General features: G+C 35.2%; 4 protein-coding genes and 1 long non-coding RNA gene across 5 annotated transcripts in view; 3 read left to right on the forward strand and 2 right to left on the reverse strand.

Annotated features, from left to right (window-relative positions):
• The first annotated feature begins 3,054 nt into the window (after positions 1-3,054).
• On the forward strand, positions 3,055-4,672 carry LOC130050772 (uncharacterized). The gene is made up of 2 exons (XR_008799033.1): positions 3,055-3,859; positions 3,988-4,672. It is a non-coding gene; the product is annotated as an uncharacterized LOC130050772 (long non-coding RNA).
• Positions 4,673-7,122: 2,450 nt separating this feature from the next.
• On the reverse strand, positions 7,123-58,047 carry LOC125666054 (integrin alpha-4-like). Its single transcript, XM_048899169.2, has 21 exons — positions 57,407-58,047; positions 46,726-46,859; positions 41,331-41,428; positions 40,982-41,188; positions 37,885-37,939; positions 37,655-37,765; positions 34,653-34,756; positions 25,186-25,245; positions 24,920-25,087; positions 24,489-24,594; positions 24,180-24,365; positions 23,381-23,587; positions 22,576-22,727; positions 22,098-22,235; positions 17,716-18,197; positions 15,233-15,398; positions 13,926-14,132; positions 13,604-13,744; positions 12,712-12,807; positions 11,467-11,595; positions 7,123-10,844 (listed from the first exon to the last, which is right to left on the reverse strand). Exons 1-21 carry the CDS (start codon positions 57,607-57,609, stop codon positions 10,647-10,649), a joined length of 3,348 nt encoding a protein of 1,115 aa, XP_048755126.2. The 5' UTR covers positions 57,610-58,047; the 3' UTR covers positions 7,123-10,646.
• Positions 25,085-33,442, forward strand: LOC125666056 (uncharacterized). The gene is made up of 5 exons (XM_048899172.2): positions 25,085-26,025; positions 26,465-26,577; positions 27,466-27,592; positions 27,757-27,921; positions 28,306-33,442. Exons 2-5 carry the CDS (start codon positions 26,532-26,534, stop codon positions 29,225-29,227), a joined length of 1,260 nt encoding a protein of 419 aa, XP_048755129.2. The 5' UTR covers positions 25,085-26,025; positions 26,465-26,531; the 3' UTR covers positions 29,228-33,442.
• Positions 30,288-34,544, reverse strand: LOC125666055 (uncharacterized). The gene is made up of 3 exons (XM_048899170.2): positions 33,440-34,544; positions 32,315-32,424; positions 30,288-31,576 (listed from the first exon to the last, which is right to left on the reverse strand). Exons 1-3 carry the CDS (start codon positions 33,891-33,893, stop codon positions 30,527-30,529), a joined length of 1,614 nt encoding a protein of 537 aa, XP_048755127.2. The 5' UTR covers positions 33,894-34,544; the 3' UTR covers positions 30,288-30,526.
• A 17,721-nt stretch (positions 58,048-75,768) lies between the features above and the next one.
• The window catches only part of LOC125666057 (integrin alpha-1-like), a 42,888-nt gene continuing 15,368 nt past the window's right edge, over positions 75,769-103,288 (forward strand). The window contains exons 1-12 of the mRNA XM_056150952.1: positions 75,769-76,233; positions 79,299-79,453; positions 81,540-81,595; positions 82,048-82,221; positions 82,944-82,992; positions 86,452-86,544; positions 86,957-87,051; positions 87,208-87,273; positions 96,499-96,660; positions 98,156-98,264; positions 98,608-98,802; positions 100,591-100,797. Of these exons, the coding sequence (XP_056006927.1) occupies positions 76,013-76,233; positions 79,299-79,453; positions 81,540-81,595; positions 82,048-82,221; positions 82,944-82,992; positions 86,452-86,544; positions 86,957-87,051; positions 87,208-87,273; positions 96,499-96,660; positions 98,156-98,264; positions 98,608-98,802; positions 100,591-100,797 (1,582 nt within the window). The 5' untranslated portion in view covers positions 75,769-76,012. The remainder of the gene's footprint in view (positions 76,234-79,298; positions 79,454-81,539; positions 81,596-82,047; positions 82,222-82,943; positions 82,993-86,451; positions 86,545-86,956; positions 87,052-87,207; positions 87,274-96,498; positions 96,661-98,155; positions 98,265-98,607; positions 98,803-100,590; positions 100,798-103,288) is intronic.

Below are 103,288 nucleotides of genomic sequence, written 5' to 3' on the forward strand. Positions count from 1 at the left end.
TATTTATTAATTGTATGAAGTTGGACTTTCAGTTTTGCTTTTATTTCCTTAATATCCCCTAGCAGGTACCAAGGATCACTTCTTCTTTAAATTCATTCACAGAGCCAAGATGCAAAATATGAAGTAAAACATGTATACATGTTAACATTTTTATTCAAACTTTGTTTCAAGAAATGGTAATGAAAGGTGAACAAAACTTCAAACTACAACACAGTACAGTGACTGATTGATACTAAGTTCAGTTTTAGCGCAATGGCAGACAACACAATACATTTGTACGTTTCCGAAAAGCATTACTTTTTTTAAATTTTGTAACCAGTTTAATTGTGATAAGTCCGACTCGTACTTCTGAAGATATACTTTAAAGCATTATTGATATTACCTGTGTACTACAACTGCAGTCACACTAAAACTCAGCTAGGTCAAATCGATCTTTGAAACGATGCATTTGTCCCAGAATGTCTGCAAAACATACCACTGATCAAGACTCAATTCGTTTAAAAAAGAAACCGAAACCGGATACGATGTTAACCGTATTTCTTTACGCATAGGCAATATGTATTGAATTTATTTCGTGATATTCCTTACTGTGGAAGTAAAAGCTAGGGATTTTAGAAAATATTTGACTTTAATAGTGCTTGATGATTTACACAGCCGACTTTAATAGTGCTTAATGGTTTTCACAGGGGGGTGCGTTTGCACCCCCCGCACCCCCCCCCCCCCCCCCCCTCGGTACGGGCCTGCTGTCTTTATGTCTTAGGTTTGATGCGGCAATGACAGTAACGGTTCTCGAACTCACGACCTCTCGCCCACAAACCAAGCGATATATTCCTGAGCTACCGCGACAAGGTCCTGGACTACCTATTTTTTAAAATACGTAGCTAGCTCTAGTAATGGCGACCCCCCCCCCCCCGATCATTTTTAAAAATAAAAATAGAACTGTCCAGAAAAGCATGCACATTTTTATTTAGTCAGAATTCAGTTAGGGGACTTAATTCGGCCCTTGGGTCCCCACCAATTGTTAACATCGAGTTTGGTTTGTTACAACTATTCAATGGAATAATTTTAAGTTATCGTTTATCGAATTTGGTAATGCGCGAGATGTTGAAGAGGTAAAGTTCAGGAGCCACGTTTCGAAGGAATGTCTCCTATTTAACCACTGGCTGATCTAGATAATTCTGAACGAAAGGATGCAGTAAACTGCTGGATGTCTGGGGACTGTCTTAAGATCCTTAGTGAGTCTAGTGCAAAGCCTTGGTGGAGGGGGGGGGGGTGTTTCAGGGGAGAGCGAAGTCAGTGGTGGATTTAAGGGGGGGGGCGCAGCCGGCGTCCCCCCCCCCCTCAAAATTTCCAAATTATTGTTTTAAAAAAATGTATTCAGCAATAAAAGAAGCAATAATTTCTTCCATTCCCGGAGAAATAAATGACAAAATCTTTTGATTTCCTGAAGTACTTTATTGAGAGAACTTAATTTTTCCAGAAACCCTTAAAATTTGCGTCATTTTACTAATTTCACTTTATCAAAAATGAAATATTTCAAGCCCTATGAAATCTGTAAGATCAAGGAACTTCCGGGGACTTCGTCCTCTGGACCCCTACCAGGGCTTCGCCTTGGACCCACTGGGGTCCGCCTTGAGGTGGCCCCCAGACCCCCTGCCTCATAAAGTGGCGCCCCCGTAACCGCAATTCCTGGATCCGCCCCTGGAACAAGTGGCTTCCGACAAAATAAAACGTACATGCATGCTTTTTTCGACATCTATACATGTATATAAAATATCATATTTGTGAAGGGAGGGTGGGGGTCTCCCGGCGCAAGATTCCTCATTGCTAGCTACATGTATGTTCAACTAGTCCTTATATGGAACCGATCGCGGTAGTTCAGTGATATACCCTTTGGTTCGTAACCGTGAAATTGCACGTTCGAGTTCTACTCGTGTCATGGCTGCATCAAACCTTAGACGTAAATATCGACAGGCGTTGACACGTTAAAGTACCCCCAATGCTACGTCACTGTGCCCATACATGTAGAATAGTAAGTCTATTTGTGGTACGTCACCTGCAGCTGGTGACGGCTAAATATAAGTGGGACCTAAACTAATGAAATCCTTCGTAACAAATCAAAATAAACAATCCTTCGGATGCAATACAAATGAAAGATTTTGCATTGCAAATGGAAATTATACAATGCAAACGAAAAAATATATAATACAAATGGAAAATATAGAATACAAATGGAAAATTATACAATACAAATGGAAAATATAGAATACACATGGAAAATTATACAATACAAATGGAAAAGATCAAATATTGCAACGTTTGACAAGCCATATTAATATATGTATATATATATATATATATATATATATATATATATATATATATATATATATATAAAAGCACAAAAACCCAACAACACCCTACTTTCTTAAAGTGTCGGATCTGAGAAGATACAAGGCCAGTAAAGAAATTTATAAAAGCACTGAAAAGGCCACGACACTGTTGGTTATTTAAAACTCAAATTTTCGACGCAACCCGCGTCTTTATCAAGAGACATAAATTACATAAACAAATAACACACAAAAACGTCAAGTATCGATAAACTACATTGGTGAGAAGAGTGATACACTATTGTACTGAGTGATTATATATATATAATTATGAATACGCGTCGTTTCTTCTCATCAAAAGCAATAATCGAAAACGTAATGCACTATATGAAAACAGAAAAACTGCTATATTGTAAACGATGGGTTGGTTTCTTGGACATTGTCAGGAATTACCGTAAAATGTAACTTTAAAGCTATAAGGCACAAACTCCCCAAAACATCTGAAATACATGTATTGGACAGTTTTCGACTTTTTTCTGTCATCAACGAGAATACAAACTTTTTTGTGTTTAACCATGCGTTTGTACACCTCACTAACTGTTAAAGGGGCATCATCACGATTTGAGCTAAAAAAAATTCAACCCCCCCCCCCCGTTTTTTATTGTTTACAATGCTTGACTAAAATATTTCTAATGGTCAACTAAAATTTGAATATTAGTTGTTGATCAGTTACAAGTGAGAAACAGCACTTGCAATGCTTTGAACTGTAAACAAGGCTCGTGTCATGCTTTTGTTTACATATAGAAGGCTTAATAGAAAATAACATGTTTAAAACAAAATGAGATGTGTGTTAACTTGTGAATTTAAAAAATCTCCTTTAAACGCTCTTTTACTTGTATATTTTACCTATGTAGACAAAAGCATGGCACGAGCCTTGTTTACATAACAAGAAATTGTGAGCTCTGTATCTCTCATGTACCTTGACAACTGATATTCAAATTTTTGCTAACCATTAGAAATACCTTACTTAAGCATACTGAACCTTAAAAACGGAAATATAAAATTTGAAAATTTTAGGCTCAAATCGTGTCCATGTCCCGTTAATAAAGTATTACAAAATGTCGTAATAGTGACTTCTATAATCACGGGGAAAAAATTAAGAACATCGCAAATATCAGATGAATATCGTTTTTAGAAATTATCGATGTGTCAGATCGTTGGTCTAGGGAGGGAATGTCCTTTGTTGATGTGATGAAGTTAATTTTCATTTTGTTAGTTTTTTGTGGTATTGTCTGTAAATAGTTGTTTATGCTTGTAAGGTGTTTCCGTAGTGTGAGTGTTGGTCGATAAGGCTATTTTTAGCATACCGGTTTGGTCAGTCAGAGTAGCGGCTGTTTGTCAAGCGTGCGGCCACGTTTTCATGCTGTCCAGCAGGGGTCTTTTCTTGGCGAATTCCAGAAGTTAGTCTGGGTAATGGGTAGCCAGAGAGACAAACATTTTACTGTGTGGGCATAGGTTTTTTCCAGCCGGTAAGCTATTTTTGTGTGAAAATATTTGCGAGGTTTCGGGTTAATTTTCTCGTGTATTGTGTTTTCAATTTTGTTGTTACCCAAGTCACTTTGCGTATAGGTTTTAGGTTAAGTTATGGCTATTTCAGTGCAGAGGGGATTTAAGAAGCTATCTGGGCCATATCAGTCAGTACTCTCAGCATTTCAGTAGGTGCTCGGCGTGGGAATCAGAACACGTGAGACTGTGCTGTATGTACATGGGTGTTCCACGTGGTGCACTTGGCAATTATTTTGTGAGCCTAGTGTTGCCATTGGTTTGAAGTCGGCGTTACCCAGTATCGTTGTTCAGTGAGAGACCTGTGAGTCCGGGACTGGAAGCGGAGGGGCTGTTCGAGCTGTATGGAGGCCTGGTGGTGCCAAGTGTGACGTGGCGTTAAATTGAATTGTGCTGAGTAGCCAAACTTTCATATTGTGTTTCAGTAAACTAACATTTTATCAAAAAGGAATTTGAGAAATTTGTACAAAACGTAATTTACTACTGTTTAACTTTTTCTGTAGATAGCGGAATTAGCGACTATTCGAACCATTATGTAATACATTTATTACCAGTTATATTTTCAGCCTGGAATGACATACTTGTTGTATTACCTATTGAATTGTCTTGACAGTTATACGTTATATTGATTGTCAATATTGCCAGGTTTATTATACCAATTTATATTTCTTTCTCGGTGAGAGAGTATGGGTGTGTGAATGTGAAAGTGTGATTTCTTTGTTTTTCAAATATCTCTATATTTCTTATCTTATTGCTAAATAAATTTTCTTTTTATTTATTCTACGATTTATCATTTTCTCTACTCCTACACAAAATCCAAAAGAACTTCATTACAGTTGATAAGATGTTTATAAGTAATATAAAAATAAATCTTCATAAAACGCTAAATATGGGCCTAGTCAAAACTAACACCGAACACCTATACAATGTCATCCTGATCATGTTGTGTAACTTCTCGGCTTGCCGGAAAGGCCCGATAATGTGAGACTGGTTGTAAATCTGTAGGCCTCGTTCTGGAAATTTCCATAAGGCTGATTCAAGACAAAATGACGGATTGGAGATTTTATCCATTCGGCAATTCTTCCGTAAGATCAAAGTCAAGCATCGATAAACAACAGATTTTATATCAAGTTGTCATTAAAAAAATAAAAGAAAACTGTCTTACATCTGCCAAAGCGTGTCTGCCACTCTATTCTCATTCTTGCTATTTCATAGTAGTTTATCGGAAACGAAAGTAGGTCTTCAATTAAACGATATCTACTAATGAAGTAAGATTCTATTATAGCTTACGGATTTCACCTAACATATAAAACAATATTAAAGGTGCAAGCAGTAACTCTGTTAGCGTTTCGGAATTTATTGACAAAATTTGTTAATTTATAAGCACAGATATATAAATCAGAAACACTACTCTGTTAGTGCGTACACTCATTTTCAATTCTTTTTTTTTTTTGGCAGTCTGACATTAAGATCGAGATCAAGATTGAAATCCCACTGGTTCACAACAAAGTATTTTAGTATCAACCATTTGAAAAATAAGTATTGTATTCATTCAAATTATCATAATGCCTGATAAGTCATCTTTTCAACAAACGATACACTCCCTTGTAAGTCGATACTTGCATTCACAATGGTGACAATTTTAGAGATTATGGATTCTGATGGTATCGGTATAAATTAACATTTGTGCCCAAAGGAATTATTTTCTCCTTAAAATGTCAACTAAGTTAAATGCATTCAGTTAAATATTTTGTTTGTTGTAAGTAAAAATCATTGCTCAGTTGAAGTAATCATTGAATTTTGATTGTCAATACAATTATTAGACATGAAATAAAGGATATCAATTAATATGCAATCAAGAGACAAGTATATAATTTGATTTGTCTGTAACGATTCAGCACACACTAACACAACTCCTGATTTATTACTCTCATCAATACACCCGTGATTCACAATTCACACTCGTACATTTAATTAAGAAAGAAATTCCATGACAATACATGAGGGTGTGGACTGCGATGTTTCACTCTGACGGACCACTAAAGTACCGGTGTGCCATATCCTCATGTATTTTCAAAACTGGAATTTATTTCTGATATCAACTTTCTATTTTCATTTCCCCCCGGAATTTCCAGTTTTTGAGATAGACGCACTATTTTCATTATTGTATTGTTTACACTACTGTCACACATTTATGATGAGATATTTACATTTTCAATGCCCTCAGTACCATTTATTTCTTGTAAAAGGCGACTAAATGGGGAGGTCCTTCGGTCCCAAGTCACAGCAGTTTTGGTTCGAAAAAGATCCCCCCCCCCTGCTCAAAGGCCGTATGCGCCGAGCATATGCCTAAAGTTTGCTACCCTTCACCGGCAATGGTACATGTAACGTTTCCATACGAGTGGAATATTCTCGAGAGTCGATCGATCTATATCTTTATCAATTGAAACGATGGTGAATAACGTGGGTGTAAATCTTGATAAATATAGAACACCTATTATTTCGACAAAAATGAAAGTAAAATGTTACATTACAATTTATAAAGATAATAAAGACAAAAAGATTGGAAATTTGAATAGATGCATATGGAATCGAATTATGGATATGCAATGCAAGTATATGTACATGTACGTCTCCATTCAATTTGAGTTTAATGCTTTGATAATTCATTTAAGCATGAAAATTACATTTTTGAAAATACATGATGTCATGAACTGCTAGCATGCTTCGTGAAGAGTCACAGTTCTTATACCATGGACAACTGTCGTTGATATTGCATATAACTACATCATGTCTACTAACGTATTCGGAATATATCCATTATCGGTATTATCAGGGACTTCCGCGACTGGAACCTAATCTCGCTGCTCCCGAGATTTTATCTTTAACATGTGACACATCCCAATGTGTATACGAGGTCCTGTGCCTACAGCATGGTCAGTTGACCATGTACTGTCTGCGGGGTTTGGTTGGCATCAGAATGCAAGAATTGTTTTATAAGAAAAACATGCATATATCTTTGAAAATTCCAATGACATACATTAAACAAACACGTGTTTTTCGTTTTGAACAGGAATGATGTACATGTGTCTTACTCTGTTTGTAAATGCTTACATGAAGAACCAATCTTTATAAATTCTCAATTAAAAACCAAACAGGTCTGATTTATGTTTTTACAATGCCACCTCGGGATCAAGCTCACTAGAATGAAAAGACAGTGAATACACTCACGTGTTTGAATATTTTTTATCTCAAAATGCAAAGATAAAACAAATAATGACGCATTATATACATTTCTTAATATCCACCAAAGTGACATCGATTTACTCTGCAATCAGCGCACCGTGAAAAGACGATACTTATTTTTGAATCAATAACGAAATCATTTCATGAACATGCAAAATCCAGATGAAACCTGTAAACACTCGTATTTTGTTATGCCAAAATTAGTTTTCGTTCAAATCCACGACCAACAATATTGTATCTTTTATTCCATGTACATGATCTCTTCTACCTAGGTAATTAACGTTAGCCAATTACCAACTTAATTAGATAATATACGTTTCCTCACTTCGATGCAAGTTATGTCCCTTGTCCGCCATTTTGCAGGGAAATTATTAGTCTTATTTCCCTATGTTGGCTTTTCTAATTTTCTGACTTGTAACTTTGACGGTTGTTATTTTCCCATCAATACGGGATATCGGAACCATTATTTCGTCTCCGATACCGGCGAAGTTTTAATATTTAGTCCGTCCAACGAGATCACGTTGTCTACCTTAATTAGGGCAACCTTTTCATGAACTAAGTACCTATCGGATATAGCGAGTCTAGGCATTTTGTGTCGTTTTTCAAAGTTCTAGGATAGGGAGCAAACGGAGAAAAAAGTTTCTTTCATATCTCTATGAAAGTTCTTTGTTACATGTCGTACAAAAGAAAGAAAAAAAAAAAAAAAAAAAAACCCCGGGGGAGGTCACAATTGATCGGTTCAACGTTACATTTCCACAATTGTATATGTCTGAAGATTGAGGTATAAATTATGATTGTTTTTTTAATCATTTTTTAATCATAGCGGTCGGTTGTTATAATGACTGGAGAAAATCTCACCAAGTAAATATTTATCTGTCCTTACGGTAACTAGAGGAAATACACAATATTGTGGATTTTTTTAATTTGTCTCTGCTACCAAATATCAGAAATTTAAATTCATAATTTATGCTTTGGTACAAGGGTATTCGATAGCAACATTCTGAAAAAAATAATCTTCAAATCAAGCAGATATTTTTGTATGAGAAATGAGTCGTTACCATTACTAATTTGTATGTAAAAGAGTTGCCGAAGTGACGTATGATTTTCGTAACTTCTTTTTCTGAAGAGTCCCAATTTTTTTTTTATAGTTCCGATATCCCGTATTACAATCAACTACAATAAAGCCCCAGGATGGGACAACACATGAACTTGTATGAAAACTTGATATATAACTATAATTCACAGCTTTTATCTCTTAGGAAAAGGGAACTTGGCTATTCATCGATTGACCTTTGGCTGGTTCAACAAAAAAAGGGGGGGGGTGTAATTCAAATCAATAGTGCGTAACAAAATTATTACTTGCAGAAGGAATTTTCACATGTACAAATAACCTTTCAGCAACATCAAAACATCTTTAAAAATCAAAAGCCACACAAATACAAATAGGATGGCTTCGTTCACACGGTCCATTCAAAATTTCTGTGCGTGTCATGGAATTCTTTATCAAAAGTATTGGAGCGATTCGCAAAATGAAAATAAAAAATTAAGGTTTCTACATCGCCAGTCACATAATTTGTCTTGAATCCAATAATACGCAAGTCTACGTCAACATTGTAACAAGAGGACCGTGGGCTTCCAATGCTCACCCGCATCATATTCACTCAGCTCTACACTTAGATCCGAGGTGCAACATGAACTCGACATTACAATCAGTATATTAATATCTAAATGTTTATTACAGAGCAATTATTATATAAAAGGCGAAGATAACGAACAGTGATCAATCTCATAACTCCCACAAGGAATGCAATACAAAAATGCGTTCATATTTGGAAAAGCTTTCATGCGTTCACTGGAATTTGGATTAATATATCCAATTATGCTTCAATACTGACCCGTGGATCTGGATCATAAGTCATTGTTGTTGACATGAATTTAGAAATGAAACAAAATAACAATTATTTGTGAAGATGATAGTTACATATACGCCCTGTACATTGTGTGGAGATGCACATTTGGGGCGCATGTTTATTTACATGTGTGGTGATGCACATTTAGGGCGCACATCTATAATTACATATGTACAACGTAACACAACTAAGCATTTACAACTCAACAAAATCAACTCCTTCTACACGTGTACACTGCCCTCTACAATAGTAAACAACCAACTTCATTCAAGTTAGTTGTCGAAAATAAAAAATGTCCGCAGTCTCGTTTTCAAACCGTCAACTACCGGATTCTCGAATTCAAACAAAAAAGATATATTTCACCAAACAATGATGATATTTATAACTATTCAGATCTAACATAAAATAGAATCTTTGTGATAGATAGCATACGTGACAATGTCAAATTTGAGAACATTTCTGGCCCTAATTAACTTCACTATTCTTGTCCCTGGGGAGACAATTTGAATTAAAATCTACATGAGGATGTTTTTATTCTTCTTTAACATACTGCAGTCTTGCTCGTCCAAAGGAGATTTTAAAGTCTTTTTCTTAAATATACCTTTATGATAGCTTTAGATACCTCCGCAGCCCTATTCGAAGCCCTTGGACCATCATTTGAAAATTTTACACTACGTTTATGCGTAAGTTTTGTAATTCTATATCAAGAAGTTCAAACGATTTTAAAATCATCTCACCTCATCTAACATGTAACCGTTCCCCAGTGTCCTTGAAAAGATACATGACCCATTATGTGAATAAATCGCAAAAGCCCTTCACCTAAAGAAAAGATGTGTTGTTCCAAGTGTGGTTGAAATTGGTATAGAATTTTTTTTTTTAAAATGCAACATCCAACTATCACAATCCTCAGTTATCTCCCCTTTGAAGAGGGCAAACCATTTCATTTGAACCAACATGAATCTCCTTCACCCATGAATACCTTTGTTTAAACTTGGTTGAAATTGGTTCAGGGGTTCTTCAGAACATTTCAACTGTCACATTCAATTTTTCATGGTTTACCACATTGTATCATTTCTCTTTGTAGAGGCTGTGTTTCGTCATTTAGACACGATCAATGCATGTCGTTCCGAGTTTGGTTGACAGGCATTGTATATATTCAGAAAAGAAGTTAAATTACGATACCTGTGTGTGAATTATGAATGTCTGAATTAGGTGAGCTGATAGGTCAATCTTACTGTTCAGTCTAACAGGACTCGTTTTTATCAAATGTCTTTTACAGCCTGGAAGTGTTTCATTGAAAATAAGCGAATGCACACAAAGATAAATGCGCCGGGGAGAGCCAATGTTGCGTGTCAGTCATGCTTGACTGGGATTTCCATACAAGTAGACTATATCGACAGTCCCGTGATCACGAACGAAGCATAAAAAATATGTATAAGCACATTGTGTCATAGGCCAGGTACCTGAAAGCAGAATGCACTTAGATTTTTCGATACCGTATATATCAACACAGTATTTGATTGATGCTCTTCTTCCTTTTCATGCCATCTGGCGGTGAGGAATTCCATCAATGTTACATCTTTAAAGTCATACAATATCATGTTGTAAAATGTGCGTCATCCATTTCATCAAACTTTTTATTTAGTTTTTCTTGTTCTTGTGGCATATGTGAACGAACAGACCCGGCACCTCTTGCACTTCTCATTGACGCCATTCGACTTTTTCTCATGCTGTAGCGACTCTTGCGTTTAAATTCATCGACCTGTTTTCTCTTCTCTCTTTTAAAGAAGCCGCACTGTAAAAAAAAAAAAAAAAAGTAAATATCAGAAGCCGTACATTAAAAAACAGTAAATATCAGAAGCCGCACTGTAAAAAATAAGTAAATATCAGAAGCCGCACATTAAAAAAATAAGTAAATATCAGAAGCCGCACTGTAAAAAATAAGTAAATATCAGAAGCCGCACTGTAAAAAACAAGTAAATATCAGAAGCCGCACATTAAAAAAATAAGTAAATATCAGAAGCCGCACTGTAACAAAAAAAGTAAATATCAGAAGCCGCACTGTAAAAAACAAGTAAATATCAGAAGCCGCACTGTAAAAAAATAAATATCAGTTTCTAGAGCTAATCGCATCATGTGTGAAAATCAAATACAGTAAACCGACTCTTATTCACAACGATTTTATTTCGCTACTTCCTCGTGATGAACTGGTTTTCGGCGACAATTTTTCGCGACCAAGAAAATCTTAGATATATATGAAACAGTAAAGGTCTGGTTCGCAGCGAGAAATATTCGCAATGAAGTGGTTCTCACGAACCTCTCGAAAATTCCTCACACGTGAATAGAAGTTGGTTCACAGTATGTTAAGTATATTCCAAATTGCGTCCCCTATATAAACTACAAGCATGTAAACTTACCTTCCATAGGAGGAGACCCAGCAGTAAAAACAACACTAACCCCCCAACGGAGCCCAGGATGATAATTTTTAGATCCACCTCTTCTACATCCTGTTTGAAGGAATCTGAGAGGAGTATGGCCACAGAGATCTGTAAGGAAACAGTGTCACAATGACTTTATTAACATTCCAGACTAAATACATGCTGTGCACAACCTTATTTTCGTTACAGCTTAAATTTTTTTTTATATTTTCACAGACCCAAAGCATGAAAAATAAACTGGTACAGTTGTGGATATTAATTATCTAAAACATTCTTATGTAGAATGAATATCAATGATCCATATTATTCTTATATATAGTGAATATTAATTATCTATATTATTCTGATATAGAATGAACAATGTAATGAATTTTAATTATCCATTAACATTTTTATGTAGAGTGAATATTGTTTATCTACAACATTCTTATGTAGAATGAGTATCAATTATCCATATTATTCTTATATATAGTGAATATTAATTATCTATATTATTCTGATATAGAATGAACAATGTAATGAATTTTAATTATCCATTAACATTTTTATATAGAGTGAATATTGTTTATCTACAACATTCTTATGTAGAATGAGTATCAATTATCCATATTATTCTTATATATAGTGAATATTAATTATCTATATTATTCTGATATAGAATGAACAATGTAATGAATTTTAATTATCCATTAGCATTTTTATATAGAGTGAATATTGTTTATCTACAACATTCTTATGTAGAATGAGTATCAATTATCCATATTATTCTTATATATAGTGAATATTAATTATCTATATTACTCTGATATAGAGTGAACAATGTAATGAATTTTAATTATCCATTAACATTTTTATATAGAGTGAATATTGTTTATCTACAACATTCTTATGTAGAATGAGTATTAATTATCCATATTATTCTTATATATAGTGAATATTAATTATCTATATTACTCTGATATAGAATGAACAGTGTAATGAATTTTAATTATCCATTAACATTTTTATATAGAGTGAATATTGTTTATCTACAACATTCTTATGTAGAATGAGTATCAATTATCCATATTATTCTTATATATAGTGAATATTAATTATCTATATTACTCTGATATAGAATGAACAGTGTAATGAATTTTAACATTCTTATATAGAGTGAGTATTAATTATCCATAACATTTTGTTAGAATGTATATTCATATCACACTGTCACAAAAAACTCACCTCTTCTGACACATTCTTCATCAAAACCAGTGGCACGCGAGATCTCATCGTCGGAATCACATGACCACGTGTGACAAAAGTTAGAAATGATTTTCCCTACATAGAATGAAAGACAAAAAGCATTTTCACTAAATATCGAGGTAAGTTTTCTCCTATCTTCGAAATGAACAAGAGGTACTGTGAGCAATGCTCACTAAGAATAGCCCCCGCTTACCCCAATCTCCCAAAGGGTGTTGGTAATAGGTATAAACTACCTCTTTTCTGAGTGTAAAAAACAAATGGCATGACAAACCGAACCATATTGCTACTTCGATGTCCAGTGCGCTTGACCTTTGATCTTTTGACCCCAAAATCGATAGGGAACATCTTCATCCCATGGGTAGTCCATACGTATGATATGGTGACGGTAGGTGGAAAGGATAATGCTTTAGAGTCCGGAAACCATTATGTCTACAGACGGACGGACGGACGGACAGACAGACGGACAACCTGATTCCAGTATACCCCCCACAACTTGTTGCGGGGGTATAATAATATAGTAAACTGTAACATGAATTATTCATATAACAGCTAATATTATTTTACACATATGTTACGATATACTAGGAACGGTAGTTTTATTTCTAAAGACGTTAAAACAAAACAAAAACCAAACTACATTAAATATTGGCATCACAACAAGGACGTGTTTCAGACACTATCTTCCAATGTTCACTACCAATCATATTTGATCAATTGATATAGACTGAAATAATATGTATCTAATATTCATCAAATATTGCATATTGTCGATCGAAATTCACCAATGAATACTATCACAATACTTATATGTATGTGCACGTTATTTGAAATTCAGATACCTAGATTTAAAATAAGAACAGAAAATGCACACCTTCTGCAGCTTTGGAAGATGACTCAGCAGAATATCGAATGGAATCACGAACGCCCTGTTGTCACCGTCCACTGGTTTTACTTTGTTCAGCGTGCACTCTACAATGGCGCACAGGTAGGGTCCATCTTCCCTGTCACAAAACTGTGTAACAAGACAATGGGTCAGAAAACTTAGAGTTTGTCTGGTGAGTACATTCAAAGTGCTATATTAATATCATTATATATATATATATATATATATATATATATATATATATATATTTATAAAGAGGTGTTATAAGTTTTACGTTAAATCCAAAGTGAAAGCAAATCTTTTGAATTACAATGTACTCCGAGCTGTCAGTAGTGTCCCGGATGGGTTGAAAATCTGGATTGTCGAGCGACTGGCTTTCCGATGGTATGACCCTTATTCCGGAAGTATTGTAACGGACAGTGCTGCTTCTGGATAAGGGGTTATACGTGGTCGTCTTCATTGGTCCGTTCGGATAGTACACCAGTTTACAGGAATCGTTTACGTTTTTGTTTTCTACCTGGAATTATAAACAACGAGACTGAAACAAAACATTGCAGGCATCAATCACTTGTCTTCTGAAAGTATCTTAATTGTAAATCGAAAAACCATCCTTTTGTTTTAGTCTTATGATTGAACTTAATCATGCAATGTCATTGGAGTTTGCTGTGTTTACACAAGATTGTCTATCATTTAATCAAATAACAAAGTAAATTGGTCAATGATACATGGGATACATGTACATAAATAAAAAGTCTTTTCTGAAGGATTTCAATTTTTGGGGGTGATGTTTTTTCCCGTTAAATTTTCATGTAAAGATTTGTGTATAATCCAAATATAAAAGTGGTTTCGTAGGAAAAATTTGTGGTAAATATATTTGTGCACCACCTTTTTTCCTAAAACGTTATTGTTTTTTTAGCATTCGTATATGTTCTAATGGCTGGGCAACTTGTGTCAGGTGACAAGTCAGCCTGTTTTAAACACTATCTAGTCATTTTGTAGTTAGTAGTCAATTCTCTGATATAAGCCCATCCAATTCATTGTTATGTATGATTATGTAATATGCAATTTTTAATTGGTAGTCATTTGTTATTTCTATAAATGACAAATTCACACAATGGTATTCTTTCTTATCTTTTCATTTGTAATGTACAGCAAAAACTAGTTGCAAATTAACAGAATCGTTTTTCATGCATTCTTTGGAGAAAATTGTGAATATAAATATCGGTTCTTAGAAATATGAAAACATTTTGAAATAATTTTACAAAATTCTATAAAACATTTTGGGATATCCCATATCCTTAAAATACATCCGTTGGATGTAACTTGTTTTCATCAACATAATATCAGAAAAATACAGCGTCCGCCTCACGTTCGTATTGACAATGAAAGGTGAAGACAACAAACAGTGATAAATCTCGTAACTCCTATAAGCAATACAAAATAGAGAGTTGGGCAAACACGGACCCATCAGTCATAGATTTTAGCAGAAATTGCTGATGATATTAAACAAATTCCTTATCAGAAGAAATATTTAGTCTCACGTTTGAATTTGCAAAGGTTATTCAGATCTGGCTTGTTTCTTTTTTAATGTCTTTTAGATTACTAGTACATGCGTACCCTGACATCCGTCTCTCTGATAAAGATTTTGTCCAGGTATCGGACTGGAATGAAGAATCGGAGGTCCACTGTTTCTATAACACAAGGACCCTCATTGAAGAGCCTGTAGAAATTCATAAACTGAATGCTCTTATTGGCTGCTGTGATCTGTTCATCAGATCCCGATCTACAAAAAAAAAAATAAATAAATAAATAAAAACCCACAATGGAAACAATTTCTGTTGTCTTTTTCTTTAATTATTTTCTCATGTTTTTGTTGGAGAGTGTTTTCGAGATAAACATGTTTGGTGGTATTATGTTTGGAGTTTAAGGTCTTGTCTGAATCATTCACTCATTCTGAGACATCACTAGAATTAGTCTGCCGTCCTTAATGGACTATGATACATGTTATACACTACTGTTATAAATTATGAAATGCATCTATTTTACTTCATGTCGTTAACAAATTCATATTTAGATCTCTAATTGAAATAATGATTCTACAAATCACTGATGAAGAAATAATGCATTTGTTTCTTGATTTTCCATTCTGTATACACAAGATTAAGGAAGATTATCAGGGTGCCTTTTATTTGGGTTACACGTGTTTTGTCTTTGCTTGCTTATCTACCCTTGATCAATGGATTGAACAAACTTGAATAACCTTCATCCAAGGATTTTTTCAAATGTTATTATTTTCGTTTGTGTGAAATTTTGTTATTTCCTTCAGTAAAAATTCTAATATTTTACTTGTACAAATTATTTGCAGTTACATAAAGCATATACAGCAATGCTCTCCCTTCACATCCTTAACCTTGATGTTCCAAATTTGTGGACAAGGCCTATATCCCTGAAACATAAGTGTTACCAGATTCATGATACCATCTTCCTTTTTGGTCAACAGAAACTTGCATAATTTACACAAGGGGCAAGGGTTGTTCCTAAAACATTTCAGTACACATTGCTAATGTCATTTTCCTTCAGTGTGCACTATTTATTAATGTGTCCTAATATAAACATTCTTTAGTCTGCATTATTTATTAATGTTTTCTACTATTTAAAACATCCTTCAGGCTGCATTATTCATTAATGTTTTCTACTATAAACATCTTTAAGTCTACATTATCTATTAATATTTTCTACTATTTAAAACATCCTTTAGTCTGCATTATTCATTAATGTTTTCTACTATTTAGAGCATCCTTCAGTCTGTATCATTTATTAATATTTTCTATTATAAACATCCTTCTGTGTGCATTATTTATCCATGTTTTGAAGCAAGTGCATTGTACTGCATAATTTAAAATCCGGAAATTTTCTAATATCTCCATATCAAGGTATACTGGTAGAGAAAAATTCGAGCGTTAATGGACAATTTCCTGTTACGATAAGGTGCAATACCATGGAGGAATTTAATAAAAATAATAGACTACAAAAACTCAGCTAAAACTAATATCTGAATTTGTGGACAGTGTCAGTCTGTAGTATTTAGTGTTGTATTCTTTTAGAATTGATCTGGTGTTAATGTACACCCCTTCAAGGTCAATGGTGACGTCTCCATATGGGTGAAATATTATCGAGTGGGATGTTAAACAATATACAATCAATCAATCAATCGATATCTTGACCATCTTTGATAGCATCCTTGATAGGTATCGTGTATGCAATGCAGATATGAACAACAGGAGTATGCATTTTGATAAATAAAATACATTCTATCTCAATAGCCTGAAATTGCAACAGAGATTATGATTTCAAAGTAAAATGTAAATAAAAAAATAAATTTCATTTTTTGAAATACAAAATGTACATAAGGGCATGAACTGCAACGCTTCACGCCGACATACTTTTCATGAAGCACTAACGCACCTCATGAAATATGCTGGCTGAAACCGATTTTATTTCTATAGTTTTCACACATAATCCCCACCTTTTCCAATCTATTTTGAAAAAGAAAATATTCCGCCAAATTGAAATAACTTGATCCGCCCAAATGAAGAAAAATAAAACAAAATATTCAAATGAAATCAAAGAGCAGAAAAATACTGTTCTGTTCCTTCTAGAAGCTACAAATGTACAGACCGTGTACACTACAGTAACCATGCTTATAACGAACATGTTTATACCGAATTATTGTCGCGTACACTACAGTAACCATGCTTATAACGAACATGTTTATACCGAATTATTGCAAAGTGATATTTGTCTTCTTGTGATGGAAAAATACGAAAATATTATTGATAAAACGAAGTGTGACTACAACAAACTGTTTTTGCTGGCCCAGAAGATTTACTATAACCATGTTTTACTGTACATATTGAGAATATAGAAAATACCCAGTCATGCGTGTACATGTACAATGTATATAATTTACATACCAAGAACAGCTTGATAACCGAAAGCGGAGTGCATATTACTCAACAACAAGATGTGGAAAATTCAAATTCCCTAATACAATCCGAGTTTTACGGCATTGATTATTCATTGACTGCTGGAAAACTTACACTTGCAGGGTTACTCTGGAGAAGGTTGCTACTTCTATGTTACTTGTAACCGAATTGTCTTCTGGATACGTGTCATTGTTAGTTGAAGCTGTCACGTCGAAATCAAGGGTTGGTGTCGATACATAACCGGAAGTCATCTCCAAATCGTCTTTGAAAATTTCAAACACGATGTCTATTTCTCCTGTCATGCGCTGATAAAATGGATTCTCAATCTCACAATTTATTGGACTCTTATCTCCTGTTGAACAACGTATTCTCTCGGATGAGGGGTCAATTGTTAATGAATTAAATACAATATCAGTAGGATAGGTAATGGCAATGGACGTTTTGAAAGACGGCTCGCCAGAGTTTTTCAGAACGATTTTCATTTGCAATATGGTATCATTTCCAACCAGAACTTTTGTTCTATCCCAGTTTACATTAAGATTCAAATTCGATAGGCACGTCCCATCCTCTGCCTTACACCCAGTGTCAAAGCGTGCCTACAACACAACAACAAAGGCATTAACATGCAAAAATATCCACTTTTCTTCAATCTAAAAGGATAAATATCACGACGGACGATTTTCTGATATGGTCTTTACAATTTCCATTACTTCTAACATATTCTGACAATGAAGGATCTAAATTTTGCAACACGGAGTGTTGCATAAAGTATCCCTAAAAATACTCTATACGAAGCAGGAAAGAATCACCCAAACCGCAATAAAATCAAATTAGATATTGATTGCACCAAAGATTTGCAATGTATCAGAAAATATCTGGGAGTACTAAAATTGAGAAATTATATGAGGGACATATTTGTGTAATGATTTAACGAAAGTCTACAGTGTTTTTTTCTAATGTCTAATGATGACCGTTGTCGAAACTAGTTGTTGAAGTGTGATAACGATATTTCATTTACGTTGCTTGATAAAAAAGAGTAATATCTATCGACATTTTTCCTGGAACATGCAAAAACAAAATTACACGAGCGACTCCTCTATGAAATCTATGCTAAAGCATCCTATGTAAATATATACAGTAAAACACTATTATAATGAAGTGATGTGCACTATCACTATTGATTCCTCATGAGTGAAATTCGTTATAACCAATATATAAGTTCGTTATAACCAATATATAAGTTCATTATAACTTATACATAAGTTCATTATAACAATATATAAGTTCATTATAACCAACATATAAGTTCATTATAACCAATATATAAGTTCATTATAACCAATATATAAGTTTATTATAACCAATACATCAGTTCATTATAACCAATATATAAGTTCATTATAACCAATACATAAGTTAATTATAACCAATATATAAGTTCAATATATGTTTTTTAAAAGACAGGAAATGAAGATCACTTTGCTTTAGCGTGAATCCATTATAAGTGTGTTCACTATCATCGTGTTTTACTGTAAGTGTGAATTCATTATAAGCGTGTTCACTATGGTCGTATTTCACTGTGAGCGTAAATTCATTATAAGTGTATTCACCATAATCGTATTTCACTGTAAGTGTGAATTCATTATAAGTGTGTTCACTATAATCGTGTTTCACTGTATGTTTGAATTCATTATAAGGGTGTTTACTAAAATCGTGTTTTACTGTAAGTGTGAATTCATTATAAGCGTGTTCACTATAACCGTGTTTTACTGTAAGTGTGAATTCATTATAAGTGTGTTCACTATAACCATGTTTTACTGTAAGCGTGAATTCATTACAAGCGTGTTCACTGTATCCGTGTTTTACTGTAAGTGTGAATTCATTATCAACAAGTTCAATATAACCGGGTTTTACTGTAAGTGTGAATTCATTATAAGCCTGTTCACTATAACGGTGTTTTACTGTAAGTGTGAATTCATTATAAACGTGTTCACTACAACCATGTTTTACTGTAAGTGTGAATTCATTATAAGCGTGTTCACTATAACCGTTATTTTACTGTAAGTGTGAATTCATTATAAGTGTGTTCACTATAACCGTGTTTTACTGTAAGTGTGAATTCTTTACAAGCGTGTTCACTATAACCATGTTTTACTGTAAGTGTGAATTCATTATAAGCGTGTTCGCTGTAACCATGTTTTACTGTAAGTGTGAATTCATTATAAGTGTGTACACTCTAACCGTGTTGTACTGTAAGTGTGAATTCTTTATAAGCGTGTTTGCTGTAACCATGTTTTACTGTAAGTGTGAATTAATTATAAGCGTGTTCGCTGTAACCATGTTTTACTGTAAGTGTGAATTCATTATAAACGTGTTCATTATAACCGTGTTTTACTGTAAGTGTGAATTCATAAAAAACGTGTTCACTACAACCATGTTTTACTGTAAGTGTGAATTCATTATAAGCGTGTTCACTATAACCGTTATTTTACTGTAAGTGTGAATTCATTATAAGTGTGTTCACTATAACCGTGTTTTACTGTAAGTGTGAATTCTTTACAAGCGTGTTCACTATAACCATGTTTTACTGTAAGTGTGAATTCATTATAAGCGTGTTCACTATAACCATGTTTTACTGTAAGTGTGAATTCATTATAAGCATGTTCACTATAACCGTGTTTTACTGTAAGTGTGAATTCATTATAAGTGTGTACACTATAACCGTGTTGTACTGTAAGTGTGAATTCTTTATAAGCGTGTTTGCTGTAACCATGTTTTACTGTAAGTGTGAATTAATTATAAGCGTGTTCGCTGTAACCATGTTTTACTGTAAGTGTGAATTCATTATAAACGTGTTCATTATAACCGTGTTTTACTGTAAGTGTGATCTCATTATAAACGTGTTCACTATAACCATGTTTTACTGTAAGTGTGAATTCATTATAAGCGTGTTCGCTGTAACCATGTTTTACTGTAAGTGTGAATTCATTATAAGTGTGTTTGTTGTGTGTTTTACTGTAAGTGTGATCTCATTATAAGCGTGTTCACTATAACCGTGTTTTACTGTAAGTGTGAATTCATTATAAGTGTGTTCACTATAACCATGTTTTACTGTAAGTGTGATCTCATTATAAGCGTGTTCACTATAACCGTGTTTTACTGTAAGTGTGAATTCATTATAAGCGTGTTCACTATAACCATGTTTTACTGTAAGTGTGAATTCATTATAAGCGTGTTCACTATAACCGTGTTTTACTGTAAGTGTGAATTCATTATAAGCGTGTTCACTATAACCGTGTTTTACTGTAAGTGTGAATTCATTATTAGTGTGTTCACTATAACCGTGTTTTACTGTAAGCGTGAATTCATTATAAGTGTGTTCATTATAACCGTGTATTACTGTAAGTGTGAATTCATTATAAGCGTGTTCACTATAACCATGTTTTACTGTAAGTGTGAATTCATTATAAGCGTGTTCACTATAACCGTGTTTTACTGTAAGTGTGAATTCATTATAAGCGTGTTCACTATAACCGTGTTTTACTGTAAGTGTGAATTCATTATAAGCGTGTTCACTATAACCGTGTTTTACTGTAAGTGTGAATTCATTATAAGCGTGTTCACTGTATCCATGTTTTGCTGTAAGTGTGAATTCATTATAAGCGTGTTCACTGTAGCTGTGTTTTACTGTAAGTGTGAATTCATTATAAGCGTGTTCATAATAACCGTGTTTTACTGTAAGTGTGAATTCATTATCAACAAGTTCAATATAACCGGGCTTTACTGCAGATGGATTACAATTAATGAGCACATTATACACCGTACATGATTTCAATGATATGAAATGACATCATTTTGTGATTACATATTTCATACGTAGTGGAAATAAATCAATGGTGCTATATTGAGTATTTACTTGTTTTGCAGTGGGATCATTTATAAAAAGTCTTTAATGTTTAAGGTCCAAGAGAGGTAATCACTGATACAGACCCATATAAACCTCTATCTTGCCTTATATATTACGGCTTTTGTGATGCATGATTTCTACGTCATCTTTATGTTATAATAGCTGCTGATCTTATATGTCCCGTTATTAGTCTAAGATTTAATTGATTTATATTTCCTGCAATTAGTGGAAAATATAATTGATTTATATTTCCTGTAATTAGTGGAAAATATAATTGATTTATATTTCCTGTTATCAGTCTAAGATATAATTGATTTATATTTCCTGTTTTCATTATTTCTATTTTATCCTTGTTTTCCTTTCAATTTGATTCTAATTAAAATCAGATCAGCTCGCAAACATAACAGAAGTGTACGTGAGCGGATCTAACATCTAATTTTTATTACACTGGTTTTCCTTTCTATCTTTATTTTATCATTTTGTATTTTTGTATGCTTAAAGATACCAGTATAGGTATATTTTAAGAATTCTACGTAATAAAAATTCATAACAATTTCCAGTTAAAGTGAAAGTAGGTGATTTTGAATACCTTTCCAAAGAGTGTAGGAGTGACGTCCCTTTGTAGTATAGCTCTGACCTTCCCGGGTTCCGAGGTGTTACTGATTTTGTAATCCACTTGTAAAATAATGGGCCTTTCCATCACTTGGAAAAACTTTCTATCAATGATCTGTTAATGACATCTAGCTATGTTCATATCTAACTACGTCATAATCAAGGTCAAGGTCAAGATAATAATACTATTTGTAAAGTACAAGTATTTCAAATTACAAGAATAAGAATTTACACTAAAATGTTGTAAAAATATTAATTTCTAACTATATATACATACATGTCTGAAGAGGCATTAAAGCCGAAAGTGCTAACAGTGAAATGTTATTCGAGTTTTGTGTTTCCTGACTTTTATTATTGGATATATATAACCCGTATATATCGATATCTTCAATGTTGCCTGTATGAAGTATTCTATCACATGATGAAATTAATTTAAACAGAAGTTAAACACGTACCGGCACTCTGAATTCCGCTGTGTAACAGTGGTTTTTATTTGAAAAAATGATGAAGTTGGAGACTGTCATTTCCTGATATGTATTGTTGTTTTCAATGATTTCCGCTCTTTTCCTCGTTTCATTTGCATCCACGTTTATTGTAAAATCAATTTCTAAACCAAAATAACAAAACATGAGTAATATCGAAGTCGCTTACCGCTAATATTGCAGAATTCACATTTGATTAATTGCCATTCTGCTGTCAAATACTTAAAGAAATCACCGTTTTCTTTCCTAAACAAATTGACTATTTCTAGTGTAGTCTGTGACAGAGTTTGAACTGTAATTTTTTCATTCTTTAGATACACAACTTATCATTGGGTCAATTGCTGTTTTACATGTTTCTTACATGGCACACTGATCTTGACTACGGACAACTCCGTTTACCTGATCAAGATATAGGGCTAACGGCGGGGTGACCGGACGACAAGGGATGCTTACACCTCTTAGGCACCTGATCCCACCTCTGGTATATCCAGGGGTCCGTATTTGCCCAACTCGCTATTTTGTATTGCTTATAGGAGTTATGAGATTGATCACTGTTCGTTATCTTCACCTTTATAGGAGTTATGAGATTGATCACTGTTCGTTATCTTCACCTCTATAGGAGTTGTGAAATTGATCACTGTTCGTTATCTTCACCTTTATAGGAGTTATGAGATTGATCACTGTTCGTTATCTTCACCTTTATAGGAGTTATGAGATTGATCACTGTTCGTTATCTTCACCTTTCATTCAGCTATTTAAAATGATAACATGTCCTCACCTGTGTTGTTAATGCCTTCCCCAGTAAAGTTAAAACAAAATGAGACTGTGAAACAGGGGTTGAAAAGACGGCCATCACTACAGAACGTCCCGCTAGCGTTGAGCGGAATGGGGTTTGGAGAGGATGAAACTTCACAGTTCACGTCAATGATATTTCTGGTCCTCAGAATAACAGCTATGTCAGATCTGTACGCCCCGACAGCAAAATCTACACAAATAAGATAAAATCAGCAAAATCTACACAAATAAGATTGATTGATTAAATATTGTTTAACGTCCCTCTCTAGAATATGTCACTCATATGAAGACATCACCACTATCGGTGAAAGGCTGCAAAATTTCGGTCTATGCTCGGCGTTTATGGCCTTTGAGCAGGGAGGGATCTTTATCGTGCCACACCTGCTCGGTTTTTTGCGGTCTCATCCGAAGGACTGCCCCATTTAGTCGCCTTCTACGACAAGCAAGAGGTATTGATGATTTATTCTAACCTGGATCCCCACGGGACACAATTAAGATAAAATGCTTGAGGAAAATCTTCAATTTTAAGATTTGCATCTCAGCTGTTTCATGCTCCATAATTAAGAAATAAATTCCCGTTTTAAAAATACACTTAGAAATACATTAATTATATTTGCATCCTACTTTCATTTCTATCAGAATTCCCAGCCATTAAAATAGACGTAATACATTTATCTGTATTTACGCGCACATTGTTTACAACTGCAACGTATTCATTACAATTGGTACATACACTGGACATGTAAATATCTATACATCAATGGTAACGTTTTTAAAATTACCGTTATACATATTGTCATCTAAATCTTTTGGTGTCCTCGATATGTAGAATCCAAATCCTTGTAGACCTGGTGTCATGGTAGACCCCAGTATTTTCTGTGAGTACATGTTCTCTATCCTAGATTTTCTACCATTGAAGATGTACACCGCTCCCTCTGTACTTTCATATGGTGCTCCAATTGCTATATCTAGAGCAAGAAAGATTTTTAAAACATCAGATTACAAACTACAACATACAGTTTATACGTACTTGACAGCGTAAGTAGCAAACTTAATGTTTTTTTTTCTAGTTCTTGTTGATGTTTACAGACCCACATATCCATCCTTATTGATATCGCCAATATTAGCAATTGCGGTTCCAAATCGTGAAAATGGAATAAAGGAACCGTGTAGCTCTTGTGGGGTATCGACAATCATCTGAAAATATCAATTATTTGCAATGTAAAGTAGTTCTACGAGAAAAGTTAGATATTAGAGATGATATTACTGCATCAAAAATATTGGAAGTGTCTTTTTGATTTTATAAATGTTCATAAACAATTCTGTATTTCTTCTTTGAAAAAAAACCCCACTAAGATCAGGTGAAGCAAACTAAAGCTTTTGTCGTGAAGTAGCACTAACTGACGCATGCGCATTAAGTTATGTGCTGACTTCGACTGTGTTACATGCTATCAAAAGATTCCATTTTAAATGTATCTGTTATATAGTTTTACAATTGATAGTTACATTAGGTTGCTCTTACAGATGCAGTTCCTGTTCCATAATAAATATAGACTGCTCCAACGTCGTACAGAACTTGATTCCCTTTCCCTTCCATGGAAAACCAATTTGGTGCCGAGACCAGAATCTCATCGTTGTTGTCACCATTTATATCAACAAGACAGAGTGTTTGACCGAATCCGCTTCCTAGCTATGGGTGAATGTTTAATGCAATAAAATCCAAACTCATCAACGAAAAAAAAAAGGAAGTTTGTGAAATTTTGTTTCAAATATGAGAACTTGACTAACCTGCACTCCTTCAATCTGTTTGACTTGCACTGGAGGAGAGCTGAATCTGAATACTGAAAACTAAAGTGTATACGGAAATTAAGAATCCAATATCAACTACATATTACAAAGGCAGTCATCATTTAGACAGTGGTTAATAACGAGTGAGAGATAGTCAAGCATAAAAATACACAGCAAAAACTGTGTCAGAAAGAGACGTATGTCACTACCGATAGCCCATGTACATATACCCAGGAGTATAACGAGTAGATTAATCTATAATCAATGTTTGTTACAATGTTACCACTATACACTGAAATTTAATCGATATCTACACAATTCTGAAAACCTAAACGCCATACAATACTTTCAATTTCCATTACCGAGCTCTTCAATTTGAAGGCGCGTTTAGTAGCGTTGTCTGGGACAAGCGTCATATCGCGTCACGTAAGTTGTCAACGATGGCGTCGAACTATCACGGATTGCAGTGCGCAGACCTCAAACAAATACTCAAATCGAAAGGTATTCCCTTTTCAAACAAAAATAAACAAGATCTTGTTGACTTGTGTGAAAGTGCGGATGCTCTTGATTTACCACAAATCAATCTTGACGATGTGGAGGCCTCAGTCAAGAGACGGACTGTTCGCGGGATAACGTTCCCACAGCCTAATGACAAGGATTCTGACATCGTTTGGACACCCAATCTCGCTAACATTCCTTCAGTCGACACCTTCGATGTTACGAGTTTTCTGCAGAATTACTGTGGGTGGTCTGCAGAACGCATACGGAGAAGAAAATCCGACAATGGGTATAAACTACATTGTTCCGGCCACATCCATGATGTTACAATGGCAGTATTAGGTAGTACTTACATAAAATTTATGCTTCACTATAATTACATCGCTTAAAATTATTCAGCAGAAAGTATTTTCATTCAAAGTGAGGTTTTAGTTTTTAGTAGAATTATAATCTACTGTGAAATATTCATAAATTTACCAGAGATCCATGAAGTACTAGGCCTACAATGTACCTGATGATTGATACATGCATGTATATGAAATCAAATTTAGAGAGCTTTAGCTTTAAGAAATCAATGAGCTGTAAACTTTCGTGGTGTGATTTAATTTTCTTTCAAAGGGCAAACGACTTGGCCCTCAGATGTAATGATACATGTACCATTGATTAATGAACAAATATATTTTTTGTTTGAGATGTATGTGAATTTATTGCAATCTTAATTTTGTATATACTGACAGATATGTACAAAACTTAATTTTTGTCTGTCATTTCATTTGAACAGGACCGAAACCAGCTGGACTGGTTTGATACTGGGATTGAACCAAGATCTTTTGAATGTTAAGGAGAAAATGTGGAAATTACTTAGCTACCTGTCAGTTCCTGGAGCATGTCATGGTACCAAATATGAACATGTGAATTAATATATCTGATACAAACCATAATCAAGTTGAGAAATTATCCCAAATCCAGTAGTGCTCACAAGTTCTAAAGAGATTTTGCTAATAGTCAATGTGCTACTAGTAGCACTGGTAAACTCCTAACCATTACACAAGATTTTGTCTGACCAGCTGGACTGGCTAGTACAGAGTCATTATTTATTTAGATGTGCCGGCCATAATCAATTTATTATTGAAATGTTGCATGATTCAATATTTAACCATCCAAAATAGATTTCAGCAATGCAAATTCAATCAGTCAGCCACATAATCAAAGATTGCTGTTAGACGAATTAAAATTAATTGCTAGATTATCATCCCCGCCCGCCCCTCAAAAAAGCCCAATCTGATTTTTTTTTCTCACAAAAATTACAATTTCAAACAAACTTGCTTCCTAGTAACATGAGTGAATAATTAAAGTCAAAGAATGTTGGTTTTATATACTCTACCAAGGATACTGTGAATGTTAACTTGATTAACACTTTGTGTGATGTCTTTTGTCATTAATTTTTTTTTTCTCCTCGGGGTAACAAAAATTAAAAAAAAAAAAAAAATCCTCCCACCCGCCCCATATTTTTTGTGACCCCGGATGATAATCTACTACTTAAGTTGAATTGTCCTTAGAACAAATAATAATTAATGTGTAAATCAAAGAAAATGAATTAACATAAAATACTGTTAATCTTCAGATTTCTAACTTTTTAATCTAGCAGTCTGCTTGGATCTATTGAGTCAAATTTCAGTCAGTCTGCAAAGAACTTGTGAACATTTTAATTTTATGTCCCAATATGTATGTTATTATGTATTTGAAAAATCATATAGCTTAAAGATTCCACTTATATTCCAGGAAATGATCTGTGTTTCATCAAGGGCAGATGTGTTCCCGAAACAAGGCAGTCCAGTGAACCTTATTCCCCATGGATTCTTGTTGAGAATTCAGGGCACATTTTTTCAGCTGAATGTACATGTGTTGCGTAAGTTAATTAACATATACCTATAGTGGTGCATGTATATTGCATCAGAAATGAACACTCTAATTATTTTGTTACTGGGCTGAGTATTTTTGTCTCATAAGACTTTAACTCCAGTCCAATATTGAAGTATGTGAAATATGAAAACTATTTATAATCTTAAACAGGGGGGATGGATCATGCAAACATGTCGTTGCCCTACTATTTGGCATTATCGATCATGTTATATCCATGGAAGACAGAAGTACCATAGGAGTGACTGATACTGCAGCATATTGGGACAAACCTAGAAAAGTTTGCAGGCCAATAGCTGTTAATGACTTGGATATCAGGTAAAAGAAATATTAAATATTGTCTTTTAAATATTCAGTCTGACTAAATTTAGTTGTTGTCGTTTCAATTTAATTAGATCTTAATTTTCTTCAATGTTCAATTTTATATACATGTACATAATTCAATTGTATACAGTCTCCATTTCTGAAATATATTCTGAATTTGTGGAAATTAAAACCCTTTTTCAAAACTCCACATAAATCCAGTATTTTCAAAATTCTAGATGGAACCCCACAGCTCTAAAATTTGAAGAAGAAAAAAAATCAAGTTTAGAGAACAATATTAAAATTGAATGTCAACATTTAGAATGATAAATAGATATGCAATTTACAATGCATATTGTTTCAGTTTTTACTTATATATTAGACCTTATTCAATTGCAGGTTTGATATGAATCTACCCGATAAGGCACGCCCATCTGTGGATTCTGGCTATCTACCCCTGAAATCGGCAACACTGGATCAAAGGGCAATAGAGAAAGGCATCATGAAAGTCTTAAAGCAAAGCCAGACAGCTGCAGTGGCATTATATACTCTGTCTGATTCTGACAGCGAAAGTGATGTGTCAATGTTGGTTGAAGATACTCCTCTTAACATCATTGAACTTTTGGCCAAACATGGGCAAGAGAATCTCAGCATTGAAGATTCTTACATAAATCAAGTTAGGGAACTAACATGGGGCCAATCAAATAACTTGATGTGGCATTATCAAAGGAAAGGTAGACTAACTGCATCTAACTTTTACAGTGCATTTCATTACAGAGGCAACAGCACAGAAAATTACATTGTAAAGAGTATCTTGGGAAAATACCAATTTACTTCGAAGTCTGTTGAATATGGGAAGTCACAAGAACCTGTTGCCAGAGGAAAGTACATTGAGTACATGTCCAGTCGGCATCCATCATTTCAGTGTTCTGAGACAGGTATCTTTGTGTACAAGGACTTTCCTTACCTTGCCGCTTCCCCAGATGGTGTTACAGAATGTAAATGTTGTGGAAAAGGACTGTTGGAAATCAAATGTCCATTCAGTTTTCAGAATGAAATTTTTCAGGTTGCTATGTCAAAAAATTCATCTTGTATTTCAGCTCATGGCAAATATGAATTGAAAAAAAATTTGTCCTCTCCATATTATGTCCAGATGCTTGGTCAAATGGCAATAGGAAATTTTTCATTTTGTGATTTTGTCTTATATACAAAGAAAGATATTCATGTTGAAAGAGTTCACTATTCAAGTGCAGATTGGGAATTGCTGTCAGACAAACTGAAGAGTTTTTATACATGCTTTGTCCTGCCAAAATTGGTTTAGATGAAACCAGTTGCATACATGTTATATTTTGTATACATAAATTTCTTTTGACAAAACCTTTTTTTCATATACCATGTATTCTTGACCTTGTGACCTTCACCTTCTCCAGAACAAGATTAATTTAGTCATGTTGGTATCAAATCATCCCCATGTTTTTGAATTCAAGTTCAGTTATGTCATGACCCTTTTCGGCTAGGTTGAGGCCACAATATGGGGTCCAATTTTTTTATGGGAATAAAAATTGATAAATTATGTAAGATATCAAAAAGAAAATCAATTCAAAGTTAATTTAAGTAATCATATTTCATCTTGTGACCATGTTGAAACATACTTTCTTATAAAACCTGACTGAATAGTTTTCACAAAGACCATTCAGATTGCAAACAGGCATAGTGAAAGTTTTTAAGTAATTCAACCAAACCTCAGTTAGATTTTGATAGACACAGCTTGTCATAATGTTTCAAAATACTAATACTTAATTGCATATTCATTTAAGAATTATCATATATGTTTTAATATTGATATAATTATTATATGATAATATTACCATTAGTTTTAGTACAGTGTATGCTATGCATATGTTGCAATATGAATTTCTCAGGGGTTTTTTTCACTGCACTGTGCATGCTGCTTGTTATTCCTTAAGCATGTTGCTTTTTATTCAAGATTCTGCACAATGTGACACAGGTCCATACAAAGGAAATGTAATTATAAATTGAAGTTTTTACACAAGTTGTTTGATGAATTTATTAATGTGCATTGTGCATGTACTTAATGGGAATCACTATTTCAATGAACACATTTGAACAAACAATCAATGTTTCAATAAAGATTACTTTCCAAAGATAATGATGTATCATATTCATAAAATACAATTCCTACATTTTGTAGTACATACATTTGCATACTGTAAATGTCACTGCTATGAGAAAAGTGAACTTTAAAGCAATATTAGCTGTAATAATTAGGTGTTGAAAACTTTTGTTGAAAAATTATGGTTTATACTTCTTTAAAAAAAATTCAACTTGCATTACAAAAATTATTCAGAAGTTCAGAATGAAACAAAATTACTTTATTGTCTCCCCATACAAAATTTTGTTTAATGTCAAAGCTACATATTCAATAGAACCAGGATCTTTATTTTGACTTAGTTTCAATTTTACCAAGAATAATACATGAAGTAGAAATTACAGACAAAACTATTAAAATAATATATTTTTACAACTGTACAACTTAAAATTTTGAGATTTAGAGCTAATATTGTTTTAATATATATAGTGTCACATGATAAACAATGTTCTATTTAAATTTCTTTGACAAAGGTGGCAGAAAGTTACAAAAAGCTGCAGCTACTCTCAACATTGCAGATGACAAATTTTTCATGTTAAGGGGTAGAATTCCTCCCAACATTTTGAAAGATTTTAGTCTTCTAATAGCTCGCTCCACATGAATACGAAGTGAAGCAATCTTGCGAGTCTCAAGAATTTGCTTTGAAGTTAGCACCCTTCCTTTGCCATTTCTTTTTTCATGTGTAAAAGGTGGCATGTTCAAGTATGCACCTTTCAAAGTAAGAAGGTCTCGTATCTGGAATCCCCTGTCGGCCATCACCTCATCCCCTGGAGAAATGTGATTAAGATATTTGCTCTCAATTGTAATTTTTCTGTCACTGATATTGCCACTCCAGAATTTTGATACAAAAGTAAAGGCCCCATTGGGCTGTATAGCAACCAGAGCTTTAAGGGTGTTATGAGACTTGTAATTACTCCATGTGCTTGCTTGAGCTGAACAATTTTTGGGTTTTTGGATGAAGACTTCTGTACAGTCAATTATTGAAGTTGTTTTGGGATACTTGAGTTTAAATGATAATGGCATGTGTTTCCTGACCTTTTCACTTGCTGGCCACTTAACTACAGAGTCTAGAATTTGAGCTAAAAAATTTATCCAGGTGCTAAAGAGGGTTGAAACATGTCCAACAGAAACACCAAATAGTACAGCAAGAGTTGAATTATCTAATCCCAGTCTTAATTTCAACATTACTATAACAAATTCCTCTTTCATAGATAGTTTTCTCTGTCTACCTGGTTTATTTTGCTGTTTTTCTTGCCATTTCTTGGATCCTGACCTCCCAGCCCCTTTCCAAAATGAAACCTTGTCATAAAATACTGCAAGGAATTGCAAAAAGAATGTAAGAAAACTAAGAGAGGGTAACCCTAGAAAATGCTTGATGTTTTTGTCATCTTGAAGTACTTTGTTGAGAAGTTCCTTCCGGAAATCAACTTCACGGGATTTTAGGATTTCATTCTCTTTTCTCAGTTCTTTGTTTTCTACTTCAAGTTCTCCGCATTTAACCTGGAATAAATTCAATCACCACATTCACAATATATAGATTGTGGAGTGAATGATCAGTGTGGTGGATACAGAGACAATCCCCCACCCACCCCATTTATTCCCTAAATGTGTAGTAATCCACACTATACATTATTATCACAAATAATTATGATCTTTTTAAACTTGTGCATGAATATTTATTGCACTTATCAAGAGATTTAAGTAATTTTCAAATATATTAAATGCATGTACTATATTAAGAATATATACAACCGGTACCAATCAGGGTTTTATCCAGCTTTTAGATGCTAGGCCTACTACCCATTTCATATTTAAAGGGAATTTTTTAAAATGAAGTCATGAGCTTCCTTGGGAGGGGGTTGGGTTGGGGGACAATCCTCAGATTATATCTCAAAACAGGCATACAAATTGATTGATTACTTGCAATACTTTGATAATTAAAGAAAGTGATTAATAATAATATATAAAGATGATTTTTGTTGAAATTCTCATACAATTTTGTGTAGTTTCAGAAACTTTCTACAAATGAAGGTAAATTTTACCTGTGGAAGGGGAAATACTTATTTGATCAATGTCAAAGGGGGGAAGGTATTGAATAAATATTGCTTGAATTAAAAATTTCTGGATCCACCACTAATAATCCAAGTGAACAAAAATAGAAGAGCAGTAAAGAAATAAAATCGGCACAATATATTTATACTGATGACTTATGCTTTTACTTTGCCAGGACTAACTTGCCTCTAAAAGTCTTATTCTTTCTATAAGGTCTTGCTCTCTACAATACTTCATCTCAGGATTACAGCATATGTAGGAATGGTCATGGTGCAAAGTTTGGCATTGAACAACATCTAGAAAAAATATCCCAGATTTGAATAAATTAAATTTATATTAACAGCAATTTTTTACAATTACGTTTGACAAAAGTAATTAATGACAATTATTTATTTGCACTATCACAATAACAACCAATGGCTAAGGCACATATATTATAATAGCTAGATTATACAAAAGAAACAATATTATTCAAAATAAAATGAGTGGTTTGAATGCATGAATATGGCACCAGACAAAATCATGTTATATCACACTGCATGTAAGGTGTACATGATATTAATTAAATGACACCAATATTTAACTAATTTCAATATTTTATAGCCAAAACAATTCATATACAATAATATACACACATTGTATACGATATGAATCTTATCAATTTTGCAGTTGCATTTTTTAATGATGAGTGTTTCAATCCTGGGTTTGGGGGACCATCATTGTTCAAAGTGCTTCAAAACACCTGCCATCACTGATGTTTTGATTCAGTTGGGGTGTTTTGGATTGGTGTTTTGTTAATATTACTATTTATTATCAGTGTGTCTCTGCCTCAATAGGTTTAACCATACATTTACCATCTGGGGATATATACTGGCCACTCAGGTGAGGTGTCCATGAGTAGCCACTCTAGCAATTAACATATATGGATGGGGTATAATTATTTATACACAAATAAAGGCCTTGTAATATATCTAATATCACACAGTACATGAGTATTACTTCTTCTATGAATACTTTGTTTCAATCATCAATGACTTCTGTAATGTCTCCATGAAGTTATATTTATTTAGATTACTTATTTATAAGCAAATTTGAATTGAATAAACAAGATGGAAAAAATGGTAATTTTTCAGTTTAATTAATTAACTCACAGTGACTTGTAATTGGGAAAATGCTCCATTACACATTACTTTCAATTATGTGAAAATTTGTAATTATCAACTAATCACACACTCAATTAAAATTACTTTTTTCAATTGCCCCATCCCTACTTAGTATCATAAACATGCACGTAATAAATGTTGAACAAACCTGTTTGAATCTCGTTGTTGTTGTTGTCAATTGTTAATGGAATGTCTATTTCTCCTGCAACATACGGGTAGCATATCTTACTTTTGTCCGTGGATGAATCGCATTTCACAATTTTGATTCTTTTGTTTTCTGAATGTTCTTGAGTTTCGCTGCTTTTTCTGCCTAAGTGGGAGTTCTTTGTTTTTCTTGGTGTAGCCATTTTATAATTATTATAGGCAAACATAGTGGGATAGGGGTTATTTAGAGTTGGTTTTCCATCGATAAAATGCTTGGAGCAGACGACGTAATGCCGATTATCGGCTTTACTGTCTACAGACAATCCCTCTCTCCTCACCAAACGCAGCCACTTCTTCAATTCACTCTCCACCTTGGGTAGCTGGTAAAAACTGACATCGTTGCTTGACGTTCTACTATCAGCAGTACAACCGACAGCAATGCAATGTCGCGCAGGCATAGCGTCTTTGACAACTGTAGCGTCTTTGACAACTGTTTGTCCCGAAAATCTCGCGAGACTTACGCGGTTTCTCTCTCCTTATATCGAAGAACGATCAAAGAGCGATAACTCTTTAAAGGAGGAAATCGAAAGTATTACCAAAGACTCAGAGCCGTAAAATATCCTAAAAATAATTAAAGCGGAGCAAAACTAGAACTCGTTTTGTAATTCATCGCTATATAATGACACATTAAAAGACACCACAGAGTCGTCCAGTTCAACTTATTTTTCAGTAGCCTGCCTCGATGTAGAAACTGATCATACGTAGAACAAGCTCTTTCGTATCGAATCAATTGAGATATAAACACCATATGCAGGTGATAATGGAATAATGCTACATAAATATGGGAAGTTGACGAATGACGAGTTAGGAATGGCACGGAAGGGACAAGTTTACTTATTCACGACACTAAGCTGAAATGACAAAATGACAGGCGGGAAGAGGCAGCACAAAATGACACATGAAAGGTGGAGAAAACGAACAGTGACCAATCTCATAACTCCTATATTAAAGCAATACAAAATAGAAAGTTGGGCAAGCACGGACCCCTGGATATACTTGAGGTGGGGTGTCTAGGAGGAGTACCAATATTTCAGCAAATTGAAATGAAAATATTCAATTTCTTCATTGCTTTGTTTGAAACCAATAACAATTTATATAATTTTCGAGAACAATAACAAATGATATGCACCGAACATATTTCCACTATGTGAACTTACAGCGCCAATATTCCCGTTCTTGTTGCCAAAGTTAGGAGCGCCAACCACAAAATAAAACAATCGTTTCGGGTTTTCGCCTAGATTCCCTGTTGCAATGCTGTACCCTAAAAAGTACGAGTATACAAAGTAAAACACTAATCGTTTGTCGCTACTCCTACAGCATCTCACATAGTACTACTTATATTTACAAATTCTAAATATATACTTTTTCCAAGAAGAAAGTAATTACAAAATCACAGTACATGGGTGTTTTCTAGATCTACTCAAGTCTCTATGTTGGTTTTATTACTTTATCGTTTCGTCCAAATACTGTGTTTCAGAAATCTAAATATCTGCTCTCTACCATACGTAAATGTCACCAAACATTGTCTATGTTTGGCATTATTTAAAAGTATTAAAGAGAGAACTGATTATTAAACATAGAGACCTGAGCAAGGCTAGGGTGTTTTCGTAAACATTCATTTTCTTGATATCCTCCTTCGTTTGCTAATCCCTAATAGTAGTTGTTTTTTTTTTTGTTTTTTTTTTTTTTTACTTCGTTTCATGGGACAGGGCGACATGTTCATTTTCATTCTGAGAAATTCAAAGGAATTTGATTTTAGTTGTTCGTAAAATTCAAGTCCACGGGTATCAACATGAATAAGCAGATCATACCATACACGATAGCGCACAATAATGGGGTTATCTGGAGAGTGCAATTTTCGCTGATCTGACTAAATTCATCTGGGGGTTATAATATCTTTGTATTTGGTAGGTTTAAAAAGTCCGTTTTTTATGTTCTGTTTAAGTTTCATTTGCCGTTTTAATTTCTTTATTCCAGTCTCTTTCACTGAGGTATTAGTAAATTGTTTCCTGTTTATTTTTCGTTGTGTCTCTATGATGCTCAATCTGATTCTCTGAAGCTACATTTGTAATATTTTCGGTCGCACTTCTGCATAAAGTTTGTCGTTTCGAGTTCAGCTCTGTCGCATCAATGGCGGGAAAGGTTTCGGTAGTCCATTCTTAAACGATATTCTATTTAAGGCACTATTTAATTGAAAATACATTGTAATTAGATACATGATTTTTTTTTAAAAACATAAACCATTACTAAAGTGATTAGGTGTAAATTATACATGTATGTACTCATTTTAACAGTTTCCAGTTCTCAGAAATATCATACGTGTAGTTACGATATCGGACTACGTTGAATGATTATAACATCCCATTTTGTATTGCGTTTCGTTGGATATGTATGTTAGTTTTTCCGTAATTGTTTGATTTTCTCGTCCGAGGCTTGTTTGAAACCTTTTGAAATTTTAGTATTTTCGGAATTTGCTTCAGTAAGAGCACTTTTCATTTCGGTTTTTGATTTCACGGGATCTCCCGAAATAGCGACGTCATTGGTGAAATAGAGGTCATTAAACCTCGTCAAATTCTGCTCAATCTTCTGGATTCAATTTTCGTCAACACCAAAATCATTTTCATGTAAGCAGACATAAATTCCATCCATGTACACTTCACACTAGCGCTGTTAGTGTGGTGGTGTCGGCTGTCACTTTTCTTTAGAGTTATCGCTCTTTGATTACACATTGGCCTTTTATTTGCAAATTCAATAAATTAGAATATATAATTTAAATCAATAACGGATAACAATTATAAATAATGAACTAAAATGTTTAGTATCAACTAACAACATTGAAAATAACTCAAAATTTTCAAGTGATATCTAACTCTTTAACGCTTATTTGATCGCGTTGTCTTTAAATGTAACCGCTATTTGAGAAACACTGCGTCTGAATGATGCTCAACGCAACAACGCAATTGGACGACTGGAAGCAGGTGTTTCATAATGTACAGTTGCAAGAGATTTCATTATTGCACAAAACACCGTATTTCGCCTTTGGAGCAGATATCAACAGTCTGATTCAACAAATGATCGTCACAGAGCAGGTAGATCAAGTGTGACGTCAGCGGCACTGAATCGTCACAATTCACAACCTAGTCATCTACAGCAGCTGCCTTTCTTCAGATTCGCAAAATACCAGATCAAAATGATCACAATCGACTACGGGATTCTGGGAGACCTGTTCGTGGCATTGTTCTGACTCCGCAACATCGCCGGAACCGACTTCAGTGGTCTCAGACCCGTAGAGTATAACCGCGGCAACGCTGGCGGACATTTTGGTTAAGCGACGAATCTAGGTTTTCACTGCAGAAACTCAGAGTGTATAGGCGCCAAAATGAAGGTTTTGTGCAATATTGCATCTAGGAGACTGACCGCTTTGGAGGGGATTCTATACAGGCAGGACAGCATTGAGTCACATACAGGGTACGTTGACGGCTCATGCTGCTTATCTACATGTAACACGTGATGTTTTGTAAACATTTGAAACCCTATCCAATATACATGGACCGAACTGGATAGAGGCATCCACCAAAGACAGCAACATCAGATTCTGCAACAACATCAGATTCTGCAACAACTGGCCCAAGATCTGCAGTGGAGGGACATCCCTAGACAGATTCTACAGGCTTAATTGTGTCCATGGGAAGATTCTGCAACAACTGACCCAAGATCTGCAGTTGGAGTGGAGGGACATCCCTAGACAGATTTTACAGGCTTAATTGTGTCCATGGGAAGACGTTGTTAGGCAGTCACTGGTGTTCGTAGTTAGGGGTACTAGATATTGAATGTGGTTGACCTTGACCTGTTGATGACGGTAATTGTCATCAGTGACTGTGATAGTTTGACTAGATAAACCAGCATTTACATCATTCTGTGTTATCAATAAATCAATTAAAGTATTTCTCATATCTTAAAATGAATATGAAATTGTATTGTACTATGAGTTTCTTTTTTTTTTTTTTCCCATTCTTTTTGTTTTATCAATATGTATGTTGATGTTGATATCATCTAATATTTATACGAGAGACAACATAACTACCGCGGGCATGCACAACTGACCAGCCCCGATAACAAGTATTGATATACGAGATCACAGTACGTATCAATTCCTTACCAAATAATGAGCCCGTTAAGTATGTATCTTTGATGACCTCTGACCTTTCCACTTCCATTTTCAGAGACTTAATGTTTGTCAAAGAGCCATCGTTCTTCCCAACCATGCCTCCTACAATAAAAACCGCATTAAATATTCATATCAGAACACAGATACAAATCTCATTGTCGTGTGTTTTAGCCAGGTAACATGTACAAAATAATTCGTTTCTATGATTTGCAGTATATTACCTGTAGAACTTCGTCCAGCGTTAGGCGCACCGTATAAGGTCTCAAATACTCGATTCTGAATGTAGACAACGAAATATATGTCATGTAGTACATCATGATGAAATATGACTTCCTTTAATTAAGAAATGAATGGCGACGCTTCATGTCGGCCTACTCAGTATTTACTGAAGCGCAAACACACACTGTGAAATCCACAGTATCAAAGAACGATACATTGTTGGGTATATCATAAAGAAAATAATTCAAGGACAAACTTTAAACTCATAAGATAAACCATTTGTATAATATAAGTAAGCGTTGTTTATTAGATAAACATGGAGACACATTTTTCAACAATGTCGCGGAGTTATCCACTCGCGGACAGACGGTGCTAAAAACCATATCTAACTAGATTGAAACAAAATACGTGTTCATACTGCAAATGACAAGAAATGGCTGTCAATAGAAATTAAGCAGAAACCACACTCTCTAAACTGTAAAATATATCCCCCCTTTTTACATTGTCATCACAATAAATGACAATTCACACAAAAGTAATGTTGTCAGTCGTATTGTTGGGGTTAGAGCAACACGTTCCTGTGATCAACATTAAACGGGTATTACATAAATATAGTTATTGACATCATAAATTAGGACTGCTTCTTTTGAGAACACCCTGTATCACTATGGGTGCATTCTCCATTAAAGTGTTAAATTGCATATTTTATGTGTCCGCTGCCCTCAAAAATACATTTAATGCTTTAGCTGATAAAATCGTATATTTTACACATGTATTCAGTATGTATTAAAATCCTAATATGATTATAGTAACATAATTATGCATTGCTCCGAGTACTACACTCATAAGATGTGAAAATTTAAGCAAAATCACCGTGTCCGTTTTACATTGATAACTATTACAGTTGGGGTAATTTTGATAATTTCTATACTTTCAGGTCCTTTCTTGTTGTTATTTGAAGGTAACAAAACTAATGTCTAGCAAGTAACTTTGAATTTTTCAAAGAAATTATATTTTAACGAAAAAAATGTTCTGAAACTGGTGTCCGTTGGATTGCGAACAGATACGTTACCGATTTTTAAACCTCTACAAAAAAAATCTGACCGCATTCTTTTCAATTTTTCATATCAATGTAAATAGCATATTTATTAGATATAAGAATAAGCTTAAAGTTTTTGCATCATGAAAAAGGGATATGATAAATAACCCAGATTAAAGACTAAAAATCAGCATGTGGATGCGAGGTTTGCAACAGATACGTTACCGCCTATCCAGCTTCAGAAGAAGGGCATGTACAACAAAATTGATTACATGAAGTTGTTTGATTATGCAGGTATATGTATTTTACACCGACTCTATTCTATATGATGGATAATGAATGATTTTTTTAAAGGAAAACATGATTAATCAACAGATACGTTACCAACGTTCTTTTCATGGCTGTAATACGGATATTTAGAGTTCGTTTTCATTCTGAACTTCAACTTAGTTACAGTATGTTGTATCCGGTTCAACAAATAATAATGCAAACATGATTTTAAAACTTTGTAACGCGCAGACGGGCAGATGGTAAATATAGATTTTTTTTCATGAATTTTCTGAAAATTCATCTTTGTAAAAGCAATGAATATGACAAATTTTGCTTTTTCTTTTTATTATGAATATTGTTATAAAGAATTAAGATGGTAGAATGTCATTTTGGTACATTGCAAGCACCTATTATTGATGGTATCGTATCTGTTCGTAGTGGTAACGTATCTGTTTAGATATTTAAATTTAGTTTCTCGTTGGATTTAGTGCTATTATTATCAAACACTTGGTTAATTCCTCAACATTATCTGTTGTTTTTAATAAGTACAATTCATTTCTAGCACATAGAGAGAAAAATACGCTTGAAATTGAATGATTCACTCGAACTTTTCAGAATAGTAAGAAATGGGAAAATCACTGGCAGAAATCCAGAAGGCATGCCAGGAAAGAAAGAAGCTTAAAATGATCCATCATTTCTTGAGAATGAAAGGAAAACGGGTAGGGAAAGTAGGGTTCCTGCTCAACTTTTGACGGAGCGGAAACTGATAGCTCGTCGGGGAAAATAAACCCAAAATGTACTGTAAAAATACACACAGAAAAACATAATATTCATAATTGATGCGATACTGACTTTTCTCCTCTTTGTTCGTTAAGTTTTATTTGTGTTCAGGTTCATGTTATTATTCATGATTGAAAATATGTAGATAAACTCTCATTTCAATGGTTGTGAATCTTTTGTCATCTATTTAACGTTAGATGGGAGATATCGTTCAAATAAGTAGATTACTTTTTAGAATCAAGATACAGTGTACACTACATTTGATATCGAAATAAATGAGTGGAAAAAAGAAAATAAAAACAAATTCAAACTTTGCTCATCAATTTCTGTAAGAAATAATGCATTGTTTGAATTTAAAGTACACAAGATCTCCTTCCTTTTATTCTATATCCTTCTGAAACAGATGCGTTACTGTTACGCACTTATGTATAATGAGTATTTGAGAAGTTAGTGGCCAAATATCTTTCCCATTCAAATGTTATACTGACGGTGTACTATCTAAGTCGGGATTTGAAATACATTTTAGGTTTCTGGGGGTCACTTAATTTGAACTATCGTAATTGGAATATGATGCATCAAGAAAAAATAGCTTGCCAATTTTCTCTTCGTATTTGATATTTGTATTTTCAGGTGAAATATAATGCTTAGGTATTGACATGCATATGTAAGCAAATCTATGTTTATGCACATACTTGAAAAATTAATCACTTTTCCATTGGCATTAATAGATATTGAATGTCTGGACAGATTAAAACCCTACCCCCATCACGTTTCTGTTGTTTTTATTGTCTGGACTTGGTTATTTGACATAACTTACTTCGGCAAAGAGTAGCAGTAAAAATTTCCCATTCATACCAAAATGATATTAAGATACTCATTTTCTGAAGAAAAAAAATTATGAAAGAACGCTGTAACCAAAATTTTATTTTTCATTATTTTCAAAATGGAATTGTACACTTTAGTGGAGAATGCACCTATGAATGATGGCCCCTGCGAACATATATTCATACCTTCATATCTGCTATAGAAAATCCTAGCAGCGGTGCTTTGTAGAAGTCCAGGAGGTCAATGGGAACACGGAATCTGCTGATGTCTGCCGTGTTGACTATATCCGACCTGTCCTTCAGCATAAAACAGTTCCCCGTCACTTGGTAGTAATCGTCGACGTCATCAGTAGGATTAAAAAACCGCAGGTTCTTCCAGTTTGGCGCACAGATCTGAAATACGGTCAGATTCAGCTTTTTGTTCCACAAGTGTTTGTCTAATTAGGCTACTGTTACCCACAGACGAAATTAACAGGCTTTTTTCTTTCATTCTTCCTTTTTATTTCTATTTTGATTTTTTTTATTACAGTTTTACCTTAATGGGTTTTGTTGAATCCTCAGGAACAAGGATACTTGCGCCCAAAAGTTGATCTCGTTCTTCATAAACTTTTTGTGATACATTAGCGCCAGTTTCTACAGAAAAGATATTTGAAAAAAAAAATCACGAGTGAGAGAGAGATGGGATGGGGGTGAAATAAGTGTATATAACAGGAGTTCAAGCAATGACCATAACTTACTGTATTTACATGTATTTAATATTTTATTATCAATTCAAAATCATAGTTCGTAGAAATAATTAAAGATTCTTGAACTATCCACCGAAAAGCAAATATCATTCTATGTTTTCATGTATTGTGTAATGTTACGGCATGCATCTGTATTTATTCATGCCTGCATTGTCCTACTTTTCATGAAGTATTTAAAAAATGACATTAAATTTATTTCTTCAATATACCCTCATACATTTACAAAAATGTCTATCTATATTTACACTCTACTTTCCTTTCTGTAAGTTCCACCCGTTAAAATAGATGCACCGCATTCATAAATATTGGCTATCATATTACATTGTATGAACAACATATCGACCTTGACCTTGGTCAAAGACCTTGCTGCAGGACCATGCCATACTACTCGATCTACACAACCTTTGCCCAAAGTATGAGACACATGTTCATGAATAAAGAATATTCTTAAAGGGATAGGCAACCCAAAAGATTTTTACATGATAAATTATAGGATTAATTATATGATAAAGATTTGTCATGATACTATTATGTTGATATGCGGCCTAGATAAGCTTTAGTACTAATTTGAAAACGCTAAAAATTGAAATTCCTGCTTTGTATAGAGGCTGCCATGATGTGAACTCTTTTGTATTCAAGACCACAAAAATCAATAATTGTGACGTCACACCGTCTGTTCCGGTTTTGATGAGATTCTAAGATCATCAAAGATGTGCATGTGGTAGATTTTACGAAGAGATAGGTTGATGTCTTCCTGTCAAGCAGTTAATTACACTAATGCGAAGGAGAGATGTGAAAGAAGGTTTTTTTCTCGAAATCCCCGACCCAACCAACACATTTGAAAAGAAAAGACTACGTAAACTGTGGATCCATCAATGACGAGTTGAGGTTCGAGACATTTGTATGAAGAAACATTTCCCGTCTGTCTGGTCTGCGACTCGACTGAACGTCTTCTTTTCTTAATTTCTTCTTGCGAAATAACGGGTTCAAATCTATACGGCACAAAACTTAACTGTTCGTGACTTGTCCTGTTTACTGTTCTACTGATGAAATAAACCGGGACAGACGGTGTGACGTCATAAATTAAACATCAATGGCCATTCTCTTAGCGGCGGGTAATTTAAAATACATGATAGATTAATATTGAATTAATTGTTAAGCAAGGATTTTTGCTGTTAAAGGTTGTCATTCACGGTTGTTGTGAATTCAAGACTGTAATATTCATTAATCGTGTTAAATACTATTTCTTAAATGCTTCATATCGTTCTACATCAATATTTCACAACTGTATAATAATTATCTTAAATGTGCTATATCGTTTCCCGCAATATGACGTGATTCTCTCATAAACGGTATCAGTCAAACTCCTCGTCGAGGCCTCATTACGTCACAGTGCCTACGAAGGGGTTGTGAGCAAACGAACTCTGGTGGAAGTTTGCGGTATCAGTAAGTTAAACTTTATTCATAAAAGCAACTATATGGTCAGGGTTGCCTTTCCCTTTAAAGATGCATTTCATAATGAATGTTTATGAATGTTTATGAGCTACAGAGTCGCCATCGTGGGCATTCATTATGCACTTACTTCATTTGTTTTCTGTTTAAAAGCATTTTACTGATATAGACAACTGCATTCCGACTCTGTAACACTTGTAGTCCCCCCCCCCCCCCATCTCAACCCCCCCCCCCTCCATAGATTCTGAACCCATGGTCTGTGAATTGACATTTTTGTAGAGGTCTCCATTCATAGTATATTATAATGCACGCACACGTAGGTTGTTTCCTAAATGTTCAGCATTAGAGGAAGTGTTTTGAAGATTCAATGCAATTTCAAAATATTTCATATAGCCCATCCTCGCAGCCTGAACCCTTGACCCAGAGGTTGTTTGTTTCACAAATCTACTTCAAGTTTTCATGATTAATATAAGTATGCATCTAGTTTGTTCTAGATGTTCATGAACAGAGAAGATTTTTATAATATTATCTGTATCGTCACTGCAAGTTCCAATCAGACCCACCCTGCAGTATGAATCCCTGACCCTGGGAACACATTTTCCATCCTACAGTACGAATCCCTGACCCCGGGAACACATTTTCCACCCTACAGTACGAATCCCTGACCCCGAGAACACATTTGTTGCATTTAAATTGGTGGAGGTCGTCATGTCCAACAAAACTATGCACCTGCAGTAGTTTATCTCCTTTTGTTAGATAGCACTGAAGAAAACATCAATTAAACATTCAAATTTTACGATGTTTCACTGTATGATAAAGTTCTATGCTTGGGCCCCAATGTCACTACTTTGGTACATGCTTTCATGCACGTATAACAGTGTTCTCAGTTTTAAATCTTATACCCTAAAGTAAAGAGAAAAAGGTTGTAAAGATTGTTTTGATTTTAATCCTAGCATCATAAAAAGATTGCAATATTCACCACTTCTGTACCTCAAAAGATGTCTAAAGTAAAAAATGTTCGAAAAATAATATCGACGCATGGCGACAAACAGCAATATGTTACTCAAATGGCTTAACGTTCAGTAACCTCTCTAAATTAAAAGTTCAATTCCTGACGGAAATTAAGTGCACTGTCCTTTGCATGCTTAAAGCTCTAATGTCATTGTAAATAGACACAGCTGTATTAAACTTAAAACTAGTGTACTACATTTCATTCATATCCTGTGGCGATGTATTTGTCATCACTTGTCAGATAATCATGTCGACTTGTCAGATAATTATGTTGACTTGTCAGCTAATTATGTTGACTTGTCAGATAATTATGTTGACTTGTCAGCTAATTATGTTGACTTGTCAGATAATGATGTCGACTTGTCAGTTGATCATTTTGACTTGCCAGATGATTTTGTTTATTTGTGAAATAATAAAAAGGTTTTTTTTTAAAGAGTAATTGTGCAAATGCTTTCACGACCAAAATGTGCCATCCAGTTAACAACATGATGACTAGTTACGTCGACATATTGTTCAGACAAGTGGACATAATGTTCTAACAAGTCGACATAATCACCCGACAAGTCGACATAATGTTCTAACAAGTCTATATAATGTTCTGACAAGTCTATATAATATTCTGACTAGTCAACATAATCTTTTTGTCGACTTGTCAAACGATTATGTCGACTTGTCAGATAATTATAATTGTTGCCTTGTCAGATCGTAATGTTGACTTATCAGACATTAAAATGGAAAGCAAATGTCAGCAAATTTTGACATTAGCGTACCAGAATTAAGACAATGAGAAAATATGAACAAGGATTTTTTTCCCGAAAAGTCGACCTAAACACTGACAAGTTAACATGATTATCTGACAAATTGACATAATTATCTGACAAGTTAACATGATTATCTGACAAACTGACATGATTATCTGACAAGTTAACATGATTTTCTGACAAACTGACATAATTATCTGACAAGTGAAAGCAGAAATACGCCACCATAACATCCTCGGTTTTACTCTTCCCTGGCATATAATTGCATACCCTAGATGCGTTTGTCACACATGACTGATTGTCACATTTGACTGATTGTCACATCTAATAGTCACACCTGATTGATTGTCACACCTGATTGTCGCACCTGCCTGATTTTCTAGTTTGACTCCAGCAATGCAATGTATTGGGGATGGGAAACTTTTAAATCGTTTTAGAATATCATGTATATGTTCGAAAGGACAATTATTATAACATTATCGAAAATTAATACAAGGATACTCAAAATAAAGTCGTAAAGTCGTAGAAATTGGGAAAATTATTTCTATCACATGTCACCACATGGAGGCATTGACATACAATAAGTATGTGAAAAATACGTAGCAAACACGTGGGAAAATCATTTATCACAATCTACTGATATAATGTATAACGAAACACTTACAAAATATAAATGTACATAAAATGTACAAACATGAGAATTGGGAAAGTATCAATTGGCATACTCGCCAAGAAAACGCATCGAACAAAAACAAAAACAAAAAAATAAACAAACAAAAACAAAAAAACAACAACAAACAAACAAACAAAAAATAACGAAATCCACGTAAGATACTGCATTTGCATTCTATTTGATTAATATTTTCATTTCCAATGTTTTTGCATATAATAACCCTGCAAGTTAAAACATGACAGCAATTTTATACTGAATGCGTTGCGGTTATAAATTATAGTGGGCGTATATTATGAATAGATAAATACAGTACGTCTATCATAACGGCTGGGAATTCCGAGAAAAGTGAAAGTAGAAAGTAAAAATAGCGCTTCATGAAAAGTATGCCGGCTTGAAGCATTGTAATTCACATCCTCATGTATTTTCAAAAATGATTTTATTTTATTTAGTATTTATATTCTCTGAATCTGTTCTCTTATATATCTTTTGAAATTGACATGGTTTTCATCCTCGACAATGAATACATGTTTGTTGCTGACTAATTCGATGAATATAAACATTAAAAAGTTTCCCTGTGTTGTTTCATTTGACGTTGCGTTTACCTTCGATTCCATTTCCCTTTTTCTCGGAAATTCCAACCATCAAAATAGACGTACTATATTTATCAAGATTCATACGCGCATTGTTCACAACTGCAGTGCATTCACGAGGAAATATTTATCATTAAAATTTGTTGAGATATCAAAGACAAAAAATTGAAAATGTAAACATGAATACATACACACCATCGTCGAAAACCCACGGTCAGTCGCACTTTTTTACCTCCCGTGGGATACAACGCCGATATCTTTGCTTGAAGGTGTGTGTCGGCTTTTACATGCGATGGTTCGCTTTACCATTCCTTGTTTCAACCAATGAAAAAGTCTGTTATTTCCAGTGTTCGGGAGCATAAAAAAGCATGGCTTTCGAAGCAAAGATTTTGACTACGTTCAAGTTGGACAGGTTACAAAGATTTCAACGAGATGCTTTATCCGCATTATTGAAGCGGAGGGATGTGTTTAAGGGCGCCGCCATTACTGATGGCGCTTTGAGTTCCGGGAATACTTACAGCGATTCTCATTGGTCCTCGATAGTTCACATTAGGTCATGCATTCTAATCAGTTATGCAAAATTATTGGCGTTGTATCTTATGGGAGGTAAAAGAAGTACGATCATCCGTGAGTCTCGAATGATGACATCCATCCATCCATCACCATACACACACATACATACATTGAACATACATACCTGGCGTTCTCAAATTCGACAACACTGAGCAATTTGTCTCGGAATTGAAGTCCACTGGGCATGCGTAAACATTTCCTGGGAATGGGATATCCGGTTTCTCGGTGAAAGTGTCTTTTATCGCACCCACAAGAATCCTAAAACATTAATATGGTTGATTTGGACTTCAGGTAGGGCTCATATTGATAATGTTAATTGTATAATGCGATCGTCATCAGAATAAATTAAAATGTACATTTGAACGATTTGATACTAGTAATTCATTTGAATAATGTAAAGATATCGGATACCCCAAAAATTTTGTTATAGAATTTTGTATAACTATTTGTATATGTTTTAATATTGCTAAAAACTCATATCTACCACAAATTTTCCGATGAAACTACATGTACCTTCATTTTTCCATTAATCATTATCATGGACTGTCAAAGTTTTACAGTACTTTAGGGATACTATAACGGATAAATACAGTACTTAAGGATGAATGCTTTAATAGAGAAATCTGATATTGATGAAAAGTGTGGGATGTGTACAACATTACAATATTTTGATATAAAAAACTTTCACATTTACCTTTTTAGCAACCAAAAAAAAAAATGGAGTTTAGTTTGAATTGTTTTAACCCCCCCCCACCAGACTCGAACCTGTGATCAGCAGATCTGCAGATGACACTCTACCCTATTGATCTACTCAATGAGACAATTAAATCTAAACGGAACAGACAAATAATGCTGATATCTATATTTTTGTTCATGCTTTATAAGGAAGTCCGCCATCATGATGATATAGTATACCTCCTTAAACTGTAAAAAAAAAAAAAAGAAAAAAAGATTGGTTTAAAAGTCTTAAAATTTATTGTCATTTATATGATATAGGCAAAAGTTCCAACGATTCAGTTCAGTAACTTTGGTGAAGCATACAAACAAAACTTAATTGTTGAACAATTTCGAAGATTGATTGAAGGACTGGGTATAGCTACATGTATAATATTATTTCACTGATTTGTCTGTGAAAGTTAATGCAATGACTGGTCGCGTACGTACAGCGTTAGCTGCAGAACTGTTGCTCTCTGAGAAAATATTGGGACAGATCAGAGGTATTATAAGGGGCGGATCTGTTAGCTTTCTGATCTGCTGTAATGTTTATCACAGAGAGCTACAATTCTGCAGCTAGTAGAGTGAGTGTCTGTTTGTGTTTTTCACAAGAAAACTGGTAATATTTCTGTTTGTACCCGTCCTAAGAATGGGGATGACCTAGATCCGGTTAAAACCCGATATTGAGTAAGCTGGACCAGCTGTAGCTGTTCTATGACGTCATTTATATCTTGTAACCTATAGGAAGGGTGGGGGGGGGGGGGGTCAGTTTGAGCCTGTTAATGTTTAGAAGACAACATCTCCGAACAAGCAAGGGAATGCAGGTGCGCGTGCAGGCCCGGGAGCCTCTTGTGTGAAATATTGTTTATGTGTTGTTACATATTTTTATTGGGCTGTTGTACACTCAGTGGGAGGAATGTAGGAGACGTTAGTGGTTTGTATGTGTTCGTTATCACTCTGTAACACGTTATGCGGATTTCCTTCCAATACAGTACATATAATGCCTGCTTTTACGCCCTATGAAGGCACACATACTTACACATGAAGACAATACCACAAATAGCTCGTTTACATGTTAAGTAAATCATGACTTAGGGGAAGGCTTCATTAACCAAAAATAGTTCAAGAGAGAATTCAACTTCCAATTTTCGCGAACGCAATTTTAAAAATCTTCATATCAATTTTCCATTCCTTTTAATTGATTGGAGACAAAGCTAGGAACATCCACACATCTGGATACTATTGAAAAATATTATTAGAAATATGGATAGATAATCTAACTTCTTTTTTAAAAAAGAAATTCCGGTTAATATACGTGTACGATATTAACTCAGAATCGGCTCCGGAAAAACGAGGAAACGGCGAAATGGCTACCTACAGTGTACGGCCATCGCGGATCCCGTATTAGACCGCGCTCCCCCCGCGGGATAGAGCTACCGCGGTATATCTCAGGTAACCCTGCATATCCCGCGCTCCCCCCGCGGTCCCGCTGTCCTCGCCGCGGTCTTACCTGTAGATGATTAATGCCATCAACAAACGCGAGTTATCTCCCGTTAACGTAAAAATAAATACTGATCATCAACTGAAAACAGATCGTTTGTTCAGCAATACTATAAATAAATCAATTGCCATATACATGTGCATGCACCGCTTGTAAAAACACATTTTACAAAAACTTCTTATGTTACCTTTATTGAACCATACATTCAATATAAGGGTAGATTACCATATACCAATGTCGGAAGATGACCATATACAAGTGCATATATATACGCTTTATCCGTAAACCGGCAAAGGTAACTTCACGAAAACTGATTATCCCTGTCAGTATCAATCACATATTGGTGGTTTCATAAATCTTTTTTCCAGGAATTTAATTCTATACAATGTATTTGTACAAATATTTAAAAACAAAACAAAACATGGATAACATAAATTCATATCAAAGTAGGGGAAAGAAAACCTTGCATCAGCAAATTCTAATCTTTATAAAATTTGAGAGAGAGAGAGAGAGAGAGAGAGAGAGAGAGAGAGAGAGTACTATTTAACAAAGCTGACTGGACTGTGAAGAAACGGTCATGGGTATGTGTATATCTGTTACATAACACGCCCTGTCTGCTTCAACGCCTCAGACATCGATCGGTGCATGCTTTACCCGTGAAACAGCAAAAGTAACTTCACGAAAACTGATTATCCCTGTTAGTATCAATCACAGAGTGGTGGTTTCATAAATTATTTTTCAGGAATATAAGTCTATACATGTAATTGTACAAATATAAAAAACATGTATCACGCAAATATTAAAGTAGGAAAAGGAAAGCCTAGCATCATTAAACTCGATATAAAATTTGAGAGGAGGGAGATAAAACGTGTAAAGTGAGGACAATTTTTAACGATCTGACAAAAATCTGCACAAATTACGTCTCCATAAATGTGACCCGCAGTATAAGAAAGATGTAGATACAAAATGTTAGATTAGAGGGGACAAGTGGTGTGAGGATATGTTCTAATTAATATTCTCTCAAAACCATTTTTTTCCCAATTCGAAAGAGAGTATTAGATAGGTGTCCCTATAGCTATATAAACACAGTACATATTTGCCTTTACATCAACATGCGTGTATTCTCTTCTAGACATTGTGAAGACGTCCTAACTTAATATGTTTCATTGTGTAGAGAACGTCTCGGGTATGTGTATATCTGTCACATAACACTTCCTGTCTGCTTCAACGCCCCAGGCCTCGATCAGCGCACGCTCTACCCGTGAATCTGCTAAGACAACATTAGACTAGCCACACAAACACCGCTTGGTAATCAATACAAATAAAGCATCAATCTAATTAAGTTGGATCCAAATTCTCAAATTTTAATTAAATTTTTGGGGCTTTGAATATAAGAGAGAGAGGAAAAAAACCGCAATGCATATTTCAAGGGATATAATATAATACCAAAAAGTAGATAACAAGTAAAACGCAGTTTTGGGGTATACACCACCCCTGTCGTATATGTGTGGCCTTACTCTACAGCGTATATTAAATTTTGATTTAACATGCAATTAGAGACTAATTTTGATGATACTGACATTCATATGTACCGTAATAAAAAGGAATTAGTAAGTTGTAAGAAATTTGTTGCGTATAGGTAATTGTAAGCTGATAAGTAGATCCCATGCCCTGGAGTAGAGACATTACAATTTTGACATCCTGTATTCGACGCGTTGAACATATACACACAGGGTCTTCTCCTCCGTGTGTTGTTTTAAGAACACGGTCAGCAAGGACCTAACAGGTGTACATATAAACGATGTTCGATTGAAATGAGAAAACAAAAATCTTTCTTTTAGCATAATATAAAATTTACATTTTTTTTATTCATAAAACATACAAAATAATATTTTATTATTAATAAAATTTTGAACCAATTCTCGAAGTCTACACAAACTCCATTAAAACAGACAGAACATATTAATCTTGCACTCGTATACGGTCATTTGTAGATCTATTTGTATTATTTTTTCACTGTAAAAAATATTAGGTCACGACTCCTAATCCTTATCATTAAATGTAGCATAAATAAAATGTTTTGTTTTGGGTTTTTTTAGAATAAAAAAATCGGAGGTGTATTAAATATGCTAAATCCTAAGTATATCTGGTTTAATAGGTCCTTGATTTTCTTTTTCTTTTTTTTTCTTTTTTTTTTCTAAAATGATTTATTTAATATACCGTTATGTAATGCGAAATAACTGGCCATAAGCAAGCCGTACTCATTTTCTGCCGACAAATAAAATAGCTATTGTACAGTTAGTTTGTCCTAACAGGTAAATAACGGTACTTCACACCGCGGCGGTGTAAATCTGCCCCGCGATGAAATCCCGCGGAGGGTTAGCGCGGGAAGGATTAACATACCGCCGGGGGGGGGGGGGGGGGGGGGAGGGGGGGTCTAATACGGGATCCGCGATGGCCGTACTGTACATGTATATTGTACGACGTTACAGATCCCGGGAAAACAAATATATTGGTTTAATCATATTGAGGAAAAGGCGTGACCACAAGAAAAAATCTTTTGTGTTGAGATCTATTTAATTAGGTCGACCAGGAGCGATGGTAATGAGTTTACCCATTGTTGAAATGTCTTAGTGTATCCATGCAGGGATAGGATAAGTTCTTAGCAGGGCATATCAATTCATGATTAATGTCGGATTACAGAGTGATAAAATTCAAATCTGAAGTATTTCCTGCTGTACGTATATTTTGAGAGGTCGGCACACTTCACTACAACTCGACTGTATACAAGAAGTAATGAATGTGTAAGGGCTAGTTCCTCTAAGATGACGATCTTAGTAAAATTGACTCCCAAACAAACATTTACCAAGCCCAAATGTCCCAATACCGTTCCAAAGTTGAACCTCAAGAGGCGACAAATCACACAACAATATATCCTGTTTCGGTGCATATTTTATTCCTTTTAATTCTAAATGGTTATGCTTTAAATTAGGTAAGTTAGGATAACAGTGAAATATAGTTGTACATGTATATTTCAACATACCGTACATAATACATGTACGTATAGGTTGCTTCATAAATATATCATGTTTAAAACTGAGATGTGGCAAACGCTAGAAATTGTTTGTGTTTAGAATTAGTTTGTACAATGACAAGTCGGCTTTAAACGAGACGTTTACTAATATATTTAACCCATGTAAACAAAAAGACGACGCGAGCTTTGTTTAATACAAAGAATTGTGAGCTCTGTATCTCTCTTATCACTCATCAACTACTATTATAGTAACATTCAAATTATTGCCGAATATTATAGAAATATATATATATATATAATTTATATATATATATATATATATATAGAGAGAGAGAGAGAGAGAGAGATTCTGCAATGCTTTACGCCGACGTACTTTTCGTGAAGCGCTAACGACTACCGTACCGCATGAGGCATGCCGACGTGAAGCGCTAACGGCTACCGTACCTCATGAGGCATGCCGACGTGAAGCGCTAACGACTACCGTACCTCATGAGGCATGCCGACGTGAAGCGCTAATGGCTACCGTACCTCATGAGGCATGCCGACGTGAAGCGCTAACGACTACCGTACCTCATGAGGCATGCCGACGTGAAGCGCTAACGGCTACCGTACCTCATGAGGCATGCCGACGTGAAGCGCTAACGGCTACCGTACCTCATGAGGCATGCCGACGTGAAGCACTAACGACTACCGTACCTCACGAGGCATGCCGACGTGAAGCGCTAACGGCTACCGTACCTCATGAGGCATGCCGACGTGAAGCGCTAACGGCTACCGTACCTCATGAGGCATGCCGACGTGAAGCGCTAACGACTACCGTACCTCACGAGGCATGCCGACGTGAAGCGCTAACGACTACCGTACCTCATGAGGCATGCCGACGTGAAGCATAGCAGTTCATACCCTCATGTATACGTATCTTCAAAAAGCCAAAACATTATCTGCTTCTGTGCTATGTGACGTCATGCGGGCGGTCAGCAGATACAGAATGCAATCCAACAGTCGCCGGAGCAGTTAAAATGATGAACTTTTTTCGCACGGCGTTATATGAACTACTGTAGGAACTGTTAAATAAGGGTATAACAATCTCTACCCCTTGACTGATAAACTGAATACACAATGGCACTAGTAGTCGTAATAAACATTGGCGCCCCAGTCTACACACATGTCGAAATGTTTGCATCCGGGGCCAGGGGTTTGAGTCTAAAAAGGGAGAATTAAAAATAGTTCACATTGTAAAAATACATTATTATTCTTCTAATCTAATTCCTTTCATTTTGAGCATCAGCAAACAAACTGGGTGCCTTGCTACCCGGATTATCGACCGTATATGAATTTCAGAATCACTGGGCCAGCGAATGAAAGTCTTCCTATGACAGAATTTTATTGTGAAAATCATATACATCTTTTATACTGATGTAACCGAAATAAAAGGAACAAAATGCAACGGTTCAGACCGGGATTCGAACCCGGGTCATTTGAATCTCCAGTCAGGCGTTTTACCAACTGAATTATCTGGCCACCGATGGTCGAATCCGTCGGACCGGTACATTGAAAATGATTACAATTTTGAAATGACGACACGTTTGGCATAGTAATAGCAGATTCTCCTCTCCTTCTCTTTTATAATCAAAAGAGAACATATTTTGCGAGTTTTATGGCGTGAGACTCCATTTGACATTCAATTGTTGCTACAATAATTCCCGACAATGACAAGAAATGTCGTCACGTGATTATCAATGTGCAAGGTAAAATTGGACCCCCTCAAACGGATGCTTCAGGTAGACCAAGATCGTAAAACACAAAATCTTGATTGTCACTAACGTCGATCATAAATGAATGAAAGGTGAAGATAGCGAACAGTGACCAACCTCCTAACACTAGACTTTGTAACGATTGCATAGTGAAAATATACCAATCGTACGCGTGACGTCGGATCAAGAAAAAAATGGTTCTATTTTAAGATAACCCCATACTCGCAGCTTTTTCTGATAAAAGTTTTAAAAGTGTATTTAATTCCATTTATTAGAGTTCAAACTAACAAATTATCAAATAAAATATATAGGTCATCACACTTTTTAAGATGTGAGACATAAACAGAATCATAATTTACCGTCAGAAAATTGCAATTTTCCTTAAATAACGTTATCAAAATTTAATAAAAACTGGTTATGACGATATAATAGCATTCATAACAATTTCATAAAACTGCTTCTTCACAAAAATATACAAAATGTAAAAAAAAATAAAGGAAATCTATCGCATTATAGACTTGATAGAGAAATTAATAAAAACAGAGTTATTGCTCTTGGATTCAATATTTTGAAACTTATCATTGGTTATTTATCTATAACTTAGACCTTTGAAATATTTTATTCTTAACAATATTTTTTACAATTACTATCGAAAAAGACTCCAACAAAAGGCACGTTTCTATCATGCATAAATTTAGATAAATCATTGATTTTGCAAAATCTGATGACATCGCAGGAGGATGGAATTACTTTAAATGTGATAGATTAACTTAATCACATATTTCATGCATCTACACTCTGTATGTCGACATAGTTGAACAGGTTCGGGGGTGGGGGGTGGGGGGTCCAAGAAGGGGCAATCCAACTTGTCATAATAGGAAGCCGGAATATATTGAGGCGGCATGTTTTCACTACGAAAATTTTTCTGGACTCTTGTGTTATGGGGACAATCTGTTACAAACTTTATTCCAAATATCAATAAGTACAGAGAAAAAAGATATACACTATGCACAGAAAATCAAATATTTTTTTTAATTAGAGGTAGGACTGCAGCTTTTAAGAGTTACAGTTCGACTGCTGTCACCCGAAACCGGCCCAGTGACGCACTGATTCTACCCGAAACCGGCCAAATGACGCACTACCACTACCCGAAACCGGCCAAATGACGCACTACCACTACCCGAAACCAACCGAGTAAAGCACTGCTGCTACCCGAAACCGACCGAATGACGCACTACTGCTACCCGAAACCGACCGAATGACGCACTACTGCTACCCGAAACCAACCGAGTAAAGCACTGCTGCTACCCGAAACCAGCCGAATGACGCACTACTGCTACCCGAAACCAGCCGAGTGACGCACTACTGCTACCCGAAACCAGCCGAGTGACGCACTGCTGTTACCCGTAACCGTTGACACAACGCATATTTCTCTGTTCGGTTCATAATCTTTATTGTCGCACATGCAACTGTATACAGTAGTTCCTCACCATTCAGCCCCCCCCCCCGAAAAAACCCCAACTGTATAAAGTAGTTCCTCCACCATTCACCCCCCCCCCCCAAAAAAAAAAAACCCCAACATATACAGTAGGTCCTCCACCATTCACCCCCACCCCCACCCCCAACTGTATACATTAGTTCCTCCACCATTCACCTCCCCCCTCCTCCAAAAAAACTGTATACAGTAGTTCCTCCACCATTCACCCCCCCCCCCCCTCAAAAAACCCCAACAACTGTATGAAATGAAATTAAACATAATATATATAATTCTTAAATCAAGTTTATTATCATCAAAGCTCGCGTTCAATGTCAAGTATATCTTTCTCTTTATATACCAAAGGTCTCTATTGTTTACGAACGACGCTCGAATGGTGAAAGAGCGTGTTGACGCGGGCATTGTTTGGTTACACTTTATAGGTTGATAACCTTAAAAACTACAATAAGTAACTTGCCCGCTTAGTCCTCGTTTTAATGTCTTTATTAACCGTGAAAAAGTAAATTTACACGTGCAATAACACTGTTCTGGAGACGTTGACAGGGGAGGTGAAAATATGAGAAATGTAAGAGGCGATTTAATGGGGCGGTCCTTCGGAGACGGCAAAAAAAACGCAACAAAAAACCACTCACCGAAGTCCCGTGTCACAGCAGGTGTGGCACGATAAAGACCCCACTCTGTTAAAGGCACCGAGCAAAGGATTGATTTTTCAATCCTTTACCGGCAAATGTGATGTCTACTTATGAGTGAAAAATTCAACATGAACGTGTGGTGTAGAATCTCCCGGAACTTCTGCTGCCATTTTAAACCAACTTGCGATCAAAGTTATCGAGACATTATAGGATTTTAGGACTACCTACTCCTTCTAAATATCTATATAATTTAGATTCTTAACTGTAGTGCCTCTCAATCTTACTGTACACTTCAGTTAAAGTAGATAATTAAAACTACATCCTGATACATTTAGAGATATTCTGTGACAAAATCTTTTCCTCGCAGATTCTTAACCTTGGAACGCTTAGAAATGTCCGTATACCGTGTACACACGTAAAATTTATTGCTGCAATTGCAGCTTTTTTTTAAAAAGGAAATGCTGCAGCATGCCTGAGTGTTGAACTGACTATTGAATTTCTCGTTGAATTACTCTTTTTCTGATCATATCTTTAGGGAAGAGAGATTTTATCAGTTTTGTGTGTTGACAAAAGATAAAGAGGTTTAGTTTCCTGTCAATTCTTTCTCTCTCTTTTTCTCCCCCCCCTCTCTCTCTCTCTCTCTCTCTCTCTCTCTCTCTCTCTCATATGTATGCACATATATCTTCATAAAAGTTTTGCCAATTCTTGGTACTGAAATCGCATTGCACGCCGTTATCTACACTAAACAGATAAATTGCTATCAGATATAAATAAAATCTAGATTTTTTCCAGCGATTTCGGTGTTAACCTATATTATCATTGCATGGCGGAATTCAAACTACAGAGAAATAAATTGCCGTGAGATTTGCTTATAATTTGCAAGAAATTGGCCATTAAAACCTGCCCCTGTCGGAAATAGTTTGTATAAAGTGTGTGCACTCCAGAATTCTATGCGCGTGTATATATCTTTTGAGCTTGAACCCCTTTATCTATTCTTAACCTCCATTACCAAAAACAAAAAAACTTTTGATAATATACAAGTTTCGCAACAGCTGCAACACTTAGTGCCAAAACATCATACACACGACCCCCCCCCCCCCCCCACACACACACACGACTCCCCCCCCCCCCTCCCCACAAGACCCCCCCCCCCCCACACACACACATATTTGAATACATGTACGTGTCTGTATTTATGGTGTTTAATGGAGAGAGAAAAGAAAGAAAAAACAATATAAGTTCTGATTTTGCTCTCCTTGAAATCTCACTGCAGGTGAAGTTAATTTTCCCCCCAAAACCCTGATATTTAATTTTGCGGGAATAAAAAACATTGACATCGTAGCTTCGCTCTGACAGTAGTTGTACATGTACAGCTGTGCGCTTAAGAAGTGAAAACTCCCCAGCTCTCTCTCTCTCTCTCTCTCTCTCTCTCTCAATAAATCATGATATAGCTCCATGTGCACGTACATATATAATCGCAACCCGAAACATATTCAGATCGATAGGCATGCTGTTGAAATTTGGGGAGGGGCAGAAAACTTTCTCATAAGCAAAAATAATACATGTAATGATGAAATAATTACAAGTAAATGAAAAGTTTGAAGAAGAAAACGATCTACGAACCTGTATCAATTTGAGATGTTTGATATATATTTCAAAACCCAGGTGTTCTTACCATTTTTTAGAATCCACAACAATTTCAGTTGTTGCTCCAAAATAGGATCCAGGTTTTCCACGAAAAATCAAAGGTTGATCCGTGTCGACATTGTAACCCACGGCGTGCGGCCACATGGCCCACAGGACGGGAAACCAAGCACATAAACATCGCCGTGAAATTTGTCCAAGCGTAAACCTTAAAAGCGTTACAATCCAATTCATTTTAGAATTTCCTACTTTTGATTGTGGTTACGCGCTGCACGATAACGAACAAGATCATTTGCCGGTGAGACTCTGGGAGCTAGTCCATCACAATTTAGAGATACTTAAGATTTGTGCTCATCATGTACAAGGCGAAGCATGAGGTCATCTGCGCTGTACGTACTACATGTATACACACACTTTCAGCCGGAAAATTGTTTTTGAGCGAGATTACCACACCGACACAATTTAAGCAGCCTATGCGAAAACTTACTATTGTGTGAATTGGTACATGTTCCGACCTACATACCGTGACTTTAGGTCTCTTGTTTATTTTGGGGCGCGAACTTGAAAACACGGATATAATGTTTTGTGTTATAACAAGATACCTCGAGTAATATTTGTATTAAAAGGTCCAGAAAATGTTCAACGACGGGTGTAGACAACAATATTATGGCGGGAAATGAGATATTTTGTTTTGAAATTTTCGGCTAATGTTAACCCTCATGACCTCCCTTAGTTCCGCCGCTAAGTGCATACATGTACAACGTACAAATGCTTAGTGTGTAGCTATTGGAAAACAACGGAAAACCACAGCAAACTTCAGAAATATTCAAATGGCAAACAGTTTCTCCCTTGTGTTCTCCTAACGTTCAGCTGTTTTTCTTTCGATTACAAAAACAAAAATAATCATTGATTGATGATGAAATTGATGGAAAAATAGATTTCTTGTCTCTATCTTTAAAGATGTTATATTAATTTAGATATAAGTCTTATCTGTGTTGCAAGAAAATCATTCTAATGACATGGATACCCCCCCCCCCCGATTTATAGAAATTAAAAAGACTATTATAAAATGTTTTTATATTGCTAGAAACCCATTTTTACCACAAACTTTTCAAATGACACCACCTTTACTCTGATTTGTGTTATTTTCAAATCTTTAATTTTAAAAACAATTCAACGGACAAACCTCTTTGTATTTATGCATGTCATGTATTCACAATCTATTTATATTGTTGTTTGTTGAAACAATAGAAAACTCGCACTTAAACACGCCAAAATCCTACTTCATTTGGTACGTTCAAAATTTTGGGTATCCTGTGACGTAAGTACAGCAAACTTTTAAAATGCTGTGTGTACATCTATGTAGGGCTTTCTATTATTTATCAATTAATGCTGGACACGGTGTGTGTGGTAAGGTATATTCGGTTAATTCTTATGTATTGTACACCATTTCTATGTGTGGTGTGACTACCGACTCTGGTGTAAATTAGACAGAGTACATTGGAAAATTTCTGTTGGTTTCCAGTATTCTTGCATTGTGCCTGTATTTCTGTTCTTTCGATTCTTCCAGTATGACTTTTACTTTCAGGAGGTACTCTACATCGTCATAATAGCTGACTTCCTTTAAAAAACATGGATGAAAAAAATCGATATCAACATTTGACTTTTCCTTTTAAATACATAGTCGAGTAGCTCAGTAGGTTAGAATACTGACTGCTGAACTGTAGGTCGCAGGTGCGAACCCAGCAGGGGTTTTTAATATTTTTCAGATTACCTTCTACTAAAACTGTATTTTTTGAAAAGATAAAAAAAAAGAATACCGACTGCTGAACCTCCTTAAAAGATCTGATTGATTTAGGGGAATCATTAGGTTATAAGGATGATACTTCTAGAGAGTTTGTTACAAGATATCCAGAGAGAGGAGAAACCAGCGGAGAGACAGCGATTAAAGAATGAGACAGAGCACCAACGAATGTAGGAAAAGTACGATTGATAAACGAAGATGCAGGAAATGGTTCACCAATATCAGATGGAGGTTCTCCGTACTAAGTACTTCGTTACTAGTTTGAAAATACGGATGCATATTTTAATTGCTGTTATAAAATTTAGAAATTCATTTCAAAATTAAGGATTATCTCCCTCATGCATAGCTCTTATCCTTGAACGAATTTGGCTCCACTTTTTTGGCACGCTGTTTTTGGCTATATTTAGCTCTAAAACTTCATAGTTATTTCGGATTTCAAACATTTCGGTTGAGCATCACTGAAGAGACATTATTTGTCGAAATGCGCATCTGGTGCATCAAAATTGGTACCGTATAAGTTTTACATTACAGCAGAAGTTCATGAAGAGGTGAGTGTTAATCCTCTTTTCAAAAGTCCCAAAATTCCACCTTTTGATGAAGGAAAAGGCGAAATGGACAGTTACTTACGTACATTTGGAAGATATACTGATTCACAGAAATGGCTGGAAACGTTGGGCTACTGATCGTACATTTCAAAGGTAGTTCATTAGATGAATTGATGCCTTCAGAAGATGCTATAGATCATGACAAATTGAAAATTGCTCTTCTGAAGCACTTTAACCTGACAAAGGATGGTTTTAAGAGAAAATTCAAATCATCCCAGCCAGAGACAGGCGATACTTTTGTTAAGTTTTCCTTAAGATTGAGTAGGTATTTACAGAGGTGATTGAAAATGACAACCATGACAGAGACATTTGAAGCACTGTTCGACTTTTTTTTGCGTGATCACTTTCTGTAAGTATGGAACTGAAATTTAGCCTTGTTCCCGAAGGAAAGGGTTCTTCCAAACATCCACGAGGTGACCGTTCATACATATCAATACCGGGAGGTCAGATTAACAAATGCAAATAATAAATGGTACAGGTATTCCACTAACATCAAAATCCTCAAGTGAATTTCAGAGACATGAAATAGTAGAAAAAGAAAAAGCATTGGGTCACATCGCATCAGAGTGTCGGGGCAAACAAAAGGTTAAAGTTGTTACTCAACATCAATGTTACGAAAATCATGTCCTGAAGAAAAAACAAGGTGAAGTTTCGTTCGTTTCTACATAATCTTCGAACACAACTGTCGCCTCACTTACAGGCAAGTCATCAACCACATTGTCCTCATCGTGTCACTATCACCACAACATACAATTTCTGACAGTTTTACGAGACACTGGTTACAGTGGTATTGTGGTACGAAGGAGTAAAGTGGACGAGTCAAAATTGATCAAGAACAACTTCCAAACATGAAATGTAGCTGATGGTTCTGTAATCAAATACCGTAGCAATAATTTTTATTTACATACCTTATATTACAGGAACTTTTGAAACATGGTCCATGACTAATCCAGTCTACGATCTGATCAAAAGTAATGCTGACAATGAGAGATCACCAATTGAACCGGTGCTCATGCTATAGAAACCCGTCAACAAATCAAGGCAAAGATGAAACCGTACACACAACTGAAGCTACCAGGGATCACCAGGAAAGCTGCATCCACCCCGTCACTGCTGAAGGTAACAGATATATTCTTACACTGGTGGAAAATGCAACTAGATACACAGAAGCTATTCCTTTAAGTACCATTGAGACAGAAAGAGTAACAGAGGCGCTTTTAGATATCTTCTCCAGACTAGATATTCATCCTCCTTGTATGACATGGGAACACAGTTCGCGTCATCGCTCATGAAAGAGGTCAGTCGTATGCTTATATCAGTCAAGCAGATAACAACTGCCCCATACTATCCGATGACGATTGTGATGGTTGAATTCAATGGAACTCTCAAGCAAATGCTGAAAAGATGTGTAGCGATCATTCTACACACTGGGGCAAATCTGTCAATGTTGCGGTGTTGAAACTGAAAACTTTCTTTACTTTATTTAGTCAAAAAACTCAGTTTTAGCTGAAAGCAATCTGAGAAATATTTAAATCCCCTGCTGGAATCGAACACCCGGTCTACAGTTCAGCAATCGACTAACCCACTGAGCTACTCAGCTAGACGAGAAGTGTTTTTAATGAATAGACAAATATTTCTGATATTTATATTTTTATCCATGTTTTAAAAGGAGGTCAGCCATTATGACGACGTAGAGTACCACCTTAATTTGTTGAAAAAGTGCATTGACAGGAAAGATGACGCAGATAATACAAGACAACGTTATGAAGATGCACGGGTTGACAATGCAGTGGTAGATTGTTCCAGTGAGGACCAGGAAGAGGAAGATGAAATCCCTATCTCAGGAAGGCAAAATTAGCATCAGAGGACAGGATGAAGACAGTATCACTGTTAAATCAATTCCCTGATGTATTGACGGATGTTCCAGGTTCCAACCATCTGATTGAACTTGAGATTAAAGTAACAACAAATCAACCCATTAAGATATGGTAGCCTGTGCTTTTCCGTTCTTCATGACAAAGATCTCTGCTGATGAGGTAGAGAAAATGTTGGAATTAAATGTTATTGAACCGTGAGCTAGTCCATATTGCTCCCCGGTAGTTATTGTGATGGAAGAAAAACTCAACGCATTTCGGTTTTATGTGGACTTTAGAGTTCTTAACTCTCATCCTCAGTTTGATGCAGAGCCTATGACCCTTGCAGAGGAAACTTTCTTGAAATTGTTTCTGATCCAATTAATAGATATTAAACTTGTATCACTCTTGTCATTCCGGCTGCTAAGCAGCGTATGGGGGATTTCTTGTCTAGGTTAAGATATCTAAAGGTTACTGGCAAATTCTTTTGACTGAAGACTCCAAACCTAAAACTACATTTCAAACTTTTTTTTTTTTTTTTTAAATTTCGAGTCATACATTTTGGTCTGTTTTTTCGAGATTGGTGCGCAGATTGCTTCATGGTATGCAAAAATACCGGAAATTTCACTGATGATATAATTATATTTTACAATGGATATACATGTACAGCACCATTTGGATGTTTCCTAGAGAACTGCCATTCAGATTGAGGGAAGCCAATTTGAATGCAAAGCCCAGTAAGTGTTCTATAGCATACACCAGTGATGGATATCTTTAAACATCATAGGCGAGAAAGTTCTTTAACTGCATCGACAAGACGCTGCTAGAACTAGATAAAGGGTTTGTCTACATCTAATTCAAATTCTATTTCAAAATCAGTTGTTGTTGGGATTTATAAGAAACACTTTGAAGTGTGACTGAAATGATTGCATGTAAGGTATACTCATCTACATTAAATATTCAATATTGAATTTAAAGTATGATTTTTGATAGAGATAGTGTACATATTCTAGGTGCTTCACACCTTCCCAGCATAGTCCATTCTACCTTAAAGAGAAGGGAAACAGGACTTGTAGTTGAAGCCGTTGCTAATGAAACATATTACCAACAACACAACTTTATGACAAATGGGATGATTTCAGCTTCTCCATCGGCAACTTCCCATATCTATGTAGCAATATTCCATTATCACCTACATGTGGTGTTTATATCTCTCAACTGATTCGAAAATATCAAACATCTGCAATTTTGTGTAACCAAACTTTACGCTCATATGACTGATTTTGGAGTGAATGTGATTTAAGATAGATGTATGTGCCTTTGTGGTCACTAAGAGTATTTTTTTTTTTTTTTTTTTTTTTTTACAGCTATTGTCCCTGAGTTCAATACATCGTCGTGTACAGCTTCACTAACAAGAATTGGGTCTATGAGAATTTCCGTGTTTTCCGTGATTCTTGTAGCTTCTTGGATTGTGTTTTCAAAGGAATATTTTAGAAGGATTTCATTAACTATGAGTGTGTTTGAGATATTTAAGAAATTTACATTTACGTCACCTAGAATTATGATTTTATACGATAAATGATACACAAGAGCTTGCTCTACGTGTGATCAGTTTTTAAATCGAGACAGGCTACTGACAAACAAGTTGATGTTACAGGGGTTTCAACAGTATCGTTTAAAGTCAGAATTGTGCAAATTCCATCGTCGTTTTAATGATTAAGTTTGCCAATATACCCTATCATTGAGTCAAATGCTATCCGACGTATTTCATACCGATTTTTAGGCCATTTCTGGCACACTGGTTCTGACTACAGATTACTCCGTTTACCTGATCAATATAGAAGGCTCACGGCGGTTCAGTTATGACCGGTCGACAGGTTATGCCGATTCCTCCGAGGCACCTGATCCCACCTCTCTGGTAAATCCAGGGGTCCGTGTTTACCCATCTTTTTATTTTGTATTGCTTATAGGAGATATGAGATTGATCACTGTTCGTTATCTTCACCTTTCACAGTAGTGATTCAGTCTGCAGCTGAAAAAAGCAGAAATAGATAGCGTGTTGACATTTACTATTATCTTGAATTCTTCTTCTGAATCATGTCCGTCAAAGGCATATAAAAATACAACTTACAAGACTTCAGATTTTCATCTCCAGGTTTGCATGACGGATTGTCTAGATATAAATTTCAATATATTTCATGTGATAGGTCCATATAGGGTAGTATTAAGATTCCATACCCATAGTTTACTCGTAATATTTGTGCAACTGTCGTTTTGGAATACATGTACTTCTTAGATCAATCTAAACACAGTGAAGCTGTTTGTTAAGAGTGATGTAAAAGATACATAGAGTTCATAGTTATTTCGGATTTCAAACATTTCGGTTGAGCATCACTGAAGAGACATTATTTGTCGAAATGCGCATCTGGTGCATCAAAATTGGTACCGTATAAGTTTTACATAGAGAGAATTAATTCTGCTGAAGCCCAACATCAGAGCAGAAGATTTGACAAAAAGAACTTAATGCCTGACAATCCTCTCAGCGGATTGCCTTTGGAACGACGCTACCTGTTCCACATGGTCCGTGACCCAATCAAGGATACCACTTGTCCAAATGTTGAAGAGCGATGATGGTGAAATTCTGTTGTTGATGATTTACGATATTCGTTTTTCTTGTCCATAATTGATCACTATTTCAGAAATCAACTTAGCATTGTTTATATAGTCATTAAAATGATCATCATTGGTATATTCTTTGATTACATTTGATAAAATTCAATTGCATTGAATATTTAAGTCTTTGTTTTCTTTACAATGATGTTCCAACGATATTGACGTTATATGACATTATCAAATGATTTATGACATTATCTCAGGATCAATGCATGTATTTCATATCAGTCTTACTATGGGTTAGGTGTAACGTTCAAGGTAAACTTTGGTATCAAAATAATCAGGAAGATGTATGCTTTCAGAAAAAAAAATAAAAACCCAGTTTTGAAAATATTGTCCCAAAGGTCCCTTTTCGCTTGACGCAAACTTTTACAACCATTTTGTATATTACACTGTACATGTATATAATTCAGAGAAAATTATTCACATAGAAATATCAGAGTGCCAAAAATAAATCAATTGTTGCCAAATTTATCCGTCATTTCATAACTAAAACATTATACAAGTTTAGATATCTCCATGCACGAGTTTTTATTTTGCATGTAAATTGAATGTTATTTTTTATTTTCTCTTTCCTTTCAAGATAATAAATCAAATGTAAGTAACTTTATCCTATCAATAACTAATATATGCTTCAAGATGTTTGACAGAAATACCATTTAAGTGTAGACGTTAATTACGCCAGTTTCGAGATACGAACTCTTCTGTGTAGGAGGTGCATTTAGTGGAACTTTGAATGACGAAGTGGGACAGAGTGGACCTACAGTCAGCGAGGAAGATGATGAAATGTATTAAAAGCGGCTTCTCTTTTAACATGTAAATGTGGGGAATACAATATACTATCGAAAGAAATGTTTTACTAAAGTGGAAACATAAAAACAATGTCATATTTGCAAGTAATGTCTTAAATATGGTACTTACGACCAACGAAATAACGTGATATGATAAGAATTCTATGTATTTGATTACTCCCTAAATACTTATAACTTACTTCGTTTGTGTATCAGTCGAATTCGAGTGATCTAACAGTGTCTGACAAACTTATTGAGTACATTCATTTACACAGTGATGAATATTAGTCCCACTCCTGCGTGTAAACAAATTGTTTCGCGCCTCACTATATACGAGAGTTCTCCAAAGGGAAATGACTCGGGTGTATCTCGAAACAGGCGTATTATCTGTGTGTTATGCAGTGTGTAGTACATGTATATATCTGTGTGTGGTATTTATTTGTGTCTGTGTTTTGTAGTGTGTAGTACATGTATATATCTGTGTGTGGTATTTATTTGTGTCTGTGTATTGCAGTGCGTAGTACATGTATATATATATATATATGTGTGTGGTATTTATTTGTGTCTGTGTATTGCAGTGTGTAGTACATGTATATATATATATATATGTGTGGTATTTATTTGTGTCTGTGTGTATTGCAGTGTGTAGTACATGTATGTATATGTGTGTGATATTTATTTACAAGTGTCTGTATTGTAGTGTGTAGTACATGTATATATCTGTGTGTGGTATTTATTTACAAGTGTCTGTATTGTAGTGTGTAGTACATGTATATATATATATGTGTGTGGTATTTATTTGTGTCTGTGTGTATTGTAGTGTGTAGTACATGTATATATCTGTGTGTGGTATTTATTTGTGTCTGTATTGTAGTGTGTAGTACATGTATATATATCTGTGTGTGGTATTTATTTGTGTCTGTGTGTATTGCAGTGTGTAGTACATGTATATATCTGTGTGTGGTATTTATTTGTGTCTGTATTGTAGTGTGTAGTACATGTATATATATGTGTGTGGTATTTATTTGTGTCTGTGTGTATTGTAGTGTGTAGTACATGTATATATCTGTGTGTGGTATTTATTTGTGTCTGTATTGTAGTGTGTAGTACATGTATATATATGTGTGTGGTATTTATTTGTGTCTGTGTGTATTGCAGTGTGTAGTACATGTATATATCTGTGTGTGGTATTTATTTGTGTCTGTGTGTATTGCAGTGTGTAGTACATGTATATATCAGTGTGTGGTATTTATTTGTGTCTGTGTATTGTAGTGTGTAGTACATGTATATATATCTGTGTGTTATTTATTTGTGTCTGTGTGTAGTGTGTAGTACATGTATATATATCTGTGTGTGGTATTTATTTGTGTCTGTGTGTAGTGTGTAGTACATGTATATATATCTGTGTGTGGTATTTATTTGTGTCTGTGTGTATTGTAATGTGTAATACATGTATATATCTGTGTGTTATTTATTTGTGTCTGTGTGTAGTGTGTAGTACATGTATATATCTGTGTGTGGTATTTATTTGTGTCTGTGTGTAGTGTGTAGTACATGTATATATATCTGTGTGTGGTATTTATTTGTGTCTGTGTGTATTGCAGTGTGTAGTACATGTATATATATATATGTGTGTGGTATTTATTTGTGTCTGTGTATTGTAGTGTGTAGTACATGTATATATATCTGTGTGGTATTTATTTGTGTCTGTGTGTATTGCAGTGTGTAGTACATGTATATATATCTGTGTGTGGTATTTATTTGTGTCTGTGTGTATTGCAGTGTGTAGTACATGTATATATATCTGTGTGTGGTATTTATTTGTGTCTGTGTATTGCAGTGTGTAGTACATGTATATATCTGTGTGTGGTATTTATTTGTGTCTGTGTGTATTGCAGTGTGTAGTACATGTATATTTCTGTGTGTGGTATTTATTTGTGTCTGGGTGTATTCCAGTGTGTAGTACATGTATATATATGTGTGTGGTATTTATTTGTGTCTGTGTGTATTGTAGTGTATAGTACATGTATATATATGTGTGTAGTATTTATTTGTGTTTGTGTGTATTGCAGTGTGTAGTACATGTATATATATCTGTGTGTGGTATTTATTTGTGTCTGTGTATTGTAGTGTGTAGTACATGTATATATATCTGTGTGTAGTATTTATTTGTGTCTGTGTGTATTGTAGTGTGTAGTACATGTATATATATTATAGATTATTTTATAAATATACAAATAATCACACTTAATTGACGGAGGACCCCTAAAAAAGAAAAATTAGGGAATGACAAGTACAACTTGTCTAAGCTCTTTCACAGGAAGTAGATAGTGGTACAAATTGACAAATTCCTCTACTTCCTCTTAAAATTTTCCCGCCAAGAGAGAGACATTGTCTTCCAAAGTGAATCTGAAAACCCACCCACCCAGCCCTCTTTTTCATACTAATGATAATGATAATCATTTCATGTACATCAACAATGCAACAGTAATCTGCGTCTAGTTTTCTCTTTTTTCAGATTCATCGGAGGACCATACAATTGCTGACATCAAAGATGAAATTTCCTGGAGCAGCAAGACCACCTGAGGCATCAAATCTCAACTTTTGTGCATTGAAGTCAATGAACCATAACTTCTCCCAATAATTATAGTCCAAAAACTCTATAATAGAGCCAGCACTGCAGTGTCAAACAGATTGATTTTAATCAAACAGATTGACTTTAATCAAACTATTAAGATCAAACATCAAACATTCATAGCTTAATCCGTCGCATTGTCCTTTCCTGTCATCGGGTCTGGGGGGACTTAAAGGGGGGTTTCGGGACATTTCTGGCCTGTGTTTCTCCCATCTGTCAACTAAGACAGGGGGCATGTGTTGTTTAGTGGGGAAAGTGTCACCCCTCATGTAGTGTATGGTTGGGGTTCTACAAGTTTAAGCCATACTTGGTGCCCCCTTCACCTCTTTTAAAAGGAGGGAAGGCTCACAGTCTGGAGTACTCGGTGTCAGTGAGTACTATTTAACCAGGGAGCAATCTCTCGGAAACAGTACATGTATATATATGTGTGTGGTATTTATTTGTGTCTGTGTATTGTAGTGTGTAGTACATGTATATATATCTGTGTGTAGTATTTATTTGTGTCTGTGTGTATTGCAGTGTGTAGTACATGTATATTTCTGTGTGTGGTATTTATTTGTGTCTGTGTATTGCAGTGTATAGTACATGTATATATATCTATGTGTGGTATTTATTTGTGTCTGTGTGTATTGCAGTGTGTAGTACATGTATATATATCTGTGTGTGGTATTTATTTGTGTCTGTGTGTATTGCAGTGTGTAGTACATGTATATATGTGTGTGTGGTATTTATTTGTGTCTGTGTGTATTGCAGTGTGTAGTACATGTATATATCTGTGTGTAGTATTTATTTGTGTCTGTGTGTATTGTAGTGTGTGGTATTTATTTGTGTCTGTGTGTATTGCAGTGTGTGGTATTTATTTGTGTCTGTGTGTATTGCAGTGTGTGGTATTTATTTGTGTCTGTGTGTATTGCAGTGTGTGGTATTTATTTGTGTCTGTGTGTATTGCAGTGTGTAGTACATGTATATATCAGTGTGTAGTATTTATTTGTGTGCGTTAACACTCAGCCATTCAAGACCGCCGCGGTGGTCTTTACTATATCGAAACTTTTTTTTTAATTTGACCTTTGCAATGAATATACATCTTTTCTATTCATAGATGTAGATACAAATTCAAACACCTATTTTCAATTGCAATGTTATAAAAAGGTATGATAATTTTGTTTTGCATTTCATCTCAGGCAGGGTAAACAAGAATCAAAGATCATGCAATTGAAAATTTATGAAATTCAATTTTCTTTAAAAAAAAAAAAAAAAAAAAAAAAAAAAAAAAAAAAAAGAATAAAGAGAATGTTTGTGAAAAATGAAAGACAAATACTTGTGATCTGTGATCGGATTTTTCTATCAATACGCAAAGAATTACCAGATTTACAGTGCGCACGAAGATATCAAAGAACGGTAACTCTATTGAACAAATACATTGTAGTGTAAGTAATTCACACGAGTTACCTTCCGTTGTTCATCCTATAATGCACTAAGTAACGTGAAGTGGTAGATATCAAACACAATTTTGATGTAGACAAATTAGCAAATAAATTCGTATGTGAAATCTTTTTTAAAATGCATTGATTCAGAAGCGTCCTATAGCTTATATATACACATGTCACTTGAATGATAATACATACCAAAACTAATCGTATGCAGTGGCAATATTTCTTCCACTCCTGGAGAAATGAATGACAACATCTTTTGATTCTTGAATTACTTCATTGGGAGAACTTAATTTTTTCCAACCCCCCAACCCCCAAAACATGAGTCATTTTATTAATTTCACCTTATTGAAATGATAGAAAATAGTACAAATGACTTAATAAGATACACATCTCAAGTCCTATATAATCTGTAAAATCCAGGACTCCATGCCGCATAAGCTCGTAACCGCAATTCCTGGATCCGCCCATGGTATGGGTTCTATAACTATTTGGAAATCGGACCTTGTGATATATGTTACATTTAAAACGTCTATTTAAAAAATATATCAGTTATTCTTCGCGCATTGATTGATTTAATTAACGGGGATTTTTCACCCATATAGAGCATGGATAGAGACGTCGCCACATTATCGGTGAAGGGCTGCAAACTTCACGCAATGAAAATGTCAACTCATCATTATAAAATATTTACTTGAAATCGTCAATGTTTTGCCAATAGTATCACTTGTTCAATATTCATGACATACCTGTAGATCCTCACATACATCTATTTGTTCTACAAGCAATCTGATTAAAATTAAATCCTTTGATCCGCTCACGTAGATCGCTACACAAGTGCAATCGTAACTACTCAGCTACATTTCCGTAATCACAAATGTTACGGAGAAGGACAAGCACGTGATCCGATTGACTCAAGTGCTCAGCCTCTACGTGAGCGGATCACAGATCAATCAGATTGCTCTACACAGAGAGTTATTTAAAAAAGTAAAATATATAATGCTTTCTTTTGTTTGGAGGACATTTTATTGTTTGTATTTATATTGTTATGTATTTTTAAAAGATACAAATTTACAGATTTAAGTACTGAAATATCACACCGTTGAACATTTCGTCACTAAACGAAACACTGATCCAATTCAACCTCATCCCGTGGGGATCCGGGTTAGAATAGGTTCTCAGTACACCCCCCCCTCCCCGGGATTCGGGTTTGAATAGGTCCTCAGTACCCCCCCCCCCCCTCCCCGGGATCCGGGTTTGAATAGGTCCTCAGTACCCCTTGCTTGTCGTAAGAGGCGACCAAATGGGACGGTCCTTTGGATGAGATCGCAAAACCGAGGTCCCGTGTCACAGCAGGTGTGACACGATAAAGATCCCTCCCTGCTCAAAGGCCGTAAGTGCCGAGCATAGGCCTAAATTTTGCAGCCTTTCACCGGCAGTGGTGACATCTCCATATGAGTGAAAGATTCTCGAGAGGGACGTGAAACAATATACAACCAATCGTTGTATGGAGCGTGCATATTTTGGGCGAGGCTTCTAATTAATACATTTCAATCACATTGAAAAAATGCTACAGCGTGGTCGCTCACTTTTATGGAAACGCAATCAGTGAGTACTTGATCGAGCGAAGTGACACTCTGGATTTTTGGAATGATAGTAAGGCCAAGTAAAATTAATTAGTAGATTATCATTCAAACTTCACAAAAAAATGGGGCGGGTGGGAGGATTTTATTTTTTATTTTATATTTTTCGCCATGGTATTCTTGACCTCGAAAATGCCATCTCTCATTGAGAAAAGGCTTTATAAATCATAATTACATGTGTATTTGGGTTTCTAAAAGGCAAAGTGAAACAAAGTACGTTTACGATACCGGACCGGACATAAAAATATCCGGAAATCGTAATTTTGAAAAATAAAAAAAAATCGGGGTGGGGCGATTTTCGAGGGGCGGGCGGGAATGATAATCTACTAATTAATTTTACTTGGCCTAAGTGTTGCGAATCGGAGCGTCCCTTCCCATTCATCTTCAGCTGGTTATACTGATGTGTATGTTTAAGGCGGTATAGTAATTCCTGTCTTGACACCGGAAATACACGTGTGAAATATGTTAGTCCCACCACTAACCATTCAAACATTATAGTGTTAGGTTTTCAAAAGAAGGTCAAACTCAAAGGTGAAGGTCACAAGGTGAAAATATGGAGTAGCAATATCCATTCAAAAGTTATGAACAAGGCTAAAGTTTTTAGGACAAACAGCTAAACAGAAGAACAAGAGAGACAGACAGACAGACAGACAGACCAATAATAATAATAACTTTATTGCGAAAGACATACATCTTATAGCATTATAACAAAATTCAACATGGATAATAATTACAAAGCTGAAAATAAACGGCCGATTCTTACAAAGACATCTAGCATACAATAGTATATGGTAAATGCAATAGTATAATGATAGTAAAAAAGGAGAATGACGATACAAATTACATATTATGGACTGTTCTTAGTTCAAGAGCTTTACAAATAAATTTTCCCAAGTTACAGAGTTCTTTAACATTGTTCACACTTAATAGTTGTATAAATTTGAACATGGAAGGTTTACTCCAGTAATACTTTTTAACTAATTTAGCTCTAATCTGGCAATATACAGGACAGACTAACAAAAAGTGGTATTCATCCTCAATTTCAGTGATACATGTTTTACAAAATCTTTTTTCACGTGGTACATTTTTATGTCTGCCAGTTTCTATGGATAAATTATGTGATGATAGCCTTATTTTGGAGATACCTTTTTTGTACAATTTAGGAATAGATTTTTCTAGGTAATATTGCAAGCAAAAATTATCAACCAAATGTTTGTAAATAGTGCATTTTGATTCATACTGCATGTTGCTATGTAAATTTTGAATAAAATGATCCTTCAATCTTTGTTGTATTATTGGCAAACAAACATGGCTATTTAAGTTACTTTGATCATGCCACATATAACTAAGTCCCAAACAATCGAGTTGTTCCTTGATAAAAGTAGCCCAGTTACGACTAGTATGCTTTGTATTTTCACAGATATTGTATAAACATTCATATGCAGCATTAAGTATACAATATTCAGACTGCAATAGTTTAAACCAAAACTTGAACATTCTCAAAATGGTAAACGCCCTGTTTCAAAATATACCATGGTTGTATTAGTGTTTTTACGAACACCAAGTGCAAATTTTAAGAAATCCAGATGAACCTTTTCAATGTCAGGTGATTTATGTAATCCCCACACTTCACATCCGTAATTCAAAATACTACAGACATACATGTAGGTATCGAAAAGGGAGAATAGGGTACAATGATTTAAATACAATTGTTTTATAGTTGATTTAAGGGCAAATAATGCTTTGCGACCTTGTGATGCTAACTGTTTCTGCGTTACCAAAAATTTACCATTAAAATTAAATAAAACGCCCAAGTAAACAAATTGATCTAATACTTCTATACTTTCATCTTTATACACCCATTTTTCATCTGTGCGAATCTTCCCACCATAATTTTAGTTTTTGCTACATTAACAACTAAATCCCATTCATCTGTATAACTTTGCAGTGTATTTAACATATTTTGTAGTTCAATAACCGATTCTGCAAGCAACACCATGTCATCAGCATACATCAAAATATAAAGACTTAATAACTGTAAATCAGTCGGATGATTACCTTTTTGATAAATTCAATTTCAAGGTCATTCACATACAATACAAAAAATAGGGGAGACAACACTTCTCCTTGTAATAGACCAATGTGATTTTCAAAAAATTGTGAAATGTGACCAGAGGATTTTACACAGGTTCTAATCCTACTATACATGGAGCGAACAATAGTAAGCAGCTTCCCTTGTATACCGTAGTGTTTTAATTTTCTATACAATTTTTCCCTGTTAACTTAATCGAATGCCTTCTTATAATCCACGAAGCAACAATATAATCGTTTTTGGATTGGAGTAATTGTGTTATAAGACAATGAAGCGCAAAAATTGCCTCCGTAGTACTTAGCTTGGGTTGAAAACCATATTGTGCATCTGAAATAATATCATACGAGGCTGCCCATGAGATGAGTCTTCTGTTTAATATGGAAGTAAACAATTTGCAGAAACAACTAACAAGACTTATACCTCTGTAATTATTTGGATCAGAAGTATCACCGTTTTTTAAAACAGGCACAATAACAGCGTCAGACCATTGTATTGGGGAAAATCCTGATGATGAGATTCAATTAAAAATAATATGCAAATATGGTACAAAAAATTCTCTAAATTTCATGAAATACTCATTCAAAAACTACATGCCTCCGAATCTCGGATGCCGGATGTATAAAACACTGTGCGAGTTTGAAGTATCATATAATTGTCAGATACATAATTACATGTAATATGAACACAATGTTGTGTAGTCAGGGATCGGTACAAGATGTGTGGTATATACATGTAAATATAGGATCTCCCATAGTCTGTGGTTTGATATGATTTATATTCAACGAGTTGTAAAACACACGATGAGTTAAATATAAATCAAATTGAACTACATACCATGGGGGCTTCTTTTTATCACATGTTAATCCTCCGTTACAGCTTCGCTCTCTGACATTTGTTTGTGACATCACAAACAGCGTAGGAAAACTATCGTCGCAAGCCACGGCTGAAACGTACGCTCCTCTTCGGAGAGGAGCGAGAGGGACGAGTAACGTGCGACAATGTAGGAAAACATGCATAGTGAATCATAAACGGGGAGAGAGAGAGAGAGAGAGAGAGAGAGAGAGAGAGAGAGAGAGAGAGAGAGAGAGAGAGTAATTTAGATTTATATTAATTCTGAACTAGACAGGGGTCTTGTCACGGGTTCCAGAATCAGAGTGCATCATAAGAATACTTTAATTACTGTAAAACCCTGGAAGACAATGATTTCATGAGAATCGGTACTGTGAGATTAAGAAAAGCTTCAAGGACACATCGCATGTTTTTAAACTTTTTAATTTTTTCAGCAAAATTAATTCATTTCATGCCTAAAACTACTTTACATGTGTTTTAAATGAAACAGATTACGTAGATTTAGAGTTTGAAAGCGATGAAATTCAACTCACACCAACTGACCTTCACCTTGTAACAACATATATGGGCAGAACTTGTGCTCGTAATTTCTACCAACTGGTAGTTTAAAAAAAAATTAAAGATAAAAAATAATTTAACTTTGAATTATGAATAATGAAATATTATATTTCCTAACTTTGAATTTAATTTTATTAAAGGAACGGGGCCAACGCGTACACAACAGCCACTTCCTACATGTAACAACGTGTAGATTGAAAAAAAGATAGATAAAATTGCTTGATTAGAATAATTTATAAGTATTGTGATTTTTACTATAAATTTGATCATTTTATGTAATTCTTTTTTTTCTTCCCGAAATGCACCCGTGACAGTAGACCTAGTTGTCGTTGATGCATTGTATCATAATATAGACCTATCTAACTTACCCAAAAATAAATTTTATAATAATTAGACTGTTTATTTTAGAACAAAGAAAAAAAACAACGCTAATTATAGCTTTACCAAATAGTGTTTAGACAGCGATCCCATGTAAACATTATTTACTCTCAAATGCAGATTTCGTACTCTCTTTCCTCGCTACATTTGGGTCGCTATTTGTATGCACTGGTGGCTAAAAGATATAAGACTCAGGAAATTTGTCAACATCGAAATAAATGTGTTCCATGGTAAAAAAATTAGGCCCCTTAAATCCGAACTAACACTACTTCTCAGGCACTCGACGATTTAAATATCTATAATAATAATAAAAAAAAATATCTTCCAGTAAACCTAATATTATGTTTTCAGGAAAACAATTTTTTTCATTTTATAGATAGCTAAAACGTCGGGTGCCTGTGCACTACTTTTACAACAGGTTGATTTACAAAGGTCGCATATGACGTCACTGGTTAATTATCGCAATTTTTCGGCGAACGAACTATCACTAATTTCTAAAAATGTATAAGCACAAGGAAGACAAAATGCATAAAATTATATATGCATACTGTATACGTTGAAAACATGAAATGTGTCCTTTAATTAGGTCAAGGGGAGACTCACCCCCCCCCCCCCCCCCCCGTCCCCTGAATCTGCCTACGGTGGTGTATTTCAATTCATTCAATTTAAACATATTTTATTGATGAACTCACAAGGATCGGGCAGCCGGCACATCCTATGTATAGACCTTCTCCCAAATACAAAGGTCAAGGTCAAGTACAAAGATAATGATCGTCAAAGTCAAGTCAAGTCAAATTATATGAATATCCTGAACTGCCATAGCCTAATGATAATAATATCTGTGTTCTCTATAATATGTATTGAACACGGATTCTTTTTTTCATTCATGATTATTTATCTAAACAATCCAAAATTATATGTTTTAATATACGAAAATCTAATCCAATAAAAAAAAAATGTGTAGGGGCCTAATAGAAATAATACATTGACCCTCTTTAAAATATATACACAGTTGTTTTTTTTAAAACACGATCCGCCATTTGAAATTGATCCGCCACGTGATTTGATGAAGCCATCAATATATACATAGCGTATTGCAAGCACCGCGTTGGCGTGTAATCAGAGCAAGTTTTGATAGACCGTTATAATAACGCCTCGATTGAGAGAGATTTGTGTATACATGTGTATTCTAATCATCATGGCCGTGTCTCATCTTCCTCTTCCCACAGCACAAAGGCAACACAACGAGCTCGCACAACGCTGCTTTTCATTTGATGTTTAAATGATTTTAACAAACAATGATCTGAAACGGATTTTCATATCGACATGGGATTTCATTTCAATCCAAGATTTAGTTCTTTGTCAAGTGTGTTCCCTCTAGTGAGCTTTCGATATGTGGGAAAAGTGCTACAGATTTTAATGGTTGTGTATTTTGAATTCAGTTGGAGTTTTAATATTGACATTACACGACCTCTAGTCTTTAAGGGGAATGCTGGAACAAATTATGGGGCTGCGGTGGATTTAATAAATAATACTGATGGAAAATGGTGGGTACTCTCTCTCTCATTCTCTCTCCCTCTCTCTCTCTCCCCCCCCCCCTCTCTCTCTCTCTCTCTCAGAAAATCGGTGAGTCAGCTACCATGACTTGTGCGTGGAATCGTTTTTTATGGCCTAATTCTATATAACCGATCAATACATATCTCTGCTCGAAAAAAATCGACATAAAAGAGAAACATTCTCCAAACTGAATTCGATCAAGCAGAACTGACCAGATTATCCAGGGATGCTGTGTATGTCATTTTGTTAACCCCTGGTGTGTCACTACTCGTCCTCCTTGAATCTTAAAATTTCAATTGGATTTCTTTCTCTAATAGAATATAAAGCAATACGGTGACGATATTGAATTGGCCACTTTGTGTTAATTAATACAGATGCTCTCGGGGAACTTAGTCAGCCCATCCCAAATGAATACATTCGTGTAGATATCCTCTGTACTCTGAGTGCGTCCTATGTTAATATGCCAGTGTTTATTACTAAGTACAACTGAAAATGTGCGTTCATATAAGGACACTCTTAAACATGACTAAATCTACTACAGTTAATTATGTGTGCCCTACATTTTGTATGCTGTGCAATACAGCCAGTTTAATTCCTCTTCTTCAATGCGTGTTGTTTTTTAATTCTTGATTTTGAATTTATACAGTGGTGTCTTTTCTGAATGAAATCAGAGTATATCATACAATTTGTAATTTACCATTTACTTGCTGGAGTTAACTCGTTCTTTGTTTTTGATTTGATCCAGCGTAGGGCGAGTCAGTTCAGATCTGTCTTGACGTTCGATGGGAACAGACTTTTCTATTGCCGCATATTACACTCAATAATTTTAATATGAAGACGTTTTCTTTGTTATCAGCTTTTGTAGTTTAGTTGCCGTTTTAGTTTCCTTTTCTATTTAGTTTTCTTGTCTATGTAAATAGTTTCCTTTTCTATTTCGTTTCCTTTTCTATGTAAATATTCTATCGTCCTGAGGAAGGGACAGGTTGCCCTGAAAATTTGACAATTCACTGTTGTTCGTGTCGTTGGTCATTTTAGTGCTTTATATATATATATATATATATATATAGAGAGAGAGAGAGAGAGAGAGAGAGAGAGAGAGAGAGTTGATATCACACAGCCAAAATGATTCAATAAAAAAGCAGGAAAATATGCAGTCCAAACATTTTTTTTTGGAACTGCATATTTTCCTGCTTTTTTGTTGAATTATATATATATATATAATTATATATACATTGTCATTTGATTGTCTGTCTGATCGTGTTTTACACAGTCATTTGCCGGAGTTGTGTTTGTAAATAAAAATAGACTCCTACTCTCCTACTCAGGAAATGCGCGAGCGATGTTCCAAATTTATTCACGGTATATCACATTTCCATTGGACTTTTTCCTGTTTTCTTCTATCGACAAGTTTTGTCAGTGTATATCATGCTTTACATCTTCTAGTTAAATATATTATACATCCTCAATCTCTAAGTTAAGAATTCTGGAAGATGAGGTTGAAATGTGAACATATATATCTGTTGAAACTATGGCATTGAGTTAGCATGTCTTTACTTGTCGTAATCATTGGCCCCAGGAGTCATCAATATTAGTTTATATTCTGATTCATGCGATTCTGTATGAGTCAGAATATATATGTACATCAACATCGTCGAACTGGTCAGGACTTTGTGTGTAATGTAAACAAACACATGGATCAAAACGCCTGTCCAATGTCCATTCATTTTTCTTTTTGAATACTTTTTAAAAAAAATTTCCTTTACCAATTAGGTAATATATCAACATAAGCTAAGTATGTCGTCATGACTAGCCCTGGGGGTGTAGAAATGGAAATTGTCAAACAGAAAACGGGGTTGTTGTTGTTTTGTTGTATCAGTTATGTAACCTTTCTAATATGATATTGATTTTCAACTAACCTTTTACACATTTTTTTTTTTCAAATGTCAGAACTGTAATGATTGGCGATTAACTGGATTATATACACATTATATAAGCCTGTCAGCCAGGTCTGCAGATAAATCTAATGCACGACGTCCGCGTTATTCTGTTGGTCTGCCCTCCTTCCCGCTCCCCAAGGGGACAAGAAAAATTCCCTTTTTTATTGGCAAGTTCTCTAGGACTGCGTGTACCAGAGAAATGTTTATCGATCTAACAGAGCGGTGATTAATGATTGTGATGATTGAGTCAAATGCGATGAGGGACAATGAGGCGGTTATTGTCGGATTTAATGGCGGGGTATAGCTCGTTGCTAATTTGGAATAGGGCACCTGTTTTCCGGAGTCGAATGTCTGTTCAGTATCTAAAACAGGCATACCTCCCTCGATTATGTAACCGGTTCTTGGGTCTTTCGCTTTTTCTTTTTCCCTGAGGATCCCCGGTCAGACTTCGGTAGAAAGTCGTGAGAAATGATTAGTTTAGAAGTGGCATGCAGGTTTTTCTGATATAACGACTTGATAGGATGGAGAATATCATGCTGCGATTTCATAAATGGCAACAAAGAAAAATTAAAATGGACATATGTATAGAAAGATAACATTTTGAAACTCATTTAATGTACTCATTCATAATTACTACTACTCTCTCTCTCTCTCTCTCTCGTTTTCTTTTTTTTTGTCTCTCATTCTCTCACCATGTATCTTTCTCTCCCGCTTTCTAATTCTTTTCTTTCTCTCCACTGGGAAAAGAAAATATTTACAAAATTAATATAGGTCAATGGACAATGGTGGACAGCAGTGTACTTATAAACCACCTCGAGTTGTGTTTTCTTTTCGTCTTCCCTGGTGCAATACCGAGGGACAGAAAGTGTACAGACATGCTCGCATCTCGAGCATATTCAAAACACAACTTGTACAAAGATAATCGATAGTTCCCAATACTCCTGTGAATGAAAATATATCCCCTTTCATTACAGCAGCTATATTGCATCGAATAAGAATTTTATTGAACAGGAGGGGGACATTAGTGCTGTATACAGACTACACAATCACATGAAAGGGGCATATTGTGTTAATAAACTTGAGCAATGTGTGATTATATAATATCATTTTCATTCTAGGTTGTTAGTCGGTGCGCCACTCGATACCCTATCCTACGCTAGTGATTTCAACAGAACCGGGAGTGTGTTCTTGTGTCCTGTACAACTTCAGAGGAAATTTACAGAGATCAGTAATTGTTCAGAATTGCAACTGCAGCAGTTGCAAAAAAAAATTGGTAAGACCCTTTTTTTGCGATACATGCACTTTACCAAACGACAGATAACAACAGAAAATTCGTCGTTGAAAAAAACAGCGAGGACGATAGTAACGAAAGTTCTTACGTTACTACCATCATTCATTTCGTTACTATCATCCTCGCTGTTTTTTCAACGACGAATTTTCTGTTCATATGAGCCGTATACAAGATAAAATAACACCTGATCGTAATTGTTGCAAGTGTATGATATTTATTACCTACATATCATTCGCAAATAAACAATACAAATAGATATAATAAGTAAACGTGGTCTTTCGGTAATTTCCTTCCGCCATCTTGGGATGATAGTAACGATCGTTACTATCATCAGTTTAATACCAGTGTCTCAGAAACTACACGGTAATTGTGAGTCAAACTTACATGTATCATAAATATCCCCGTGTTGTGTCAAAATCCACGGCATGTGTGTGTCACATAGGGCTATCAGTGGCGGATTTAGAAGGGGGCGCAGCCGGCGCTCCCCCCCCCCCCCTAAAATTTTCAAATTTAAGGTAAATCGCGGTATCTTGTTTCGGAAAATGTACTAAACGATAAAAGAAGCAATAATTTCTTCCACTCCCGGAAAACTTTATTGGGAGAACTTAATTTTTTCCAAAAAAAAAACCCTTAAAATTTGGGTCATTTTATTAATTTCACCTTATTAAAATCATAGCAAATAGTACAAATGACTAAATAGGAGAAATATTTCAAGCCCCATAAAATCTGTAAAGAGCTTCCGGGGGCTTCGACTCCAGGGCCCCCACCAGGGTTTCGCCCTGGACCCACTGCCTCATAAAGTAACCGTTATTCCTGGATCCGCCCCTGGCTATACAGTTTTGTATAAGATATTCATTTCTTGACGTTTTACATTTCGTCATTTTTCGTTATTTTCCGTAATTACATTTCGCGGGTTTTTGAGCTCATGCACGAGCGCATTTGCACTTAATATATATATACTACTACTGGTCAGTGTTCGGGCAGTGCGAGGTTTGTCACAAGCAACAAAGGTCGGTTTTGTATTTCTGTGCCTTAGCCTTCCCTTCCACCCAGCCCATTTTCAGTTTTGAATTCATATGCTTTCATTAGTGAATTTTCAGCTTTGTCGATTTGATGTTTGCTTATTAAAAGCGATCTTGTAACGAACGCAACCAACCTATTCACTTTTTCTGTTATGTTTTATTATCAAATAGTCAAGAAAATATTTATTGTCGGAGAAAATAAATATATTGGAATATTCTCTACAAATCTCTTCAAAAGTCGCTTGGATAGAACTTTTCAGATCAATATCCATTCCAATGTTTTCCTCTCTATAACGGATGTTGGAATCCGTTAATGCTGTAGTCCCCGAGGTCTGGTCCTCGGAGGTTCATTTGAATAATGAAATGCTTTCTTTAGTTTGTTTATTGGGAAATGAAGGTCGCAAACATTGCAGAAAAAATAACGGGTCATCCAAATTTCTCTGCAATGTTTGCGACCTTGATCTTCTGTTTAACCCAAAGAAAGACATTTAGATATTTATATGTTCTGCTTCTTTCTAAATATATACGTTCAAGTACATAAAATAGAAATTATTGACCTGAAAGTTATTTAAACGTAACAGCGGAAAATCACATGACCTAGACTTTTCTATATTTGGTTTTGAACAACGGTTAAATGAAAGTAGTTAAGATGGACAACTCTAAACTCATGAAATAAACCATCGTATAATATAGGTAAAACATTCAAATAAAAGGCCAAACATCAACCAGAAAAATTTCAACAATACCGTGCAACAGCTCGAGGACGTTTGTGAAATGTATATACATGTATTCACGCGCAGACAGGCGGCACTAAAACCGGATCTAGCTAGATTAAAACAAAATATGTTTCCATAATTGCAAATGACAAGCAATGGATTTCAATAGAAATTAATATATACATGTATATATAAACAAAAGTCTACCCATATATTACTCTAGTATATTGTACTTGTATGTTAACACACACACACACACACACACACACACACACACATATATATATATATATATATATATATATATACTTGTCTTTTTTCTTTCTAAAGTTTCAGATGATTCCAAATTGGGTGCCACTTTAATGGTTCTGAAAAACACCACGCTAGTGAGTACTGCTCAACAGTCTATACAAACTTTTTAATACTGCCTTACCTGTACAGGTGTAAACTTCTCCATCGGGATGTCAAACGATATACAATCAATCAATCTTACTCGTACAGGTGTAATGTTTGTTTCCAGGTCAGTTGATCATATGTTGTACGTGCTTGCTGTGAAGTTCCTGGTATTTATATTTTGGAAGTAAGGCTATAAAAGTGAAAAAAATATAGTATCAAAGATAAATGTTCAAGCTAGTTCCGTATTTGACTTGAAGCAGGTCACCGAGTTTCTGACTATGCCAAGAAGCGTGCGGTGCACACTTGTCAAACATTTATAGTATTGGTAAAAACCAGTGTTCTCTTTAGAAAACTTGATAACGAAGGCGTCATTGGTAGATTGATTATGACAATATTGTCTTAAAATTATATTGAAAGTTTTTCTAATTTGCGTTTATGCCAGATATGTGCTCCCGGATATCGAAACCCTTACAAGAATGATGACACTTCCGGTGCGTGCGTGTACTTTAGAAACGAGGACACGGCCTCGATCTCTAATCTGCTTATTCGGATCACACCTCCAGATGAGTATTCCTTTTCCTGGTCCATGTTCGGATTTTCAACAGCACCAGGAATTGTACGCATATTTTCTAAAGTCCATGTGATTGCAAAAGATTAATACATTCCAAGATAATATATTAAGTATATACATTACTTTCTATGGGTGAGATGTTTTTCTCAAAGTTTATGTCAAATATTAAGAATTATATATACATGTATTTAAAAAACACCTACATTGTAAGATGATTAAAGTGGGATTTTTGATTTACCATGTATCGTTGTCATGGGAAGTCATTTATTTTGAAACTTTGAGAGATATTTCTGACAACGTAAGATTTACATGTAATATAAGTTTGCATCAATATGTGATCATTTTCAAATAATTTTGGTAAACGTGTGTTTGTAGTGTATATTCTCATTCCTGTAAGACGTAGCCTCGATACCATAAACTGAGAATAGACGCAAGTCTAAATTCCACATCCAATCAACTTTGGAAATAATTTTCATAAACAAATAACATTTTCAGTTTATGTTTGCATTTGAATATTTTATAAGCCTGCAGTTTTTTTTAAAAACATTTATGCTAAATAAATCTTAGGATATAAGCACAGGCAATTGCATCGCTTGGGGTCGAATTTACTATTAAATTCGACCCCAAGCGATGCAATTGCCTGTGGATATAAGTAATCAAAATTTTGACTTGAGCCTATTCTCAGTTTATGGTCCTGGGGCCGGATTTGATGAGGATGAAGCTAAGCTGTTTTTATAATACATTGACAATCTTGTCTTTTTGAATAGAATGAAACATTCCCATACACCATTGGGGGACCAAACAGTGGGCACCAAGGTAAGTAACTCTTGTCCTGGCTTGGAAATCGGGTTTGCGTTCAAGGTCGTAGGAGGTAGGCAAGGTATGGTTGTTGATTTGTGCCATTAACGAGTTGTCGTAGTTTCGCTATTTTGGGACGAAAAGTCGTTAGATATCGTTATGTTGTCTTTTCGCCTGAAAATAACAAAAAGGAAAAAAAATGAAGATAAATAAATAATTAAAAACGATAAAGTGCAAAATGGTACAAATTAAGCACCATACCTTGCACCTAGGCTAGCCGCTACGACCCTGACATTTCACTAATTAAATATTTACAGGGCAAAACGAAAACAAATCGTACAAAAAAATAGACAAAGAATTTAGATATATACCATAATAAATGATTTTTCTACGCCTTAGAAATTCCAGCTATACAAAAAAATTATCTTTGATATCTACATCGAATTTTGAGATCATGACGTACAAATGTACTAATGATGTCTGTGCGCATAAGAAAAGAAATCTGCGATAAGCCGCCTGGATACGTCTTTTCAAGTTTATCAGTTTCATTTTCCAGCTTTGTTTCAAAGGGAATAAAACATTTACATATGCAAAAGCGTGGTAATGGTGTCGAGGTATCTTAAACTGTAAAAACTGAGTTTTGATTTTAGTGGGTTTTTTTTTTTACTGTAATGCTTTCCTTCATCCATGTCGGGATGTTAATATGGCGTAGCACCCCAAACTCGGAAGTATACACAGGACGGATGGTGTACATGTGATAGTATATGGATGCTTTTGAATTAATGTTAGTGCTCTGTGCCAACAAGCGAATCTTTAGTTGTTTATTTTTTACAAAAAGACTTGAAGTAGCTTTTGTACTTGATGAAGCAGTTATTTCCCAGTTAGCGCTAATCAGACTCTGCCACCTTATTATCACATAATGAATTCTCTTTTATAAGAGGTGCCGCTCTTGTCATGTAGTAAATAGTTCGCTTTACCGATTGATTACTGATTTGAATGTCAGAAATATTTAGTTTTAGATATTATTTATTGATAATTAACATTCCACGATATGCATGTGTATGTAATGGAGATAAATTAAAGGAGAAATGTTTCACAGGTCGACGTTGGTAGTCATGGTTCTCGTGAACTATAGTTTCTCTGAGGATGAAATGAGAATTTAACATATGAAATCAAACGGTATTTTTTATACTTTGTTACATGTACAACAATTCTGATTAAAATCGTATAGCAACAAAATAAAAAATCGAGGAACCGATTTCAAAAACAAAAAGATTGCATCTACCAATGATATTCCCGTAATAAATTTAACCTGTTTCGTTGAATATGATGATACATGTATTCCAGTGCTAAATTTACTGTTTCTTTGAATTTTATGATATCCCCGTGATAACATGTTTCGTTGAATGTAATGATATTTCCGTGATAAATTTGCCCTGTTTCGTTGACTTTATTTTCATGGTGAGGTGCGGACCTTCCGTCTGAATTTTGTATAATCGGCGAAAAATAAAACTGATCCATGTACAAAGATGAAATGTAACTTCGAATTTTCGTTATCTGAGAGAGTAACCTTGATGGGAGATTTTTTCTAACACAACCGTAATTATTTATCAGAAATTATACTGACTTTTTTTATTATTTGGTATAGCATAGTGTTATAATACTTTGACCTAGTTTATAGAATTGCGCCCCGTTCTTGCATAGTGCTCTTTCCTGACTATAATGTGTTATAGGATTAAACATTCTTTTTGAAGAATTTATCGATGTGTAAACTCCGGACATTTTACTCACAAACTGAATAAAAGTGCAAAGCACTTTTATGTTAAGTTTGTGAGTAAAATGGCCGGAGTTTACACATCGATAAATTCTTCAAAAAGAATGTTTGATTCTTATAATTCCAATTCATTCACTTCATTAACAATTGCAAAAATTTGAATAGTTTCCCTGCACTATGTTATTTGTTTTCAGGCGTGTATGAATACATCGCGTTTTCGGATTTATTGATGTATAAACTCTTGTTCAGCTTTATTTTTGTCCAATCAAAACACTTGTAATAAATAACATTGGAATTATATGTATATAGTCTTGTTAGTGTAGTGCATGCTTCTCTCTGTTTATTCCACCTTGTTCACCTGGTTCAGGAGACTCAGGTATGTACAGTTTTAGTCTGTGTTACAATGTCGGGCGCTTCTGTCGTCTTCGTCAACGAGTTGTCAGCATAAATCGTTAATATTTAGAGTGTGGTTGTTTTGTGTGAAGGGAAGATAAATATACATCCTGCCAAAGAGAGCTGATTTCCTGGGGAGGGATTTTCTTGTGTTGTAGCACAGTGTACAAATGAACATGTAATGCATGAATAATTTATCCCAGATTCGTTATTTATCTCCTTATTTTGATCTCAAAGTGAGAACTTTATATTCTACAATGTTTAGAAATACAGTCATATTTTAATGTGTTTCCAATAAAAGACTATTCCATGTTACAATCACAGAGAAATGTGGGATTCTTGAACATTTGGGAACAAAGAAATCAAAATATGAAAATATGCCTAGTGTTTCCTCAAATAGACCACGGTCTGTGTGATTCTTAATAGACTGTGATTCTTAATAGACTGCGATTTTAATAGACTGCGATGTTTAATAGACTGTGATTCTTAATAGACTGCGATGTTTAATAGACTGCTCTCTAAGCTTTTGAACACGTCTGCTTTCTGTCTTGCAATGTATATCGCAGTTTGTACACGTAACTTCATCGGACCACGTGGTAGCTTGCTTTCAGCGTCAGCACCCCCCCCACCCCCCCACCCCCACCCGACTTCTTCTTTTCGTTTCTTTGTTCGTGTGTATTTTATGACCAATTTGGCTTTTTATAATGATAATCGTTTTGATTATATCAATGACTGGGTTAGATTTGTTACCAAATAAAAGGCTTTCTTCCATCATTAATTTATTACGTGCATATTAACTATATATAAAACTGGTATGTTTTCGTCAGTGTCTAGTTTTAACACTTGGCAATCTTTCATGTACTGTCGTGTGTGTGTGTGGGGGGGGTGGGGGGGGGGGGGGGTGGGGGGGGTGGGGGGGGTGGAGGCTAATACTCAGTGATTACATATTTGTCTGATTAACATTTTACAGATTCACAAAATTGAAACATGGTAGTGAGAATTTCAATGACTTCATTAACTTAGAAAACCATGGGCCATCTTTTTTTTATTTCATGAAATACATATAAGATATACATACATGTATTATCTTGTTATCTGCTTACAACTTTATACAGTGTGTGTCATATGTTAAGGGGAAAACAACCCTTAGAAAAATAAAGTATATTTGGTTAGCCTCTTCCAATCTGTAAAGCGTAGGATTTTGTTTTGTTTTCTGTTTTGTTGTTGTTGTTGTTGTTGTTTGGTTCTTTGTTTGTTTGTTTTTGTTGTTGTTGTTAAAGGCAAGCATGATTCCTTCCCTTCATTTTTAGCCGGAGGATTGGCCACATTTACAACTTCACGCCGGGGCCTGACGAGTCAGAGTGTGAAAGGAACGGAAGGGCGACAACCGGGGTCATACTTTGGTACGTTGTGTTGTTACATGTATATACATTGCGTATACATGTGCAGTTTTAAGCAAAATATCTCGCTATCTGCATCATGTACATTTTTATACACGGACAGTGAGATATTTGTTTAAAACTGCGCATACATGTATATAGAAATGAAGCAATCTAATCAGTAGATGAGCGGTTCTAATCAGTAGATGAGCGGATCTAATCAGTAGATGAGCGGATCATAGGATCTAATTTTAATTAGATTGACAAATGAAGAAACTGCGCAGTATATGATCGTAGTAAATTTTTCGACTTGATGATACGAGAGAGTAGGAGAAGACAAGTATGGTAATTGAGAACCCTCTCTGATACTATGTTGTTTTGACATCTTTGCTTTAGTCTTTGTAGTTATATAAACGTCTCTTGGTGTCTTTTGTAGGTTATTCTCTAGCGAGTGGTATATTCAATGGAGACAAGTTTTACTATGTTGCTGGACGACCTGGATTCGCAAACAAGGAAGGAAATATCGGAAATGTAGGATATGTTCTAAAGAGGAATCACCCGCACTATATTAGGGGGGGGGGGGGCATATAATTATGTACACATGAAACATGCAGGAAACCAAGTGTATATTGGTTTTACGTGTAATTGTATTGTTTTTTCATACTTGGAAATGTCTATTTTGTTCAGGTCGAGATTTTGGAATTCTTTAGCGCTGGAATAAAGACAACGCAGAAGCTCATTGCTGGCTCTCAGGTACAATCAAAATTCATTTTACGTCCCCGCATCGAAGGTGGGGGGGGGGGGGGGGGGGGGGGTTGCCTGTCAGTACGTTTGTTTTTCCGAAACATGAACTTTGCTTATAACTTTGAATGGTGAGTGATAAGGCTATCATGTTATATATGTACAATTCTTGTGATAAGACCTTTATATTGATATCAGGTCATTAAAACCTTTCTTTTTAAATGACAAGATATTAAAACAACGATGTTTTAAGGGAGGTAATTTTAAAACTTGCATAATTTTATGAAAAATATTCTTTATACTATAGTTGAAAAGGATACTAAATACAATAAAAATTGTTGTGAGCATATTTACAGAGATATTGCGAGTTGAAATTCAAATACAGCAATATGCATATTTCGATCGGAGATTTACGCGCCATATTACTGTGACGTCATATGCGACAATTGGAATGAGACAGCACGTAGTAAGCCGGTGGTGATTTAGGTGATAATCCTATTATTTTATCTATAAAACCGCTTTAACAGCATTATCTGTGTATTTACCCATCAATTAATGGACTATGGTGTATTGTGCGGCATACGGTTGCACCAATATTCAGAAGAAAGGGTGCCGATTTAATCATTTTAGTTCCTCAAAGGATGCAGCTCGGAGGATGGCATGGATCACACACAAGTTTGATGCTACAGATATTAGACGGTTGTGTTCAGAACACTTTTCAAAACTTCAGCTAGACCGAGATCCTGAGAACTAGAAGGCGACTGGCTTTGCAGGGGCAAAGATTCTACTTAAAGCATGCCAGGCCTAGATGTACATGTACCTCTTCGTTTGTTCAAAGTCCCTGAGTTACGGAATAATTGTGGTTTTCTATCGATACTATTTAAATGTGCTGGGATTTTTATTGTCATAGATAAAAATATTTTTCAATGTTACAATGTTTGTTTTCAAATCGCTCGTGTCAAGTTCAAACTGCGTGTTGATGATTCTAAATAACAGGCGATTTTGTGAAAATGGCCAGCTTTCAATGCATGCCCGATGTTGTTTGTAATCTGAGCGATGAGAAAACACAAGAATCGGTAATTTTATCTATAATAATAGTTGTAATGGTCTATTCCATACCACACATAATAAAAACACAGGAAACGGTAATTTTGTTTGTAATAATGATTTACCTGGAATTTACCTGGCCTACAGATCGGCTGTTGTGTATATTTTTATGATATACACTGCACAGGAAACTTCTCAGGTTATCAAAAATTATGCTTAGTGTCTCGATTTGTGCAAAAAAAAAAAAAATTCTACCTACATGCATACCGCATTTCTATTTCCCGAAACCTTCAAACTTGGTCATATTTATGTATTGCAGCTAACAGGTTTAGCCCATTTCAAAAACCTGTGCTTTTTAAAACTTCTAATTAAACTGTTATCTATCGTATATAAATAATTTCCTAAAATATAATATTACCCGGTGTTTCCGGGCACTTTCTGGTGTCCTGGGAGTTCGCAGTGTCGTGGGTGTAGTAGGTAAAATATCCATGCTTCGAGAGAATGAATAAATCCAAGTAGAATTGTGTACATGTACAACATGATCAAGATACCCCTCAATATGGGCCGTCTGTAGGGTTTTTGTGGACGTAGTGTTTGTGTAATGATGGTATCCCAAACAGTAGCTGACACATAGATAGTCTACCCCCCCCCCTTTCTCTCTCTCCCTTACTCTCAATCATTGACTAAATGAGTAATTATTGTCATAAGATGCAACACTATTGCCATATTATTTCATCTATCTTTATTATTGCTACAGTTTTACAAATTTCTCTCTCTCTCTCTCTCTCTCTCTCTCTCTCTCTTTATAAATATAAAACCGTGATAAATTATAAATAGCTCAATAACTATCTCTCTCTCTCTATCTCTCTCTCTTTATAAATATAAAGCCATGATAAATTATAAATAGAAATATCTCAATAACTCGCTCCCTTTATAAATATAAAGCCGTGATAAATTATAAATACAAATATCTCTTCTTCCTTTTTTTTTTTTACTACTGTAACAGTTCTCAATAACTTATTTGTGCTTTTTTGCTATTGTTTGATTTCTGATTGTGTAATTTATAATCCATGTGGTATCCGAAGTCAATGCTATCAAAACTCGGGTATACAGGGGCTTTCCTCGAGATCTAAAGACTGCCGGTCATCATTAGCCGTGATTGTTATCAAAACATCTTTCTCAGGTAGCTGTAGACCACGGTTTTGATAACAATAACAGCCAGTACCTACAGGTATTCTTTAGATTTTGAGGAAGCCCTGTGTTCGAGAGTTTTGATAGCATTGACCTGTCCACAACTGCTATTTTCTCGTAATTCAATTTTTTTTAAAAGACCCCCGGCTACGTTTATGATTTAAAATACATATATATATATATATATCATATATTTGATAAGACATGTAAAAAGCCCTACCTAATTTACGTATTATTTTTAGCAATTGTGTTTTATTTTGATTTCGCCATGTTTACATCGTTCGATAGCTACGCGTGGATTATAACTAAAATATTCACATCAAGGCATATTTTTTTTAAAAATATATAAATGAAGAACATTAGTAATCAATTGAATGACTGTAAATTATAAATAATGCAAATAAACAAAATGTTAACGTAATGTAGATGCGTGTACATGCATGACAGTATGCACGGTATGCAGTAGGCTATATCAATAAATTCCATTCGTCGTTTTCTTGTTGAACAGTTTTAATGTAAAGGAATAATATCTAATAAAACAAATTCGTCATTGATGTAAAAAAATATCTACCTGTACCACACTGGTATCAAACGAAGTTAAATAATAACAGGTTTCTTCACAAAAAGCTGATCGGCGAGAGATGCTATTGTCGCATATGACGTCACGGTATCACGTGACCCGCTATCTCATTAGTAGAGATTTCGAAATCAGGAAGTCGATTTGAGTCGATTGAAATGTTAAATTAAACCTGAAATCTTGCTTTAAAATCTGGGAGATCATTTTTTATATGTATTGTGATAAAAGTTACTTCAATTTCTAAATAATTCACGAACGTGGGACATGTCCATTGCACATTTCCCCCATTGCTATATAACTATAATAATTAATACAAGAAAACTTATTGACACAAGTGTCGAACTACTTGGTAACTATCAAAACTATGTAAAGTGAAAAACTGAAAATAACGAACAATGATCAATTTAAAAATACGAAATTAAGAGTGTGGCAAACACGGACCCCTGGAAATATCAGAGGTGGGATCAGGTGCCTGGAAATATCAGAGGTGGGATCAGGTGCCTGGGAGTATCAGAGGTGGGATCAGGTGCCTGGGAGTATCAGAGGTGGGATCAGGTGCCTGGAAATATCAGAGGTGGGATCAGGTGCCTGGGAGTATCAGAGGTGGGATCAGGTGCCTGGGAGTAAGCATGCCCTGTTAACCATCAAAACTACATGTATGGAAAGCAAACCATATAGATTATACCTTCATGCTTTTATATCGAAGCTTGTCTTCCCCCTTCAATACATAGTTCATTCTGGCAGGCTACGGGTATTGTTCACATTTCAAATATTTATCCCATTGCATTAGATAAAATCCCATTGAATTAATTTTCACCTTGAAAGAAAAAAAAATTAATATGTTGAATGTAGTTAACTATAAAAAGAATAGTCATATCTATTTTTAATGAGTAATGTTTATTGAAAATTAACGTATGAATAGAAAAAGAAATGAATCGGGTATAGCGCACAACAAAGAGAAACTAAATACTACAAACTCAGATTACTTGATATAAAACCAGAAAATTGAGTTCGCTTGTAGTACGAAAATAAATAGTACGAGTTAATGGATTCCGTGTACCGAAAATTGGTGGCAGGGGACAGTTTCTTTGATTCTGAAACATGTGGATAGGGGGTGTACATCAAAGTCAGATTATGACAGACTAATGCAAAATCATATTTCCCTTTTATGTCAATACTTGTATTTCATATTGGTGTAGTTAATAAATTATGACCCTAAATTACATGTAATCTATAAATACTGGTGCTGGTGCACAAAACATGCTCTGAGCAGGTTTCCCTTTTTTTTGCTTTGATTTTCTCTCATTTGGGCTAATCTGCACCACCCCCACACCATTACAGTACCAAACATGGGGATTTAGACACTGCGCACAATCAAGAACCCTATTTGCCCTTCTCAAAAATCTATCTTTCATATGGGGCCATCCACCTTCCCTCACAGCTACAAACCTTTTGCTGGACCCTGCATGTTCTCACCGGAATTTCTTCAGCAACTGACCACGTACTTGCACCCATCTATATGCTAGGAATCATGGTGACACCTACATGTTGTATATCAACATTTTTATTTAGCACTCGGCTACATTTGACATGCATCCTAAAATTATTGTATACATTTTTACACATGTAATATCACTTCAAATATGGGGTATTTCCATTTTTTGAAAAAGTTGACCGGGCCTATAGTGCGAAACTGTCCCCCGGCCTATAGTGCGAAACTGTCCCCGGGCCTATAGTGCGAAACTGTCCCCGGGCCTATAGTGCGAAACTGTCCCCGGGCCTTTAGTGCGAAACTGTTCCCGGGCCTATAGTGCGAAACTGTCCCCGGGCCTATAGTGCGAAACTGTCTCCTGCTACCAATTAGTATTGTTATTTATCAAAATCTTGATTAGATATAAGTACATGTAACTACTGCAATTTGATAAAATAATCAAATAACAGCGAGGACTTTGGGTGTATATAAACGAGTTTATATTGTAGGCCAACAGTAGAACATGGAGTTTTTATAAAACTATAACATATATAATCGCCTGTCTAGCTCCTGGCGGCCGATGATAAATAAATATTTTGTTTCCAACAATAACGACATAAATATGCAATATTCTACGAAACATATACAGACTTAACAAGCACATCACACAACAAAGAATTTTCCCATTCGTCCTGAGGGATTGATTATCTAAGACGTGGTATGTTAAGGGGTTCGGCTAGATAATGCAAAGATCATTTTGATAAGAGCCTAATTGCGTCTGTCCAGTTAACGATTCCATTTGTCCTGTGGGATTAATGATGTAAGCCACGTGGAATTTCCAGGAGTTCAGCTGGACATGCAAAGATCATTTTGATAAGAAATGATTACAATGTGTGCATATCTGAAATTGCGTCCGTCCGGTTAAAGATTAATCAATGAGTAACTGATTTATCACCACTTTAGTTAAAGGTGCTTTAAATTGTTAAGTAATTCATACATGTACGGAGTGAAAGAAATCATCTAAACACATGAAAAAAGATGAGGAACAATGATCAATCCCATAATTCCCACAAGAATACAAAAGTAAGTAGGATAAACACATGTAATAAAAAGGAAAATATGTTTTAAAATATAATATCTTTAGTAATTTGCACAATTCAAGGGGCATATTGACGAATCAATTATTACACCAAGGTTGAAATGAGTTCGTTCCATGGATGCATCTCGGCCCGTCCGCGAAGCAAGGCTCTAAATGTATCACGTATGTAAAAGAAAAAAGTCAAAATCAGCGAAAGAAAAAGAGATAATCTCTATATACGTTCACTGAAATTTTCGTGATCCATATGGGCGCCGCTATTTATTTTTTCATTACCTGCTGCAACAGTTATTCGTGTTTTATTTTGAATGCCAATAATAGAAGACTCTAACGTACAATTCGTAATATAAACACTCAGTTTGTTCAAAGTGAATAGTATAATTATCATTGTAACAGGTTTTAGCACATAAATACATATAAAACCGTAATACGACTAAATAGATGAATGAGTTTCTTTGAATAAGAATATACGATAAAATTACGGTTACTTTTTTACCATTTTGAATTCATTGGTTAATTTTGTTTAGTTTTAACGGCCTTTTTCATTGCATACGGAATGTGGCATAATACCGTTATCTGCACCGCGATAAAATGTAAGATTTATTTTTCCTTTAGTAAGAGTTATTTGCTCTTTAAATTTGGTTTATTCCGTTAAATTACTATAGGAATATACAAATTTCAAAGATTTGCATATGGCACAATTAAAAGAAGTATAAATTAAAACAACCCTCTGGGTGGTGGTGGGGGATGGCGGTGCAGATAACAGTATTATTGTTGTTTATAATTGTTTGCTTTTAAAAAGAGAAAAAAATCGAGGCTAAATATGACGTCGCGATGCACAGTTTACGTCGCCTTGCGTTTTATTTCCCGCGTTCAATGAATAGGCGGTAAAACTGGTGTCCCCATATAAACCCCTTTAATACTAGATGTTACTGGGTGTTTAGCGCAAGGAAAATTTCATTCAATATATATATTTTTAAATGAATCGTAATCTACCGTACTTAACGGAATTATGATTACCACTTGGGACACTCCAATGGCCATAACATTCTTCGCTCGGTCCAACGGTCACATCGTATACATATGATAAATAAACATTTTGATGGTGTATAGTGTGCACCTGCGATGAAAGTTCAAGTGAGCTATATTCCGATCAACTCTGTCAGTCCGTCTGTCTGTAAACCTTATACATTTTCATCTCCTCCTCCTCCAGAACTACTGTACTAAAGTAATGCAATTTTAGCACTAATTATCCTTAGGGTAAAAGGGTTTCCTGTTTTGGTTTCAGTTTCAGCATCCATGCCCACTTGCAAGGGGAGGTTAATTAGTAGTTAAAACAGGGTAGAGTCATTCATAAATCTTCGAAAGAACCACTGGACCAGAAAAGACAAAACTAAATGAAAGCTTCCTTAATGAGTGTACAATCAAAATTCCTCAGATCGTCGCATCCGTGGTTAGGAGGGGATCACAGTAGGGGATCAAAGTTTTGAACTGGAATATATCGGAGAATAATATTTTAAAAGCTTTCTTCTTAAGAAGAACAGAACCATGGTTATTCATATTGATTTACAAATAACAATAGCTAGGGCAGATGTAGGTTTGTTCAAATCATGGTCCCCGGGGATAGGGTGAGGCTACAATAGGGGGTTTAAGTTAAGAATTAGCATGTACATGTATAGGGAAAATCTTTCTAAAACAACAGGGCCATGATTAATTATTACTTATATCCAAACATTCCTAAGTAATGTAGATTTAAGTTTGTTCGAATCATGACTATGGGGGTGGGGTGGGGTGGGGTGGGGTGGGGTGGGGATGGGATTTCAGATGGTGCCACGATGGGGAACACACTTTTATATATAGGAATACATATGGAATAAACTTTGACAATATAATTTTCTAAAGCAACAGTACCTTGATTATAGCCATGTAAAGATTCAAGCATCCTTTGGTAGTGCAGAATCCTGTTTAATCAAATCGCGGTTCGGGATTGTAGGATTTTCACATGACAAGATATGAGATTATTTTTTTTAAAAACATGCAGGTTCTTGAATAGTTAGATCAATATGCAAGCATTCTTAAGTACATTATATACTGTGTTGATTTAAGTTTCTTCAAATCAATACCAAAAAAGGAGGCTGAGGGGGGGGGGGGGGGGGGGGGGGGGGGGCTCAAAAATGAGGATCCAAGTTTGACATTGGAATATATATACTTGTTAATTATTCTTATAAAACACCATGAGCCATCATTTATCTTATTTAAACATTCCAACGTAGTGCAGATTCGTATTTGGCTAAGGTTGGACTTAGATAGGGGTTCAATTTTACATTAGAATATACATGTATAGGGAAATTGATTAAAAGGTTTATTTTTATGGAACGGCAAGGTCATTTAGTGACATTGATATTGAAACATCCCCATGTTGTGTAGATTCAAATACGGTTAAATCGTAACCTCCATGGGGATAGGTTGGGTTCATACTACGGGGTCAGGGGATTGAAGAGAGTTATAATCTTGTGAAAATCTTTTGAAGAACAACAGGGTCATGACGATTCAGATGGCCTATGGGCCTCGTTTTTATGCCCCCCTTCAAAGAAGAGGGGCATATTGGTTTGCACCTGTCGGTCGGTCGGTTGGTCGGTCGATCGGTCGGTAGACCACATGTTGTCCGCTCAATATCTTGAGAACCATTCACTTGATGATAATGATATTTCATATGTGGGTTGGGTATGAGTAGAAGAGGACCCCTATTGTTCTTCAGGTCAAAGGTCAAGGGTCAATCTACTCTGGATATAGGAATATAATGTCCGCTCAATAGCTTGAGAACCTTTTGCTTGAAAAACATCAAACTTGGCACACAGGTACATCTTAAGGAGTAGATGACCCCTATTCATTTTGAGGTCAAATGGTCAAAGGTCAAGGGTCAAATTGGGCATAGCAATATACTGATCATTCAATGTCTAGAGAACCCTTTGCTTGACAGACATCAAACTTAGTATACCAGTACATCTTCAAAAGAAAATGACCCCCTATTGATTTTGAGGTCACATGGTCAAAGGTCAAGGGTCAAATTAGACATAGGAATATACTGTCCGTTCAATATCTTGAGAACCCTTTGCTTGACAGACATCAAACTTGATACACTGGTACGTCTTCAGGAGAAGATGACCCCTATTGATTTTGAGGTCAAAAGTCAATTGTTGAACTGGACATAGTAATATATTGTCTCCTATATTTTAAAAATTATTTGCTTGATTGACACCAAACTTGATACACTGGTACAGCATAAGGAGTAGATGACCCCTATTGATTTTTAGGTCACATGGTCAATTCACTCTTGACACAGGAAGATATTGTCTGCTCAATATTTTGAATTGATGATACTACTATCAATTAAATGATGTGTGTGTATAACCCTTTTCAATTTTGCACCATGGGGGGGGGGGGGCATATATGTTATACAAACATCTCTTGTTTTGTTTGTTTGTTTTTTTTGTTTGGTTTCTGTGGTGTCTTTTCCATTTTTGTGAATTTCATGCTTGATTGAATTCCCAACGTTGTAATGCAGTGAAACGAAAAGCAAAATGTCTAATCATGTTAACAAATTTGATCTGATAGTGACTTCAGAAAAAGAAGAAGAAAAAAAGAAAACCAAAAAAAATATGAATGATTTGACTACTACACGCGATGATGATATATCTAGGAAGTTTACTCGGTTACATGTGTATTTGAAGTTAATCAATGGCAAATCTAATCAAACGTAACTAGGTTCAATTCAAAATCATCAAATAAAGTGAATTCTGGCCAGTGTAGGTACACATTGTAGAAAAGATATGATTCAAATGTTTTTTCTGTCAGCTTGGCGGTGGTTTCGGGCATGCAGTGTGTGTGGCGGACGTGAATGGAGACAGTATTGACGACGTCCTGATTGGTGCTCCTTTAGAATATGTCAACCAATCAAGTGGAAGCATTATCGTGGATAGTGGTTCTGTTTACATATATCTCGGAACAGGATCTTCTGTAAGTGAAGGAAACTTTGAAGATTTACTACGATTTTGAAGCATTGATTTTGGATGAAGACGTAAACTTTGTGACGTATTTAAGGAGACGTTGATAGATTTAAGACCATTGGTCATGTTTATTCCCTCATGTTGTAGTTCACCTGATCTGCAAGCTTAAGTTAAGTGAGCTTTTCTGTTGAAAATTTACTTTCGTCTGTTTGTCTGTTATCTTACATAAAAAAAATGAAGTTCAAGCTTTGTTCAAGGCGCGATGAACTGCAATGGCACAGTTTGTCAAATTGATATGCAAACAACATCATGTAATGCAGATTAAAGTTAACTCACTCTTTGCCTCCTTATGTCAGGACTGGGTTATAGTAGAGGTTCAAATGATCTAGGAAAATTATTTTTACAAATCTTCAAGAACGGCAATGATATAGTGCGTCAATGTACTATTAAGAATCCCTACGTGGTATCAATACAATTTTATTTATAACCCCTGGGGTATAGGCGGAAACATGTGAGGTGTTAAGTATTTTATGGGAATATAAAAGAAATTCTGTTTTAAAAAAAAATCCCCAATAATCAGAAGGGTACAATATATCAAATTAATCTAAATACAGTATCATATTGTGTAAATTTAAATTTGATTATATTATGAACATTAAGGTTTCGACTGGGCTACAACAGTTGTTTTAGAAGTTTACATGGATAGGTATATGAACAAAAATCTTATGATATTCGTCACGGGAAATATCAGGTTTTCATCTGCCAATATTGATGTGTTTACACTGCACATCCAGGTGTAGTGTAGCTGCATATTGGCATACACCGTGACCCCTAAGTTCAACATGGGTTCACAATAGGGGATCAAGGGTTCACATTGGAATGTATGCAAAAATTATTTGAACATCTTTCCAACAGTGGTAAAATGTTTCAGACTGATATATACGAATCCTTAATGGGTTTCTTTTTTACACCATGTTGTGTATGACAAATTTGGGGCCTTGATTGCGATTCGATCTTTTACATGAAAGGTGAAGATAACGAACAGTGATCAATCTCATAACACCTATAAGCAATACAAAATAAATAGTTGGGCAAACACGGACCCCTGGACACACCAGAGGTGGGATCAGGTGCCTAGGAGGAGTAAGCATCCCCTGTCGATCGTTCACACCCGCCATGAGCCGTATTACCTGATCAGGTAAACAGAGTTATCCGTAGTCAAAATCAGCGTGCCAAGAACGGCATAACAATCGGTATGAAACACGTCAGACAGCATTTGACCCAAACATAGACATGAGCCATACATCTGCCAAGATAAGCTATATGGCCTGTGTTATTACTGTCGTTATACATAAATGTATGTAATTATCAATGCAGGTATTTTAAGAATATGTGTTTGATTATACAGCATTATTAACTTATTACATGAGCATATTAATAATTCGTAAAATCATAAATGATTTTATAATGCATAAAATAATTGTCTTGCATTTGTACTCTATAAGGACATCATAAAGGACACGCCTTTTGCGATTAGAGGGATGATGAAACCATGGGCACGATTCGGAACTGCTATTGTTAATCTCGGAGACATTACAAACGATGGAATATCAGGTTTGTAATTTGTACAAATGAACGATCAACGGAAATAATGAATATGTACCAATTTTCAGTTTTATCTCACTTAATGGAATTTTCACAGCTGACTACAGTGAAATCATTTACATTCACCGGGTTTAATTTTCGTGGATTGTCCAAAAATAACAGTTTCGTCGGGATGTAATTTCGTGGATATGATTGATGTATATTGAAACATTATATAATTTGTCTTTTTCGTTGAAGTTAGGAATTCATTAGATGAGGGACCCGCAGAATCCACGAATATTGACACCCCCACCCACCCACTCATAAAATCTAATAATTCTTATTATTCATATCGAGTATATTCACCATTTAGATATTGCAATCGGAGCACCTTTTGAAGACGGCCACAGAGGCGCTGTATATATATATAATGGCTTTAATGATAATTTCCCAAAATCGTGGCCATATTCGCAGAGAATTACGTCAGCAGATTTTAACCTAGAAATCATAACCTTTGGATATTCACTGTCAAAGTCGCGGGTGGATGTTGACGACAACCTTTATGGAGGTAATTTTCAAAAACTCTTTTGCAATATGTATGAACAGGTGAAGATAACGAACAGTGATCAATCTCATAGGTACCAAAAGGAATATAAAATAGAGTTGGGCAAACACGGACCACTAGATATACATGTACATGTACCAGAGGTGGGATCAGGTGCCTTGGAGAAGTAAGCATTCCCTGTCGACTGATCATCCGGAAAATTAAATAAAAGTAGAATTGAGAAAACATCTGATTCAGTTTAATTGTGTTGTGAGAAAAATTGGTATTAGTTATTATTCTTTAGAAGAAATATTTTGTATTTTTAATGAGGAAGAGTATGGCGCCATCAAGATGGCTCAATTGTAATTTGAGTAATATATCTCTGTTTTTAAATAATAACTTTAGTTATGTTGTACATGTGAGATTCTTTTCTCGTATGGAGTAAAATACGCTTTTAGCGAACACACTTATAACGAATTTATGTTTATTGCGAAGTGATATTTATTTCCCTTCTGAAGAAGGATAAAAAAAACCGAAATTTGGTTAAAAGGTGTTTCGCTGGCCCTGGAGGTTCTCTATAAACGTGTATTACTACATTTTACATGTCTAACATTATTTCCGGTTGCAGATTTGGCAGTATCTGGTTTCTACATTTTACATGTCTAACATTATTTCCGCAGTCTTCACGAAAACATTTAAAACTTGCTGGCCCGTCGGACCAGTGAACTGTCTGAATTTACTGTCCCACTGTGAAATTCACTGGCCCCCTAAATTTTCATATGTTTATCACATACATTATGGAATGCATTGTAAAATTGTACAATTAATTTACTGAAACTATGGTTATTACTCGTATTTATATCCACCTAAGACATCCTTTCTGTCGATTCCAGAAAAACAACACCGTACACGGTATTTTCTCTCTCTTCACCTGCAAACAACAAGACTACAACTTCATGTATTTTTCACAAACATGAAAACAGCCCGAGTGCACCAGGAAGTAGCCTTCTCTACCAACATCAAAGTAGCCTACTCTACTAACATCAAATGTAAATGATTAATTCTATAAACTATAGAAATTGCATAAAATCAGAGATAACTGCACTTGATGAAGTTCATTTTAATTGGACAATGCAATAAAGCAGCAATTACCGGTGTGCTGTGCGATACAGAGTGTGGCCATTTTTGTTGTTTCAACAAGTTGTTCGTTTAATATTCACGCGATCAACGTACAAGTTATCTTGACAATGACAAGTATAGTTATCGTTCTTTACGAAATAAACAAACCACGATGTCCAAACACTTACTTTACGTGCTATTTTTTTTTCCATTTATTTTTATTTTGATAGTAAATTTAAGCAAATAAGACGTTTAGAATATCTAAATCCAACATTATATTTAATGTGACTTACAAAAAGTCTACAAGCCCATCGGATTTCCTGATCTTTAATTTTTACTGACCCGATCGTAAAATTCACTGGCCTCGGTCTTCGGACCACTGAGTTTTCGTGAAGACTGATTTCCGGTTGCAGATTTGGCAGTCTCTGGTTTCTACACTTTACATGTCTAACGTTATTTCCGGTTGCAGGTTTGGCAGTCTCTGGTTTCTACATTTTACATGTCTAACGTTATATCCGGTTGCAGATTTGGCAGTCTCTGGTTTCTACATTTTATATGTCTAACGTTATTTCCGGTTGCAGGTTTGGCAGTCTCTGGTTTCTACATTTTACATGTCTAACGTTATTTCCGGTTGCAGATTTGACAGTCTCTGGTTTCTACATTTTACATGTCTAACGTTATTTCTGGTTGCAGATTTGGCAGTCTCTGGTTTCAAATCAGACCAAGTTGCTGTTCTCCGGACACGCCCCGTGGTTCATGTTGCTGTGGATATACTGTCGACACCAGGAATCATTCCCATCAATTCTACTGGGTACGACTGCAATGACGGATCCGACTACCCCTGTGTCACTCTAAACTTGCGATTTCTCGTGACCGGAAGAGGGATCGAGAACGGAGTATGTAAGTAAAATAAAACACACAGCAAATTTTGAAACCTGTGATATATTAAATCAATCATTTTTGCACGTGTGTAGGAAATATAGAATAAAGGTAGTCTTTTCTAAAATAGAATGATGACGAAATATAACCGACACGTGAAATCAGATTTTTGCAACAAATGGCATAATTATGTTATTCGATCCGCGGACTTAACAATATCGTTATCATGGTTATATGTATAAAGATATGTGATTATAGATAGTCGGTACACGGACTAACTAGTTACTAATACTTGTATATTTTTACAGATGTTAATTAATGATGTTTTTTATTCCGTTTTTAAAAGTCACATTTACGGAATAAATACTATTGTAAAGTCTGTGGATCGAATAACATGATTATTCCCAATAAATAACGCACATGAAGCTATGAAAATTACAATTATTATGTACATATATCAATGATATTACAAAAAATTAATTCAGAAGATATAAAACGAACCAAATCATTTTTTAGTAGTTACAAGCGCACTTAAATCAGCCTACCTGTACATACACATAGCTATACAGTTACCGTATTATGATGATGTAATTTTTCGAGGTGACGTAAGTCAGCCTCGTATGTCAGACCCCAGCTTCAATGGCGCCCTGTTTTAATCACTACCATTTGCGAAATCACTTTGATTTTTATATAAGAAATTTGTTGTCACATATGCTAATGCAACGTAAAAGCTGTCACAATTCACTTTGAGATTGATATAGGATCCATATGTTTACCCTCTACGATAAGCGAGTTAAATAAGATTTATGAAATGCAATTTTTATCCCTTCGATATGAAACAAAGTCCACACATCAAAAGGGAATCGCGAATTAGTGTTTAGTTTGTAAACAAGATCAAAATTATTTGTCGTTTGCCAACATTTTATTCCACGATCTTAGAAAAACAGAATTGGACTGTAGGAAACGATTTGCATTGCTTCTGTATTCATTCGCATTTTCACATATAGACGGGGAAAACATGGTCTATTTTTCTCTAGGAATTCTGGGTAAACAGCTGTCTCCTCTTATGTCTGAAAATTATGTTAATTAGCCGATTTATCGGCCTATCAAAAAATAGTTCACATTGATGCTATGTTCCATTTTTATTAAACTGTTATATATAAATTCTGTTTTATGTCAGATTGAAGAAGTCTTCCTTGTATGTGATCTGTTGTATTTATCAAGCAGAAATTGTGTGTAATTAGATTTTAATATTAAACTCTGCACTATTTCTCTGTATCCATACGCGCCACGCTATCCTGTTTATCAACAAGGAGAAAACGTCTTCCTGAGAGAACTGTATATTCTTGCCAACGCATTAACTCAAGATAATTATCTGAAACCCAATGTGTTAATTTCGTACAATTTTACAAAATATTTCTTTTGGACGCATTTTTTGAGATTTTAATACTAAATCTGGGTGTAAACATGTAATCTTCGATCGAAAGGGCCGAGCTCCATTTCCCGCGCTCTTTCATGGTCAAGTCAGATAGCTGTAAACATTGATTAAGAAATATAAATGAACATGTTTTTGTGAATATATTTGTTATTCAAGAAAAGAACTCCATTGGAAGTATATATTGGAAATCAAGTTTACATTTCTTTGTCACGAATATGATTTATCTCAAGAGTTGAATGAATTATCTCAAGAGTTGACACTTGTTTTCAAGGGTGATATTTCAATAGTGAAATTTTCTTTGGACTGGTTTAACTTTGACTCAAGAATTGAATGAGTTATTTCAAGAGTTGACAGTTGTTGTCGTCATCAGATATGAAGGGTAGCAAAAAAAAGAAAAAAATCATGATTTTGATAGTCATCAAAGGGAGAGCCAAAATCTGTCAAAAAAAGAAAAGTCACAATGTAAGAAAAGATCCCATAATTTGAAATGCGTGTCTGCCAACTTTCATCAAGGGTCAGGAACTTTCTCAGAATATAGCAGAGGTAAACAATGTGTAGCAAATTCACTTGTGTGCATTGCATTTAATGCAGTTAACCAAAAATTGTTTGGAGATTGGGATGCGAATGATATCATTTTGTTCTCGAAAAAGGTGATGTTTTAACAAGCATGCAAGACAGGCCTGTCACACATGAACATCTTAACCCAGAGGACTTGCCAAAAATGTTTGCATTCAAAATCAGTTGCTTCATGTGTCCTGCTTTTACCAGTTTATGCAGGGGAAATACATCAATTTTGTTATATGAACTCTTTTAAGCGGAAATACCCAAGAATTAGTGAAATTTTGTCACATTTTTTTTTTTTTTACAAATTCAACAACAACAACAACAACACAGAGTAAAAAACACTGTAACTTATGTGAAACATTCGTTTCATAGTGTTGATTCATGTATGTTCAAGTAATAACCCCAGGGGTAGGGTATGCCAACAATTGGGGATCAATACTTTACAATGAAATATATAGGATTTTTTTAAAAAAATCTCTCAAGAACAGCAAAGGCATCATTAAAATATTG

This window comes from Ostrea edulis, chromosome 10 (genome assembly GCF_947568905.1).
Source record: "Ostrea edulis chromosome 10, xbOstEdul1.1, whole genome shotgun sequence".
Classification (NCBI taxonomy): domain Eukaryota; kingdom Metazoa; phylum Mollusca; class Bivalvia; order Ostreida; family Ostreidae; genus Ostrea; species Ostrea edulis.

Coding starts and splice junctions, on each gene's coding strand:
- LOC125666054 (XM_048899169.2), bottom strand. CDS start 57,609: ATGAATTGGATTGTAACGCTTTTAAGGTTTACGCTTGGACAAATTTCA. Junction 23,588..24,179: donor AGATGACAATATGTATAACG/GTAATTTTAAAA, acceptor TTATTTGTGTAG/ATTTTGCTGTCGGGGCGTAC. Junction 10,845..11,466: donor TGGGTCTCCTCCTATGGAAG/GTAAGTTTACAT, acceptor TTTTTTTTACAG/TGCGGCTTCTTTAAAAGAGA.
- LOC125666056 (XM_048899172.2), top strand. CDS start 26,532: ATGTGGAAATTACTTAGCTACCTGTCAGTTCCTGGAGCATGTCATG. Junction 26,578..27,465: donor AGTTCCTGGAGCATGTCATG/GTACCAAATATG, acceptor CTTATATTCCAG/GAAATGATCTGTGTTTCATC. Junction 27,922..28,305: donor GTTAATGACTTGGATATCAG/GTAAAAGAAATA, acceptor ATTCAATTGCAG/GTTTGATATGAATCTACCCG.
- LOC125666055 (XM_048899170.2), bottom strand. CDS start 33,893: ATGCCTGCGCGACATTGCATTGCTGTCGGTTGTACTGCTGATAGTAGA. Junction 32,425..33,439: donor CAACAACGAGATTCAAACAG/GTTTGTTCAACA, acceptor TATTTTTTCTAG/ATGTTGTTCAATGCCAAACT. Junction 31,577..32,314: donor AAAGAATAAGACTTTTAGAG/GCAAGTTAGTCC, acceptor AATTTATTCCAG/GTTAAATGCGGAGAACTTGA.